This window comes from Sminthopsis crassicaudata, chromosome 2 (genome assembly GCF_048593235.1).
Source record: "Sminthopsis crassicaudata isolate SCR6 chromosome 2, ASM4859323v1, whole genome shotgun sequence".
NCBI classification, from domain to species: Eukaryota; Metazoa; Chordata; class Mammalia; order Dasyuromorphia; family Dasyuridae; genus Sminthopsis; species Sminthopsis crassicaudata.
In genome coordinates, this window is record NC_133618.1 from 59,474,777 (window position 1) to 59,617,131 (window position 142,355).

General features: G+C 44.9%; 4 protein-coding genes and 1 long non-coding RNA gene across 6 annotated transcripts in view; 4 read left to right on the forward strand and 1 right to left on the reverse strand.

The window, feature by feature from the left end:
* The first annotated feature begins 3,568 nt into the window (after nucleotides 1-3,568).
* Nucleotides 3,569-6,554, forward strand: AGRP (agouti related neuropeptide). Of its 2 annotated transcripts, none has more exons than XM_074286457.1 (4): nucleotides 3,569-3,971; nucleotides 4,747-4,924; nucleotides 5,405-5,493; nucleotides 6,150-6,287. In XM_074286457.1, the coding sequence occupies exons 1-4, from the start codon at nucleotides 3,918-3,920 to the stop codon at nucleotides 6,273-6,275; spliced, it is 447 nt and encodes a 148-aa protein (XP_074142558.1). In that variant the 5' UTR covers nucleotides 3,569-3,917; the 3' UTR covers nucleotides 6,276-6,287. The 2 variants fall into 2 exon arrangements, with proteins under 2 accessions (XP_074142558.1, XP_074142557.1); XM_074286456.1 differs by lacking the exon at nucleotides 6,150-6,287 and adding an exon at nucleotides 6,309-6,554 and having other exon boundaries at nucleotides 3,857-3,971.
* A 1,484-nt stretch (nucleotides 6,555-8,038) lies between these two features.
* On the forward strand, nucleotides 8,039-105,602 carry ATP6V0D1 (ATPase H+ transporting V0 subunit d1). Its single transcript, XM_074286455.1, has 8 exons — nucleotides 8,039-8,333; nucleotides 58,856-59,027; nucleotides 89,585-89,763; nucleotides 92,170-92,249; nucleotides 103,561-103,638; nucleotides 103,880-104,056; nucleotides 104,375-104,452; nucleotides 104,655-105,602. The coding sequence occupies exons 1-8, from the start codon at nucleotides 8,201-8,203 to the stop codon at nucleotides 104,814-104,816; spliced, it is 1,059 nt and encodes a 352-aa protein (XP_074142556.1). The 5' UTR covers nucleotides 8,039-8,200; the 3' UTR covers nucleotides 104,817-105,602.
* On the forward strand, nucleotides 8,379-43,047 carry LOC141554502 (uncharacterized). Its single transcript, XR_012485882.1, has 2 exons — nucleotides 8,379-12,656; nucleotides 30,123-43,047. It is a non-coding gene; the product is annotated as an uncharacterized LOC141554502 (long non-coding RNA).
* Nucleotides 105,603-107,079: 1,477 nt separating the features above from the next.
* Nucleotides 107,080-119,488, reverse strand: HSD11B2 (hydroxysteroid 11-beta dehydrogenase 2). Its single transcript, XM_074286454.1, has 5 exons — nucleotides 119,016-119,488; nucleotides 109,950-110,162; nucleotides 108,559-108,744; nucleotides 108,332-108,469; nucleotides 107,080-108,030 (listed from the first exon to the last, which is right to left on the reverse strand). The coding sequence occupies exons 1-5, from the start codon at nucleotides 119,272-119,274 to the stop codon at nucleotides 107,663-107,665; spliced, it is 1,164 nt and encodes a 387-aa protein (XP_074142555.1). The 5' UTR covers nucleotides 119,275-119,488; the 3' UTR covers nucleotides 107,080-107,662.
* Nucleotides 119,489-140,866: 21,378 nt separating this feature from the next.
* ZDHHC1 (zDHHC palmitoyltransferase 1) overlaps nucleotides 140,867-142,355 on the forward strand; it is a 60,121-nt gene continuing 58,632 nt past the window's right edge. The window contains 1 exon segment of the mRNA XM_074284708.1: nucleotides 140,867-141,135. Within this exon segment, the coding sequence (XP_074140809.1) occupies nucleotides 140,992-141,135 (144 nt within the window). The 5' untranslated portion in view covers nucleotides 140,867-140,991.

Below are 142,355 nucleotides of genomic sequence, written 5' to 3' on the forward strand. Positions count from 1 at the left end.
GCTTAGTGTGTACAAGGTACTCCTGGTTTTTTTCACTTTACTTTTCATCAGTTCGTATAAGGTTTTTCCAGCTCTATCTTTCTAATGCTATTGGCTCCAGCTCCTCTTCTAGTGCATTTTCCCAAATAGTAATCACTAGTGCCAAGTAATATCTTCCTTATATCACTAAGTGATTAGCATTCCAGTATGATTTTAATCAAGTAAATATCTCCCTTACATCATTACTCAATGGAGTGATTAGCACTCTAATATCACTTAACTAATTAAAACCAATTAAATTTTACAAAGGGATATTTACTGAGAAGATATATCAAGAGCAGGAGACACAAAAAACAGAATAACAAATCTATCTCCCACCCCCCAAACTACCCTAGCTAGGGACAATGGGCTTCTACTTATGGTGTTCGACATAAAGCCTTTGCTCTCACATTCTGGTCATGAGATACAACCTAAGACACCTTGTTTTCTTTGGGCAACCATTAATAATACATTGCTTGAGTGAGTTGAGCAAGTCCTCACAGGGCTCAGCTACTAGGAAACTATGCCTATCTCTGGTGCACCCTGACCTCTGGAAATTCTAAAGGTTATCTTCTAGTCAGAATTTGTATCCTGGACTTAACCTAAGATCAAGAATTTTTTTTTGTTTTAGAATTTTTTTTGACAGTACATATGCATAGGTAATATTTTTTTTTTTTACAACATTATCCCTTGTACTCCCTTCTGTTCCGAATTTTTCCCCTCCTTCCCTCCACCCCCTCCCCTAGATGGCAGGCATTCCCATACATATTAAATAAGATCAAGAATTAATGGACCCAAAACCAGAAGGAGGAAGAGATATTCTGCTTGAGACCATGTGGGGTAGCAGAAGGTCACTACTGCTTCTACCTTTCTTTCTCTCTCCATTCAGAAGCTTACAGTATTCTAGCCTTAATTACAGCCTGGAAAGAGAAAGGTCAAAGTTCCCCCATGAGAGTATTAAATAAGAACACTCTGTTCTAGCATGGCAGCCAATTAAAGAGGCCAGCACATGGGGAAGCAGAAATAGTAGGAGAGTATCAGCTCTGGAGGTATTCTGGAGACTGAGGTCCTCCAAGAGCCCAGCCCCCTATTTCATATCAACATCATTTCAAAAGCAGACTCTCTTTAGGTCTGAGTCCTCGTGGGCCAGCCCCCATACTATGAACACATGCAAAACAAATACAAGTTAACTGTGGGAGAGGGTACTAGCAGCAGGGAAGTGGAGTAAGGGTCAAGACTTTATGTATGTAACTCAAATTACCATATGGTACCTGATTATCCCTATAAACCATGCACAGCACACTAAGAAAGGGGCAAGAGGAGAAAAAGGTGGAAAACTGATCGTTGATCTCTTTTATATCTTTTTAATTTTATTTATTTATTTATTTATTTATTTATTTATCTATTTATTTATTTATCTATTTATCTATTTATCTATTTATTTATTTATTTATTTATTTATTTATTTATTTATTTATTCATTCATTCATTCATTCATTCATTCATTTATTTATTTATTCTATTTATTTATTTATTTATTTGTTTGTTTGTTTATTTATTTATTTATTTAGTCTTTGTCCTGATAGAGATTTCCTATTTCCCACTTGTGGTATCAGAGTGTTGCCTGGGGACATGGACATATTGAGTGATGTTGCCAGGGTCACTGCCAAGATGTATTAGGATGTAAATCTAAGTCTCCTCTCCAATCCAAGTCACTTCTGACTTTCTAGACTTTGCAGCCATCATGTCTCAACCACAGTCTCACTCTGAAACATCCATTATTTACTGTGGCCTGTTCATCCTGGAGCATCCATCATTCCCTATGGCTTTCTTAGTCTCCTCTGTTCTCCCAAGGGCCAGATCATCCCAGTTCTTCCATTTAGGAGAGGGGTGCAAGCTGGTCCATTTTCATTTCTTTATAGACGATGCTTTTCAGTTCCCTTTTAGGCTTTTCTGGATTAAAATGTAAACTCTTTGAGGGCAGCGCTTGCCTTTCTTTTCCCTTTTATTTGCTTGGTTTTTAGAAGTTCTTAATACTTTTGTCTTCTAGACACCAAGACCCAAGGTCCCTTTCTATCCACTAGGCCATAGTGCTGATTTCTTTCACAAGCTGCTATAAAGGAGATGATCCTTCAGAATTCCCCAAAGCTGATCATCTTTGAAGGCCACATGAATCACTAAAAATCAAACAGGAATTGTCTATGTCCTTTCCACAAGGTACAGATAGGAATGTCTCCACTCTCGGTAGGAAGGTATCCCTCCAATGGCTCCAAAAGCTCAAACTTTATAAATTCTCAAGTTGATTGGGGGAACAAGTCAAAGTAATCAGGAATTCTCCTGATCAGTCCCTTAATAATAATAATACCTAATATTAATATAGCATTTACTATGTGTCCAAGCACTTTATAATGATTATATCATTTGATTTTTACAACTATTATTGAATGCTATTATTATCCCCATTTAACAAAAGAATAAAACCGAGGCAAAGAGAGTATAAGTGCCTTAACCAGTAAGTTAGTAAGCAGAATTTGAACTCTGGTCTTTATGACTCCAGGTTTAAGCTCTAACCACTGTACCACCTAGCTTCCCCTATGTGTGTGTGTGTGTGTGTGTGTGTGTGTGTGTGTGTGTATGTGTGTGTGTGTGTATGTGATTATTTTTCCAGTTACTATTTGCTGAAATGTGGTATTTCTGAAGTATTTTCATAAAGATAATAGGACTGGATATTTGAAATTGAGTCTGTCCCAAAAAAAGTAGAACTTTTGAAAAAAGCATCTAAACCTTCATATGCCCTTCTTAAACTATTCTCTAATTTCCCTTTCCCATTTCTCTTGGGGCTTAAAATAGCTCCAGGCTTTCTGTGGTCCTATTTCATGAATGGGTAAATCTATGTACAAAGAAATATTTTTGACAATATGGGGCTCCTTTATATCCCAAGGATCTCTGAGTGAGAGGGTTGGTCTTGGAAACTGGGAGGGTCCGGGGTCCCCAGCTCCCTTCTGAAGATCTGGACAAGGTGTGGCCAAGAACAAATGGTTAGGGTCCATTAGCAGCAATGAGACAAGCAGCTCTGAAAGCTTTTTAATCTAGGGTTGCCAGGCCTCAGCTCCAGGATATTCAATCACTGGATGGCATGTCCTGTTCTATTTTCCATTTCCTAGCTTCCAGGAAAACCTGAGTTGGGGGACAGGGGAGAATGCTAGTGGTTAATGAGGATGGCAGCAGGGTATGTTCTCTAGCAAACAATTGGTCCTTCATCACAACAAACCCCTCCTACCTCCCCCAAGATTTTTCTCTCTCCCAATGTGGGACAACAGTTTTCTCTCATTCTGTTTTCCTGGAAGTGAGGAAATAGAACAGCTTGCGCAGGGCCTTGATTACTAAACTCTGAAGAAGAGTGGGTGGACAGCATTGTGACCACAAATTAAAAAGCTCTTTGCTGCCTGCCTGCCTTATTACTCCTAATCACCCTTATACCCCTTATTCTACTATCCTGCCTTTCCTGTTCCCTCCTCCCAGTCCAGAGAAACATGACCATTCCCTATTTATCTATCTCCCTTTTACATCCACAAGAATGGGGGACCCCAGACTCCTTTTTGTCATAGGTTCTTAGGCTGAACCCCAAATTAGTTTTTATTCAGCTTTGAAAGCAAGGATGAGGGAGGTCAAAGAGCAGAGGTTTCAGACCCCAAGGGGATAGCTCCCTAGCCCTAGTACAGCCCACCTAGGACACTACTCCACCCCCAGTGCTGAGGACAGTGAGGGCGGGAACCTGAGGGCACACTGTCTCTGGCTCACTGATGACCCCTCCACTCCCCCACCTCACCAAGCAGTCATGTGGCCTGCCTCTTCATTAGGGCCTGGATATTTAAACAGGGGGGCCGCTGGGAGGACAGATGGAAGAGGATATCTCCAAGGACAAAGAAAGGGACAAGGACAAATTCATAGCGGTGAGACTCCTGGGCTTGAGCCTCTAAAATTCAACATGGGGGAGGGAATGATCTTTGGGACCCCAGCCCATTATTGCTATCTGGGAAAGAGTGGTGACTTCTTCAAAGAGAGGTCTTCCACTCATGGTAAGGATCAGGGACAGTAGTGGGGGCAAGGTAAATGTCTGGGAGGTTACTGGGATGAGGATATGAGTACCAGGGACTAAGTACTGCAGATTAGGGATTTGGAGAGAGTTATTATAATGCTGGAGAAACTGAGACAAGATAGAGATTAGAGAGTTTTAATATTTTATTTAAAAGCGAGAGATTGTACTGGGGGCATGATGCCCCCAAGGCTGATGTCCAAAGCATCTAACAGCCAATGTGAGTTCTCAATGACATATATATGTATGTGCCTCCAAGCTACCAAGGGGTAGACCGAGGCAGGGGCGGAGTCCAAGCACTGAGAGCTAGAACAGACTATCAATCCGATTCTGACCGGGTGGGAGGTAGGACCATAAATTCTTGATGATTTGGGAGGAGTTAGGAGCCAGGAAGTGTGAACTCCCCCTAATCTCGAGTTTACACATTTACAATTTATAACTTTAGAGTGCCTAACCCTGAGCTAAATCAGTCCTAATAAAATAGAGGGTGGGGGTTGCAACTAAGGGGATTGAGGCAGAACAATTTGGGGAAACTGAGTCGGGATAATAAAAGGAAACTGTAGCACAACATTATGAGGCTCAGGAGGCCTGCAGCACAGGGTGAGTCCATGTTTTCACGATGTCTATGCCAGACCATGCTGAATGCTTTGCTGCTGAGCTGGGCCGTGCTGCAGGGATTTCCCACCACCCTGGGTGCCCAGAGCACTCAGCAATACCCAGATGCCATCGGCTCCAGACTGAGTAGGTCTAGTCAAGCTCTGTACCCTGGGCTCCTGCACTCAGCCCCTGATGCCTCTCTGGGACTCTCAGGTCAGTACTGAAACTGAGGGTTGTGGACAACCAAGAGAACAAAGATTTCCTTCTGAGGCCCATAAAGATCAAAGTGAAGGGTCTTCCCTTTTCTTCAAAGCTCTTGTCTACCCACTTAAGAAGCCAGAAAAGACTTCAAGGTCATTTAATGCAACTCAGGGTCCTCCGCTGTAAAACGGGAGCGTTGGGCAAGATGTTCCTTCTGGCTCTGCCTTTCTCCCTTTCTTAGGGCTCCTTCCCTTTGAAGATCCTTCTCAGCTCTGATAGGGTTCAACAGGAATTGATCCCAGGTTCCCTCTGCCCCAAACCCAGTATTCTTCCACCGAGCCACACTGAATTAGGGACTGCAGCCCATCTTTAGTTCCCCCCCCCTTTTTTTTTTCTTTGCCCAATCTCCCCCTCCAGGGGTCTTCTGGCAGGCTGGGTTGAACTGGATTAGGTAGGCTACGACCTTCCCTTCACCCCTTCTCTCCCTGCCAGGCCCTGGGACACAGCCAGAACTGGAGCAGATGGCCTCAGAGCTGGCCGAAGAATCCCTCCTGCAGGACGCTGAGGCTCTGGCCCCTGGGGTAAGTATCGGGAAGAAACAAAGTCCCAAGACGTCAGCTCCTGGCAGAAAGGAGAACGTTTCTTTAGTTTCTTCAAGCTCCACCTCCTCCTAAGGTCACAGAACTTAGAACAGGGAGAGAGCCTAAGAGACAGTCTAGGGGAGGACAGGTGAGGAAATTGTCTCAGAGACGAATACTTTGCCTGAGCTGGCACAGGGAACGAGAAAATCAGAGTGATGGGAAAAGTGCTTGCGTCAGGAATCACCTGAGTTGAGATCTTCCTTCCGTATCCGTTAAGCACATAATTTAGTTCTTGCAGAATTGTATGCAGTGATGCCGACCTCACAGTTTAGTGGGAAGATACAAATGCTAATGCAAGGCAAGGGTTTTACACTTCTTAAAAGGCTCTCTTAAGTAGCGAATTCAGGATCTGGGGGAAAGTCTTCAATAAGGAAAAGGCTGGAGCAGCTCCCGCGGGGGGGGGGGGGGGGGGGGAAGAGACAGGGATGTTTCATGTCCCAAGAGCCTTTTTCTTAGAATCAGAGAATTTCAGGGCTGAGCCAAGGCTCGATGCTTCCCGCTGCTTTCAGGCAAACTCGGAGTCAGAGGTCCTCCTGGGCCGTAGTCTCGCTGACACTTACTGGCTGTTTTGCCTCCCGTAAATCCCCCTCCCGTAGGGAAACGAGGGCAGAGGAAGTTTTGATGGAGATGAGGTCCCTTCCGGTTCTAAACCTAGAAATGTTGGGATCTCCCCTTTTTCCTTCCTGCCGGGACTTGAGTCAGTAGCCAGGCTGGCGGCCTGAGCCTCCGACCCCTCCCCTCTCCGACCTCCCCAGATGCCGGGGCCCATGAGCCGCGAGGACCGCTCGCCCCGCCGCTGCGTTCGCCTCCTCGAGTCCTGCCTGGGTCACCAAGTCCCCTGCTGCGACCCGTGCGCCACCTGCTACTGCCGCTTCTTTAACTCCTTCTGCTACTGCCGCAAGCTCAGCACCAACTACCCCTGCAGCCGCAACTAGTGGGCCGGGCGGCGGGCGGCCCGAGGCGTGTAAGCCCCAATAAAGACTCCCGAGAGCAAAGCTGGACACCGAGGCTAGGGGGCTCTTCCTTACTCGCGACTCCAGGACTCCGGGCCCTGGGCTGGGTAATTCCAGAATGGAGGCAGGGCGCGGAGCGAGTCTCCGCGCTCCGCGGAATAGGCCTGGGCGGGGAGCGCGGAGCGAGCGCGGTGTCCGCGGAGGGGCGGCGTCCCGAGACGGGCCCCGCCACACACCCCTCCTCGCCATCACAACTCCTTAAATCGCTTCGAAGATTTACAAAACACTCCACCAAAAAGCACAAACACCTTTGGGAAGGGTAGCTGTCACCCCCGTTTACGCGTAAGAAAGATAAAGTTCAGGGAGGTGTTTGCCAACTGGGTGACATTCGAACCCAAACCCAGGATCTCTTCTAGTATTTTCCCCAAATGCACACTTGGCCCTTTATCTCATCTCCCCTCCCCCCCCAAACAAAACAAAACCCCCAAACCTCAGCCCATCAGCTCTGTGGAACCTCCTCTCCCCAGCGTTGAAGAAGTATTTATTAAGAACCTTGGATGGTGACCAATAATTACATTAGGTGCGATGGGATCCCCGTTATAGAAATTGACGTGTGTTAGACTTGGGCGGTATCTCGGAGGCAGCTAACCAAACTCCTAGGCCCTGGATCACATCCTGGGTTATCTGCCATCCGGCCTTTGCTTCCGGCGAGCGGCGGAGCTCGGGACTTGGGAGTCAGTCTCGGACAGTCCTGGGCTGCGTGTGGCCGCGGACACGGCCGCTCTCCGCCTCAGTGACTCAGCTGTTAAATAGGGAAAATAATAACTCGCAGAGCCGTCGTGTGTCCAAAGTGAAACAATACGGACAAAGAGCTTTGCTATTAAGACAGATCTTCAAATAACGAGATGGTATCCAGAAAGTGCTGTTTTATTTCCGGGGGGGGGGGGGGGGGAGAGGCGCTTAGGAAAACACTAGAGACAAGTGACCTTTCCCTGCAGAATCAGTCTCATAGCTGAGCTGGACCTCGGACGGTTTCATCTGGGAAGGGTCCGTAAGCTATGGAGAAAGGCAGAGCCAGAAGGAGCATCTTTCTTGCCCTATCCTCCCGTTTTGTCGCCAGGACCCTGAGGCTCGGGAGGGGAGGGGACGTTGCCCAAGGCCGCACAACTAGCAATTCTAGAGGCTAGGTTCCCTAACAGCCCGTAGTTCGATCTTTCCGCGTCTCCTGGGGGAAATGGAGTGTGGGGGAGGAAGAGAATTAATTTAATTAGCGCCCCTCCCCCACCTTCCTCGGGAAGGCGATTGTGTTCCTTCAAAAGACAAGGGCAAGAAAGGGACGCGCGGGTCGCGAGGTCGAGACCCCCAAGCATCCGGAGCCAAAACCACCTTTCGAAATCCATTCCCATCTCTCTCCTCCAGGGAACTAGAACGCTTTCGCGCACGCGCAATGAAACAGTCATTCCGCTCATGCGCAATGTTTCCCGTGAAGCCAGGACTCGCTGTAAGCCAATAGTTCTCCTCGGTCCTGGATCATGTGATCTGGGCGGAGGGATTGTCATCTGACTGAGCTGTCAGTGCCGCCGCCCTGGCGACGCGTCACCTGATCCGTGGGGGTGGGATCACATGCCCGGTCCGGTTCCGGTTCGGCCGTAGTTCCCCCTTTAAACTCCCCGACTCCGCGAGCCGCCTCAGCCATGATGTCGGCTTTCCCCGAGCTCTACTTCAACGTGGACAATGGCTACCTGGAAGGCTTGGTCCGGGGTCTCAAGGCCGGGGTGCTGAGCCAGTCGGATTACGTCAACCTGGTGCAGTGCGAGACGCTCGAGGGTGAGCGAGGCCCGCCCGGCCCGGGGGAGCGCGAGGCTGAGCCCGCCGCTGGGAAGGAGGGGGGAAGGCGAGGGCTAGCTCGCCCACTCTCCGCTCGGAGGCTCGGGGAGTCGGGCCGGGGAGGAAGGGGAGGCGCCGAGGCTCGGCGGGGGCACACTCAGGTTTAGAGAGCTCTGGGGTGGACTACAGGGAAGGGTCGTGGGGAGACCCGGAAGGTCACGGAGGAGAGTGAAGGAGCTTCTCCCCTGGACCCGAGAGGGAAGGGCGGCAGTGGCCTGGAGCTGGGGCCCCGCCGCCCCGGATTGCTCACTGCCGCTCCTCTGCTCGGTCCCGCAGCTTCCTTCCTCCTCCTCGGACCAGCTCTGCCCGGCAGGTGGGAGAGTTCCTTCTGCTCCGGGCTGCGTCGTCCCCCGCCCCGGTCCCCGGCAACTTCCTCCTCCCTCCCTCCATTCTCTGGCTTCCCCAGCTCCCTCTCTCTTTGGCCTGTGTAATTCTCCTTCCAGCCCGCCGTCCTCCCGTGTAAAACCCGACTGCTGCGGCACCTCTGCGGGAGGCCGCTGTCCAGCACCGAGGTGGAGGGACGGCAAGGGGGAGGAGTTTGCGTGGAAGGGTCTGGGGTGGCTGGGGAAGGATGGGAGCCACGTCGGGGTTTGCCGCGGCGGCCTGACCTGGGGGTTGGAACCCAGGAAAACGGGAGGTTGAGCTCCACTGTGCAGGAATCCTTCCAAGGGCGATCCCAGCGCCCGGAGCTGGAGATGGTCCGTGCGCTCGCGGGGGTGGCAGTGTGCGCGGGCACTCCCCGGTTACGTCAGAGTTTCTGGAGTGAGCCGCTGAGAGAGGGAGGCTGCGGTCTGCTCGTGCTCTTGTGGTTAAAAAATATAAAGACCTCCAGGCACGGGTGCAAGTGATTGCCGAACCCTGCATGCCAGTGCGCAGGGAAGAACCTCCTCCCCCCACCTCCAGGGTGGGATATTTTGTGATCTTCTCTCTATTTGTCTTGTAACTACCTTATTTAGATCTTATCTAGGTAAGAGTGGAAGTGGGCAAGCACAGAGTATTTGTGTCCATTTTTATCTGGGATTTTCCCTCTCTCCGGTCCTTTTCATTAAGAGTCTTTTTGGAAAAGAATTCTCCACGAACCACAAAGTGAACAGACATCTTCAGTGACTCAGAATTCTTCCCAGGACAGAATGTGATGGGAGAGTCTGGCACTCCTGGGCCTTCAGAATCTGGTGACCACCTTCCCTTCTAGTCCCGCCCGCTCCTTCCTGTCCGGTTTGAGCTGTACTGGTTGTGCTAGGACTCGGTGTTCCAGCTCGGTCTGGCATCCTCTCCCTGGCGCCTGAGATTCACAGCTTTCTGGCCTTCACCTCCGGTCCTCGGGGCCCCCAAGACTCAGCTCAGCGGCCACTTCTTCCGGGAAGCCTCGTGCTGCCCGCGCCCTGGGGGTTCTCTCAGTACGTCAGAGGCACTGGCTCAGAGCACGTGGCCCAAGACTCTCACGCTCACTGGCTGAGTGCCGCTGGGCCAGTCCCTGCTTGCCTCAGTGTTCTCAAGTAAAATGGGATAATGAGAGCCCGCGCCTCACGAGGGGTGGTGGAGAGCAGACGCGATAACGGCACGTAGCGGAGGCTTTATCCATGTTTAATTCCTTCAGATTACCTCATACTTCCTTATCTGTGTACGGCTATAACCACGGGGATGCAAGCTTCCTGAGGGCAGGGACTGGCATCATGTTTGTCTCTTGTTTCCCACGAGCACATACTCTCTAGCAGCCAGTAGTGATTGGCACATCTTTTTAGTGAGTCACCCTGGACTCCTGACCTCCCCCCAATCCAGCCACTTCTCAGATCCCCCAGATCCCATCTCCACAGAATCTCAGAACTGCATTTATTCTCTTTGGCATTTAGAGCCCCTTACAGTGCGCTCCAACGACCGTTCCTGAAAGCGGTGCAGTGAGTGCTTCCTGACACGCACTCTTCTGGCCACAGCGGTGCTTGTTGGTTCCTTGTGCTCATGTACCCTTGGTGCTTTTGTCCTGCCTGCCTCTACGCTTGGAATGTGCTCCCTTCTTGGGGGCACCTCTACTGCCCCTAATTCTCCCCAGGCTCAGCGTCCTCTCCTGTGTGCTTCCTTCCTCCATTGTCCCCGTACAAGGCAGGGTCCTTCAGGACTGGGAGTGCGTTTGCCTTTCTATCCTCAGTGCCACCTCGCACACAACAGGCACTTATTGTTTGTTGTAGATAATTAATAACATGTCTGAACTGTTGGACGTTGCCCGTGTGTGGTAGAAAGAGCTGGGTTTGGAGTCAAGTGATAGTTGCAGGTCTGTGGGCAGAATCTTTGCTGGCGAATTAGCCTGTCCGGGCCGTAATTTCCTCACCTGTGAAATGGAGAGGATAGTTGTGCTAAGTTCCTTACAGAGTGAATGCAAAGCTTTGAAACATAAAATCATTGGATAAATGTGCTATCATTGTATTCGCAGCAGCCTACAGATGGCTCGGGAGGAATCCTTGGACTTCCTGAAAGATCCTGATGGCTGTCACTGTCCTACTATAGATGGACCCTTCCGCGCCCCTAAACCATTCCTTCTAGACCCATAACCACTCACTTTAGCACCTTTTCTCTTTGCTTTGGTGGGGTTTGCTCTCCTATCAGATAACCATGATGGAGTGATACACAGTCTTCTCTCACACCAAATCTCACACTGCCATTACTGAGCAACATCAAAGACCCTTAAGATCCTTTTTTCCCCTCTGTTTTCTTCACCTCTGGCAATGATAAAGCTTCTGATACCACCTTGGCCGAAGACTTATCTGTTCCTGGAAAACATGAAGTATTTACTGAATGCTTACGGATACAGATCCCACTTTTAGAATCTTTTCCCCCTTTAGCTTCTAGCTTCAGGGTCTTTGGTAGCACCATACTACTGAAGAATCACTAGGGACAGTCTTGTTATTGATAAGCAATGTGGTGTGGGGGGATAAATCACTTCCTCACTCTGGACCTCCATTTTTTTCACCTATATAATAAAGAGATTGGAGTCAGTGATCTCTAAGATCTCTTTTGGCTCTGAATACTTAAAAAAATACTATCACATAGATAGTTCCTTTCCATCAGACCCCACCTCCTAGCAATAGCTGCTGATGGCAGCTCTTCTTTTAAAGCAGAGTTCCTTTAAGCAAAACCAGTTTGGGTATGGAGGGTTTTGCTAAATGCATAAGTTCTACATTAGAAGGTAAGTGGGGGAAGTATCATTGCTGAAGGAGATTGGGAGAAGTCTCGAGGAAGACATGGCAGTTGACCTAGAATGATTGAGAATGTTCCAGTAAGTAGAGACAAAGCTTCTCAAGTTGTGCTCCAGGAACTGAGAACAGGCCATTTTGGCTAGACCATAGAATGTGTTTAGAGGAAGTAGTGTGAGACATAGTTGGAAAGTCAAGGTAGCCCCAGCTTTTGGAAGGACTGGAATGTTACACTAAAGATTGTAAACTTTATTGTCTTAGACTAGATGATCTCTAAAGCTCTGCATGCTGTGATCTCCATTCTGGAGGAGATTCCCAATACCTCCAGTAATAAAGTTTTGCTCTTAGTCTTTGGTCCTAGAGATATTGATATTTAAGAAAATAGGTCATAAGTGCCAAGTAAGTCCAAGAATGGGTTTTGTTGGCCTAGTAACAGAATTGGAATAATTCATATGATTGAACATTTGCCTCTATGTGTATGTGGCCATGGAGTTGTAGGCTTGAATCCTGACTTTGCCAGTAACTAGCATGTGGTCTGGGGAAAGTTACTTTGCAATGTCTCAGTTTCCCAATCTGTAAAGTTAGGGAGTTGAATTATGTAATCTCTCTATTCCCTCTCTGCTCTGACTTTTTTGATCCTTAAGCTGTGACCTGGGACAGTGAGGCTGAATGTTAAATGACCATACTGTGGCTCTAGACACTAGTGTCCGAGGTCTGTATTTCTGGAACTTTCATGATGAAAAGTAACCAGTCCTTGTTAAAGTGGCTCATCCCAACCGGGATGCTCCCAGAACTTTGTAGAACATGTACAGTTTAGATGATCCCTACTCCTCTGAAGTTTACCTAGGAAAAAGATAGGCAGAAATAAGGATATCTTTAATACAAAGTGATTTGTGGTTGTTCAGTCATCTCTGACTGTGACCTCATCTGGGGTTTTCTTGGCAGAGATACAGGAGTGGTTTGCCATTTCCTTCTCCAGCTCATTTTACAGACAAGGAAACCGAGACAAATGGGGAAGTGCCTTACTCAAGGGTCACACATCTGGGAAGTGTCTGAGGGCAGATTTGAACTCAGGAAGGTGAGTCTTCTTGCCTCCAGGGGCAGCACTCTATCCCTTGTGCCATCCAGGTGTCCACAATACACCGTGATATGTTGGTGCATAATGCAGGAAGGTTGTTACCATCAGTTTTTTCAGTTATGTCGTGAGATACATCTCCTGGCACTCTGGTCATGCCCTTTGAAGTTTAGAAGCAGAGTTACATAACAGCTATTGGAGTGGGGTGGTCTCAAGGCTTATTTCCATCCAGTTGACAAGTCACTCCTCCACTACTGGGATAATGTGTCAGTTTGGCTGGGTGGGGTATACTCTCTGCCCCTGGAGGATGCAGTCATGCTTTATCTCTGGGACTGAGTTTCTCCATCAATAAAATAAGGGGGTTAAATAGGGCAATCTCTGAATGTGTCCAGCCCTAATAGTGAGGCTATCATTTTTATTCCTCGTTCAGTTTTTTCCTTTTTCCTTCCTGACTTCTTGTTATCTCCTTTCTGTTTGTATTTTCTTGAAATAAGGAAGGCATATGTTGAAATGACACATTTTCATAATTGTTATTATATCATCTTACAAGTAAAAAAGCAATTTCAGGAATATTTTGTTTGAAATCCTTCATTTTACAGAGAAGGGAGCCCAGAGCAGGGAGCTGATTTTACCCCAGAACTAGGGCATAAATTTACAGTTTTATGTTGATTTTATTGTCTGTTGACTATTTTTGAAAATAATTTTGAAATTTTGAAAAAAAAATTGAAAATCCCTCAGCCATTTATCTCCAAATTGCAGAATGGATCACTTCTGAGAAGATTCCTTGTGAATGGATGGGAAAACATTTATTAAGCCCTTATTGTGCTAAATGCTGGGGATGCAAAGAGAAGAGATAGTAACAAGACCTGCTCTCAGAGCTCACATTCTAATGAAAGAAAACCATACAAGAGATGTCAGATACGGGCCCTGTGGAAAATAGGGGCAAATAGCAGAGCAGATGTCAATGCCTTTTCTTTAATGAATTTCTACTAATAAAAATTTCTGTTTCTAGTATTGAACCATTTGACATTGCTATGATTTTATAAGCTAGAACTTTCTTTTCTAGGCCATCAGCTATGGTTACTAAGGAGGTGGGGTCTGGTCCAGCTGCAGAAATGGTTTTTTTGGTTCAGTCTCTACAGGTTTTGCCTCCCAGGAGTCATAATTCCTGGGAGTTTTGGCTAGAAGTCTGTGATCTGGGGGATCTTGGCGTTCCCCAAGCTCTTGAGCTTAACTTTCCCATGAATGGCAGTTGGTCAGTGGTTGGTAGGCTGAGGGCAAAAAAAGAACCTCTTCTTAAGAGTGATTGTTCTCATCACTAGTACCTGCAGGGTCCAGAGCTGGAAGCTGGGCTAGTGCTCTGTGAGATATACTGTTCTCTGATCTCTTACAGGTCTTCCTGATCTTTCTTCAGTGGGGTCTGAAGGGAGCTGAGGGTTAAGATGATACCAGTGGTTTGTTTTATGTCTTTTCCTCAGGCTATTTTGCTGTTTCAGCTAGGCTGGCTTATCTGCCTCATGGGTGTCAATTTGTTTGCAGGTAATGGGGACGGCCGGACCCTTCTTTGGATGTAGCTGCAGGGGCTGGGCTGGAAGCAGGGCCAATAGTTGAAGAAGAGCAAAGCCTTTCTAGGGCTTTTGGGTTCAAGATCCTGACTGCCTCTACTTGGTACTGAAAAGCAGTGATAGCAGTAGTTTATAATCCAAGAGCAAGGAGCCTTTTCTCTACCTCTATGAAAAGCTATAAATCTACTGGAAAAACAAAACAAATCATAAGCATCATAGAGCTGTAAGGAACCTTAGAGTCATCTAGTTCAGTGCTTTCATTTTACAAGAGAGAAAACTGAGTCATAGATGATGTTTATTGCCCAAAGTCATAGGGGCCATAAAGGCTAAGTCAGGATTTAATCCTGATTCTAAGTCTAGTATGCACCATACTATCTCAATTACATTTCTTTTTATTTATTCAATGTATACATTTTTTTTTTTAATTGCTGAGGCAATTGGGGTTAAGTGACTTGCCCAGGGTCACACAGATAGGAGGTGTTAAATGTCTGAGGCCAAATTTGAACTCGGGTCCTCCTGGTTTCAAGGCTGGTACTCTATCTACTGCGCCACCTAGCTGCCCCCAATGTAAACATTTAAAGAAACATAGCTCATCACCTTTTTTTAATCTTTACATTTTATAAATTGTTTGATTTGTGTCTTTTACTTTTTATCCCATGGTTTTTTCTCACTTTATTCTTCATTTGTTACAAACAAAAACATCAAAAGTGAACAACATTGTATTCCATAGTTTGCACCTGTAGTCCCTCATATTTCTCCTGAGGGAAAGGAAATATGTTTCCTCATCTGCTCTCCAGGCCACAGTTGTTCATTGCAGTTAATCTGCCTTCAACTGCCTCTTAGTATTGTTTTATATTTGTACTATTGTTATCCTTGTGAATATTTTTCTGTGGTTCTGCTCACTTCACTCTGTATCAGTTCTTATGTTTCTCAGAATTCCTCATGTTCCATCTTCTTTTAATTCTTATTTTATAAATATAACATTCAATTCCATTTATATACTATAATATTTGTTTCCATGTAAAAAGTGCTATTGTGAATATTTTAGTAATCTTTAGACCTTTTTTCTGTCTCTACCTCTTTAGGGGCTTTTATCTAGAAACAACATCGATGGGTCAAAGGACCTGAAAAGTTTAGTGACTTTTCTTCTGTTACTCTAAATAATTTTCTAGAAGGGTTAGATCAGTTAGCAACTCTTCTTGTTGTTTTTAGTCACATCTGCCTCTTTGTGACCTCATTTGGGGGCTTCTTGGCAGAGATACTGGAGTAGTTTGCCATTTCCTTCTCCAGGTCATTTTATAGATAAGAAAACTGAGGCAGAAGGAGTTTAAATGACTTGCCCAGGGTCAAGCAGCTAGGACTGGCTTTGAACTCAGGTATTCCTAGCTTCAGGCTCAGCATTCAATTCCCTGGGCTATCTAGCTGTTCTACCAAGCAGTTCGACCAACAGTGTATTTCCACATTCCTTCTATCAGTGACTATCTGATTTTATCATTTTTAGTAAATAGATGCATGTGAAATGAACCTGAGTTGTAATTTGCATTTTTCTTATTAGATATTTGAATAATTTTTCTGAAGTTAATAGTGTGAATTTCTTTTTTTTGAAAACCATTCAGAGACTTTGATCTATTTGCAACAACCTCCTCCCATTCTTCTATTTATGGCATGATCTTTAAATTTTAGATTGAATATCTAATTGGAACTTATTGTGCTATATGATATTTCACCCATTTAGAAAATTAATAGCAGGAAACTAAATATTTCACTAATCAGAATGCATACAGTAAAAATGATCAAACATTTATTTATTAAGTGTCTACTCTCTGCAAAAGTAGAGAGAGAGATGTCCAGAGATAGAACTAAAAATATCTAGGAGCAAGAAAGGCAAGAAGAGGAAAAAGACAAGAAATATTAAAAGTGAGAGAGATTAGCAATTCTTGTTCTCCTATCCCCAGCTTTCATAACTTCTGCATTTCCAGTTTTCTATTTTAATGTCCCAGTTTCCTACCTTTCCCGAAATCTTGCCAAGGATTTCCTTTTGCCCAGCTTCTTAAAATTCTCATCATCCAAGCCCTTCCTTTGGCAAAGAAACCTTATTTCTCCCTTGCATAATTGATGTAGAATCATTGAACTTTCCCTTTCTATTCTAACGAAAGGGATCTACTCTCTCTTTGGCTGACTTCCTTTTATGTTTTGAAGCTCTAATTGTGGACTTTGGAGTTTCTTGCAAGGTACCTCACACATTTTATTTATTTTTTTAATCCTTTTAGTTTTGAATTCTTACCTGACTTCTTATATAGTGTGGCGTTTTTTCCCTGTTCTTGCTCAGGGAAGATTTCCTTTTTATGAAAGTTTCCCTGTTTTTTGTAGGCAGTACTAGTGTGGCCTATTACTAATACTAGGATTTTCTTCAAATGCGTGGTCTTCTTGATTCTTAAACTATATTTTCTCTGAGCTGCTATCTTTTAAAATATTCTTCTAAACTGGATTATTCATACTACTTCTCCTTTTATTTTTCTTTAATATCATATTAAATTATAATTCCTTTTTCTAAAATTGAATAACTACATCACACACACACACACACACATATATATATCCTGCTATAATATGCTGTTAAACTATTCTCTAATTTTGCTCCTCTGTGAGGGATTATTGAACTGTATAATCTTCATGATCCTTTCCATAACATTCTGTAATCTTATGATTTTGTTTAATGATCATTGTTATCTGGAGATTCACAAAATAAAGCTCTTATGAAGGAGAGTCCTCTGATGGAGAAACACACCCATCATGTATAGCTTTAAAAGTTAAGTTGTATTTTCACAAGCCTGATGATTTATGGGTTTTAAAAGACACTTCTTCCCTTCTTCCTTTTTAATAACTGGTGACCTGCTAGTTTTGGAAACCCGCTTCAGACTAATTGAAATCGAATTGAGGACCTGGGGACAGGCGTTTTACTAGAATTCCCTTCAGGGTGGGTGAATTCTTCTGTGTATTCTTAGCTGGTTTCTTCATCCCATCAGCAACTGCCTAGCTGAAATTTGTCTTGGTAGCCTTGTTTACTAAATTTGAGATTTTATTTTCTTTTTGTGTTAAGCCCTCATTCTCCTCAGTTAGAGTTTTTTTTTTTTTTTTCTTTTTCTTTTTTTTTTTTTTTTTTTAATGGGAGTTGCATATAATTCCATCCTTAGGATTCTGGGGGCTGTTTGAGTGATTGGATTGATAATATGCTAGCATTCTTTGAGAGTTTGAAAGTTCTAGCAGGATCCTGGCAGGGAATTCAAATTATAACCATGTAACCAAGTGCCTAGTAGAGGCAACTAATCTGAAAGATAAATAAAGGTCAAGGCTCTGAATTAATGAACCAGGGGGTTAGATTTATAGAAGATCAGAGTTGGAAGGAATCTTATCTTTTCCATTCCATGTTTGAGCAGGGCTCTCCACTCCAATATCCTCAAGAAGTCTATACTTAAAGTGATCCGGCAGTTCCTTCCCCTTTTGTTAGGATATTGTCCTTGCATTGAGCCTGTATCTTCCTCTGTGGTTTACAGACATTTCTCAGATGGGTCTGGCAACTATTGGCTGGGGGAGTTCCCTCTAAGGGTAATGGATCATGGTCCCTCATGTTCATCAGCCCAGTGTACATCTTATTCACTTGCTCCCCACATGTATGTTCTAGGATGTCCACCCAATAACCTGGAGCCCTGCTTTCTCCTGATGTTGAGACCTTGCCTGGCCTCTAATATGACCAGCCCATCAGCTCTCTGCACCTGTGATGACATCATTCATTCTTAGACTCCTCACACCTGTGAGCTCCCACTGGGATGCCTCTCTGGCTTGGTTGTGACTCCTGATTCTCAAAAGCTTTGCCAGGAGAACACAAACTCTGGCAGTCCTACTTGCTGGAAAACTTTGATGTCTGACTCCAGTACCGGCAGTCTGTTTTCTAAGAACTAACCAAGCTAATTTGGGGCTGGCACATCACCAGTAGAGGCAGCTGCTGGCACAGTGAGTTGATCGCTAGATATGGGGTCAAGAAGATCTGAGTTCAGTTCTGGCTTCAGACATTTTACCAGCTGTTTGCCTCAATTTCCTCAGCTATAAATTGGGGGTAATCATAGTACCTACTTCACAAGGTTGTGAGGAGCAAATGAGGTAATTGTGAAGTACTCAGCACAATGCCTGTTCCATAGTAAGTGCTATACAATGGCCCATCTATTGATGAAGTTGGAGGGGGGGAATTAAGCAGTTCATGAAACAAAATTTAAACATGGCTTACAGTCCTCTGGCCCCTTTCTCCTGTTGCAGTGATGATGGCAGGAAAGAACAAAAGGTTCAGAATCACAGAATTTCTTTTACAACTGTCAGTAAAACTTCAGTTAGTGAGTATGCTAAATGTGGAATCTTTGTCCAATGACCAATAAAGGGACGTATCAGAGATATTATTCCTAGTTTATTAAATGCTTCATCATATGTACAAGATGCTAGTGAAACAGTGACAAAGAGAGGGCAGTCTCTGCCCTCAGAGAGTTGGTGGTCTTCTGTTCTTGTCCAAAGAAACTATGTAAAATGTGAGGAAGGGACAGGATCCTCAGCACATGGGATCAGGGACGACTTCAGGGAGATGGTCTTTAAATTGGACCTCAAAGAAAGAAAAGGATTTGAACAGGGAGATCTTTCAAGGGAGGCCTATTCCAGACATATGAAGGGTAGTAGTCAGAGTGCAGGCCCAAAAGGGACAAGATCTTAATGGTGTGGAGGTGAAAGGAAATGCTGGTAGAGTTTATGAAATAGCAAAGACTTATTCTCAGTCTATTCCATATACCAAATCAGTGTACAGAAGCTGTAAAACAAAATGCTGAGCCCTGATAAATATTGGCAGCATCTCAGTGAAGGCCTGAGGGCTTTTTCTTCTCCAGATCATAATCTTTCTGCCTTGCTACATGCTTTTTCAATTTTAAGCTCAGAATTAGCTGGAATTAGAGAGGTTTTCTAGTCCAATTTTTCTAATTTATGGATAGGGATGTTGAGGCTCAGAGAAACTGATTTAGTCGAGATTCAGCAGGTAATGAGTGTCCAAACTAGAACTGGAATACTTGTATTTTGACTCATGGTTGAAACCTCTCTTCTCTACTTTGCTGCCTCTACCCATGAAGTTTATGTTACTGTCACCAAGGTGGCAGAGAACATGCCTTGCTTGTTTTGGTCCAGAGACCCCTTTGGTTAACTCCCTGTTTCCATATTAGAGCTCATCCCACCCTGTTTCTTGATTTATTTTCCTGTCTTTCACATTGTTAGCATTTCCATCTCTTCAATTGATTACATCTTGTTCCAGTTTATATTTTACACAGATTTGTATCTCTAAGTTGTTTATAGTAATGTCAGCAACAATCCACATTCTACTTTGGTTACGGAACTCCTGTTTCACAATGTTTACAGTAGAGATCCAGTATTGGAACGGGCACTGATTGTTATGAACATAAACTTTCTCTATTCAGTCTTTTTTGCTTTCTTTCCCTTGCCGGTTTCTGATGTTGTGCCAGAGCCCTATACTGATGAAAACCAGAAAATTATAGGATCATAAGGTTAAGAGCTGGCGAGCAAAGAGCTTGGAGATCATCTGGTTTTCCCCATTTTACAGATAATGAAACTGAGTCCCAGAAAAATTAAGTGACTTGCATAGATAATAAAGGGCACAGCACACTTGGCCCTTTGACTCCAAATCCAGTATTCTTTTAATTGCATCAACCCGTTTTATGTACTTTTAAACCTTGTTCCTTCAGATTCCTCAGGAATGAATTAATAAATCCATGAATTGTTGGATAGTTTAAAGAGCTCTTAGAGAATGAGCTCTGAGTCCAACCTCTTTATCTTACAGATGAGGAAGCTGAAGACCAAATTGATTTAATTCTAGTCAAGACTTTCTAGATTGACACATTTTCAAACTGAGACTTTCCCTCTTTTAAAACTTGGACATCAATCTTTCTAAACTCTCACACACTTCTCCTTAAAAATAATATACCAAATGTAGCAATATTTTTGAATTGTGTTTCTAATACAGTGAAAAATATCTAACATGAGGAGACTCAGTGCTAGTCTTTGCTTGGTCACTGACCTGTTGTCATGGAAGCTTGGGCCATCTACTTTTCCTCCTGACCAATAACTTCCACCATTTCTGCTTTGGTAGGAAATCCTGGTAGGAACTTGGTTCCCCCTGCTGGACTCTTTCTGAAAGAGATGAGGAATTCTTTATTTGATGCTGTGACCAATTCAGTCCAATAAAACATGTGCTAAGTACTAGGGATGTGATAAAAAGAAAAAATAGTTTCTGCCCTCAAGGACCTTATACTTTAAGGGAATGACAACATACAAAATGAGACAGAGAAGTGGGCCAGGAGATTGGGAGAGACATGGGACACCAGGAAAATACCCGGGGGGGGGGGTCATCTAGGTCGACGGAGTGGAATCCAGAGAAGGCAGCAGATGCAAAGTGGCGTGACCTGAGAGTCCAGGTTCTGCCCTCTGTAAAGGAAAGCATCAGAAAGAGCTGGGCACTCTGCTCCCACACAGGGAGAGGAGGCTGAAGGAAGGCTAACATTAGTAACATGGTCCATACATTTAGAAAGGATGGAGTGAAAACCAGGCAGGAGAGCAGATGCACAGTGTCCCAGAGACCTGATTGTCAAATCTGTCATCAGCCCTTTTATTCTTCTTGCACAACTCTAGTGCAGGCCCTTGGAGCTTTAACCTAGACTATGAATGTAGTCTCCTAGTGGGTCTGCCTGTCTTGGGTTTCTCTTCCCTTTTTATCCATATTTTCTCCTCTCCTCTCAATCCATTATTCTCTTCACCTTTAACCCATCCTCCGAACAGCTGCCAAGGTGATTTTCCTAAAGTGCAGGTATGACCTTGTCACTGCCCTACTGGATAAACCCCTTTTACCTTTAGGATCAAATAGAAGCTTTCTGGTCTTTAAAACTCTTCAAATTCTATGCACTTCTCATCCTTCCAGTCATTTTACTTCCTTTCACTCATTCTGTGGCTCAGCCATACTCCATTTCATTACACAAGGTATTTTATTTTTTGCATCCACACATTGTGCTCACCCTTGTCTGGATCTGAAAGACACTCTCAAGCCTCTGCTGCCTCTTAGAATCCTTTTCAAAATAACATTTGAGGACTGAAGCTACTGGTGCCTTCCCCCCCCCCCCCAGGTTTATCTTTATTGTATTTACTCTATTTTGTATTTAACTTAGATGCATGAATTAAATTTGTATCTATCTCCCTCATTCAAATGCAAGTTTCTTGAAGGCAAGAATGTTTTTGCTTTTTTCTTTTGTCCCTTCCCTTCACATACAGTAAAATTGCCCATAACCAATGCTAGTTGATTGATGGTTAACCCTTATAATTTTGTGTTTATCTTGTATTCATTTTGTATTTATCTTAGATGCATGAATTAAATTTATATACATGCTAGCTCCCTCATTCAAATGCAAGCTTCTTGAAGGCAAGAATGATTTGCTTTTTTTTTTTGTCCCTTCCCATCCCAATATACAGTGCCAGAACACAGTAAGATTGCCTATAACCAATGCTAGTGGATTGATGGTTGATCCTTATCACACTCGTCCCCAGACATCTCCTCTTGGCTGCCCCATTCCTATGACCAGCTCTGTCATCTTATTCTTCTCTATGTATATCCAGAGGTGACTAAGTCTGAACGACAGGAAGAATGGTAATTAAAAAGAGTGAGTTACATTTGGACATACTGAGTTGAAATGATCCAATTCAACCAACTTATTTAATAACTGCTTACCTACTATCTGCAAAACATTGTACTGCGTGTTCAACACAGAAAGACAAAATCAAAATAGTCCCTGCTTTTAAGCTTAAATAATGCCATTTGAGGTTGTAGCAGGGATTGGGAAAGGCTTAAGATATCCAGGTGAAGAATGCCCATTAAGTATTGGTTAGTGTGGGTAAAAGGTCCCGCACTAGAGAGATAGGGCTTGTATAAGTTGACAGTTGAGTTGATGATGTGCCAGAGAAGGTGGTCATCTCTGGACTTCTGAGGGCAGAAGAATTGGAGTCAATTGGCATAGAGTCAGGTACATAGGTCACAGTATTTAGAGCTGAAATCACCAATTAGAAATCAGAGCACTTATTTTATAAGTGAGATAACTGAGACACAGAGAGAACAAGGGTTCTAAGGTTATAGAGTAGATAAAATCTCAGACAGAAGAGGAATTTAAATAAAGATCTTCTGACTCCCAAATCACATGTTCTTTTCATTTTATACCATGGCAGTTTCCCAAAGAAATTAAAAACCCAAATTGATAAATGTGAAATACAGAGTAAATGATGTTGCTGTAGTGAAATCAGGAGAAGCAGCAGGTTCACAAGACAGTATGAGCTCAGTTTAGGACATTGTAACTTCAAAGTATTGGGGGTTAATCCTAATGGTGATCTTTGGTACCTCTAGCTAGCTAACTTTCTCTGACCTCCACCAAGGAGAAAACAAAGCAAGGGTGATCACTGTCCTTTCCCAGGACATCCTCTTAGTTCCCAGTTATTTTCTTTTTTTTATTTCCTTTTAAAATCCTCCCACTTTAAGATCCATCCTGAAGTGTTTTTTTTTTTTTTTAATTTTATTGTTGTTGTTGTTGATGACTGTTCCTCTACACTATTTTCCTCCCATTTAATCTTCCCTTCTCCTTCAAAAGAGAAATATTTCTGTTGAGTTGAATATACTTCTACACCAAATGCGTGTGTGTGTGTGTGTGTGTGTGTCTGTGTGTCTGTGTGTGTGTGGTGCCCTCTTTTGTCCACTCTGCCTGAATAATGTTCATCTGCTAGCTACCCCCCACTTTTTCCTCCATGTTTGTACATTTTTCTCCACTACTCCCTTATGAGGGATGGTAAGTTTTGCCCCCCTCACCCTCCTTTCCAAACCCTTTGTAGACTGTTTTATTCCTTTTTACCTCCCCATTCCTTCCCCCTTGTAAAACTCGCAGAACAGAATTTGCCTCCACTTCTTATCTTACGTGGGAAGAATCTTCACCTGATGCCTGAGAAGCCCAGTGTTCTGCCATGGCTGGCAGGGAAACGAGGTGATGGACACTTACTGTGTGTGGGGCACCCCTCAAAGGCAGGGGCTCTTTAGTTTGTCCACAGAACCTCTTTCGGATATTTAATGACATACTTGTTCTCCAGGCCTCAAGGAGAGTTGTGATCTCCTGCATGAGTTCATGCTCCTTTCCTTCGAGCTTCCACATTTGTAAACTCTGTCTCCAGATTTTCTTTGCACTCTGGCTTTGTGTTCCAGATGTCTTAGGCCAGACTCTTGACCAGGAGACTTTTAGCAGGCTGCCAGGCCACAGGAATCCGAGGTATTCTCCCTTCCAACACAAGATGGCAGAGAAGGACCATCCCTTAGCCTTTCCTCCTCCTTTCTGACTTCTCCTTCCTCCAACCACTAGAGGTCCTTGGAGAGAGAGCTGGAGCCAGAGCTTTCTTTGGGATTTTCCCCCTTCCTCCTCTTCCTCAGTGGGCCGTTCTAGTCTGAGGTCTCCTGCCCGACTTGCTCCTCCTCACTCCCACCAGCTTGTTTGGGCCCTCCCCTGCTCACTTCTTCTTTTCTTTGGTCACAGGGGAGGCAGCAGTGGGAGTTCCATAAAGGTGGGAGAGGTCAATGTGCCCAGCCTGCCTCTTGCTCCAAGGCCAACCTTTTCTAGTTGAAGGTTCCATGTTTCCATCTTATCCCTGCCTGTTCTTCACCTACTGAGATCTGCTGCTTTGTGACAGAATGTAAGGGGCTCCTTTTTTAGATTAGAAGGTAAAATTTTCTGTCTCTGTTCTTTCTCCCCTCTAATTCCCAAACTATTTTCCATAAGGGTAAATGTGGTTCCATCACTACCACACTCAGAAATCATCAGTGACAGTATTGCCTTCTGTATAAATGTTTTAGATGGATGTTTGAGGCTTTCCACATCTGGAGACCTTACCACCACCCCAAGACACACACCTTTCCATATTCTTCTGTCTTGCACATGCCATCCATCCCAGCCAAACTGTTTTGCTCTTTTCCCTGATTGGGTGTTGGGTCTCTGTGCCTTTGCTTTTACTGTTTGATTTGCCTAATGTGTGGAGTTCCTTAGGAACTCAGATATCTCCTCAAGGAAACCATGGCCTGCTCCTAGCATTTGGGAAAGCCTTTAAAATCCCACCTTCCTCCTCCCCCCACCCCCCCTGGAACATCATAAAGTGCTTTGATTTTGCGTTTCTTGAAATCCTAGAAAGGATTTTAGGGATCTTCAGGTGCAGTGTAACGCATGCTTATTTGTGAGATCTATCTATTCTCTTCTGCCCTTGGATCTTGCAGTCCTCCCAGTAAAGCCCGGTCCTTTTTCCTTTTGTTGTTAGCCCTGGAGGACCTCAGAAGGAACTGCCTACCCTTCTGTCCCTCCCCCTTACTACTGTTGACACCTTTGTAGCTTCAGGGAGAGATAACTGGGCAAACTCAACAGTGTTTGCTTAGCTATAAACTCCCAGATTGTTTGTGGAATAACCTTGGAGGCCTGACATAAAACCATAAAGCAGGGCTATGTGGGACCGCCTCCACGTGGAAGTAGGTCAGATCCATATGTCCTCGAATTTACAGGAATCGCAGGGTGGCCAAGGAGAGCAGCTTCAGCTAGGGACTTAGGTGCCCGGAGGGAATGAAGAGAAGAGGAGGAACTTGTCTCAGAGATGGGGCCTGAGAGTGAGCAACACCTAGAGTTTTTCCCTTTTGCCTTGCATTTGTTCCCAGGGACTATGAGAGTGGGGATTTGACCCAGGTCCTTGTCTACGATCACTGTTTCCTAGTGCTTAATAGGACTCAATGGCCTTCCTCCAGAAGGAGCCCATGACCAAATTGGAGTAGCCATAGGGGGTTAGTGATGCCCATTTCCCAGCCAGGCAAGGTTTTGGCGTTACTGCCAGTTAAGGGGAGGCCCTCTCAGTGCCCTGAGCAACATGTTCTCTAGCAGGAGTTTTTTGACACCGTCCCTTATTCTACTTCTCTTTTTTGGTGAACCTCCTTGATGTAGATGCAAAGGATTCTGAAGGGAGACCATAGTTGGTGTTCACCAGACAGAATGCGCTGTGAAAAAAACAAAGTGCTTGGCTGAATTTAATGATTTTGGAAGATAACCTCAAAAGCTAGGGCTGAGAGTAGGAAGAAGTTGGGGGGTGATTTATTAAGCATTTACTTTATGTGGATTATTGTGCTAAAGCATTTCGCAAATATCTATCTCATTTGATTTATCCCCATTTTACAGCTAAGGAAACTGAGGCAGGAAGTGGTTAAGTGACTTGTCCAGGATCACACAGCTAGGAAGCATTTGAGATCATAATTGAAACCAGTTATTTTGGCTCCAGGCCCAGGACAGTGGCAGTGAAGGGATTGGAGTAAGAGGAAAAAATTGAAAATCAATTGGAGGGTTCCTTGAGGGATTGTTCCTTCAGACCTGACAAGAGATGATATGCCCGTTGAATGGCTTTTGGAGTTATACCCTTAGGAATAGTGACCTTGTGGTTAGAGGTGCACCTTTAGCTCATTGTTTCCAGTTCTTGCCACCAAAGGTTGGTTTTACTTGGCCTGGATAGGTCGCTTTCACAGAGATATGCCAGGGAGGAGGCTAGAACATTAGGGTTAAGCTTGCAGACCTTGTTCTACTCAAGTGCCAACATTATGGATGATGGAATCAGAATTCAAAAAGATATTGAAAGTGAGATGGTTCGTTGGGTGGGGGAGAGGTAGGATATATTCAGAAATAAAGATTTAAAAAAGATAAAGCTTCTTTTTTTCCTTAAGTTAAAAAATCCAGACAGACTAGAAGGTGGATTGAATCTACTAATTTGAAATTTATTAGAGATTCATGTGAAATTTTACATTTGCATGAAAAAAAAAATTTACAAGAAGAGGTAGACTCTCATTCCTTTATGTCCTAGTCTTGTTCATATGAAAATCTGAGTGTATTAAGAAAATGTGCCTCCTTTCATTATAAATGTTGGGGACTGTGCCTATGGAATATTTCATATTCTATCAGATTGTCAGTGTTTTGGTTTTGCTGGATTGTGCTTTTATTTCTTAAAAAAATTTTTTTAAACAAAGGATGGTTTGCAAAGTATCTATTGGGGGTAGGTAGATATATCTGGAAATACAAGTGATACAAAGGGGAAAAAAAAACCATAATATAAGAGCTTTGATGAACTGAGAGCATTCAGCTCAGAAAGTTCACAGCCAGGGAAGTGCTGGTCTTGAGCCTCTGCCTGGAGGATCGTATCAGTGGAGGAAGAATATTGACCAACAAATGTCCTTCTGCAGATGAGAGCGAGTGGATTGTTTACTGGGTCCCATGAATATTGCTGACAGGATTTTGGGGTAGTTGTCCTGAAGAAGAAAAGACATAGGAATGGATGTGATTGTGGTCTTCAGGTAGTGAAGGATGATCATGGGGTAGAAGGTTTAGAGTTGTTCCCCTTAACCTGGAAGGGGCCTCAGGAGGTAGACTTCAGGGTGGGCGGACATCAGGGAGCAAGCTCAAGCATGAGAGAGCTACCCATAGGTGGAATCAGTTGACTCAGAAGGTGGAAGGATCCTGACACTAGAAGTCTGAGAAATAGGGTGACCATTGGACCCGAAATTCTACTGGAGAGCTTCCAAAGCCCTTTCCACTCCAAGGTTGGGTGATGTCACTTTTCATGCTCCATGTGCTTGGTTTTTGAGGTGCGAGTAGCCTCTCCCTAGAAAGGGCGCCAGGCCCGCAAGGGGAGCTTTCTGCCACTTTGTCAGCACTGTCGCTGCCCTGAGGCCGGCCTCAATGGCACAGACAGGGGAAGAGGCAGGATCTGTCATGTGAAGAGATGGGCCCAGCCTTAGCCCTCACCCTGTCTGGGCATGGGGCCACAACTCTCCCTGCAGACTTAAGAGATGGGGATTCAAAGCCTGCTCTACCTGGGCCCTTCCCATTCTGCACCCTCCAGGGTGGGAAGGCCATGACAGGGAAGAATCATGAATCCTAGGTACAAGCCTCTATTGTGGAAGAGGCCCTGCTAGGGGCTCCAGGAGATGGTTCTTGCTCCCCAAGACCCCTATGTTACTTTGTCTGGGCTCTTTAACTCCCCACATAGGGTCATAGATTGAGAATGGCAGGAGTCTTAGGAGTCACTAAGTAAAATCCCTTCATGTCACAGGTGAGGACTTGCCACTGTTCCATGTGAAGTGACTTGCCCAGGGTCCCACAGTAGATATTGGAGGCAGAAGTTGAACCCACACTCTCCTCCCCGCCCCAGTGCCTTTCTCTGTGCCATTGGTGTGTTAGCCCCTTGTCCCCACCCCACCCCTAAGATGGCACTAGGAGGGGAGTTGCTAGAACTCACTGGGAACAGGTTGGCTTGTTGAAGGCCCCAGCCCTCCTCCAGAATCAAATGAGAGTGCAGTGCCTGGCACCCAGTAGGTGCCTTCTGATGTTCCTACTCCTCCTGCCCAGGCCCCAGGGCCCTGCAGAAGGCTGGAGGGAGCCGTGAGGAACCTGGCTCCTCTTGCCTTGGTGAGGCTTTCCCGCTGCTGGCTCAGCCTGGGAAGCCCTCGGCCTCCACTCCAGGAGCACCCTACATGACCTCAGCTCCCCTCACAGACCCAGAGTCGGGAGGCCAGGGTGGGGAGAGAGACTTGAACCGGGGTCCCAGACCTCGATTTCCATAGTGTTCTTTGTGCAGTCAGAACTCCCGGCATTCTGCTGTTTCTTGGCAGATGGGAAGCGGCAGGTCGGGGGCTCCTGCTTGTCACCTGGGACTTAGGAGATGACTTAGCTCTTTGGAGAGCAGTAGAGGCTTTGGAGTGAGGGGCTGGCCTGGAACGCTGAGGAGCTGGACCGGGCTCGCAGCAGCTGTTAGAGCTCAGCCTTTCCAAAGGGCCATTCTTGCTGCAGCTTCTCTGCTTCCCCTCCCCCGGGGAGCTGCGTCCAGCAGGCTGCTGCGTCCCTCGGATCTCCCTCCCCTCCCCACTCTGTGTGGGCTCCAGAACTCTTGCCTTCTGCCAGGGCCTTTTTGTGGGCCCCATCACTTCTGCCGCTTCACTTTAAGATTGGGCAGTACCGGGTGCCTGGGAAAGCCTCAGGAACCTGGGGCCTGGTGCCCAGTTTTCCTCCATCTTCCCTGAATACCTGCCTCAGCACCGGGCAGCCTTGTGCTTCTTGAGCTCTTTCCTGGAGCACTTTGTGCTGTCGTGGCTCCCTGGCCTCTGACCCTTGAGCCAGTTAGGGTCACAAGGCTTTGACCTTGTGCCCTTCAGTCTGACCTGTTCACTTTACAGAGAACAAACTGCGCTGAAGGGGCAATGATTAGCCCAAGGGAGGCTCCTGGGCTGGGATTTGAACCTGGGTGGTACCGTCAAGAGAGAACTGGCTTTGGAGTCAGAGGACCTGCATTCAGATGCTGCCTCGAGGGCTCTCTCCCTGTGTCACTGTAGGCAAGTTGCTTGGCCTCCCCAGGCCACAATTTCTTCATTGACAAAAGAGGGGGTTGGACCAGAGGTCTCCGAGACTCCAGCCCTAGGCCTGGAGCATATCACTACAGCTAGGAGGGCGTGGTGGGTGGCACGAGGCCATTCCTGCTTCACCAAGTCTACCCCTGGGCAGAGAGGAGTCAGGAGAAAGTTGGCGTGAAAGAGGGCCAGACAGGTGCTGGGGAGCTGCTTTTAAGGGCATGTCCTCTGGCCCAGAAAGGTCATGAATGGGGCCCTCTGAAAGCCCTCTGTCCCAGCCCCAAAGGGCAGAGCTTCTCCTCCAGTGGGGGGCGCCCTCCCTGGGGAGCCCAGGTTTCAGCCCTACCTTATTTGAACCTGGGGTTCAAAGCTAGCCTCAGATATGGGAGAGTTCTGTAGTCATGGGCAAGAAACTCAAATTCTGTTTGCCTGTTTCCTCAGCTGTAAGATGGGAATTATAAAGCACTTACTTTACAGGGCTGGTCTGAGAATCAAATGAAATCCTAAGTGTAAAAGTGTTTATCATGGGGTCTGGCACACAGTAGGTACTATATAAATGCTTATAATCTCTTCTCTCCAACCCCTTTCCCTTGAACTCACTTAGACTCCGGCATTTTGGGACACATGAGTATTTAAAAACATGACTGCCTCAGCCAGAAGGTCCTCTGTGAGGGAAGAAATTTTCCTAATGTCTCTTTTCACCCCGATCCTTTGCCTCACACTGTCCCTGTCTACTGAAAGTGCCGGCACTCAACATGTGACTCTGTGCGTGTTTTTCACTGTAAATGCAACGTAGATGTGGGAGGGATCTTGGAGGCGATGTGGTTCATTTTGCAGACAAAGAAACTGAGACCCAGTGAAATTAAATTACTTGCCTAAAATCACGTTCTGAGCAGCTGAGTCTAGATTTTAATGAACCCAGATTCTTTACTCCAAATCCAGTGCTCACCTGGGGAATGAATTCCCTTTCCCATTGCCTTTATTAGGGCAGTCCTTTGAGGCAAGGGCCCCTTTTTAAAAACAAAAATTGGTATGATCTAGTGAAAAAAGTGTAGCAGTAGGAGTCAGGGAACCTGCGTTTGGGGCCTAGTTTTGATCAAAGCCTGGAAGGGCAAGTCACGCCCCCTCTCTTGGTCTTGGATTATTTTTCATCAACTCTTAACTCCAGCATTCTCTTTTCCTGTGAGATGATAATCCCCTAAAGAAGCCAACAGAGCAGAGAAACTTGGGTAGGAAACTTAGGAGACAAAGTGTGGGGAGCAGTTCTGAAGAGTAATCCTTTCTACCTGACTGATTTTCATACAGAGAGCCTAGGACTCAGGTGTCCCTTCCTGTTAAGGCTGTGATACAAAAAGATAGTTCCTTTTCTTCCAGGTGTGGTGTGGTCAGTTGTGGTCTTTGCAGCTTGTTGCCATGTATTGTCCTGGGAAACTCGGTCTCTGGGCCATGATCCCCACCCCCGGACCCAGTGGTTGCCCACCAAAGGAAAGAAGTGAGAAGTGGGTCATGAGAGCAATTCCACTGCGAGTGAGTGATCCAAGGAGCCTGTCCACTGACGCCAACTCTGAAGAGCAGATTTAAAGCTTCCAAAAATATTGGGCCCACTTTCCCCCACCTTGAGTCTTGCTCCAAATGTTGTGTAGCTGGCTGAACACTCCAGCTGTTACCCAACACAAACCTGGCTCAAGACCTCTCCCAGGGAGCTCCAGAGCCTATGTAAATGTGCTTCTTGGCCAGTGTGTCCTGTCATTACTTCACATATGGTCAGTCTCTTCAGCTAAGGCCAAACGTCCTATAGGGTATGGAAGAGGCCTTGTGTGCCTCTGTGGTTCCTGCCCACTAGTCCATAGCAGGTAGGACAGGCTCTGTGCACAGAGGCTAGGACTGAAGAACTACAGTTTTCTTCAGAGGTAATTTGGCTAGAGATCCCATCTGGCTGGCAGTTATGGGCTATTGAGTTTCTTTGGGACAGCTTCCAAATCAGGAACTTCTATGAGAGAGTCCTCCTTCTGCACCCTTTCTCTCTTTAATTTGCATCCTCCCCAACTTCCAAATTTAGGGGTGGCTCGATCAGTATCTGCCCTGATCTCCCCTCCCATTATCTCAGTATTTAAAAGCAACAACAAAACAGTGATGATTCTTATTCTCAAGACCAGTGATGAAGCATGCTACTCCCTCCCCATAGAGGTGTGATGGATTAATATCCAGAAGGTGATGTGTTTTTGGAGGGAAATTTTTTTTTTTTTTTTTGCGTGATTTTGCATATTTGTTACAAGGATTGCTGAGTGGTAGAAGGGAGCAATAGTAAATGCTCTTTAGTTGAATAAAGTAGTTAAAAAATTAAAAGCATGGTTTTTGTTTTGTTTTGTTTTTACAGTTAAGTACCTCCATCATTTATTTATTTGTTTGTTTGTTTATTTGTTTATTTATTTATTATCTTTTAATGATGAGAAGCTCCTCACTTTATTTATTTAGCTAGATAGCTAGCTGAGGCAGTTGAGGTTAAGTGACATGCACGGGTCCATACATCTAGGAAGCATTAAGTAAGTGCCTGAGACTGGATTTGAACTCAGGTCCTCCTCACTTCAAGGCTTGTGCTCTATCCATTATGCCCCCTAGCTATCCTGGCACCTCCATTCTTATATCTGACATCTCCATACCTGACATTGAAATAAGACTTAAAGGTCTGCAAAGAAACGTGTGTATATGTGTCCGTGTGTGTGTGTGCATGCATGTGCATGTATGGTATATGTGTACATGTATGTGTGTATGTGTATCTACACATATCTGCTCACAGTCCTGTAGAGATGCTGTTATTACCTTCATGTTCCAAATGAGGAAACTGCAACTCATACAATTTAAGTGGCCCAGGGATATGGACTCGAGTTTTTCTTTCTAGTGTCTCTAGGACCTTTCCCACTTGGTCACAGAGTTAGAGCTGGAAAAGACTGCGGCTCTTCTCATCCAATGCCCTCATAGACATGGTGAAATTCAGGCCTGGAGATGAAGTGATTGGCCTTGCTCTGGCTTGAGAGATGGCAGGGCTGGCCTTGAACCCAGGGTTTGTGCTCCTCGGGGTTCTCTTCCCCCAGACTACTTGAGAAGAAGCTCCTAGTCTGCCAGACACCTCTCAGAAAGAAACAAGAAGGAGCTAAGCAGTGGGAAGTAAAAGAAGCCAGGTTCTGAACTCCTTGCCCAGATTTTCCCTTTTGATTTGTGCCTTTCAGGCACAGGTGAGGAGGGGGTGATAGATGCCACCTCAGGCCTAGGGAGCTGTTCTTGGAACTTGCCCTGGGTGTAGTAGTAACCAGTTCTGCCCCTCCCTGCTGGCACAGACAGTCCTTCACACCACACCTCTGACTGTCACACAGGCTATTTCCCCATAGGATGGAGGAGATGCCTTTATTCCCTTACACTTGTGTGCAGGCTCCGACACCTGGGGACTGGGTGTTCCTTGTAGCTCAGGTGGTAATTGGGATGGTTCTTTTACCCACTGTGCTTCAGTTTCTTCCCAACCTCTTGGGTCAGAGTTCAGAAACTCCAAGTCAGGGGAGGGAGGTAGTGGCTCTCAGAGAGAGTTGGAACAATGAGAAAGCAGGAATGTGATGGAAATGGAGAAGAAGGGGAATGAAGTTGGAGGGAAAAGGAGAGGTAGAAGATGAAGTTTCAAGGGGCTTTTAAGGAATGGGCTCAGGGAGGGGTTTTGGCTTTAATAATAGATTTCTCCTGGAGCAGTTGGCTTCTAGTCTTCCCTGTTAGAAATCTGAGTGTAATTAGCAGGCCATTCAGTGATTGCCGGCAGAGTACGAAGTACTGGCTTGTGCCATTTGGAGACAATGTGGCCTGGCTTCTTTGCAGGTGACCCATCCCTTAGGGTCAGAGACCTTGTACGAGCTTCTGAGTATCCCCTCAGAATTGACCTGAGGCTCCCTTTCATGGCAGCTCATACCAATTTTCCATACTCCTCATCTCTCTTAATATATCCTATAATGTGAAATAAAATGCTCAATGCAGTGACCAAAGAATGAGAACTCAGTGTCCTCTCCAATAAGGGCTGTGCTGGCTCTGCTTTGTGCCAAATGAAACCTAGTAATGTGCAGGCAGAGGTGCCAAGGGCTGTTTCCAGGTTTTTCCAAAGGCTCATCAGCCCCAGCCAGTCCTGGGGCTTCCCACTGAGCAAGTGTTGGGCCTGCTCTGTTCAGAGGCCTATAGATAGAAAACCCAGAAAGCTCCATGTGAGAGGGAGGCTCAGTCCCTAAGCTCTGCCCTGTCTGACCCTTTGCTCCCTCCAACCACCTCTTCTTTGCTTTGGCATTTTCTCAACTGGCTTGAGCAGCTGTTCAGCTCTCAACTTCCCTTCTCTTTACCTATTCCCTGACTGAAAGACGAGGCCAGGACTGTCTCATGGGGCATGGAGTAAGGCAAATAACCCTCTGAAACCCTCTTCCTCCTGGCTTCTGTGCCAAAAGCTGTCATAGGAGGTGTCACATCGGAGGGCAGAGGTTATATGGGGTAAATTACCATACCGTAGGGACACTTCTGAATGCCAAATTTGACAAGTAGGAAAGAACTCTCAGCTTGGTTTTCAGTTTCCTTAACTACAGAGCAGGGTGGTACAGGGGTAGACTGATAATAATAATTAATCATAGAATGATGAGAAATAAAATGTTAGAACAAATAGAAGGCTAGACTGGGAACCAAGTAGGAAAAGATAAATCCTGCTTTTCTGTCCCTTAATAACCACATGATCATGGGCAAGCCATTTAACTCTTAAGTGCCTCAAGTAACTCTCACTGAAGTAGTTGGAGAGCTGCTCCCAGGTTTGGTAGAGGCAGTGTCCACAAACCACCCCAGTGAAATGACAGATTTGGATTAAATTTTTTTTTTTTTTTTTTAAATCATAAACTGTTGAAAGTATCAGGGACCTTTAGAGATCATTTAATGCAAGCTGCTCATTTTACATATTGGTAAAATATGACAAATCACTTGGTCTCTATGGGCCTCCATATCATACAACTAACAAGTTTAAGAGCCAGGCTTTTAACCAAGGTCTCCTCATCCCAAATCCAATATACTTTTCTCTTTCTAGTACTCTTTCACTGTCTTGGTATTTGTAAAGATCACTCTCCTTTCTTTTGAGAGTAGTAGAATTAGGTTTCTAGTCAACTCCATGCCTCAAAATGGTGATCTAAGTTGCAGATGGAACATTATTCACACACATGAAATCTTATTGTGACAGTACGGTTATGCATTTCCAATAAGTATTATATAAATTGTATCGAGAATTGCATGCATGTTTGGAAAATGTTTTTTGTGAGTACGTAGATCAGGTTGAGCCTTGAAGAATGGGTAAGTCTTTGGTCAGATTGAGAAGAAAGGGAAGAATTATTAGAAGCAAAGGAAACAATCCAAGTGTAAACATGTTGTCAGGAATAGTATCATACATTTGAGGGCCAAAGAGCAAAGAGACTGACTTAGCTAGAGTAGAAGAATTTGAGATATCTTGGCAAATCAGATGTTGGATAGGTGAAATAAATCTTAAGTTCCAAACCAAAGCCTTTCAATTTCATTCTGTAATCAGTAGGTAGCTGTAGAAGTTTTTAAAGTAGGAGAATGGGTTTATAAAAAGGATGTTTAAAGAAAATCAGCATGCATGAGAGTACTTTGGAGGAGGATAATAGAGCCTTGGAAGCCTGTGCAAGGATTGTGGAAATTGTACTGACATGGAGTGATGGTGGGCTAGGGTGTGTTGGGGGAGAATGGAAAAGAAATGATAGTCAAGTCAAGAAAATAAGCTCTTATTAGGTATCTACTATGGACCAGGTGCTAGGGATGCAAGGAAAAATAAAAGTCCTTGCCATCAAGAAGCTCCCAATATAGTTAGAATAATAATATCAAGCATTTATGTAGTGCCTACTATGTCCCAGGCATTTTGCTAAGTGCTTCATAATATCTCATTTGATCTTCACAGCAACCCTTCTACTATTATCTCCATTTTACAGATGAGGAAACTGAAGCAAACAGAAGTTCAGTGGTATCCATAGGTCTTAACAGCTAGTAAATGTCTATGAGGCCCCATTTGAACTCGTCTTTCTGACTCCAGCCTTAGTGCCCTATCCACTACCCCACCTAGTTGCCTAGAATTTGCAAACAACTATTTGCAAACCTATATACAGGATAAATTAGACATAACCTTAGAAAAAGTCATTAGTGTTAAGAGGGAATTGGAAAAGGCTTCTTGCCAAATGTATGCTTTTTGTTGAGACTTGAAGGAAGACAGGCTTTGAAGATGAGGAGGGAGAGAGTTGCAGACACGGGAGACATCTGGCATGAAGGCCCAGAATTGGTAGACGAATGAGCCAGGAGACTAGTCACTGGGTCTTGGAGTGTAGAGAGGCGAGTAGGAAGGAGATTTTGAAGGAAAGATAAATCAGAGGTAGTGACTGACTAGCTATAGGAAAGGAAAGAGTAAGAAAAGTCAAAGCTTGTGGTTAATAATGGATTTTTAATCAGGGATTCTATGCTGACTTATATGGAGAACCACTTGTGATGAAGAGTTTCTCAGCTTTGACTCCCTGACCAGAGATCCTAGATTTGGCAGTCAGACCTATCTCAGCACCAAAGAACATTACATCTTCCTTGAAGCTGATAGAAAAATAAATATAGAGTATTTCATCAGTACAGCAAAAATGATTCTGCAATCTTGAACTATAATCAAAGCAAGTCAATAGACATGGTAGAAAGAGAGCTGACCTCTGATTTCAGGGGACTTGGGTTCAAGCCCCAGTGCCCAATATATACTGTCTGTTACCCTGGACAAATCCTACTTTTCTTTGCCCCAAGAGGCTCACAAACTCAACAAGCCTTGAAGCTGCAGAGCCTGCCCCAGTGTGCTTTGGTATTAGAAGATCACCCCTTGGGAGCTCCATCCCTAGGTGAAGCCCCCGACCTGGCCCACGATGCAGCGAGCCCACAGCCTGACTTTGGTGGACAGGATGGGAAGATGCATCCACAAATAGGTAGCACGCTACTGAACGTTTGATTGGACAAAGAAAGGACACAGGCAAAGGACTCGAGGAACATTTCAGAGTGCCCCCTGACTTTGTGAGAAGATATTCTTGAGCAACTTCCCAGAGATGGAGGACGATGCATGTTTGCTGAGCCTTGAAGGAAGACAAAGTAGAGGCGAGGAGCTGGGACACTTCAGGCACAGGGTGCCCGTGTGAAGGCAAGAGCAGCAGGACAGTGCCGGACGAGGCTCCACAGACTTTTGCTGGAGGGGGTAGTGTGGGAAAGAAGGTCAGGAGGGTTAGCTGCTAGGCTTTGCCTGTTAGGCTGACCTGAGGTAGGTGCAGGTTGGATTCTCTAGGGAGCCTCAAGCCCCTTCCTTCCTTTCCTAACTTGAGAAGCACAGATGCCTAAATGCTTGGTGATTTTTGCAGTTCAACTCTGAACCAGAAGCTTGGATGAGGTCTCTTCCTGACTAAAAAAGTGACTTGGTCACTTGTCCAGAATGTAAAGGGTCTTCAGGTATGCACGTCATGGACCAGATGGTCCCTTAGTGACCTCCAAGTTCAGAACTTGGATTTCGGTAAGAGACTTGCTAATGTGGGGCCCCAGGATGCCAATCCCAGGCACGTTCCCAGCTTTCTCCTTTCCTTCCCAGAAGAGGGAAGCCCAACAAGGAAGAAAGCCAGAGGCTTTGGCTGCCTAGTGGTGAGGCTACAGAAAACAAGGCTGTGTTAGGAGTAAAGTAGAGAGGTCTGGGGCTCAGCCTTCCCTATTTCTCATCACCCCAACCTGAGTCATGATTTCTTGTGAGGCATACCACTCCTTATCAATACCTCCAGTTTTTTTGTTTTTTTTGTTTTTTTGTTTTGTTTTGTTTTTTCATTTGTTGTGAGCTGGTACTTGAGGGCTGAGGAAACCTGGGAGAAACCTCTGGAGTTGTTCTTCCCCACATCTGGTTCCATTAAACAATCCCCTTTTCCTGAAAGCCCCTGGAATCCCCTAGAGTTTTTGAGCGACCTCTGAAAAAAAAGCAGAAGTGAAAGTCTTGGGAACACATTGTCCTCTCTTACATTGTATTGTGTTCAGTCAGCAGCCAACTGGCCAGAGGGGCTCATTAACTTAGCTGTGGGACCCAGTTAGTGATCCTGGAAAGATCCAGAGGCTGGTCCTCCCTAACTCCCAGCTCTGGCCCCCTCAGCCACAAGTAGACTGTGGCCAAGCCATATTGGGCAGTTGCAGCTATTGTAGATAGGTAGTATCTGGTGTGTTCCCTCTGCCAGCTTCATTTCTGGCACATCCTTGGCTTTCAAATTTGGATCTGAGTTTTTTTCTTTCTAGATATTGAGAGGCCTCCTTGGGAATCATCTGCATTAAAAGGGGGGTAATTCCTAAGTTCTGCCTATGGTCTGGGAATGCACACACAGCTCAAGGCCATTTCAGGGCATATGGATTTGTAGAAATATTAATTGGGGAATATATTTCAACTTGGGGAGCTTGCCAGAATGTGGTGGCTTCCCAAGATAGAACAGGGCTGAGTAGTAGGCAATAGCCACCACTACCTTTTGCTGCTTTGGAAAACCAGCTGCCAAATGCATGGAAATTGAAATCTCTCTGGGCTGCTCTTAGGAAACGGTGAGTTCCCTATCACTGGAGCCGAAGCTTAAAAGAGATTTGTATTCAGGTCTGAGTTGGACGAAGTGTCCTTTTCCCTTTGAAAGTCTGTGATTCTTTTCCCATACTGCCTTTTACCTGACTTTCCAGAGCCAAGTCATAGGAAATTTTAATGGGACCGTTGAGTCACAGTAAAGAAAGCAGAAACATTGAGAAGCCATTTGGCTCTGGGCCTTCATTCCAGCCTGTCCTGGGTTAGCCCAGAGAGGGCCAGTACCCGGGAAGTTCATTGTAGTCAAATCTAGGGTGAGCAGGTTTTGTGTAAAGGGCAGCAGCAGCAGCAGCATTCTCAGCATAACTAAATTTGGAGAAATCCCAAATGGCCAAGCATTAAAGGTGACATCACGGATGTGGCTGCTTTAGCTCTGGTCCACTGGACCTTTCACATACCCTCCAGCTGTGACCTTGCTTCTTTTCATCACACTCAAGGTCAGAGTGACCATACCTTGGTCCAATTCCATGGAATTTCTCTTTAATCATGGGATTCTAAACATTTTTCTAAGGATATGTGGGTCCCAGCAAAGCCAGAGCCAGGTCACAATCTATAGTGGTGTCCTTTGCTTCTGAGGGAATAACCCATCCATATCCCAGGTTTCCAACCCAGCTGTGTGCTTCTCCCAGTGTGTACCATCATCTGGTCACTGAATCATTTCTTGGGATTACAAAGAATACTGCTGATAAAGATTGAAAATCCCATAAGGGATCAGACTGTCCCCATAGTGATCTCTCCATCCAACATCTAAGGAATCTTGGAGTGATGGGCACAAAGGAGCTCTGAACTGAAGAATTGGTGCTGTCTGGCTGGATGACCTTAGGCATGTATAAAATGGTGGTCATAGTTGTAGAAATAAAGTCCCTTGCCAAAGCTATGGTGAGGATCAAACACGGCAATCTATGTCCAATGCTTTATAACCCTAATACCTTTTATAAATAGTGGTGATTCTAGTTAGAATCCTTTTAGGGGGAGGGGATTTGTACCCGGTGTAATTTTTTTGTTGTTTTTAAATTATTTTTTTAGGCAACAAAGCATAGCAGAGAGAATAAACTGGTTCTAGCAAGACACCAATAAGAGGAGGATGTAGAGGAGATCTGTGCTTTGGGGTTGAGGCTAGACTTTTGAGGTCCTTTCCAGTTTTGTCTTAGTTGAAATCCCACTTCCAGGCCCTACTCCTCTTGAAACTATTTGATCTCAGGCAGTTGGCTTCCCCTGTTTGGACTTTGTTTTCTTTGGAGATGGGCCATGAGGACTTAGGGATTCTGTTACTTGCCTGGATCTCCTCCATATCCAAACAAAAAGTATTAGATAGAACACTGACTGTGCAGGTACTACATGGGATGAGACACAAAATCCTAGCTTCAGAGAACTGGAAAAATAGGTCTACCTTGCATAGAGTGTAAGTGTAAGTGCCAGCCTGAGTTGTCATTGAGAAAATGAGACACTTTCTATCTTAGCACTTCTGCCAAGGTTCAAGTAAAAGCCTGTTCTCTCCAGGGGGCTGTTCCTATCCCCCCCCTCCCTTAATTCTAGTGCCTTCTAATAAACCCCAGTGTATCCAGTTTGTATATACTTGTTTGTGAGTTGTTTAGACCTGAGCTCCTTGAGAACATGGATTGTCTTGTCTTTTCTATCCCCTGTCTTTGGCACATTACTGGGAGCAGGGGAGGTACTTAAGAGATATTTAATGACTGACTGAACACCAGTGTTATGCTTTTGGAAGAAGGGCAAAAAACACCTTTCCACCAGGCCAGTCTCCCAGATTCTCTCTACCGCTACCCCTCAATGACCTCTCCTCCTTTGAGGTTCACTCAGTGCATATCTGTCACTCAATCAGAATTCCGGTAGTTCTTTATACTGACTTTCAGGACACCTTCTTTCTTCAGAGAGTTTCGTAACTGCTCAGTTTTTCTCTTCTCTCCAATTCCTGCTCCCATACTAAGGGACTTCAGTATACATATTATTTATATAGAACCTCTCAGTTCTTAACTGATTTATTCATATGACCTACTTCTCTATCCTCCCTCAGCTACACCAAAGATGGTCATACTCTTGATCTTGTTACTCCCCATAGATATACCACTTTCATGAACATGAATTCTGAAATTCCCTTTTCTGACCACAGTCTATTGTAATACAACTCTTTGCAATTCCATATCCTATTCTTCATCCACTTGACCACCTCCAAATCCTTTTCCCCCCAGTTCTTTCCCAGGCCATTACCCCTGCACAAGCTGCATTTCTTCCCTTCCTCATCTTAACCCCTTCATAAAATGGTTCAACCTTACACAGTCTGCTTCCTTTATCCTAACCCCCTTTATCATTTTGCTGATCATGCCCTTCATTACTTAGCCTCAGCCTGCATTACTCCCACCATCCTCTGCCTTCACTCCTATTCTTGTGCTATTGAAAAGAGCTGGAGAAAATCAAGAAAGTGTACTAATTAGACCCATCCACTACGAATTCATATTAGACAGTTTCTACTTTGTCATAGGGAAGCAATCCCTAATTGGCTCATTATCTTACCTCATTAGTTTTTCCATACCTTTTGATCCTTCCTCAAATCTACCATGGGTACTCCCCTACTTTTTTTTTTCTCAGCAGAAAATCTTGCCTTATATTTCACTGGAAAAAATTGAGCCCATTCAGAGCCCTCTCTTCTCCTCTCTTCCTTATTTTATATCAACCAGATGTCTTTCACCACTGTCTCTTCTCCTCCTCACCATAAATCTCTCTATCTGCATAAGTCACCCTATTTCAGTCTGTTTTTGTTGCCACCTATGTCATTCCCATTCACTTATCTTTATCTCTTGTTAATCTTTAATCTTGTTTACTGGCTGCTTCCCAACTGCCTGCAAACAGCATATCTTCTCCATCCACAAAAAATCCTATACTTGCTTTCTCAATCCCCACTAACTAGTGCCCCATATCTCTTATCTCTTTTGTTATGATTTCACCTCCCCTTACTTTCCTTCTCACTCTCTTAATTCTCAACCGTCTGGCTTCCAGCCTCATTCATTCATGGAAACTGCTCTCTCTAAAGTTACCCTTGATCTCTTAATTGCCAGATCTAATGGGCTTTTTTTTTTTCTTTCAGTCTTCATCTCTGGGTTTTTGTGACACAACTCTGTCCTCATTCTCTTTGTAGCTTTCTGACTTTTCTTTCTCATTCTCCTTTGCTATATGATCTTCATGAAGGTCACAGCCACTAAAAGTAATGTCCTTCCTGGCTCATTTTTTTTCACCCACTTCCTAAAGCTCAGGTCTGATCAGGTCACATACATTCCCATTAGTTCCCCTTCCTGTTAGTAAACTTCACTAATTCCCTATCATCTCCAAGATCAAATATAAAATCCTCTAGCATTCAGAGACTTTCACAACCTCATCTCTTCTCTCTTCCAGTCTTCTTACACCTTAATTTCTACAGCCCCACACACATATTCTTCACTTCAATAATACTAACTTCCTTAGTTCTCCTTGAATAATTCCATATGCAGATTCAGAGCATTTTCACTGATCATCTCCATGCCTTGAATGCTCTCCTTATATCTCTGCTTCTCTGGTGTCCTGCTAATCCCAGCTAAAATCCTACATTCTGTAAGAGGCTTCTGTTCCCTTATAATGGTGGTTCTTTCCTTCTGTTGCTTATCTCTAATCTGTCGTGTGTGTGTGTGTGTGTGTGTGTGTGTGTGTGTGTGTGTGTGTGTATTTTTTTTTTTTTACATCATTGTTTTTATATTATCTCCCTCATTAGATTGTGAGCTCTTGGACAACAGGAGCTTTATATAGCAATTAACATGGTGCTTGATATATAGTAAATGCTTAATAAATTCACGTTCACTGACTGACTGTTTGGACAATGGTTCTTGTCCTTTTACTTTCTATATCTCCAGGAAAGTCCTAACCTTAATTTTGACATCAATAAAATGTAGTGAAAAATCCAAAGGGATCTTTATTGGTAGTGAAGAAATAATGTCAAACTTATGGGTAAATTTATGAATTTTATATGATAGACTCTCCTTTGACCATTTCAGATGGTATGAGAAAACCTCTCTCCATATATCCTTCCATATTTGTATAGACTTCTGCTTGTCCTTGATTATATGAGATGAATTCTCCCCCACACACACATACCTTTCTTCCCCCCTCCACTTCTTTTAAGATGAACAAAACATAACAAAAATCACTACCTTTAACTTATTTGACTCCCTCTGAGATCTCTGATGACATATTTAGTAGATGCTTATATTATTCCCCCTCCCCATTTGAATATAAACATTTCATCCTTTATGAAGTGTTTTCTAATTTCTCTCTCTTGTGTTTAATTTTTTTGTCTTTCTCTAAACTTCCGTGTATTTTTCAGTTTTCTACCTACCTCAACTCTTAGTCTTTTGATCAGGAATGCTTGAGAGGCTTATATTTCAGTAAAGGCCCATTTTCCTACCCTGTAAAATCATATGAAGTTTTGCCAAGTTCTTGCTTATAAGTTTATATCTATTATCTTTGCAATGTCATATTTCGTGCTCTCTATTCTCTGGTAGTAGTAGCTTTTAAGTCTTATGTCTTTCTGATTGTTATTCTTTGATACTTTCTGGCTGTTTGCAGTAATTTTCTTTGAACAGGAAGCTCTGGATTTTGGATGTTATATTCCTGAGATTTTTCACTTGGGGATTTCTTTTAGGAAGCCATTGATGGATTCTTGCTGTCTTCACTTTCCCTTAAAGGTGCTTTCTCATATGTCTGAGCTGTTTTCCTTTTTTTCTTTTCCTGGTTATTCATGTATATTAATTTTTTAAAGTACATATTTCTCTGTAATTCATCTTGGGAGAGAAAAATCAGAACAAAAAGGAAAAACAATGAGAGAAAAAAAAATCAAAAATAGTGATAATAGCATGTGTTGATTTACATTCAGTCTTCTTAGTTCTTTCTCTGGTTGCAGATGACATTTTTAGTCCATTGGAATTGCTTTGGATCACTGACCCGTTGAGAAGAACCACGCCTTTCATTGTTGATCATTGCACATTCTTACTGCCATTGTGTACAATGTATTCCTGTTCTGCTTGTTTCACTCAGCATCAGTTCATATAAATCTTTCCAGACCTTTCTAAAATCAGCCTGTTCAGCCCTTCCCCATTCCTTTTCCTACTCTTTGCCTCCACAAAAAATGCTACAAACATTTTTGCTCATGTGGGTCCTTTCCCCTCCTTTGTGATTTCCTTAGGCTACAGATCCAGTAATGGTACTGATGGGTCAAAGGGTATGCACAGTGTTTGTTATAGCCCTTGGGGTATAATTCCAGATTTGAGCAGTTTTCCTTTCATTGGCCTCCTTTTGGGCTAGTGATTCTTTTTTGTTTCTGCCACAGTGATCATGGGGAAATTTATTTGTTTATTTTTAGTAATAGCTTTATATTTTCAAAATATATGCAAAAATAGTTTCCAACATTCACCCTTGCAAAACCTTGTATTCCAAATTCTTCTCCTTTTCTTCTCTCTATCCTCTCCCTGAACAACAAGTAATCCAATATAGGTTAAACACATGCATTTCTTCCAAGCATATTTCCACATTTATTAGGCTGCATAAGAAAAATAAGATCACAAAGAGAAAAATGAAAAAGAAAAACAAGCAAGCAGACAACAAGAAAAGGTGAAAATATTATGTTGCGATCCACATTTAGTCCCCATAATCTTCTGTCTGGATGGAGATGGCTCTCCCCATTTACAAATCTATTGGAAATGCCCTGAATCACCTCATTTTTGGAAAGAACCAACTCCATCACAGTTGATCTTGACATAATCTTCTTGTTTCTATGTATAATATTCTCTTGATTCTACTTCACTTAGCATCAGTTTTAGTCTCTCCAGGCCTGTCTGAAATCATCCTGCAGGTCATTTCTTATAGAACAATGATATTCCATAACATTCATATACCATAACTTATTCAGCGATTCCCTAATTGATGGGCATCCACTCAGTTTCTAGTTCCTTGCCACTACAAAAAGGGCTGCTACAAAACACTTTTGCACATGTGGGTCCTTTTCCCTTTTTTATGATCTCTTTGAAATATAGATGTCTGTCTAGTGATTCCTAAATTATTTTTTCTTGATTTGTTTGCCAGATCAGTTGTTTTTTCAGTGATATATATTTTTTTTGTTTTGATTTTGTTTTAGTATTTCTGTTAGCTCATAAAGCTATTAATTTCTATTTTGTTCTTATTTTTAAAGAATCTTACATAGGTAATAATACATAGATATTATTTTATACTTTTATACTTCTTGTGCTAAAGTGAACTGTTCTTTCTCTAAGTATTTTTCCAAAACCCTAATTTCTTTTTCAAATTCTATCTTCTGTCATTTTCATTTCATCAATAATATCATTTTAAACTCCTTCTTAAAACTCTTCTTTCATTTCTTCTAGGAATTCTAATTGATCTTGTGGCCAAGCTAAGTTTTGCTTTGAGGTTTTTCTTAGAGGATTTTTGGAGCTTTTCTCTTCTTCTTGGTTTGTTTCTTGGGTGTTCCTGGCATCATAATAGCTCTTTATCTTTTTTTGTTTACTCATTCTTCTAGTCTTGGTTCCTCAGTTAGTATTTTGTGTTAGGGCCAGACTCTATGCACTTCTGGCAGGCCTCTTGTGGCCTTGTATGGCCCTGGGGTTTTTTGTCTGATGTCCTGCCACTATGTTCTTTGGGTATTGATTGCCATGGTCTTCAAGGATCACAAGGGTCAGTTTGATCCAAGGAGTTGCAAACTTGTGCATATCCTGTGCAGTCAGATGAAGGCTGTGGTCAGATCATGATGCTCCTCAGCTTTCCAGGTTCCAGGCCTTAGTTTGGATCTGGCCACCACAGCTGCAAACATGTCCCTGGGTGGTCCCAGCCCACCATTTGTTGGCTCCAACCCCTTTCAGCTAACTGGAAAGCTCAGCAGGTTCAGAACAACCCCATTGCTGCCCTTCCTCTCTTTACAGGCCTGGGCCTGAGCATTGATCTATTCTGGGGTTATTTCTTGCCTGATACTGTTTTGAGCCCGGTGCTAAGTCCAGGATCCACTCTGTGGAGAAATAGTGCTGCTGATCTAGACAGGTTCTGGATCTGGGGTTCCTTTCCTGCTCTTGGCAGCCCCCCTATTGCTGATCTAGCTGGGCGTTCTGGGGACTGTCTGTGATCTTAATGCCTCTGGGAGACCTACACTTCTATTTGGGGTGGGAAATCGAGGCCATACTTGCCCTTTATCAGAGCTCTGATCAGCTGAGATAGATACGTAGTCCTTGATTAGCTCTGAGCCTCCAGGACTTCAGGCCTAAATCCATACTCTGGCCTGCTGGACTGGCTCAGAGCTCTGGGCATCGAGTCCATAATCACAGCCCACCCCTGTTTAAAGCTCCTTTCCTGGTCATTAGCTTACACAGTGAATTTGCAGTCTTAGGCTGGAAAGACATATTACTCTAATTTCTCCTTTGGTTTTCTCTCTAGGGAAATCAGTACCAGGTTTGGCATTCTTAGATTATTGTTGGAGAACTTGTAAGGGGAGCTAGGCTGTACTGCTTCCTCCTCCTACTTTCTCACTGGTCCTGGATTATTTTACAGTTTACAAAGTACTTTCTTAACAACACTTTTGTGAGATAGGTGATGCAAGTATTATTATTTACTCATGAGGAAAGGGAAACTCAGCAAGATAAAACCACTTGCCTAATAGCACAGATAATGAATGACAGCAGTTCAAATCTTCTGATCTAAAATCTCACATTGTTTAGGAAGTCTTTCTCAATCTCTCTTAATTCAAGTCCCTTCCTTCTGTTGATTACTGTTCTGTTGATTTTGAGCTTTTCACTAGCAAGGATGTTTTTTAAAAAGAAATTCAGTTTTTGGATTTTCGATTTGAATTCTGTCTCTCCTTCTACTTTTCTACCTATTGAGAAGACAAGAACAACCAAATCCATTACAAGTATGTATAGTCATGCAAAATACATTCCTCTTGTATTGCCATGTCAAGGAAGGAAAAATAAATATAGAGAAAGAATAGAAGAAAATATGCTTTAATTTGCAGTTTGATTCTATCAGTTTTCAACTTGGAAGTGGATAGCATGTTTCATCATTAGTCCTTTAGAATTGTGCTTGGTCATTGTGTGGATTAGAATTATTAAGTTTTTCAAAGTGATTTACCTTTACAATATTGTTATTACTCTGTACTCTTGGTTCTGCCACTTTGCTCTGCATTAATCAGTTCATACAAGTTTTTACTGGTTTCTCTGAAGTCATCCCCTTCATCACTTCTTATTGCTCAATAGTATTCCAGTACCTTTATATACCATAATTTGTTCAGCCATTTCCCAATTTATGGATATCCTCAGTTTCCAGTTGTATTCACAGGAGTCCTTTTCTTCTTTTTTGATATCATTAGAGGTATAAACTAAGTATCAGTATAGTTGAGCTAAAGGAAATGCACAATTTAATAGCTTTTTGGGCCGTGTTCCAAATTGTTTTCCAGAATAGTAGGAGTAATTCACAGCTTTACTAATAATCCATTAGTATCTGTTTTCTCATAACCCCAGTAAGCATTTGTCATTTTCCTTTTTTATCATCTTAGCCAATCTGATAGATATGAAGTAGTTGTTTTAATTTACATTTGTAATTATTAGTGATTTAGAGTATTTTTTTTATATAGCTATTGATAACTTGAATTTCTTTTTCTGAAAACTACCTTTTCACTTGCCTTGGCCATTTATTAATTGACTGTTTTTTTGGTAAATTTTCTTGTAAATAAGGATTCAGCTCTTTATACATCTTTGAAATGAGATTTTTATCAGAGAAATTTCTTTCAAACATTCCCCCCCCCCGCCCAGTTTCTCTTTTTCTTCTAATTTTAACTGCATTGATTTTGTTTGTGTAAAAACTTTAATTTTATGTAGCCAAAATTCTCCATTTTAGCTCCTGCAAATTTCCCTCTTTAGTAGTTGTGAACCTATCCATATCTGACAGATAATTCCTTCCATCTTCCCCTAATTTGCTTTTGATGTTACCTTGTATGTTTAAGTCATGTACGTGGTTTCATTTATCTTGGAGATGTCAGATTACACCTGTTTCTGCTAGACTACTTTCCAGTTTGCTCAATAGTTTTTATTGAATAATGATCTCTTTGAGATCTTTCAGTTTATCAAATACTAGGTTACTCTGGCTCATTTGTTTCTATAAATTGTGTGTGCTTAATTTTTTCCACCAAACAACTTTTCTGTTTCTTACCCAGTGTTAAAATGTTTTCATTATTATAGATCTGAAGTACTTTGAAATTGGGCACTAATAAGTCCTCTTCCTTTAAAAAATTTTTTTTAGCTTTATAAAGTAATTCTTTGTAGTTTAATTGGTATGGCACTGAATAAATTTAGTTAAATGATATAATTTGTATTGTATTGTCTCAGATTACTTGTGAGCAATTAATATTTCATTTATCTAGTTCTATATTTCTATGAAAAATATTCTGTAGTTATGTCATATAATTCCTGTTTATCTTTAAAATTTTTTTTGATAATAGTTTTTTATTTTCAAAATACATGCTAAGATAGTTTTCAACATTTCACCATTCCAAAACCTTGTGTTCCAAATTTTTTTCCTCTTCCCTCCACCCCCTAGTCCCAATATGATTAAACATGTGTAATTATTCTAAACATCAGTTTATGTCTTCCCCTCCCCCCCTGGGGTTAAGTGACTTCCCCAGGGTCACACAGCTAGGAAGTGTTAAGTGTTTGAGACCACATTTGAACTCGGGTCCTCCTGAATTCAAGGCTGGTGCTCTATCTACTGCACCACTTAGCAGCCCCCTGTTCATGGCTTGATAGGTAGATTCCTAAGTGTTTTATACTGTTTGTAACTATTTTAAATGAAACTTCTTTTTCTGTCTCATCCTGCTGGATAGTGTTAGTAATATGCAGAAATGTAGATGATTTGTATGGCTGTTTTTTTTTTTTTTTAATATTCTTCAATTTTGCTGAAGTTAATTGTTTTGATGACTTTTATAGTTAATTATCTAGAGTTCTCTAATTAAATCATTCACTAAAACCATTCCCATTATCATTCACTAAAGCGATAATTTTGCTTATTCCCTTAATTTCTTTTTCTTATCTCATTGTTATACCTAACATTTTTAGTATAACTTTGAATTATAATAGAGATAATAGACAGCCTTGCTTTATAAACTTTACAAACAGGAAAAATTCCTGCCTTCCATTACAGATAATACTTGTTCTTGGTTTTAGGTAAATCCTAGTTATTATTTTAAGGAAAACTATTTCTAGATCTTACTTTCTGGTGTTTTTTTTTTTTTTAAACAAGAATAGGTATAATATTTTGTCAAAGGCTTTTTCTACATCTGTTGAAATAATTATGCAATTTTTATTAGTTTTGTTATTATAATGGTCAGTTATGTTTACAGTTTTTCCTGTGCTTCTGATTTAAATCCATCCTGGTCATAATGTATGATCTTTGTGGCATTGCTGATGTAATCTTGCTAATTATATTTTATTTTTAAATTTTGCATAATATTAATTAGAAGAATTGTTCTATAGTTTTCTTTCTTTGCTTTACTCCTTAAGATATCAAGACCATATTTGTGTCATAAAAGTAATTTAATAGAATCCTTTCTTTACCTATTTTTTCAAACAATATACTTAGTATTGGAATTAATTTTTTTTTTTGTATATTTGATAGATTTCACTTGTAAATCCACCTGATCCACACAAGTTTTTGCAGAGGAGGAGGGAGTTAATTTACCCTTTGTTCAATTTCTTTTTCTAAGATAGAAAATATTAAGTATTAAGTATCCTATTTTTGTTCTTTTAATCTAGGAAAGTTATATTTTTGTTACTATTCATCCATTTCATTTAGATTATGAGTTCTATTGTTATATACTTGGCAAAATAGCATCTAATTATTGGTTTTTATTTCTTCCTTAGTTTTGAAGAAATTTAAACAAATAAAATAGATAATATGATTAAGAAAAAGAATGGGGAAAAAAAACAATTTGCTATTAACCAAAATGAATTTAAAATTGTTTTTACATGTAATTGGGGGAAAAAAAACCCAAAATAATTATTTTTAAAAAAAACAAAAATGAAAAAAAATTTTCTCACTCATGTTTATATTTTCATGCTTCTCTTGATTTCTTCATTGTATGTTGGCTTTTTAATTCAGTTCTGGTCTTTTTCTCAGGAATGTTTGGAACCTTTTTTTTCCTTTAAAGCTCTATTTCTCTCCCTATATAATTATACTTATTTCTAATGGATATTCTTGGCCCTTTGCCTTCTGGAAAATATTCCAAATTCTTTCCTCTTTCTTCTTTCCTCTTTTATAATGTTGGCTACTAAATTTTGTGTGATCCTGATTGTACCTCCTTGTTATGTGAATTCTTTTTTTCCTAGATGCTTATACTAGTTGTTTTTTGATGTTCTGGATTTAGTTTTGATATTTCTGGAAGTTTTTATTTTAAGGTTTCTTTCAGGAGGTGGCTGGTGGATTTTTCATTTTGCCTTTTTTTTCTGCTTCTAAGAGATCTATACAGCCTTTAGGCTCTTTTTTAGTTGTAGCTTTTGATAGTCTACTGATTCTTAAAATAACTTTTCTCAATCAGTTTTCCAGGTGAGTTGTTTTTCTTGTGAGATATTTAACATTTTCTTCTATATTTTCACTTTAAATATTTCCTACTGTGTTATGGAGTCGTTAGCTTCCATTTAAAAATTCTTATTGCATTTGATTCTGAGTTGCATTTATCTTTGAGACTTTGCTTGTGGATTTTTTTTGGGGGTGGAGATCATTCTTTTCATTTCTGTTTGTATCTTGAGTTTCCTTAAGGGTATTTCACCAAAAATTGGGGTAGCAGGAAAGATCCTAGTAGTTATAGTTATTATCAGTTTGGGAAGAGAGGAAATGAGGGGGATATCAGGATTGGAGGACATTTGCTGCCATCCCAAGCCTTGCCTGAGAGTGCTTACTCAAGGAAATGAGAACTCTTGAAGAAAGGCTACAGGGATTTGGGTTGTCATTTAATTACTTGTTTGTTTATTTCTTTATCCATTTATTTATTTATATTTTGCTGGGGCAATTGAGGTTAAGTGACTTGCCCAGAATCACACAGTGAGGAAGGTTAAGTGTCCGAGGCCAGATTTGAACTCAAATGTCCTGACTTTAGGACCGGTGCTCTATCCACTGCATCACCTAGCTGCCCTTGGGTTGTCTTTTGCTAAAAGAAGAAGGGGTAAGGGGCTCAATGAATAATTTCAAACCTGAAGAATTAATGTGTTCTCTCTCTTAAGGATGGAAGAGGAATATAGGAGATCTTGTTATTCAGTTATAATTGATACCAGGAAAAGACCACATAAAGTAAATCCTCTAAATGGGGACCAATATTTCATAAGAAATAGGATATGCTTGCATCTGTGTAAGTTTCAATAAGTTTACTTTCCCTTATTCTTAATAACACCCAGTCTAAGTAGCCATTATCCACCAACTCCTAAGACTCTTTTCTCCCTCCTTTCTGAATGAGTTCTGCACCTAATTGATAGTCTTTCTCTCTCTCTCAGCCCTTGTACTTCTAATATAGAATGTCAACATATAAATTAATGTCCCTTCAAATACCATGATTTGCTGCTTCCTCACTCTACTTAGTTCCCAGGGCCTACTTTTACCCTAATACAGTCACGCACCGGGATGGTCGGATTCTTGATCTTGCCATTACTCACAAGTGCTCCACTTCCATCTTCAAAAAACTATGTAATTCCTGTATCAGATAATAATCTTTTTTCTTTTCATTTCTCCCTGTGCCTTCCTTCCCCCAACCCTAAAGGCATCTAGGTGGAACAGTGGTGTAGTGTGTAGATCACTGGGCCTGGAGTCAGGAAGACTCATGTTCAAATTTGACAACCACCACTTACCAGCTGGGTAATCTGGGGTTAGAAATTTAAGTTCTATTGGTCTCAGTTTTCTCATCTGTAAAATGGGAATAATTTTTGTGAGGATCACATGCCTCAGATATACTCTCTCTCCCTCTCTCTCTCTCTCTCTCTCTCTCTCTCTCTCTCTCTCTCTCTCTCTCTCTCTCTCTCTCTCTCTCTCTCCCTCTCTCTCTCTCTCTCTCTCTCTCTCTCTCTCTCTCTCTCTCTCTCTCTCTCTCTATCTATATATATAAGTCATCATCCTCATCATCACTACTCTCTTCTTTCCCCTGTACTATTCCAGATCATTACCCCAGCTCCGGCTAGGACCTTTCTTTATTTTTACTAATCCTTAACTGAAACATTATTTCCTTCAGTTATGAATTTAAAAGGAGTCTGTAGTTCATGCTGAAAAAGGGGTCCATGACACAATGCCTTGATGATCCATGTCATTGTTCTTTACTCTCAAATCCCCAGTTTTCTTGTTGTCACCAATTATCTCTTGCCAGACCCCTTGAATGACTTTTACTCTGTGCTTTCTTTATTTCCATTAACATCCTGCTGAATCAAATTGAAGGAAAATATAAAACCATGCTGATCAGGCTCACTATCTTCTGCTATCTAATCTTACCTGAGGAGTCCAGGAAACAAGGAAGTTTTACTCCTCCCTAAGTGATTTCTTTTCCTTCTCACCAGAATAGCTTTCCAAACTTCTTTTCTCACTAAACCTTGCATACCATTCCCCTTTCCTAATAATTCCCCCCTACCTCTAGGACTCTTGCAACTAAGCCCCTCACCTTATTCTTCTTCTAAAACATCCAAACCATTTGCCATAAGTCCCTCTTTTCCCCTCCTCATCTCACATCCCATTGACTTCATTCCTCACTACCCCCCTTAACTCCAGTGGCCATACTCCTTCCCAAGACTTGCCTTTCTCCCCCCCATATTTTCACAATATTGCTACTCACTTATTTCTCTCTTGAATCTTCAGTTTCTCCTCCTTTACTGGTTCCTTCCCCATTGCCTACAAACACTATCCTTTAAAAGAAAAACAAACAAAACTCATTTGATCCTACCAGGCCCATTAATTATATTTCTATATCTCTCATCTCTTCTCAGCTGAAGTTTAAAAAGATGTCTGTACTCTGGGACTCCACTTCTCTCATTTCACTCTTTTCTAAACTCTTATAATCTGGATTCTCACCTCATTATTCATTTGAAATTGCTCTGTCTAAAGCAGTGGATTTTAAGAAGACTTGTGGATAGATTTCAGGAGGTTCATGAACTTTGGTGAGGAGAAAAACTCTTACATCTTTATTTTTACTAACTTCTAACTGAAACTGTATTTCCTTCAATTATGAGTTTAAAAGGGGTCTTTGAGTTATTCCAGACTGAAAAAAGGATCTACGGGACAAAAAAGATTCCAAACTACTGGTCTGACATTACCTATAATCTCTTAATTGCCATACCTTTTCTTAATCTTTCTCCTTCTTGACCTCGTAGCATTTGACACCGTTCCCCACCTTTTCTTCCTGTGGACGCTATTTTCCTGGTTCAGCTCTTATGGCATGAGGAATGGTCGGACCATTTCTCAATTAATATTTTGCAAGTTCTTCAGGTCAGGTCTGCTGACTGTAGGTGTATCTAGAGTTTTATCCGTGGCCCTTTTCTCTTTTCTTTGTTTGGGGAAGCTCATCAGCCACAAGGAGAGTTCAGTTCCTTAATGCCTCTCACCTGGACTATGGAAAATGGCCTTCTGACTGGAATCCCTGCCACAGTTACCCATCTTGTCCCATCTTGACCTAAAGCACTTATCTGACCCATTCTGAACTCCAATGGCTTCCTGTTACTTTCATAATCAAACATAGCCTTGCTTTGGCATTTAAAGTGCTTCACAATTTGGCCCCTCCTCAACTGTCTGTCCTTACACATTGCTTCTCCCCACGTGCCTCCTTGCTCTTCCCTACACAAAGTCGTGCATCTCCTGTCTCCAGACCTTTGCACTGACCACTCTCTATTCTTGTTCATGCCCAGAATGCTCTTCTTCCTAGAATCTCCAGCTTCCTCTGTGACTGCTTAAATAAACCCTTCATCCTTCAAGAAGCTTTTCCCCGGTCCCTTTAGAATGCCTTCCCCTCTACCTTCCATCTACTCTGAATGTGTTTGTATGTTGTATGTTATCTGTTTAGAATGCAAGTTCCTTGAGGACAGGAGCTGTTTTTGCTCTCTTTCCCTGTCTCTCTAGTACTTGGCACATGATAGCACTTAAATACTTGATTGATTGGTTGATATGACTCTTAATTTCCTGAACACTCTCATAAGGAAGCAGCATGTTGTTGGAGTGAATAGAGAATTAACTTCTGACTCTGGAAAGCCCAGCTTTAAGTCCTATTCCTGACATGGTGGCACTTAACCTCTGAGTTCTCTAGGTGGCTCTTGAAATCTGCTTACATCTAGTTTTTTCATCATGAATTTCTGTACCAATGAAATCATATATCTGGACCATGAGAAACAAAAATCTCAAAGTTTGGGGCATGTTGCTACTAGTGCTTTTATGTCCCTGCTTACATGTGGGCTGATACCGCAATTAAAAATTTGGGCCAGATTACAGGAAGAACTTTTGCTAAGCTATTGCATTGGCATTCAAATAGTCCATGGTGTGGAAAAAGTACCTTCCATGGAGAGTAGAGATTCCTCTGGTGTAGATAAGGGAAGAGCTGGCTTTAGCTCTCACTTCAGGTGTTAACTAACTAGGTGACCCTGGGCCTTCATTTCCTCAGCTATGAAATGAGAAGGTTGAACTTGGTGGCCTTCTGGTCTAAATCTGTTATTCTGTGATTTTCTCTAACCCTTCTCCTTTTTCCAACCCCTTATTTTAGAATGTGTTGAGCAGAGGGGAGGGGAAGGTTGATGGATGAATTAGAAAAAGTGAGCCGGGGACACTGTTGTCCCTGGGATTTTGTACAAAGCAGAATTGCTGACTTTGCTGCAGCCTTAAGTATGTTTGAGATGCTTTGTGTCACTAAAGCTCTCTGCCAACAGTGTCTGTTATCACTGGGATAGTGAGGCAATCTGCCCAACCTAGCATGCTGTCATCATACCACCCAGAACGGAGCCCCAAGGTACCAAGCTATGCTCATCCTTGTGGCCTTCAAGGTTCCACATGGTCTGTGGCTGCTCCTGAATATCCACTGGACAGGGGACCTGGGAGTGTACCGTGTGGCGAGGTCTCCCACGAAGCCCACAATGAGTTCCAGACTTCCCCTCCTCCTGGAGCTCTTGGATCTCTATAGCCCTGTCACATAGCCCCCCTCATGCAGAGCAAAACTCTGCAGGAGTCCCTCTGAGGAGCAGCAGCTTGAATCCAGGATAGAATGCAGCCTGCAGGAGCTCACTGGACCCTCGGGCTCCCCCAGGCTCTGTGCTCAAGGGTTGTCAATCAAAAGTGAAGATGTGAAGTGATTCTCTTGCCTTGTCCCTGGGTGGCTGGGTTTCTAGAAGAGGGTCAGAGCTAGTTCAGAATCCTTGTGTGGTCTCTGTCTAGCTGTTGTTGGACTAGGGAAAGCCACCCCCTAGAACATGCAGAGGGATTAGCTGGCCCTGGCTCTGAGAGTCACATTCCCCAGATCCCTCTTTGGGTCGCCTCAATGACTGGGAAGCTGTCACCTCTCTCCAGTTCATGGGGATAAATGGGACCCTGCCAGGGAGAATGGTCTGAAAAGGCCCCTCCACAGCTCCCCCAGTGGCTTTTTTAAATTAATTTCCTGGTAACAAAAACTTCATGGGCTTTTAGAATAATTCTCGGCAAAGTCCCTTTGGATTTCCTTTGCTCCAAGTAGAAACCACGAGGCAGATTTCATCCCTGTCCCTTATTCCAGAAAGTCTTGGCACTATAAGCTTTAGAATGTTCCATGTCAGCACAGCACAGACTTTCACTGGGCAAAAGCATTTATGAAATACCTACTGCATGCATATACCAAGTCTCGAGCTGTATATCATGGGGGAAGGCAAGAGTACCTTGCACTTATGGAATTTAGTGTTGACCCGGGAACTGTTCTGTTATTATTCTTTCATTTTAGCCTTACCTCAGGATTCTAAGGGTGATGATAGAGGTTCCAAAAGAGGAAGTATCTATTTCCAAGTCTGCTGGTAAGATTGGGGCTGTATTACAGAGGTTTTCCCCCATTATAACATTCTGCCTGGATGCAGGCTTCCAAGGTGTCCAAATCCCCTTCCCTCCATGTGCCAGCTCCATCTTTTGCAATCAGATGGTATATGTGTGTGTGTGTGGGGAGTGCCTTCCAAGGCTCAGAAAATCCTTGGGGAAACAAGGTACAGGAGGTACAGATGGATACCATTTGTACTCATAGTCTTATCTTGGGTCAAGGTTTAAAATCATGGCATCAGAGAAGTGGGCATGCTCAGAGGGTCCCTGGAGATCTTAGTCTATCCAGCCTTCATATTTTATAGATGAGGAAACTGAATTCCAGAAATTAGAAATTATTTGCCAAAGGGTCTTTGTAGTATCTGCTGTCTGCCCTCAGAACAGAGCTCAATGGTACCAAGTTTTCCTCACGTCTATCTGGTTCTCATAATGTAATTAGAGATCGGAAATCTGCCTGCCGCACCAAAAAATCAGATATTCGTTGAATGAATATTGTGACTAGTTTTGTGCTAGATACTGTGGAACATGAGAGAAACCATAATCCCAGCTAAAATTTAGTTACATGAAAGCAGTAAATTAAAGAACAATAAAATGTGTATATAAACCAACCCAGAGTGTATAGTTCTAGCTAAGTGCTCTTGGATGTCAAGAAGGGGAGAGACTATATGCTATGGTCTGGAGTACTTAGTAAAGATGTCTCCCAATAACTAAGATTGGATTGGTGAGGAAGAATGAATGAGCAATACCAGAGAGGCAGGAATGGAATTAGCATTGTGGGATGGTAAAGAGACTAATCTGATTGGAATAAAAGATCTTTGTTAAAAAATAGTGGAAACCAAGATCATTTGAGTAGTGGGGACTAGTTTGTGAAGAGATCTTGAATTCCAGGTAGAACTTAAAATTGGATGGACTCGGAAATAACAAGCTGGTGTATATCCTTGAGCATCCCTTCAAAATAGTGTTTGATTAAATTAGATTGAATTAATTAAGGAAACTTCAAAATCATCTGGTCTAAATCTATTTTTCTTCTTCTTCTTCTTCTTTTTTTTTTTTTTTAAATAAGGCAATTGAGACTTAAGGAAATTAACTTGCCCACAGTCACACAGGTATTTAGTGGCAGGCCCTGGATTCTAAGCCAAATCCCTCTCACCCTCTCTGTGTTTAGAACCACGCTGTGCCCTCTTTTTGAGAAGTGACAGTATTTTACCTGACTACCCAATGACCTCTGGGAATAGTTTGTTCTGTTACTAACCATGGTGTGGTGGATGTGGAGGAAGTAGCCCTAGCCCTAAAGATAAGCTATCACTGTTGATTTTTATCAGTGTAGTGAATGTGATGGACAAATAGGCAGTCTTGGGCTGGCAGCTGTTGGGCTGGCTTGGATTAATTATGCTAGACTTGAGAACACGGTGTTCTTATCTTCACTTCTCACCCCCCCATGGCTTTTGCTCCCCCTACAGGGGAAGGTGCTTCTAGGCCCTAGGATAGAGGAAATTTACAACTAGAAGGAAATTCAGGGATCATTTCATAGAAGAAAGAGCCCCAGAGAAGGGAAAGGACAGAATTGAGACATTTATTTGCTTCTTTCAATTTTCCAGATTGATAAATTGCCCAACAATTAGGGCTTTGTAAGAATCTAAGGGGCTGACTGGTGAGGTGGAGGCTTCTACCTCCAAGCAAAGAGTGACCGCTTGCTTGAGTGTGTTGTAAATATTTGGTTAGACTCAATGGCCACTATGGCCTCTTCTGGCTCTGAAATTCTAGGATTCTATGATTTATCCAAAGTCATAGGGAAAGCCATGTTCAGCTACAAGTGAACAACACTTTAAAACCAGTGTTCTTCCGCTATATAATGCTGTCAACTTGTAGATTCTATTCTGTGGCTGTCCGCCAAGGGATTGACCTTTCCTTACTCATAGGCTGGCTTTTCCTTGTTATAAACCTGTTATGATGTCCAGACAGGTACAGATAAAACCTCCTGCTTTCTAAAGGTAGCAGCATTGCTCTTTGCCCCAGGCCCAGTCCCTCCCAGGAAGGAAACTCCGGCTTAGAAATACCTGAGCTAAAGAGCTGTCCTATCCATCTGTGGCAGTTTTGCCTCTGGTACATTAAATATTTGATATCTTGGTATATCAAGGCAAGTCCAGAACTTATCAGTTGCTTTATTTTTAATTAATAGAAACTACTAACAGGTGATCAGATAGCTGAAATCCCCTATCTCCTATGCAGTCATAGAGTCAGTGTATAGTGTTAGGCTTAGAATTAGAGGAGAACAAGAGTCCTGCCTCAAGTGTTTTCTTAGGCTGTGTGACCTTGGTCACTTTTAACTTAGTCTCAATTCCCTCGTCTATAGGTTGAAGGTAATAATAGCACCTATTTAATATATCTTGGAAGCAAAGGGGCACAATCTGCAAATCTGGCCTCAGATATTGACTGACTACCCTGGGAAGTCACCTACCTTCTGCCTACCTCAGTTTCTCTAACTATAAAATGGGAATCATAACAGTACCTGCCTTGCAGAGTTATTGTGTGAAGAGCAAATGAAATATATTTGTAAAATGCTTAGCCCAGTCCTGGCATATAGTAGGTACTACATGCATGCTTATTCCCTTTCCCTTTCTCCTATTTCACAAAGTCATTGTGAGGATCAAATGAAAAACTTTTCAAAAGTACTTTATAAAACCTTAAAGGCTTATATAAGTACTAGCTGTTAATACTGTTATCACTACATACTGCTCCTATAAGATCTGTGTTAGATCTGTCATCTCTTTCTTCCATGTGCTTGAATGACCTGTCATGTTCTTCTTTACCAATAGAAGTTGTGTTTTCCTCTTTTGTCCTCACCCTTACCCTCTTTACCATTTCTAGCGTATCGTCAACTAATTTCAGATAGTTTTATTTTAAATCCTTAATTCCTGGTGCTAGGTAAAGTAAGTTCCTTGAAGGTAGGAACAGATTTTTGGTTTTGTGTTCATTTTGGTCTTCATATTGTCTAGCCCAATGCTTTACAACAAAAGTGGGTGTTTTGATAATTTTTATTTAATTAAAAGGAGGAAACTTATTATAAGAAAACCTTGTTTTTTCTCTGTATTTGGAATTTCAGTTTCTAGGGTTGTATTTTGTTTAGGGCTTGAAGCATGAGAAGGAAAGGAAGGGATTGACTCGTGTATCACCTTTGGGAAGTAGCAAAAGACTTGATGACATATCTATAGGGAAAGATAAAAAGAAACAGGACTGATTCACATTTAAATCTCATCCTTATCCTGGTACTAGCTTTATTTGAAGCCCAGATCGTGTCTGCTACTGGGATGAAGGCTTCTGATTTGACATCTTCCTCCAGATTCTAAAACCTTGTGAGGGGAGTGGAACAAGGGTACAATTTGAGGGGATATGATGTAGAGGACTGGAAAGAACTGATAGGAATGACCTCGTGCCAAGCCTCAGGAGACCAAAGTTCTAATTATGAGCTTTCGACTAACAGAAAGGCACTCTGGGTAGTATGAGTATGGTAAGCCCTAGAGGTGAGGTTTCCCTTTATCTCTAAGGTTCTGTTTGTCTCTTTAACTTGTCTTCCATTGTTTCTAACTGGGATGGGCAGATCAATTATGATAATCTAACCTCTCCTATTGATTAAGAGCTGGAAATTTGGGGATCAAGTGTGAGCAACAGTGTATGTAACCATGGGCTTCATGGATTATTCCATTTCTTCTCCCCTCCAACTGTTTGCAAAGGGGGGTGGTCATATATACCTGAAATTGAGCTAGTTCTATAAGAAAAAGATCTTATTCAGAAGATAAGCCAGACTTTTCCTGTCTAGTCTCAAGGACTGGGCAATGGATTTCAACTGTTGGGCAGCTGGAGCGATATTGTGCTAGGTCTATTTTGTTTGGCTATTCCTTATTTGTGTTTGAAGATCTTTCTGGCATCCTAGTCCTGTGTTCTCTAAGATGTATAGGTAAGGGAGATACAAAGAATTTTAGCATTTTTGGGGTAGAGGCAAGGAAGGTCAAGGTGCTGTTAGTTCTTTAGGAGGGTTGTTTTTTGGGAATAGTGGGCCTGAGTTTTCATGGCCCACTGTTGTGTAGACAAGGACTTCCCTGGGAGTCAGAAAACCTGGATTCTAATTTCAATTTTGGAAAAATCGTCTAATTTCTTTATAAAATGAAAAATTTGGACTTCATGAACTCCGAAGGTAGCAAATATTACCATTTTATTAGCCAGGATCTATGTTGTGGGTTGGGAACTAGACAATAAAAGGATTTGAAGATAGGCTGGTGTCTTTAAGTGATATATCATACTTCTTTTGACATATTCTTCCTCTTTCCCATACCCCTTTGGGTTCTAGATCTGAAACTACACCTCCAGAGCACAGACTATGGGAACTTCCTGGCAAATGAGGCATCCCCACTCACTGTGTCAGTCATTGACGACAAACTCAAGGAGAAGATGGTGGTAGAGTTCCGCCACATGAGGAATCATGCCTATGAACCGCTGGCCAGCTTCCTGGACTTCATCACGTAAGATTAGATCCCTCCTCCTAAAGTTGGAGAGAGCTTGGTCCTTGTAGCACATTGGAGTAGAAAAATGAACGGCTTGGGTTAGCCTGATGAACTGGTTAGAGATGGAGTGGGTTATAATGAACTAATAATAATAATATCTTGGGGGCCTGAGAACCAGCTTCCAGCTCCAACTCTGAGACTTCTTAGATGTGTAATTTTTCAATAAATAACTGTATTCTTTGGTCCTCTGATTTTTAAAGTCCTGTTTCAACCATGGTCCTCTGGCTGCTTTGAAAAGAGATGTTCCTTGTCTCTCACTCTGTCCAGAGCTTGAAAAGCAACCTGTCTGCCTCCTGGCTATGATTATCTAGCCAAAAGAAACTGTAACCCTTATGGGGATGTGGGGAGAGAGGAGAGAGAGGGCGGCCCTATAGCCAGACATGTGACTTTCCAGCTTTTATGAGTGTACTCTGAATTATAGAACATCTGGAGAGGGTGAGACCAGTTTTGATGGTTCTTTATAACCCTGGTCTACACAGCCCATCCCCTCTTATTAGGGAGCTACTCATTCCAGGAGCTATGTTTGGTCCTCTTCTGTTCCCTAGTTACCTGTAAAAATACTGAGTTTTCTGGGCTAGTGTGGCAAACAGGTGTGCCTCAGTGATAGCAGCCCATTCCCTTAGGAGGTCTTTGAAAGGAACATGGCTGTCTGCCTGTTACTGAGCTTGGGCTTCCTGTCCTTAATGCTTCTTATTTCTCCCTCCCTCTCCCACAGGGAGTGGCCACTTACACAAGCTCGGAGCAGCAAGAGCTTTGTCCTCCAGAGCTCAGAGTGGGACACCTGAGCCAGCCCTGGAAATCTGTTTTAGGTTGGATGGGTCTGGTTCTTGCAGAGAGAGAGCTGGAAGCAACAGGTCCATTTCACTCTGCCCTGGATGCCCTCCTTGGGGTGGGATCTTTGCTGGGTCAGAGAAGGCTTCCTTCCTAAAAAGGAACTTGCTACTTGGTTCACTCCCTTCCCCAGAAGTCTGAGGGCTAAGGAGCATCCCTTGCTATGACTAAAGGAGTTGAGCAACAGTATTCCCAGGGTGTTACCTAAAGAATCTCAAGGTCAAGCTCCCTGTGAACATTTTCTGGGACTCATTTACAATGCAGAGTTCTTCTGTGTATGATTGGGCAGCTTTCTAGGGGATGGAGGATGGGAAAAGGGAGGGAAAGGATGTGGGGAAAGGAGAAAATGGAGCTGGCCTACTATTCCAGAGAACTGGGAAGAATGGCTGGTGTAGTTACTCCTTACTGCTATATTGATTTGCTGTAGAATTAGGGTGACCCAGCAGGATCCGAGGCTGACCTCTGTTCTGCTTCCTTGAGATGATGGTTTTCAGCTCATCAGTAAGGATCTATTGCATTCCAGCTGGACTAGGTTCGGTTATAACTTGGCTTCCTGTCTCTCCATTCCCTAGTCTGTACTACTAGTAGCTGAGTCCCTTCCCTTCTCGTTGTCCCTTTTGCTGTTCTTATGCCTAATGTAGTCCCATGTTTGTGAGGTCTATGGGTTGGTTTTTGGGCAATCTTCTTAATAGATTTATGGAGTCAATTAAAAGAGGCTTAGGAAACCTGCTTGAGACTTGAGATAAGACTAATGTCTTTGTGCTTGATTCTTGTCCTACTTTTCCCTTCTGAGTCTCTTCTACAGGGTCAGTGCCCCTCAGGACCTTTCTCCACTGACTGAGCTCCATGATGAACACCTTTGGGGAGCAGGTCTTCCTTTGGTGTTCTCAGTGGCCCAAAGCAGACTCCTTGTGGAGGAGCAGCCCTTCCTTCTATGACCACTTTTGTACCTATGAAGGATGGCACAAGTCATGAAATAGTGATTGTTTGTTTGGGGGTGGGACAGTAGGCAGTCTGCCTGAAGGCAGGAGTGGGAATTGGGAATTAAATGCAATTGAAATGGCAAAAATCATTTCCTTCATCAGCAGGGATGTAGAAGGACTTGAGAAAAAGAAGAGGTTCTGCCTGAGCTCGGCACTCCCTTCCACTCCCCTTGTTCACTCTCAGATGTAGAGTTTGGCCTCCTGTGGAGTTTGCCCTGGGGGATAGAACTCTCTGTCCTTATTTCTTCCCCAGCTGCTTGGTGGATTATGTCTCTGCTAAAATCTGTGCCTGTTTGAGCATCAGCCCAGAGTGAGACTGGAAGGAATGGCCTGGTCTAAAGGGGCGCTGAAGAGACTAATGGGCTGGAGAAAAGGCTCATCTGGCCTCTGTGGTGGCAGGGGCCACGTCTTTTCCCCAAGGGCTCCTTGGGAAATAAAACTGGAGAATAGGCAGGCATCTAGAGGCTAGAGTGCTGGCTGCCTGCCCTCTGAACCTCAGTTTCCTTATCTGTCTGAACAAAGTCCCTGATGTCTTTTAGAATAATAGCTACAAGGCTAGGAAGAAATCCAACTTATTTTCTGCTACAGCATGCTGGTCCTTCAAACTCCACAGTAGCACGTATGGAACAAATTGAGAAAAGGGTTGGAAAGGCCTTTGAAAAATGCAAAGTGATACAACCTTTGGGGCAGCTAGGTGGTGCAGTGGATAGAGTACCAGGCCTGGAGGCAGGAAGACTCATCTTCCTGAGTTTAAATTGGGTCTCAGAGAATTAATTCCTGGCAAAGTGACTTACCTTATTTGCCTCAGTTTCCTTATCTGTAAAATGAACTGCAGAAGGGAATGGCAAATGAGCTCCAGTATCTTTGCTAAGAAAATCCCAAATAGGGTCATGAAGAGTTGGACAGGACCAAACAATAACAACAATACAACTTGTGACACCACAAGCCTGCAAATAGTGGTAATCTTCCTGTCATTAGTTCCTGAATTCATATCATTCTCATCCTTGGACTTATTCCTGGTGAGTTTGTGAGCCTTGTGACAAAAGAGTGATGAGTTTTCTTCATCCTCCTTTGTAGAGGGACAGCTAAAGAAAAGAGGGACATTTGTCAAAAGGGGGTCAAGTAAGGAAAAATAACTGGTTCAGGATGGAGAACTGTGGGAGTCAAGGAGCCCCACAAAGATCTTTCTCACATTTGCCCACTGTTTTTTATCACCTGTTTCTCACCATAGGGACTCTTGACTAAGACTCTAGCAATTAAGTGGTACAGTTGCTTGAAGAAAAAAACCCTAACTCAATCTCAGACTGGCGTGATATGGCTGCTAATAAAGCTAACCTAATCTTGGGCAGCATTAATACGAATATAGTGTCCTGATCACAGGAAGTGACTATGCCATTGTACTTTGCACTCAAGACTATGTCTGGAATATTGTGTTCAGGTCTGGGTGAAAAAGAACATTGATAAACTGGAACATGTCCAGAAGACATCAATAAGGTAATAGTAAAGGGTCTAGAAATCACGTCACATTGGGAAAATTAGTCTGAAAGATAGGGCATCTAGCCTAAGATAGTTTGTAGCGCTGTCTTGTAAAAAAGTAATCAGCCTTTTCTGAGTCACTTCAAAAAGATGAGAATTAGAACCAGAGAGTGAAACTTAAGAATTGTATCTCAACCTAAGGAAGAGATTTTGAAGAATGAGAGCTGTCCAGCAATAGAGCTTGCTGCTTCTTGGGGGTGGTTAATGAGTTCTCTATGATTGGAAATATTTGAACGGCAGCTGCTTCATCTTATGGCAGGGGTATCTGAGGAAGCATTCTTGTTCTCTGATTTTATGTAGATTACCCTGCCAGTGATCTTAGACACAAGACACCCCTTCTCTGAGCTTTAGTTCCTTCATTGAGAGGAGTGGACTGCATGGGAGTAGTATTTCACATTTAGATAGTTAGACAGATCTTTTAAGATTTACAACTAGTTTCCCTATAGCATTTCTAGAAGGTAATCAGCATAGGTATTACCACCCTGATTTTATAGAGGAAACCAAAGTTAAGAAAATTTTTAACAAATGACTTGCTTTTGGATTTGAACCCACATCTGATTCTAAACTTCTTATTCTTTCCACTCTGCCATATTTTCCTAGATGTATTCTGGTTCTTTTATACTTTTTTGGATCCCTTGGTTGATACTCAAGTGTTTTCCAGAGCCTCCCTGCCAACAAGGCTATCCATACAAGTTTATTTCCCAAATGCCTTGGCAAAGTGGGCTTTCTCATTGCTGTTACTCTTTGCTGGCTCCATAGCCACATCATATTTGCTGAAGATCTTTGGAGTATCCCTTAACCTTAAGCCAAGATCATCATTTCCTGCCTTTCTAGGTGACAATCCTTGACTCTCAGGTTCTCTCAAGGCAGAATCCCAGCTCCCAGTGGTACCTGTGGAGGCTCAGATCAGAAGAAGCCTGTTCAGTGTCTGTGCCACCTTCTGGTTTTCCTCCCTTTTCCCCCTCTCCCCCCTCCCCCCCGCTTAGATTTCACTGGCTAGGACAATGCAGCAACTGGACTGGGATGCCTTCTGTATTTTCCTCACATTGCATCTAGTGCCTGCCTGGTCTAGCTTAGATAGCCTTCTGTCTTCCCTTTTTCTCTCTTATCCTCAGAAGGAAATGCAGTCCTTGGATTGATGAGACCCCAGATTCGAATCACACCTCTGTTCCTTACTACTTTTTAGATTTTGAGCAAGTCTTCTTCAGGTCTCAGTACCTGCCTTCCTGCCTATCATTGATCATTAAGAGCTGGAAAGAAACTTTGGAAGCCTTATGTAATCAAAGTCCTTCTTTTTTTTTACAGAGGAGGTCTAAAACTCAGAAAATGAAATCATTTACCCATTAGTGACCCAGGTTTGTCTGAAAGCATCAACCCCTTCAGTGAATATGGACCACAAGCTGATGTAAAAGTTAGGAAGCCCAAAGACACTAGATGGACACCCAGGCCAAATCACATAGCTTTTCTCAGCCTTAGTTTCTTTCTCTGTAAAATGTGAATAAATAAAAAACAAAACAAAACAAAACAAAGCCTTACGAGGGCTTTTGTAAAGATCTCATGAGTGCAAACTTTATAGTGCAGTGTAAACATTAGCCACTAGTTTTTCATGTTTGATTATGATACATTTGTAAGACTCCACAGAAGATGTCATAGCTTGCTTCTCCTGCTACCACCCTACCAATGAGTTATATACAGATTCATAATACTGCAAAGTATAGACAAAGCCATGTACTTGTCTTTTAGCCAAGAGATAAATGAAAGGTTTTTTTGTTTTCTCAGAGTCTCAGCCTGGGCTTTGCCACTGACCAGAAGTATCAAAAGCATGAGTAGGGCACAGGTAGCAAATGGGGCTCTGGATCCGAAACTAGGCTCCAGAAAGGAGAACCAGGAAAATGAGTTGGGAAAAATACAATCCAACACAAGACATGGGGCAGTTCTGTCTTACATGTAGTATAGAAGTTTGGAGAAGGGAACAGTTAGTCACCAGTTTTAGATAATCTTCAGATCTCTTCCAAGTCTGAAACATTCTATAATTCTAAGAAATAATTACTGAACATTGCTACCCTGGCAGACCTCTGGAGGAAGGCCTGGCGACCAGCTGTCATGGGTCCCTCGAGGTTCTGTCAGCACTGACCATTGAGTGGGAACTGAAATTTCTCCCCCAACTTCCCCTACAGCCCTGCCCAACCTTGGGCAGAAGCAGCAGGAAGTGTCTTTGTCTTGGAGTCTGTAGGCCACATTGAAGGTAGCAGCTGGTTCATGAGGCTATCTTTGCCTTCTTCTGCTCACCAATGACTGTCCTGTGTAACACAGCTGAGAACAGTTGGCTTCAGGCTGTAAGATGGTGAGTCACCCCCCTCTGACTCCAGAGATGCCCAGAGTGGCCTGGGTGTTGCCAAATCAGCCGGGCAGCTTCTGGCCCAGCAACCAAGTTACTTAGTCAGCAGATTGTGATTCCCCTCATTCCCCCTCCCCCCCCATACACACACCCAGTGACCACAGAATCTAGCCAAGCTGGTGCTAGGAGGCTCAGGGGGAAGTTCTGCCTCAGGAGCTTTGGGAAACTGTGCAAGGCATAAGTGGGTTGCTGCCTCCAAGAGGACAAGGAGCCCCAGGAGCAATGGAACGACCCCAGCTGTCTTTCTTCCCACCACACTATAGGGCTTTAATGGCAAACTCTAGAGGAGCAAACCTTAACCTGAGGTCCACAAACTTGTTTTTCCAAAATAGTTAACTTTTTAAAATTTTTAGTTTACTTTGCAATCCTGTGTGATTTTTGCATTTAAAAACATTCTGAGAAAGGATCCATAAATTTCACCAGATTCCCAAAGGGGTCCTTTACACACACAGAAATCAAGAACGTTGTTCTAGAGGACAAAGGATTGAGGAGAGGGAAGACACACAGGGCTCCAGTCAGATGGAGTCATGCAGGACCCAACCACAGAGCCAGCCCAGCCCTGTTGGATAGCTGTTGCCAAGCCCCGGCCCCACTCCTTTCCTTCAGTGTGGCCATCCACCGAGTGAAGCAGCCAGTTCTGCTCCCCAGGGAGATTTTGATTGCAGTCTTCCAGGACTGGGTGTGGGAGGATTTGCACTCTCCTTCTCTGGGCCAGGTGCCTCTGTCACTCCTGAGGGTCATGTAGGGTCCCTCCTTCCCAACCCGGATTTGGAATGAATTGCTGTAGGCTGGGATCCCGGATTGGGTTTCCCTCAGCTTCTCTGTGCCTCACTGGCCGCAACAGCTGTTTCTGGGCAGCTTGGCTGGGGTTCTGTGGGAGTCCTGGAGAGCAGAGAAGGTTCGAGGAGGCTCCAGTGACTCATCTCTGCAGTCCCTTGGCTGGTTGGCTGACTGGTGTTTCCTGGGCTATTCATTGGGAGTCATACTCCTGTTTCTTCTTTTTATTTTCTCTGAGGCAACTGGGATTAAGTGACTTGCCCAGGGTCACACAGCTAGTTAGTGTGATCCTCCTGACTTAGGGCTGGTGCTCTTTCTATTTGCCACCTAGCTGTCCCCATACTCTTGCTTCTAGCCCCACTTGAGATTAGCCAACCAGCAGTCCACAGTGATTCACCATGTACTCGTCCTCCTTTGGGTTTTGTAGGGGTTATAGTCAGCATAAAGCCAGATCCTAGTTTCAGATAACTTATAGATGAGTAGACATAATAAGATAAAAAGAGAAGACACATTTGTAAGATTTGCAGAGTGCTTTCCTCTGAAATCTGTAAGTTAGATTGTGCAAGGGTTATTTCCCCCATTTTACACACTAGGAAATGAGTCTATAAAATGTTGTAACCTCACATCTAGTATAATCTAAGTCAGGATTTGAACCTCAGCCTTCTGACTCAAAGTCTACCACCACATCATGCCCTGGACTCAAAGTCTTCCACAAAGCTTGCTACCTTTGTGACCTTGGTCCAGTCATTTTTCTTGGGGCCTGGGTTTTTATAAAATGAAGGGGTTGGATTAGATTAATTTCTAATAAATGAATGCATAAACATTTAAAAAGCACTGACTGCACACCAAGCACTGTGCTAAGTGGTAGAGACACCGACCACATAAAGCAAGCCAGTCAGTCAGTGCTCTTAAGGAGTGGAAACTCTGACAGGGGAAGACAATACATACAAAGAAGTTCTGCTTTGGGGCAGATGAAAGGGCCTAGAAATTCCAAAGGTCAGAGGGCAGAGCCCAGGTTTAGGTTCCATCAGCAGCCCAGATACAGGATGTAGAGAGGGCAGTTTTTAAGAACTGTGAAAGTTCCTCTGAAATATATGGGGGGAAATGCTGGACGCTGGCAGTACTGACAATAAGCTCTCAGGTAGAAAGGTTGGTAGAAACCAGTGTCATTAGGGAATACTATTAAGGGAAGGCAAGACTTCACTTCTTTTACAGTATTGAAGGAAGGAGCAGATCCCAAGAAGTTTGACTGCCATATAGCCAAGAGCCACTGAAGTCAGGGCTCTATCACAGACACTGCTAGAAGGCTAGTTCATATTCTTCCCGTGTAAAAAATGAATGTGAGGTTTGCAAGGGAAACAGGAAGTACTATGGGCTTGTAATCAGTTACCCACTCCCGACCCTCATCTGCACCCTTGCCTTCAGTTATCGAGGGCTCATGTGCCCAGTGCCAAGAAGGCTAGAGAATTGGAATGGTTAAGTAAAGAACAGGGAATCTCTTCTTCAACTGTCAATAATGGAAAGCCCTCCCCTTTAAGGGAGCCTATTCCATTTTGGACCATCAGAGATTTGAAGATAATAAAGATGAATTTATTACCTTTTCCTTAGAGTAAATATTTCTGGTTCCTTCAGCTGATCCTGAATAGCAGTGTCAGTTCCCTTCTTGTCACAACCAGCTTTCTCTGGATGTGCTCCATCTTATTAACATCCTTCTCAAAACATGGCACTTAGAACTAAATTGAAGTTGAATGAGTTAGTGGTTTGACCATGAATGAATATCTCCTCCCTTGTTTGTGACTTCTTTTAAGCTTGATTTCACAGCGGCTTTGAAGACTGCCATGTCACTCTTGACCACTAAAACCTACAAAAAATAGCAAAGCCCACAAAAAATCTCTCAGGTTTGGTTTGGTTTGCTTTTTTGCACAAAGGGTTATCCAGTCACATCTTTCCTATGTTATACTTGTGACTGAATTTTTTTTTACTCCAAATGTTTTATACTTATCCCTGTAAAGTCCATCATAGGATCATCAAATCTGAGAAATAATACCCTCCCTACTTCTGTACTTTCTAGTTCCTGTTCATCTTGCATAAAAATGCCAGAGTGCTTAAGTCTGACCATTTCAGTCCCCTGCCAACTCCAGTGTATCCTATATTACTCTACTATCAAATACTTCAAGGCCTTCACAACCTGATTCAGACTTGTTTTTCCAAATGAGATAATATTTGTGAAGTTTTATAAACATTGAAGTTCTCTTTGCATGTTAGTCTTTATTATTATTATTACAAATGAGCATTGTTGGGGGGCGGAGAAGATACACGCAATTTTGTGAGCTCCCTTCTTCCCTCAATACCAATTAGTTAAATCAGCCTCAAAAATAACGCTGGACTGATAGAAACCACAAGGTCTAGAAGCATGACTTACCAGCTGAAGAGAATCTGGAGTTTCAACAGAAAAGGTCGGTTCCCAGGGGAGGAAAAAAAAAAAAGAGGCCAGCACAGACGGTTGGGTGGTGGCACACTGCTCCGATCGCGCTGGGGAGGGCTCTGGGATCAGAGAAGCCACTGAGAGGAATCTGGCACAGGCTGTTAGCTCTTCTCTGCTTATAAAACAGCAGTTCAGAAGAGAAATTAAGCCACTTTAAAATATAAGCCAGATACTAGAACCACCCCAACCTGGAAGTGACCTAACAGATCTCTGCACAGCTGTGTAGCCTCTTTCTGCTGTCCGGGACTTCACCTTGGGGTAGTTAAGAGCTTGAAAAGCGGGCGGACACAGCCCAAGGCAACATCTAACTCACATAGTGTCTTGCTCTGCTGGAGGCTGTGGAACTCAGCCCTGGAAGTCCCAGAGAAGCGGAACCTTTGAACTAGGGACCACGGTTTCTGGCAGACACTTCCAGTTTGAGCTCAGGGGCTTTTCACGTCACCTGCTGCTGACATCCACGCCCCACCCGGACACATAGGCTGGGCTTTGAGTCACCTTTACTGTTCAGTCTCAAACCTCAGGAAAGTCGCTGGGACAGCGCCCTCACAGAGCAGTCCTGCTAATCACCTCTGAGGCACTTCCAGGGAGGGGGAGGGGAACTCTCTCCCACAGCTCTCTCTTAGCTCAGGCGCAGGAGCCACTGCATCCATCCGGTCTGGGAGGAAGCTGGTAAAGAAATAAATAAATAATTTCCTACCCCAGGGACAGACCCCAAAAGATTTTTTAAGTATGAGTAAAAAGCAAAAAAGAACCATTGACTCATTCTACACAGAGAAAGAGCGGGTATCCAACCCCGAGGAAGTTAACAGCAGAGAGTCAGCAGATAACAACCTAAAGGGGAACGATTCCTGCCCCCCATCACATAACTCTCTCCTAGAAGAGACTATTAAAAAGTTAAGACAGTTTGAAGACAAATGGGGAAAGGAAAGAGAAGCTATGAAATTGGAGTTGGAAAAAATAAAGAATTCACAGGAGATGCAGGGAAACAAAATTAGTGAATTAGAAAAGGTAAAAAAATCACAGGAAAGTAGGATTTCTGAATTGGAAAAGATAAAAAACTCTCAAGAAAGTAGGATTTCTGAATTTGAAAAGATAAAAAAGTCTCAAGAAAATAGGATTTCTGAATTGGAAAAAGAAAGTAATTCTCTAAAAAAAAAAATTAGGGAAATGGAAAAAAATTCAATAGAGCAAAATAACTCATTTAAAAACTCAATTGGGCATTTACAAAAAGAACTAAAAACTGTGAATGAAGAAAATAACTCCTTAAAAATCAGGACGGAACAAATAGAAATGAATGATTCATTAAGAACCCAAGAATCAGTCAAACGAAACAAAAAAAAAAAAAAAAAAAAATGAAAAGCTGGAGAATAACGTCAAATACTTACTGGGAAAATCTATAGACCTCGAAAATAGATCTAGGAGAGATAATCTGCGGATCATTGGACTTCCTGAAAACTATGACCAAAAAAAGAGCCTAGATTCTATTTTACAGGAAATTATCAAAGAGAACTGTCCAGAGATAATAGAAACAGAAGGGAAAATAGGCGTGGAAAGAATTCATCGAACTTCTGAAAAAGACCCTAAAAAAAAAAAAACTCCACAAATGAGCATTGTTGTTGTCCCCCTTCAAGTATACCATCAGTCAAACTAGCCCAATAGTCCCATCAGTGGTGCTCCATCTCCCAGGCTTTGTGTTTCCTGTCCCTTATGTCAGGATTATTTGCCCTCTTCAATTCTGTCTCCTAGGATTCTTAGTTTTCTTTAAGAAAAAAAAAATTAACTCTTATTTCATCTTCTACAGGAAACTTTTCATAATTTCCCCTCATCCACCCTGTATTTACTTAACAAACATTTTGGATAGTCTTAGATACATTATATATAGATGCTGATTTGTAGCAGATAACGTTCTTGTAAAATATTAGCACCACGAGAAGAGTTGGAAGCAAAAACCTTGTAAAGACTGCCAGTTTCTGTGATCATCCCTGTTCCTGCTTCTGATTCCCTTTGCCTTCTAGTGAAACAGGTCACCCACCCTTTATGAAGAGGGCAGGCAGATGGAGGCGATTCAGGAAGGATACTTTCTGTTTGACTCTACTTGTTTATGACAGGAATTTCGTTTTCTTGCTTTCTTAAGTGGGAAGGAGAAAAGCTAGATCTAACTTTGAAAAAAAATTTTTCTTAATTTAAAAAAAAAAAAAAAGAGGAAATAAGCTCCTTGAGGAAAGAAATAGCCCCATTCTTGTCTATTTGTTCCTGGTTGCTGTCCTCAACAAAAGACCAAAATAGCATCATTATGTCAGGGACCAGATATCCAGTATGGACATCCAGCTGTGGCTGCTCAGACCAATGAGCGCAGAATGCTTTACCCCAGGCGGAGCACAAATAGTCCATATCTGTAATAAATATTTGGAGTGAAGAGGGCTCTGAATGTGTGCATCTCATGTTTCTGCAAGCTATTGGAGTTCTGATTTGCTCAGGAGGCACAGTGCCTTCTTTGATATGGGCGTGACCTATAAGTGGACTCTCAAACCCTAGCAAAGCACCTGGCTTGCTTGAGGCACTTGACAATATGCTGGTTGATTGATTCTCTGGCATAGATTTTTAAAAATCCTTTTTGTTGTCCTTCACCTTTGCTGCCAACCTTAGTTTATCCTGAGTTTTAGCTCTCCCAACATGCTTCTTCCCAGATCATACTATTCTCATGTATTCATTCTCACTTACTTATCCTTCCCCATTGTTTCTTTTAAGTCTGTTTGGAAAGAACACTGGCTCAGCCTCAATAGACTTGGGTTTGAATTTCATTTTTGGCACTTGTGACTCTAGAGTGGACAAATCACTTCATCTTCTGTAAAATGAAGGGATTGAACTTGAGAAATTCTCAGGTTTTACCAGCTGTGAGCCTGGAAGTTCATCCATTTGACTACATCAGTCTCTTGAGACAGCTTCCCATTTTCTTCCTTATGAGAATTATCTATTTTTGAGTTCAGAATTTCATTGTTTTTAAATAAATATTTGCATTGATACTCTTTTCTTGTTATATCACCATTTATCAGTATATCCATCTCATTCCTCTTCCTAATAAGCCATCCTTGGTCACAGAATAAAAAAAGAAAAGAAAAAAAAGTTTTGCAAGATTGACTAGATCATCATTCAGTTTTATCTATCTGTGTTTCTTTATTTCCCAATGTCCTGAGAGCTGTTTTTTAGAGCAAAAAATAAAAAAGGAAGCGGAAAAAGCAGTTTGACAAAACTAAGCAGTTGTATCATCTGAGTTTGACAGTAAATACAGTGCTACACACCCATAATCCTGTCTTTGCCTAGATATGAGGGGTTACCCAGAATATATTTTTTTTCTTTAAATTAGGCACTCTTATTGAATTGTTAGGATACAGATAATACTCTTTCCCTCTCCCAAGTACTGGTACCAAAATCATTGGACTCCCAGGGAGAGAAGCCTATATTGGGAGATAGGGAAGAAAAAGGAGGAGCCTGTGGCTTTAGGCTATTTGTCACCTTCACTATTTTAACATCAGTTCTTCCCCCCCCTCCCAAAAAAAAAGCAAACAATTAAGGCCATGCCAGTCTCCTTTTTTGGAGGGTAATTATCATATCATCACCTCACCCTTGACAAAAAAACAAGCCCTACTCCCTTAGGAAGCCTTTGTGGCAGGCAGTGGAGGGGCCAGATTTGTCAGTTCTCCTGCCCCATGATCTCTATCTGCTAAAGGCAGAGGGCTGACCTTTATCAGGGCAGTGAGCTTGCTTTTCATTCACTAAGCCCGTGGCCACATCCTTCCAACCGTGCCTGGCTAAGTGGTGGTACCCTCAGGAACCCAGATCGACGTCCAGATTTTCACTTGTCACAGCAGAACTGCTGCTAGTTCCATGGCTACGATAGAGTCCATGCCTAAGAATGATGGGTAGAGAGGGCTTCTGGGTACTCCAGGTACTTATTGCTGAGGGAGATTGCCTGATGGTCAAGGAGCTCAGTGACCATCTCCTAGCCAAGGTCTAGAGCAGCGTCTCACAGCATTTCCCTACTGTCACGCCCAGTTTCCCTTCCCTTTCCAGTGGTAGTGAAGCCTCGGGTCCCTCTCTCAGTCAGGATCTTCATGACATAGCTGAGCAGGTCCCAGGCAGACAGAAGGAGGGTGGAATGAGGAAGCTGAAAGCCTTTAGAGATGAGCACAGTTTGGGACACACCGTTACGTACTAGTGATACAAGCAGAGCCATAGAGGGTCACCACAGCTGGATGGCATACATGGCTGGGCTCTCCAAGGCCTCAAACACGGTCTGTGTCCTATTTTCTCTTCTAGCTTTAGAGTTCAGGATGGCGTCTGTGGACAGCACAGGATACTCCTCAGGAGATACGCAGAGCTCATTGTTTCAAAAAAACAAAACCAAAAACAAAAAAGTGGTGCTCTGTTTTCTCCATGTTGCCCAGTTCGTAGCAATACTACATTCAATGGAATTGGATTCAGTGTCAGCAGACTTTTTTTTCCTCTGGGCCTCAATTCCCACACATCTGTCTTTTTGGTCTATATGTGTTATTCCATTCTGAGGGACATCATCTCCAACAAAGCACATTTCATAACCATTGTTAGGAATAAGGACAGCACTGTCATCGTCCATGGCAACCTTTGAAGGGGGTTTTTAACCCTTAAGACAGTTGGAGAAGCAGCACAGGACAGCAGAGAAAAGAGGAAGCTTAGGTCCAAAATGACATTCTTTTTTTATTTATTTGTTTTAATGGTTCTTTATTTCTAAAAATATGCATACTTTTAATTTTTTCTCCAATGACATGTTAGAGTAATTTTTAGCATTTTTTTTTAAGTTTTGAATTCCAAATTCTGTTCCTCCTTTCCTATCTCCCCTGACTCCTCTTCTAGAGATGGTAAGCATGTGTAAAATACCAAAACTTTATTCTCATTGGCTTGTGGAGCATTCCTGTCTATGGATTCTGATCTATCCTTTCTATGAAGCCTTAGGAATCCATTTTATACCCAGGTTTTCTTTCCTCTTTCACAAATTCTAAGATGCCATCGTCACTTAATCCAAGCAGCCCACTGATTTTTCTTCAATAACTACCTCCTTTTTGGTCAGAATCAAGTCTGTTTTGTGTGGTCCTCTCATTACTCCCTCTACCTTTTGGAAATTATAGTTGAAACAAGCAAGAATTTGGCATTTGCTCTGGTTTAGGCACAAATAACATTTACCTAGATAATTTAAATCCCTCTTTTCTATCAGACCAAGCCACCATACTTGATTTTTGATCTGTTTCCCATATTCTTCATCTATTTCTTTCTTAGGCCCAGCTTTTTTTTTTACTTGCCACTGGACTTAAATGACTGAAGTGGAAAAGTGAGAGGCAGGTGACCTTGCATAGCCTCCCTCCCTTAAATCCAATTCACTTACATGTCATGGCACTACTTCCCTGATGTCATGGTTCTCTTTGAGAAAGAAGGGAAAAACAACATCCCCATGTGGTCTATAGTGTACTTCACTTCGGTTTCTCTCTTGATCCTCAGATTACTCTCAGTGTCCCTGATTCCTGCTTTCCTTGTATGAGTGTATCATCTTAAAAATCAGTCTTGTTCCACCACCCTTTCTTTTGAATAATGTATTACCTTTATAGAAATATACCTATCATGAGTCTCATCCTATCAAATTATCTGAAACCACTTTTTTCTCTCTGCTAATTACCCATATTTTGCATATTTCTGTCTTTCTTCTTGGATACTACTTACTATGAATTACTGATCCTCATATTCTTCTTAGTTTATATCTGCTACCTTCTGTGGTATTTGACTTGCCTGCTTTCTCCTTACACCCATTTTCAGCTTAAAAGAAGAGTAAGGTACTTAGGTCTGCTCTATTCTTTCTTTTGGGGCAGATGTTCTTCAGATCTCTGAATATTGAATAAAATTGTAGATGGGGAGACAGAAAAACTAAGGCCAATGGGATCTACCCACATCTCTCTAGAGCCTTGAGTCAGCCACAGCCTGGGCAATCTGTGTTTGTACAGTCTTCCCCTTTTGGGTTTCGGCTCCTCAAATCTTGGCCATGGCTCAATGGATTTATCTTTCTGTGTGTCTCCTCTCTTCTTGGGTCTCTCCGGTCTCTAGATAATTCTCTTGGTGGTTAGAATCACAGAATTTTAATGCTAGAAGGAGTCTTGGTTATATTATAGTTCTTCCTTTTACTTCCCTCCTGCCTTTATCCCCATAAATGTTTTATTGATGAGCAGATCATGTCCCACAAGATTTGTTTAAACTCCTGCTTCTAAGAATTCATATTTTTTTTTAGCATTCTAAAGTTTACAAAGTACTTTGCTCATATCTCCCTTATGAGCTAGGTACTGCACAACAGTTCCTGTGTGGTTTTTGTTATTGTTCTTTTAATATAAAAGAGGTCAGGAGTTAATTGTGTTCACTTAGGGAAATGAACGTACAAATTTATTCTTTACAATAGAGAAATAAATATCACAACTGAATCAAATTGGAGACAATTTCTGAATGTACAACTACATTTTCAGAGCTGATTTCACAAGAAAAACCATGAATCTATGTGATAGATTCTATATAAATTTACAAGTTTTGAGTTTTTGAAGTCTATACATGAATGGGCTAAATCCATACTTAGCTCATAAACAGAAGCATGGGTGGGTTCTTTCATCTTCACGTAGAAATCATATTCTGAAAAAGATCCTTCATTTTGTGGATCTATCTATTGTTAACATTTATGGGATCCAAGGGAGACTATTTTTGAGTCAAGAAGAACTTTAGACCTCATCTAATAGTACTCAGTCATTTCAAAGATGAGAGAACAGAGGTCCAGAGAGGTGACAAGGCAGCTGGAGGCACTACAGAGTGCAGACTGCTGGGCCTGACACAGGAAGATCTGAATTCAAATCTGGCCTCAGACACTGACAGTTGTGTGACCCTGGACTGGTCACTTAACCTCTGCCTAAGTTTTCTCAACTGTAAAATGGGGATGTTAATAGCAACTAGCGTTGTGAGATTAAATGAAATGATATTTGTAAAGTGCTTAGCTCAGTGCCTGCCACAAAGCAAGCACAATATAAAAGTTGTTTTTGTTGTGGTTGTGGTTGTGATTGTTGTTATGACCAATGACAATTATCTAATCCAATCCATCCGAGGTCCCACAATGCTGAACGGTGACGTCAGGGGATGTGGGCTTCACACCCTAGAGAACAACTATCCCATTTTGCAAAAGGGGAAACTGAGAGTACCCTGGGCCGTCCAGCCTGCTCAGTTACACCCCAGCTTCCCTTCTCTCCTCTCCGCCCCAGCTGCTTGCTGCTTTCCACAGCCGGATGCCCTGGTTCCTCCAAACCCCAGGGAAAGAGGGCCCAGAAGGACCAGGGAACTTTCTCACCCAGGCGAGGCCAGTCTACAGACTCTGGGAAAGCAAGGAAAAAGCTCTCTGCAGAGCAGACCCCACCATAGCAACTGGTAAATGGAGGCCACAGGGGCTGCTGTTCCTAGTGTGGCCAAGATTCCCCAGGAATGGCCTGAAGGAGGAGCCCAGTTGGGGTTAGCCCAGACGGAGCCTCCCTGAATAGGCTGCTCTCCATGAGGGTATGCTCCCTGCAGGCACTCCCCAGAATGGCCTGAGAGTAGCCAAGTGTGGCAGTGCCAGGCCCAGGGGTGACTTATGAGTAGAAACCTGTGGTCTCCTGGTGACAGGTCCCCTTCCTCCCTCTCTGTCTCCCTTGCTGGATCTCCAGCCACGTCCTGCCAGCTAAGAATGGCTGGGAATCCCTCATCTCCTTTCCCACCATCCTCTCCCTTGGGGATCTCCTCTGCCCCCCTGGATCCGGTGATCATCTCTATAGAGATGATGCCCACCTCTCTTGGTCCAGTCCTAAGCTCTCTCCTGACCCTGTGTCTCAAATTTCTACTTGCCTGTTAGATAATTTGAGCTAGATGCCTGCTACCATGCACAATTATGCATGTCTCCCCCACTCTCCGTCCTAACTCCCCATATCTTTGAATCTTTCTGCTGGCTCACCCTACAGGTACAGCCAGGAGCCAAAGGGAGGCTTGTAACCTGTCCTTCTCCCTCTCCCTCCTCCCGCTGGTCACTCTCTTACGTACGCCCCTCCCTCTCCCCCAGCCTGATATGGGCCCTCCTTGCCTCAGCTTGCCCAGGGACTATTCCAATAGCATCTAATTGTTTTCCAGATTTGGACCCATGCTCCATTCAGCTGTCAGACTGATCTTCCTGAGGCACAAGTCTGACCATATCATCCCCCCATTCAGTAAAGTTCCCTGGCCCCCCTAGTCCCTCCAGGATCTCTTATAAATCCTTCTCTCGGCCTTTTGAGCCCTTCATAATGTGGCCCCCTGGTCAGCATGCTGACCCCTCTTTCCTCCCAGGATTTTCAACCCTAAGACAGGCCTCCTTGCCGTTTGCTGCAGAAGATGCTTCAGATGCAGATTCTGGGCTCTGTAGCTGCTGGTGGGCACCGCCCCCCCCCCTGCCTCCTGGCTCCCTTCAAGGCCTACTTTCTCTGGGATGCCTGATTAGACTTCCTTCATCTCTGTGCCTTCCCTGGGGGAATGCCCCCAGTTTATCCCAGATGTGTCTGGTTACATGTTTTCTTCTTTATTTGGCTGGGTTCCTTGGGAGCAAGGACTGGTTTTAGGGTCATTTTTTTGGATCCCCAGTATCAGCACAGTGCCTAGTACTTGGCAAGTACTTAATAAATGTGTATTGGCTGTGCAGTCCTCAAGCACTGGAATTTCCAGGCCCTGATAATCACGATAGCTTTAAAAGTGATTTGTGTTCCCTCTTCTAATGATAACTGACGGGATGGTAAAATTAAAGTCAGACTGCAGTGTCTTCCCACAGTCTGGAGTCTCTAAGGCTGAGTTCAGCCCTATAAGAGCAGCTCCTCAAAGAGCCTGGGAGAGTCTTGTGGGAGCCTCATTGAAAACAGGGGCCTAGGGAAGCAAGTGTCTCGAATCCACAGTTACTTACTTCCTTTCAAGATGTACACTTGGGCCAAAGTTTGTCTATCTTTTTTTTCCCCCCAGTCTGGTTTAGTTTTTTATTACAAGGAAGTTTCAATCTGGAGAGCTTTGTGGGAGATTTACTCCATGTCCACTGAGCCCAGCTTGAGGGAAAGAGAGAGTCTATTTTTAAAAAATCTTCCCAAACTCTTGGGTGCCATACCTGTTTATGATACCTGAAGAGAGAAGGGTGTGTTTTCCCCTGGAAGAGAAGACTTTTGGGTGTAGTTATTTGTTGATTCAACTAAACAGGTATTTCCTGTGTACCTACTGTGTGCTCAGCTTTGGGTTAGGTTCTGTGGGATGTACAGTGCAGTACATGTGCAGCACACACACATGATAGTGGTCAGGAGTGATTTACATCTGCGAACCTGGAGCTTACTCAGAAATCCAGGCTAAAGATTCATATAGAACTCAGAGAGCAGGAGCCTGGGCAGATACAGGAACCAAGTGGTCCAGAGCCCAGACAGCTGGCCATCTCTCATTTTCAATCCTCCTGCCCACAAATACAATTTCCTAGCGGAAAAGGTCTACTTTGGCAGACTCACTAATTCCCAAGAGGGAAAAAAGGATAGCAGTCTCAGCTGAGCACCAGGACACTCTTTGAGGTGCTTTATTTTCCAATAGACTTTCATCCTCCCAGATCCATTGGGGCAGTTTCTCTTTTATAGCTGCCATTAATTTACCCTTCTCCACCGACTCCTTAGTAGGATGGCTTGGTGTTGGGAGCAAATCCATTCAGCCAAGCTGCCAAAGGGCAGAGAGGGACTGGTGGTAGCTAGAAGTGAGGAAAGCTGAGGGAGCCCATCAGCGGGAGAGGGGAAGGGTATATGCTGAAGGAAGAGGATTTCCCCAGGCCTAGGGACCTGGATCTTTGAGTTTTTGGTTTTCAGACAAAGACAAAAGTACCCTGACTATGGCAGAGCCACCAGACTCCAGGGGCAGGACATCCTCCTATATGAATGTGAGAAAGCCAAATAAAAACATAAATGACAAGGCAGCCTAATAAAGCAGCAAGAGCATTCCATTTGAAGTATGAATACCTGAGTTTGAATCTCAGTTCTGCTGTTAAGTCTGTGGAGACCCTAGAAAAGTTAACTCTCCAGGCTTATGGAGGAAAACTCAGATGGGAAATCCTCAAAGCTAGTCTCTACCATGGACCCTTTATTATAGTGGTTTTTTAACCTAGAGTCCTTGAATTTAAAACTTGATGATTGCATTTATCCAAAATTGTTTTTTGTTTTTTTTTTAACCAATCCAATATACTTATTTTATGCATTTAAAAAAAACATTATTCTGAAAGACCTCACCCCTAACAAAAGGGGTCCATGATGTTCTTTGTCAGAGGTTAAGAACCTCCTGCTCTAGGGGTGAGGGCTGGCTATGCTATTAGGTCAGGGCCAGTTCTACCTCCAACATTTGAAACTTCCTTTGGATAATTGAAACTGCCTTATTTTCTGTGATCACCTTTGTTTTATTTTTGGTTAAGTTGTAACTATGAAATTTTGTCTTATCTCAGTTTCTTCTAATTTTTTTTTTTTTTTTGTGACGTGACTTTTTATATTTAGGTTGTATGTCTATTTTGAGCTTATTGTGTTATGGCATATAAGATGTTGGTCTAATTTCTCCCCCCCCCCCCTTTTTTTTTTGGTCAATTGATAACAACAGCAACAATGACGGTGATAGTAGCTACTATTTATATGGTGTCTACTCTTTGCCAGGCTGTGCTAAATACTTGTCAAGTATTTCATTCTCACAAGTTCTTGGATGCTATTATTATCCCCCTTTTACAGTTGAGAAAATTGAGTCCACATTGTTATGTTCTCCATCTTGATTCCATCACTCCTCTGCCATCTAGCACTGTAGTTCTCCTCCCCATTCCCAAGCAGCTGCTTAGTCCTGGGGGTCAGTCAGTCCACAAGTCAGCTCCACCACCACTGACCTGCTGGTGATTCCTACGGCTGAAAGGCTTTCTACAAAGCACTCTCCATCCCTAACTACCCAGGCTCCATTGTGCCTGGCTTTGTGCCTGTGACATTTTCCAGATACTGCATATTATCATTCTTTAGGAGAAACTGTGATGTGTCCTGGCTAGATTCTTTCTGAATAAGCATTTTTCTTTTCTTTTTTGTCCTTAGCACTAGTTTCCTTCTGCTCTTCCTTTGCAGAATCCTAGAACCCTGAGTTCTAGGTATCAAGTTGGAAGGTATCGAGTTTAAACTGTACCTGAACAGAAATTCCAACTATAGTGTTCTTGATAAGGAATCATTCTCCTCTTGAAGAGCATCAGTGTTAGGGAATCACCACCTTAGTTGCTTAAAATGTGACCTTCCTGCATCATGACCCTTCCTTATTCCTTTAATTTGGTCATAGAGGAAGAGAGAGCAATACTGTTCATTGGAGCTGATCCTTTTAACAACACTCTTGATCCTATTGCCTCCTGACTCCCCCAGGGCTTTACTGTGTTTAGCAGTCATGCCCTCCTTACGTGCATTTCCTTCCACACAATTGATTTCTGAGGGCCTACAGACATCATCAGTTCTCCCTGATTGCCCTCCCCACACCACACCCCTCTACCTCCTACTTTGATTCTTCTAGTTCATCACACTACCTCCATCTTTCTCTTTTCCTTTTCTATTAAACTTTTTAAAAAGAGTATTTTTAGGAGATGGCAGAGTAAGAAGAAATACCTTGAGCTCTCCCCAATCCCCAACACACACCTTCTCCAAATAGATCTTAGAAACTTGCCAGACAATCTTGATCAGGTAATCCAAGAAAAAAATCACAATGAGTCATAGTTCCAGCCCAAGTTGGCATAAAAAGACAGAGGTCTGCAGTCAGGGTCTAGTCAGGAGCAAGCTGCAGAACATTCCACTACAGGGAGAGGCTGTGCACCAGGGCAAAAAGGCCCAAATCCAGCTTGGAAGGACCTAATCTTGTGCAGGTTGCATGGATAAATGCCAAATCGTGACTTTCATTCACTGTCCAGTTCTTAGGTCCAGATCCAGAGGGGCTGATGACCCCAGTGGGGTCCCAGAATGAGGACCTCTGTCAAGGGCTCTCATCTATGTACTGAGCAAGGAGAAAGCAGCAGCGATGTGACTGAGGTCTCAGACCAAAGTTCTGTCGCTCCGAGAAAGCAAAGCTTTCCAACTGACTGATAGTGGCTGAGTCCACCAGCAATTTACTGAATATCCAAACAAGGCACACTCATAGGCATATTGTTCAAACCCAAATCCAGACTGGCCCAGATTAGACCACTCTGGGAACCTTGAAAGCTTGCAGGTCCCCACCCTGAGCAGTCCCTGAGATCCTGGAATAATACAAGACTGGATACTCCCAAGAGAGCAACAGGTGGACCAGCCCAGATGTTCCTTCCAGAAGTATGCAGAGCCCAGCCCAAGGATCAGTTCCAGAGTCAACAAGTAGCCTGAAAGAACGAGCAAACAAAGAATACCACCATTAAAATGGTGACAGGGACCCTCAAAAGGCAAACACAGAAGAAAAAGACTCCAAAATATCTATAAGAAAGCCTCAAACAAAAATATAGCTCAGACACAAATTCAACTAAAATTTCTGAAAGAAATGAAAAAAAGAATTTAAGATCTTTTTATAAATAAAATGAGAGCACTATGGGGAAAAACTAGAAAAGAAATGAGAGCTATTAAAAAAAGAATTGGAAAGGACATTAACAGGTACAAAGGAGGTACAAAATATTGCCTAAGCCACAAATAATTCCTGAAAAATGGAATGACCAAGGATGTTGTTACTCCATGAAACAACCAGAAATATTAAACACAAAGACAAAAAACTGGGAGGATAAGAGTAAGAAAATATAAACTGACTTATTGGGATTTTTTTGTTGGTTGTTTGTTTCTTAAATTTTTTTAAAAATTAAAGCCTTTTATATTCAAAATATATGCACGGATGATTTTTCAACATGGACCCTTGCAAAAACCTTGTGTTCTAATTTCCTCCCCTTTTCCCTACCCCCTCCCCTAGATAAGTAATCCAGTATATGTTAAACATGTTAAAATATATGTTAAATCCAATATATGTCTACATATTTACACAATTATCTTGCTGCACAAGAAAAATTAGATCAAAAAGGAAAAAAATAAGAAAACAAAATGCAAGCAAACAACAACAAAAAGAGTGAAAATACTATGTTGTAGTCCACACTCAATTCCCACAGTCCTCTCTCTGGGTGCAGATGACGCTCTTCATCACATCATCATTGGAGCTGGCCTCAATCATCTCATTGTTGAAGAGAGCCACGTCCATCAGAATTGATCATTGTATAATCTTGTTGTCATGTACAATCATCTCCTGGTTCTGCTCATTTCACTCAGCATCGGTTCGTGTAAGTCTCCCTAGGCCTTTCTGAAATCATCCTGCTGGTCATTTCTTATAGAACAATAATATTCCATAACATTCATATACTATAACTTATTCAGCCATTCTCCAATTGATGGGCATCCACTCAGTTTCCAAACCGTCTTATTGTTTAAAAAAGAAAGAAATTAACCTAGAAAACAGATCAAGGAGATATCATTTAAGAAGCACTGGAGTACCTAAAGTTAATGACCAAAAAAAAAAAAAAAAGACCCTAGAGCCTCCTATTTCAAGAATTCTTAAAACTGAAATAGAAAATCTTATGTTTGCTTCTTAAAAATTCCAGGAGCATTATTACAAAAATCTAGACTTTCCAGCTCAAACTAAAAATTTAAAAAACAAACAAATTTTCAAGTTGCCAGAAAGAATTCAGGAACCTCAAAACTATAATCAGGATCACATAAGATTTAGCAGCCAACACTATAAAGGAGTAGAGATATCCATATTTTCCAGAAGACAAAAAGTTTTAAGCTTATAACCAAGAAAAAACTTGTCTAGAAAAACTAAGTAGAATTCTACAAGGGGGAAAAATGGAACAGAAGACTTCAAAGCAGTCTTGATGCAAAGACCAGAGCTGTGTAGAACATTGGAAGTACAAACAAAAAAGTCAAGATAAGCATAAAAGGTAAACATGAGTGAACAATCATAAGGGATTTAAACTGTTTTTATTCAAATGTGGGGAGATGATATATGTGTCCCTTTTCAGCCTTATCATCATTTGGAGTTATGGAGGGAATCTAATTAGAGGGAGTGGTTTTGTTATGTTTTGATGATCTTGGAAGAATAAAACTACTAATGTTGAGTGAAGCGAGCAGAACCTGGAGAACATTTTACACAATAACAGCAAGATTATGCAATGATCAACTAAGATAAACCCAGTTCTTCTCAGCAATATAATGATCCAAGACAATTCCAATAAACACGGACTGGAAAATGCCATCCACATCCAGAGAAAGAATTGTAGAATATGAATGCATATTATTTTCACTTTTTTTTTTAGTTTGTTTTTTTCTTTCTTGTGGTTTTTCCCTTTTGTTATGAAAAAAAGGAGGAAGAATGAAAATACATTAGGAGAAGAGAGAGAAAGATTGGAGAAAATCTCACAGAATCAGGGTGCCAAACTATAAGATCATACAAACAAGGGAGGATAGGAAAGGGATATGAGTGACACTTGAACCTTACTCTCATCTGAAATAAAGGACACAAGAAGACACAAATATACACAAGCATTTCACTCAAAAGGAAAACAGGAGGGAAAAGGGAGAAGCAAGTGGGAAGAGAAATAAGGGGCAAAGTGGTTTAAGAAGGGGATTAATCCTAGGCAAAACAAACTCTAATCAAAGATATCCCAGAATATTTATAGCAGCTACTTTGGTTGTAGCAAAGAATTGGAAAATGAGGGGGGGGGTACCCATCAACTGGATGATGAAGTTATGGTATACAGATGTGATGGTGTACCGTTGTGCTGTAAGAAATGGAAGGTTTTAGTGAAGTCTGGAAAGACTTTTGTGAAATGATGCAGTAAAGTGAGCTGAACCAGGAACACAATTTATACAAAGATCACAATATGGTAAAGATAAATAACTCTAGAAAGACCTATCAGTGCAATAATCAACTACAATTTCAGAGATATAATGATAAAATATGCTCCCTACCACCTGATAGAAAGATGAAGGACCTAAAAGTAAAAGTGACTTTTTTTTTTTAATATGGGTGATTTTTTTTTAATATGAGTGATTGTTTTGATTGACCATATATGTTTGTAATAAGGATTTTGTTTTTCTTTGTTTTTCATTTAGGGAAGAAAAGGCAGATTTTGCAGATCAATTTTTTTAATTAAAAAAAAAAAAAAAAAAAATATATATATATATATATATATATATATATATATATATATATATATATATATATATATATATATCCTGTGCTTCCACTTTTTCCTATATTCACTGTCTCCTCAATCCCTTGAAATCAAGCTTCCGATCCCGTCAGTGCCTGACCCATAGTAAATTGACCCATAGTAAACTTATCTCAGTTTATTTTTGTGTGTTCAGCACCTTAGCCTTGTGCTCCTTGACTGATTTAACCATTTCATTGAAACTGTCCTCTATGGTCACTTTTGAAATCTTTAAAAAAATTTTTTTGAAAATTATGAACAACAAATCATCAACAAATAAAACATTTCTGTCTGCAAAGAAGGCCAGAAAAAAGGGTTGTTTCTGAAACTACCTATTATGATTTTAAAAATATATATATAGATTAAAATTAGTGTAGTAGTACTAACATTGTTCTGTTTGAATACCCTTCCAAATTTCAGAATCTCTTCTATTGTATTTTTCAAATGTTTTATTGGATTTTTTTTTCCCTTTTCCCACATCACTATTATCCCTTGCAGGTCCTCACAATACTCCCCCCAAAACCCTTCTTTCTACCAAAAATATAGACAAGCAAAGCAAATATGGATTGTAATGGTCATGTCTGAAAATGTATGTCTCATTCTATACCAGTTGTCCTTTACAGTAAAAAGTGTGTGGAAGAAATGCTCCATTATCAGTCTTCTGGGGGAAAAAAAAAAACTGCTTGGTCATTGCATTGATCTAATTATAAAGCAGCTAAAATTAGAAAGGAAACACATTAATTTATTATGTAAGTCTTGAAAAGTTTTTCCATATTTACAACACTGTTAATATTGTAGAAATAGTTCTCTGAATACTACTTACTTTTAATGATGTATCACTTCATATAAACTTTTTTAGGTTTCCCTAAATTTGTTTGTTTGTTTTGTTTTTTTTTTTTGTCAATATATACCACAATTTTTCAGCCATTCTTTAATTAATGTTTCTAATTGTTTCTAGTTCTTTGCTATAGCCAAAAGTGATATTGTAAATACTTTTGTACATATGAGTCCTTTCCTCTTTCTTTTATATTTCTTAGGAGAATATTTGGCTTAGTGGTGGGTCAAAGAATATTCAGAGCTTCATGATATTTGGAGTGTAATTCCGAATTGCTTTCAGAATTCATGGGTCAGTTCATCCTTAAACAAGCAGTGTATTTGTATGTCTGTCCTCCAGTAGCACTCTACTCCTTTTTTGGTCATCGTTGCCAACCTCATAGGGAAGAAGATAGAACCATGGAATTATTTTAATTTGTATTTTCCTTACTGCTAATAAATGATTCAGAACATTTTTAAAGACATGGCTGTTGGCAGTTCTTCCCTAAAGAACATTCTGCTTCTACCCTTTGGACACTTTTTTAGTCGAGAGTGAGACTTCTATATTTCTAGTCATTCCCTAGATATATTTGATAGCAGTCCTTTGTCAGAGAAAGTGGCTGTCTGAGAAAGTTCTGGTCTGTTTCCCTTCTGATTTTAACTGCAAGGCTTTTGTCTTTGGATTCTCTCTTTGGTCAAAATGTCTTAATCTATCTTTGTGACAATTTTATCCTTCCACTAGCCTGGAGTCTGTTTCCATGATGTTTCCTGTCTAGGGCCCATCTCCATCAGGAGGTGATTGTGGTCACCAAAAAATTCTTGGCTGTCCTCTGCAGTGATCTCATTTATCCCTATTCCACCCTTTGGTTTCCACAATTCCGAACACCTCCTACTGATTCCCAAGTCCCTCCTTCAGACACACCCAGCCTTTTCACCTTCTAACTTACCTTTGAGACCACACCTGTGATTTCATCAATATGGGGATTTCCTGGTAAGGAAACAGCCCCTTCTAAGACCATTTTCACACCTGCTCACTTGCAACTAATGGTCCTGGAGCTTTGAGGTCCAATGCCCAGGGTCACACAAGCCATTCTGTGGGAGCAATGGGACTTGAACCCATGCATTCCTAGCATTCAGGCTAGCCGTGTACCCATTACACATTACATTGAATATCCTAGAATAATCTTGCTTGGGTGTGGGTATAGTTATGACATTCTTATGCTTAAGTTCTTAACTAGTTCTTGGTTGCCTTTCCAGTAAATTTAAAGTTTTGCTTGGTGTCAGAGGTCCCTAATATTTTATCAGCTTCCTTCCTTTTCAGTCTTATTTTGTAGCAGTTTGGTGGTACAGTGGATAGAGAGCTGGAGCTGAGTTCAAATCCTTTCTCATTCACTTAATAGCTGTGTGACTAGCTAAGTCACTTTGTCTTTCCTGCCTCCGTATTCTCATTTGTAAAACAAGTGTTATAATAGTACCTACCTTTCAGGATTATTGTGAGGCTCAAATAAGATAATATTTGTAAAGCACTTTATTAACCTTAAAGCACTACATGCTAGCTGTAATTATTATTAGTTCTTTATGTTTCAGTCAAACTGGGCCCTAGCAATGCTCAACCCTTTCATTTCTCTAGGCTTTTGTTCAACATGTTCTCCGTCAGTCAGTCATTGTTAAGTTATTGAGGAGACCATGTGTACATACATCAGAATATACTGGATAAATACAGAGAATATAAAAGATGACACTAAAGATTCAGGAGACTGGATGCTTCCTTCCCTCTCTCTCTTCCACCATGGAACTCGTAACCTGTCTTTACAGGTCAGCACCAATACTACCTTTTCTATGGACCCCCTCCAATTTCTGCTTTTTTTTTAAATTAATTTTATAATTATAACTTTTTTTGACAGCATATATGCATAGGTAATTTTTTACATTATCCCTTGCACTCACATCTATTCTGAATTTTCCCTTCTTCCCTCCACCCCCTCCCTTAGATGGCAGATAGTCTCATACATGATAAATGTGTTATAGTATATCCTAGATACAATATATATGTGCAGAACCGAATTTCTTGTTGCACAGGAAGAATTGGATTCAGAAGGTAAAAATAACCTGGGGAAAAAAACAAAAGTGCAAACGGTTCACACTCATTTCCCAGTGTTCCTTTTCTGGATGTAGCTGAATCTGTCCATCATTGATCAATTGGAATTGTATTAGCTCTTCTCTATGTTGAAGATATCCACTTCCATCAGAATACATCCTCATACAGTATCATTGTTGAAGTGTATAGTAATCTTCTGGTTCTGCTCATTTCACTCAGCATCAGTTCATGTAAGTCTCTCCAAGCCTCTCTGTATTCCTCCTGTTGGTCATTTCTTACAGAACAATAATATTCCATAACCTTCATATACCACAATTTACCCAACCATCCTCCAGTTGATGGACATCCATTCATTTCCCACTTTCTATCCAATTTCTGCTTTACGTCACTCACAGCGGCCTTCCCCTTTATACCTCATAAAGCCCTTTGCTGTAATGGCTGTATACATTATGGCAGGTCATAATGTATACATTAGAATCCTGCTAGAATCCTTGGGGGAAGAACTCCCGTCCCATAGAACCTCTGTTTCCTCAGCCCCTTAGTGCTCTGTACAGATTGGTGCAAATCAGTGCAACGGATACTTGTTTATTGTGCTGTATTGTGTGGTTTCTCCTGAGGTGGCCCATTCCACTTTTAGAGAGCTGTAATTGTTAGAAGGGTTTTCTGCCTCTGCAGTTTCCAACCAGTTTATAGTTCGACCCTCTGGGGCTAACCAGAATTAGTCTAATTCCTATTCTGTGGGCTATTGTTTATCCCCTACATTTTCTCTTCTCCAGGCTAAGCATTGACAGTTCTTTCTCATAGATCCTTCCCTTACATCTCTTAGTCTGTGTTGAAGCACAGGATAGTAATGAAAGGGCCTTGAGCTAGCAAACAGGAGACTTGGATTCCAGTTTTAATTCCACTATTTTTTAACCTTATGACCTTGAAATTAACCTCTTCCAGCCTCATTTTCTTTTTCTTTAAAATGTGATGTTTATACTACAATGAATTACAGAATTTCAGAATGAAAGGGACCTCAGGGCCGTCTAACCCAACTAGTTAAAGGATCCCCTTTACAACTTAACAAGTGGTTGTCCAGTTTTTGCTTAAAGCTAGGGAGAGCCCCCTCTGTCTCCCAGCTTTGTACTCTGCTTTTGGACAGCTCCCTGTGTAAGGAAGGTTTCCCCTACGTCATGCCTAAGTGTACCCCTTTGCCATTTACTCCTGTTGCTCCTAGTCTGCCATCAGGGGCAGAGTACAACATACCTTGTCCCTCTTCCAAGCAATTGGTGAGGGTAGTGGCTAGCCCTTTCTTTCCCAGAATTGTCTCTCCACCTTTCACCCCACAGTGGCTGTGAGGGCTGGGCTGGAAGTAGTGTTTTCCCAAAGTCTTTTTTCCAGGTTAAATATTACTAGGTCTTTCATTTGTGTTGTGACCCTGGATATCTTAGAATCAACCGGAGACAGAATAAGCAAAAGTCTTTATTCTTGGTCTTTTGGGGTGTCGGTCAGGGATTAGATCTAGCAAATGTCCACACCTCCTTCCTCTCCCTGTCCTACTCCACCCTCTCATCTCTCTCTTTTCCTTCTTTGTCTACACCCACCGATCCAGCACAGAATAGTTGGGGAGGGTCCTTCTCCAAGCATATGTTAATAGAGAATTGTCCAGTTGGTAATTAGCCCTAAGTTCTAGGTTACCTTGCATCTGCTCCGTTCTAGCAATACTGTCTTTGATGTTCCCAATGACATACTGGGCAATTCGTTGAACCTTCCCCTAAAACGCAACTGCTTTGTCTTTGAGCTTGACCAAGATGATCTTGCAGTTCCTGGCAGCTCTCGATTGATCAGTGATCCCATGATCTTTCTTCTGATGTGGTCTGACCAAGGCCTCTCTTAATACAACCTAAAATCACATTAGGTTTTTTTTGGTTGCCATGTATATTCCTATGGATATTGTAGCCCCTCATGGCTATAGGATCTTTTTCAGACAAATGCCTGGTTATCCAGGCTTCCCCTTACTGTATTCTGTGAAGTTGTCTTTTTTTTATCCAAATGCAAGGGTTTTCATTTGGCCTTACAAAATCCCTTCTTATATTCCACCTGTTGGTATTTCTTTGGATCCTGATTTTGTCTTCCAGCATGTTAGCTACCCCTTCCAGATTTGTATCTTCGGAAAATTAGATAGCTATGCCATCTGTACCTTTCTAAAAATGATAAATGGCACACAACTGAGACATTTGTTTAAAGCAGCCCAATTGGGTTCTTCTGCTCTCTGAAACAAAGACTTTTGTCATCCTCTCCCCTCTAGGATATTAGATTCCTGTTACTTTACCGAAAAGTAACAGACAATGAGAAAGGACAGGAGCGGGACCTGGGGTTTCTCACTTCAGGTCTCTCTACCATGTAGACAATAGAGCCCCGGTTTGGGATTTTTGAGTTGTTTTGTTTGTTTCTTTTGGTTTGGCTTTTTTTTTTTTTTTTTTTTTTTTTTTTCTTCTTCTTAGCACTGGCTAGTAATCCCCACCTTTGCTTTTCCCCAGGACAACATGGCCTCCTGAAAACATTAGGCCTGACTAGGGAGTCTCTGCCACCTTATACTCCCTTCCACACAACTTGTTCTGGGAAGAACCCAAGTTCACTATTATAATAACTCACATTGATAATATGTGTCCAAATACAGGCCCACGCTTTCCCCTAAAACTGACTTGTCTCTGTGGTCTCTAAATTTGTTCTAAGTAAGTGAAGTAAGATGATTTTACTATCTTGGGGAGTTTGGAACAGTGAAAGTCTCACCAAAAAAAATAATGATTAAAACATCTCCTTTTGTATTTTATTAGGTTAAAATTTTAAAACTTAAAATAAAAATTGTTTTAGTGTAGTAATCTTGAATTTGTCTTTAATATACAAAAGTAAGGTTATTTTATTTATGTTCCAACACCACATAGGATCCTAATGAAAAAGTATGTGCATTATCTACTAAAAGTATTCTCAATGTACAGAGGGAAAGGCTGAGGCATGGGGTGTGGTGCAGGGGAGAATGATTATTCTAGTAAGAGCTGAAATGTGAGATTGAGATTCTAATTCCCACAATATTCCTATTCCATTCTACCTTCTATACTGTGACACTGGAATTACAAGGGAGTGAGAGAAATAGGCACTGATGGAGCCTTCACTTAGGTCCTCCTGCAGGGAAGCTTCTTTCTATGGAGCAGAAAAGACCCTGGCCATCTCCCATCTCTGTCTGCATTTCCTGATGCCTGGTGAATCTTTTTCCCTTCCAGCTACAGCTACATGATCGACAATGTCATCCTGCTGATAACAGGGACCTTGCACCAGCGTTCCATTGCTGAGCTTGTGCCCAAGTGCCACCCTCTAGGCAGCTTTGAGCAGATGGAGGCCGTGAACATTGCCCAGACACCCGCAGAATTATATAGCGCTATCTTAGTGGACACTCCTCTTGGTAAGTAGTGATTATCCTGGGTCCTTCTTAGTCTGTCTCGTTAGTTTACACAGGACTTGGTTTCCTGCCCATTTCCATGCCTGCTTTCAGAACAAGGAATGGAAAGGTATGTTTCAAACCCAGAGAACTGAGACTGTCTCATTGTGTGAATTGGGGAAGGTTATAGCATTTTTCTGGGCCTTCACAGAAGCAGAGCATTTAAGAATTGGGAAGGGCAGCTTTGAGGCAGCTAGTTGAACCCCTTCAGAAAAAGGATTTCCCATACAACACGGCTCCCAAGTATCCTTCACCTCATGGGGCATCCGATATTCCTCTTTGGGGCAGTAGAAGGTCTTCCTCACGTCCCGATATTTCTCCGACTTCTGGGCCAGAATAAACCTAATCTGTCTTCTACACATGACGAATCCTTAAAATATTTGAAAATAACTACTGTTTCTCCCAAGACTTCTTTTCTCCAAATGAAACATCTCTAGTTCTTTCAACTTGACAGGATCTCGAGGCCTTTTGCCAATACCAGGTTTGCCTGCTTTTAGAAGGTCTCCAGCTTGCCAGTACTAGTAGTAAAATGGTTTCCTACAGCATTACTCCAGATGTCATCTGACAAGAATAGTCCAAGGAAATTATTAGCCACTAGTCAATCATCATTTGAGGGGGGTTTGTGTTTGCCTTTCCTCCCCCCAACCTATCATATCATATCCTTGATTCATATTGAGCATTCAATCTATTAAAGCCTATAAATCTTATTCAGATTAATTTTCCCCTGCTCCTAGTCTTTTCTGCTTACAAACTTGATTTTTTAGATCCTCGTGTAAGACTTCATATTTTTCCCTATCTTATCTAAGAAGATTCAGCCCAATCTTCTAGACAGTTGAAATTTCATTTGGATGCTAATTGTATTGTCCCATATGTTAACTAGCTGTCCTATCCAACTTTATGTCATCTACAGATCTAATGAACATATAACATGTATGTCTTTATGTGTATGAACTTTTGAGCAAAACATGACAGCTGCTCATGGATTGTTGTTTGATTTTGACATATGCATAGGAAGTACAGTAGTCTTGAAGAGAGTCAATTTTTTTAAAATCATAAGCTTAAATATTGTTTAAGAAAATTTCCTTGTGTAGCACAGAGTATAAAAAGAGGATTAAATATGAAACCAATGAGTCTCCAGGTCAAACCATTTGCTTTTTTTTTTTTTTTTAAACACATAAGTTCCATGTGTTACTTTCAAAATTGTCTTGCTTGTCTGTGCTTTTCTCCGAACTTTGTTGTGCTCTCTTTTGTGCACCTTTATCTCCACCCACCATGCTTTTTAAAAAATGCTAGTGGCCCTCTTTTTTTGGACATCACCATTGCTAATCCCCACAAATTCTCCCTTCTCTCAGTTGAAACTGAAAGAGAAGAAAGGGGAGAGAAACAGAAAGAATAGAAAGAGGGAAGAAAAATCCTTGTAACAAATAATTGTAACTTAGCAAAATGAGTCCACACAGTTGGACATTTTCAGGAAGAATAAATAATAATTAAAGGAGGGAGGGAAGGAAGAAAGGAAGGAAGGAAGGAAGGAAGGAAGGAAGGAAGGAAGGAAGGAAGGAAGGAAGGAAGGAAGGAAGGAAGGAAGGAAGGAAGGAAAGAAGGAAGGGAGGGAGGGAGGGAGGGAGGGAGGAAGGGAGGGAGGGAGGGAAAAGAAAAGCATTAAAGATATATTAGAAGTCCCCTTCTTCCCTTGGGCCCCCACTCACTACCTATCTTCCCAGGCCCTCAAGCAGGGCTTAAAAAAAAGTCACAGAAACCAGTGGTGACACTGAGTCAGCCCCAGTCAGTGGACACTGAGGCGAGAGTGTGTGCATTGGGGAGAAGGGGGAGTTATGGCCTCTTATGCAAGCATGTCCTTGGCATTGTATGCTTTTGGGTCAGTACCAGAGGCGATTAGATCATGTTATGGCCCCAACACTTGCCAGTTTTCTTATTTATAAATCAGTTCTAGAAAATAAAAGTGCAAGGAAGAAGCCCTAAATCAGCCCAAACGTGTTACCGAATCTCTGCCTTACCACTTCCAAGCAGTTTGGAAATCCAAGAGAGAATCATGGAGAGGATGCCTGGAGAAGGCTCTTGATTTCCCTAAAGTGAATCCTGGGACAGGGGGAGCTAACTCCTGGAACTCTTGGTGGGGGGGATAGGGAAAGGGGGGCCCTCTGTCCTCTCCTACCCTGAGCTGGATTCTTGCCTGAGCTCCAGCTGCATTGTCAAGTCCCTTCTATGAGCTTCTCTGAGCTTCTCTGAGCCTATCCTCGCTCCTTCCATCTCTCCTCTCCCCCAGGCCTCCCTCACAAGGAGCCTGGCCCCAAGGAGAGATGCCGTAGCCTGCCAAATTCTTCCCTACCCTGCCTGTCTCTCCATTTTCAGCTGCATTCTTCCAAGACTGCATCTCTGAGCAGGACCTCGACGAGATGAACATTGAGATCATCCGCAACACTCTGTACAAGGTACCCTTCCCCCTAGAACTCATCTGTGGGACCAGTGGAAGGGTAAGGAGGGAACCTGAGAAAGCTCCCCGCCAGCCTCCCCGCCATGGCGGCCTGGGCTTCTCGGCCTCCACAGGGGTCTGGCCAGCTGCTGGCGGATCGGAATGTGGGGGGGGGGTGATTTATGCAGCACATTGGAGCTTGGGCTGAGCCAGGTGCTGCTCCCAGGGGCTCAGTGCAGCGTGAAGACCTGGCTGGAAACAGGTTCTCCATCCCCGGGGCACCCTCAGTGGGGCTCAGATAAGATCAGCTCAAGCACTGCCATGTGCTCTGGCCTGTTGGAGCTGGCTTGGGACCGCTCCCACCCTCCTTATACACACCCCCTCTCCAGGGAGTGGGCACCCAGGCCCAGGCAGGGAAGGTCACACAGCTTGGTCCCTTTTCCCTGAACTTCACCAGGGACAAGACAAGGACAAGTGCGGTAGAACTGGGAAGACAGGCATCCCACCTGCTCTCTGGCCTCACTTCCCTAGGCTGGTCCCTCCCCTCTTTTAGAAGTCATCTTTCCCATAAAGCCAAGGGCAAACGTGACCTCTCAGACCCTCTGAGGGCAAGGCTTGTGTGCCAACCCCATTGGGGAGCGCTGCACACACGCTTCAGCCACCCTGCCACAGGGTCCTTTCATATGGTCTCAGCTGGGCCGAGAAATGATCTTGGGCTTCTTGGTGCTAGGACCAGGTCCTCATGGACAGGAAGGGGAGAGAGGGATTCTGAAGGGACTGCTGCTGCGAGGCTCAGTTCCCCATCTGCCTCGGAGGCATCCAGCAGGGGCCTGCCCTTTGCAGCCTACCCCAGCTCACTGAGTAGCAGAGACATCTTAATGGAAAAAGGCCCGCTCTTCAAATCGGAAGACCCGGGTTCAAATCCCAACTCTGATACTTGGCAAGCCCCTTAACAGCCTGGTTCTTCTTCCTGGCCTCCAGTACCCCTTTCAGCTCTGACCTCCTCTGCTACTGTCTAATTCTGAGTGCCCAGGGAGGGCAGGACGGGAGGCGAGGAGCGGAGTTTGTGACTGTACGGAGATTCCTCTCCTCTCCAGGAAACCACTGGCTCCCTTTCTCTTGCTGGTTTTATAGCAGGGGTTTGGGCTGGTTTGGCTGAGCAAGCAAAGGTAAATAAAGAGGCTGTTGGCTCTCTCAAGCTCAAGATTTAGCCCTTGAGCCCCGACAGGCCAGCCTCTGAAACAGCACCAGCCAAGAAGGGTTCCAAGAAGGCAGCCCCTCAGGACACCAGCTTGCCCCCACCGACAGATCCCACAGGGAAGGCCATTCTCCTGGTCCTGGCAGTCTGAGGAGGGGTGGCCAGAGCAGGGGGCTGCTGCCTAGTTTTCCTGGGGCCCATAGGAGTGGATGTGGGTTCTTGGCTGAGGCTGAAAGGTCTCAAAGAGGCCACATGGGACAGGGGAAAACTCACAGGAGCCAAGTGTGGATCCGGATTGTGATCTTGGACAAATTATTCAATAACCACAACTGCTGACACACTGAATAGAAGTGCAGACTGGGGCTCCAGAAACCAGGTTGTGACTTGACACTAGCCTTGTGGCCATGAGGGGGGCACTGTACCTCAGAGGGACAGAGAAGTTCCTGATCCCACCTATGGAAAGGATCCCCAAAGGGAATGAGGAACCCCAAAGCACTTTCTTGGTGACCTCCCTGGAAGGAGTGAAGTCAGCCATGTCACATAAAGATCGAGGCAGCATTACATGCCGGGTCCTGATTCCCAGCTTGACCCTCGCTCTCACACCAGCTGACTTCTTGGGGCCTTCGCCTCTTCTGGAACCCGACAGGAAGAGATTGGACTAAGTGGTCCATCTTCCCACTCCTCCCACTCACCTACGGAGTGGTAAGAATTTAAACCCTAAACACTGGGCTTCAGCATGTACCTGAAACAGCTCTGATCTTTGAGGGTACCAGAGCCAGAAGCTGGGTTGTGGCCATCCAAGCCAAGAACCCCTATCTCCCCCAAAACAGGAGGGGGCTGAGAGACAGAATAATAGTGGCCAGCTGTTGGGAGGGGGGAATGACCCCTGCTGACTCAACAGGCCGACCTCAGGCACCAGGGGAGCCATCTGCTGATTTTATTAACATGAACATCTCTTCCTCCCCGTTCTCCACTGCCAGCTGGACGCTTCTCCCCTCCTGCAGACCCCGCCCCACCCTGAGTGCTTGGTTCCAGTTGCTGAGGCCGCCTTCTTTCTCTTCTTGCCTTCCTCACCCACTCTTTTCCCCAGGCCCAAGCTCTCAGGGCAGCAGGACCCCAGCTGAGTAAATCATAGGGCCTCCCTCTCTCACACAGTGACCTCAGTGCCCAGGCACCTGTGAGGCTAGGTAGGCAACAGTCATCCCCAGCCCTTCTTGCAAGAGAAGGACCGGCAGGCTTATAAGATGGGTGACAGCCAGTTTCCAGAAGTTTCTTTCTAGTGGGCACCTTTCCTCCCCTTCCCCAATCCTGTTCACTGGAACTCAGAGGCCTAAGAGGCCATCCAGCACAGGGCCTGCCTTCTGCAGATCCAGAGAGAGAAATCATGTTCAAATCAAAGTTAGTGCTTGAGCTGGGATTTGAACTCAGTTCTCCTGACTCCCAGGCTGCTTTCATGGCACCTGATGGTGCCCCTCCTCCTGCCTCCCTTCCCACCCAGGCTTCAGGCCTGGCCTGAGTTAGCTCCATGAAGGCCTAGATCCATGTCTTTGGGGAGATGCACGTGGCTCCCCCCATTCCAGCCCCCGGCCCTGGCGGGTCCAGCCACAACATTTCTGTCCCTGGAAGAGTCTGGAGCTATGAACACACTTTCTGCCTTCACCCAGGTCCACACCCCATAGCCTTATCAAGACTGGCTCAAGCTGGAGCCATCAGCTTGTTCTACCCTGAGGGGGTAGGGAGAGAGAAAGCACTAACAGGCCCTCTCTGGCTCATGGGATCGACTGTAAACATAAAGACCCTGCGGGGCTGATGCCAGGGAGGCCTGCCTGCTTGGCTCCATCCCCGTCCCTGTAGCCACAGATGGGAGATTAGCCGAGCCCTCCTGCCCCAGAATGAATGGCAGTGGTGGGCAGCTGATGGAGATTGGAGCAGCCAGCTGGGCCCGTCAGAATTCCAAGGAATTTGGGAGAGAGGGAGGCCTCGGTCCTTCTGTGACTCTTCTTCCCATCAGAGCAGCGTCCCAGAGACAGTGCAGAAGGTTTCTGTTGCTTCTCCTGAGGTTTTCCTTCCTTTTGTTCTGGGGTCAGGGTTATTGTGTGAGGAAAGCCCACCGGTCTGCCCAACTCCTGAACTTAGACAAAGCAGAGTAGGGGGCCGTCAGCCAGGATGGAAGTTTCATCTGAACAGATCAAGCAACAAGAAAGTCCAGTCCTGAACTAAGTCAGAAGTAAGACTGAGAGACTGGGGTCCAGTCCCTGCACATCTGGATACCCTTGGGTCTGGAAAGGCTCCCCAGGTGTAGTCAGCTAGCATGGGCCTGGTTTGCAGTGGGCACTCCCCTATCTAGTGAGACTGGCAGCATCTGTTCTAGAGAGGAGGAAAGATTGGAGAATCTGTGTTTGATCCAGGTGGTCCGGGAAGGCAGATGGACTCAGTGATCTGCAAGAAGGGTGATTTCCTTAGCTGCTGGGGAGCTGTGAGAAGCCCAGTCTTTTGATGAGCCAGAGATCCCACCGTGGCAAAGCTGCCAGGCTTTGAGTGGGTAGTAACCAGTTCATCTGAATGCAAAAGGTTCATGCAAGGACACGAATACTCAGGAAGTGTCTAACTGCCTCTGACATCTGTATCACTCGGCTTGAATGGCTTTGGAAGAGTCATTTCCTTTGTGGGCTAGTTCCTTTTTCTTCCAGATGAAACAGCTGGTCCTTCCCGGCTCTAAATCCTAGGAGACTCGGATTCTTTGTCCTCTCCCTGCCCTCCCCATCTCCCACCAGCCTCACCCTCTATGTTCTCTGTTGGCAGAATAAGTTTTGTGGTCTAAGTGGTATGATGGTGCTCTGTAAGACTGCTCCCAACCAGGAGAAGGTCTTTGCTGCTCGTTCCGATAACCTCAGGATCTAGCTCTTCCAAGAGTCTCCTTGTGCTAATGACATGTCCTCCATAATACCATCGCTCATGCCTTTCTGGTAACTAGCCTCTTGTGTTCCCTGGATGTCCCCAGGCAGTGGGCAGAATGAATGGTGTATGCCGTGAAGTTTGGATTTGAGACCCTGCCCTATTCCTCACTGTGACTTCCAGGAGCAAACATCCTAGAGGAGCCAGACCTCTCATTAACTAACTCTTGGAGGTCTTTAGGTAGAGCCTGGGGGGGGGGGGGGTGGCTGCTTCCTTGTTCGCCATGTAGTAGGAAGGATTCCTCTTCAGATACCATCTGAACTAGACCCCCAAAATCCCTTCCAACTCATGGGTTCCAGAATTTCTGGCTCAGATTCATGTTGCACATGCATTGTCTTCCCTGGGAAGAAGTAACGACTGGCTTTAATCATCTCCTAATAATGCTAGAGCACTGGGGAACGTGCTATCAGGTGCACCTTTGGTGGGGGACTGTAAACCTGGCCACAGGTGATCAGAGCATGTGAACTTGTACAGACCTAGCATAAGAACTTAGACCTCTGCTGCTTCTCCCCAGCACCGATGGTTCCTGAGGGACTTTGAAGTTGGATGGCCTAGATTCCTTGCAGAAGTTCAGGGTTTTATGGAATAAATAAAAATTAATGGGGAATAGTGATTCTACCAAAGCTTTCTAAAAAGATTTGGAGTTCACTGCCCCCTGACCTCGGGAGTCAGTGGCAAGGTGAATTGCCAGCCCCAAGGAAGGGTATGGTGACAGTGCTGGATTAGTGCCTTCCTTCCTCCCCCCCCCATCTCTTCGCCACTCATCACTCCTTCCTGTGTAGTTGACAATCCAATTTGTCCTCTGAGAAATGTGTGTGCCCCCAAATATCCAGAAGCCTGTGTGCTTCTGACATTCACACTGGCACTAACGATCCTTCAGCAGAGATGGAGCTGACAATTTGGCCTGTGATGTATAAGATGGAGATGAGGAAGGGACAGTTTTCTACTCTTGCAAGTCAAGGAAAAGAAATGGCCTTTTTGGCTGGGAACAGTGGCAGAGGATTAGGAGAGGCCACAGAACCAGAAGTGCCCAGCAGGGGAGGGGCCAAGACTGCTCAGGGAAATGGGCCAGCAAAATAGCAATGAATTTTTATGTAAAGGACCTGGGTTTGAATCGTGGTGCAGGGCTGTCTTGTGATTGTAGACAGGCTGTTTCACTTTTCTAGGCCTCTGTTTGCTCATCTTCTAAGATGGGAGGAATTGAGAAGGGGAGTGTATTTGATCACTGCCCTAGACTAGGGGCAATCTGTGTGAGGGAAAGAAACTACAGCCTTGACTCCCATCCCAGCTTTGACATTTATTAGGGATGTGACCAGAGGCAAGTGACTTAACCCTTGAGAGTTTCCTCACTTTAGTATGACTAAGGTCCCTTCCAGCCTTCAATTCTTTGAACAGATGAGACTAGGGGTGAGCTTTTCCTCACTCAGATTCCATAAACCCAGGTGTTCCTGTACGTTAGAACTGACAGGTTTTCAGGAACTTAGAATTAAATCACTCCCAGTGTAGTCAAATTGTGTGCGAATGAAACAGGGCAGCCATCCCAGTCACCTTTTCTTTAAGGTACCTCTCCAGGCCAAAGGTTCAATCGCTGCAGTGTGCCCCTCTCACCTTGAGCTGAGCTTCATCTGGGAGTCTGTTCAAGTCCCTGAAGAAGAAATGGATCCCTTCCCTTACTGTGTGTGTCTCTAGATCCTACCCTGCCACAAAAGTCCTGCTCTTTCTTCATAGTATGAAGATGATAATCAGATTTTGGAGGCTGGCAGTGGAACATAAGCTCCAGTAGGTTTTGTCATGCCCCCAAAATTGTGAGTAGTCTCAGCAACAGATTTTGCTGTCCAAGGATGGAATTAGCAAGGAGAGGCTCAGAACTAGCCATTAAGGAAAGAATCATTTTGCTGTAACAATCTGTGAAACAAAAAAAGAAGTGAAAATAGCCCTTAATGCTCTGTAGTCCCTTTTTGTAGTAATAATCAGGAAAAGGACCCAAGAATTGAAGTTTTCAGGCACTTATAAACATTCATAACCATTGGCCCTCTAATCATGTGAGAACCTTGTCCCCTAACCAAATCATAGTATTAGTGGAGAAATTGAATCCTGTTCATGTTGACTTCACTCTAAATGAATACAGAGTCCAGGGGCTAAGTGTAGATCCGGATTGTGATCTTGGACAGATTATTCACTAACCACAACTCTGCTGACACAAGGAATAAGCGTGCAGACTAGGGCTCCAGAAAGCGGGGTATGACACATCACTAGCCTTGTGGACAAAAGCGGGGCACCATATCTGAGAGGGACAGAGGAGTTCCCAATCCCACCTGTGGAAAGAATCCCCAAAGGGAATGAGAACCCCAGAGCACTTTCCTTTTTGGCTAGGAACAGTGTCAGAGGATTAGGAGAGGACATGCCACTGTCTAGGAGCCAGAAGTGCCCAGCTTCTGCTCAGGAGACCCAGCAGGGAAAGGGCCAGGTCTGATGACCTCCCTGGGAGGCAGTGAAATCAGCCGTGTCACACAAAGATCGAGGCAGGATTATATGCCGGGTCCTGAATCTATAGAGAAGTTGAAGATAAACAGGAGAAGAGAACAACATAGGGAGGAGACTGTGCTTTATCATGAATCCCAAGACCATGTCATGGAGCACTTGGAATCCGGCTTTGTAGGGCTCTTGATGTGAGAACACAGCAGAGAGAGGGCCATGAAGGTTACTACAGCTTATGCACCATGCAGAGAAGGAAGAAATTGAGAAATTCTATGAAGAATTTCTTGATTCTATGTAAAAAATAAAAGTCTCTCGATAAGATATGCCAAATTAAATCACTATTTTTTTTATATTTAGTGACTTTCTATACTCTGGCAGGTCAAGGAAAAGAAATGACCTTTTTGGCTAGGAACAGTGACAGAGGATTAGGAAAGGCCATGTCATTGTCTGAGAGCCAGAAGTGCCCAGCGTCTGCTCAGGAGACCCAGCAGGGAAGGGGCTGGGTTTCACCAAGCCTGCTCAGGGAAACAGGCCAGCAAAATAGTGCTCAGATGTTACATTGTGCTGCTTAGGATCCTGCAAGAGGTCAAGAGTAAGAACTGCCTGTCTATATGCCATCACTGTCTGCTTTCAGAAGAGCGTTTGGAGGCGCTGCCATTCATTGGGAGAGCTCAGTAATTTAAATCAAATTGGACACTGACCACATATCAAGAGAGATGTAGGAAGCAACTGGTTGTCAGAATGAATGTCATTTCCCAGTCGTTGCCCCAGCCTTGACATAGTAGAACAAGATCAATACCAATACCAAAATCAATAAGAAAAAAATAAAAAAAGAAAGGCCCTCTATACACCTTAATATTGATAACAGCACTTTTTGTGGTAGCAAAGAACTGGACGTTGTTTTCTATTCAGTCCTCTGCTAGGGGTTGGCTAAACAAATATAAGGACTATCATGGAGTCTTACTTGCTATAAGAAATATTTTAAGAGAATACAAGACTATATGAACTGATGCAAAATGAAGAGTGAAGAAGACATACACAATGATTACAGCCATGTAAACACATAAAATAGCACCACAAAACAAAAATGAATATTGCAAAATTCTAAAAGAAAAGCCTGGACATAGTGAAAAGAGATGGGAAGACCCTTCTTCCTCATACTCTTTGGTTGGGGGGAAGGGTAGTCCACAGGTGTACAACATTGCATATATTCTCATGTTTTTCAATGCATTGATCAGTTTTATGATTTTTTTCCTTTCTCTTTTTTTCTTTTAAAAAACTTGTTATAGGGGATGACTCTTTGATAGGGAAGTAGAGGGGGGATATAGGGAGAAATTTACCCAAAGCAAAAACAAAATATATCAGTAAAAACATTTTTTATCAGTTCCAAAATGGAAGAAAGAATAAACTAATATATGGTATACAGCTGAGGCAACTCTAAACTGTTTTAATAATATGCATAAAAGGGAAAGCTAGATGATTCAGTGGATAGAAAATTGGCCTTGAAATCAGAAGAACCTGAATTCAAATCCAGCCTCAGACACTAAATAGTTCCTAGTTGTGTGTTGGGCAAGTCACTTAACTCCAATTGCTTCGGGAGGAAAACACACACACACACACACACACACATGTGTGTGTGTGTGTGTGTGTGTGTGTGTGTGTGTATACATATATATATATATATATACATATATATATACACATATATATATGCATAATACTAAGAAACTTAGGAAAAGATCTCCTGTGTAGTAGACTATAGTGAAGTATTTATGGAAAAAACATAGATAAGTTTTAATAGCTGAAAAGTAATGATTTGGTTGCAGTATTCACCTTTGAAGAGAATACTCACAGCGATGAAGTCACAGAATGACTTAATCGTATTATTGTAGTTAGGAGGTTAGAAATCTGTAAGGTGCTTCTTTCAGGGATGAAGGGGGAAGTGAATAGGAGAAGCAGTCTTCCTGAGAATGTAGAAAGGCTTGCCCCCCTCACTCCTTGAGAAAATGGACTAGGTCAGAAATGAGTAGAAAGGCCTAAGAAAGGGCACCCACTTTGGACTGGAGGAGGAACCCAATCTGGCATAATCAGGAAAAGGCACCTGGGTGGTTGCTTTTTGGGCAGAACAGCAGGCGGCCCAGCATCAGGATTAGGCCAGATCTGAGGTGCTATCAATACTGGGAATAATCAGCAAGCATTTATTTTTTTTATTTTTATTATAGCATTTTATTGACAGAACATATGCATGGGTAATTTTTCAACATTGACCCTTGAAAAAACTTCTGTTCCAGATTTTCCCCTCTTTCCTGCCACCCCTTCCCCCTAGATGGCATACATGTTAAAGTATATGTTAAATACAATATATGTATACATATTTATACAATTATCTCAGCAAGCATTTATTAAGGCATTCAGCTTAATGGGAACTGGGGAAAAGCCTCTTGCACAAAATGTGACTTTTAGACTCAAAGAAGCTTGGGAACTAGGAGATAGAAATGAAGAAGAAAATGGTTCCAGGCTAAAGGGACAGCCAGCAAAAATGGCAAATCAGGAGAGAGCCTCTTGTACAAAACCGCAAGGAGGGGGCCAGAGAATGAGGGGGAGGGGCAAAAAAAAGCTGAGTAAAAAGCTGAGGAGATGGGAAGGACTCTGAAGGGAAGGTTTTTACTTTGGATCCTGGAAGTTATAGAACTGATTGAAAAAAGGAGTAACTTGATTATATCTTTGTTTTAGCAAGATCTAGTTAACAGCTAGTGGAGGGTGGACTAGAATGGGGAGACACTTGAATCAGGGAGACCCAGCAGAGACTGTTGCAATCATCCAGGCCTTTGGCAGAGTCAGAGTAGAGAAAGGGGGGATTGAAGGGAGATGTTTGGAAGGTTGGCAACTGACGGGCCCTTGAGAAGGCCAGGATGGCACTCAGGCTGCATGCCTGGCCTTGGCAGCTGTGCTCTGTGGGGTGAGAGAAGCAGGACTCCAGGATGCCAGCCTGTGCAGCACCCTCAGCAGTGACACAGGAGTGAGGAAGGGGGGAGTGTGGGGGAGCAGTCGTTAACGAGACATCCAGCAAATAAAGTTTTGAGGCCAGAGGTCAGAAGAACAGTAAGACTTCAGTGGGACTATGTGTAAGACACTTAACCCCTGCCTTCTCCAGTTTCCTTTACAAATTGAGCATCATCTATATAGAGATGATCACCGGATCCAGGGAGGCAGAGGAGATCCTCAAGGGAGAGGATGGTGGGAAAGGAGATGAGGGGTCCCCAGCCATGCGTAGCTGGCAGGACCTGCCTGGAGACCAGCAAGGGAGGCAGAGAGGGAGGAAGGGGACCCATCACCAGGAGACAACAGGTTTCTACTCACAGGTCACCCCTGGGCCTGGAACTGCCACACTTGGCTGCTCTTAGGCCAGTAAATATCCATTCTGGGGAGTGCCCGCATGGAGCATACCCTCATGGAGAGCAGCCCGCTCAGGGAGGCTCCGTCTGGGCTAACCCCACCTGCGGGGCTCCTCCTTCTGGCCATTCCTGGGGAAGCTTGGCTACACTAGGAACAGCAGCCTCTGTGCCATGGTGGGGTCTATTCTGCCGAGGGCTCTTTCCTGCTTTCCTAAGGTCTACAGACTGGCCTTGACTGGGTGAGAAAGTTACCTGGTCCTTCTGGGCCCTCTTTCCCCCCGGCTTTGGAGGCACCTGGGCATCTGGCTGTGGAAAGCAGCAAGCAACTGGGGTGGAGAGGGGAGAAGGAAAGCTAGGCTGTAATTGAGAAGACTGAGGGCCTGGGGCAGCCTCAGTTTCCCCTTTTGCAAAATGGGATGGTTGTTTTCTGGGGTGTGAAGCCCACATCCCCTGATGTCCCCGTTCAGCATCGTGGGACCTCAGGGTGGGTTGGATTCAGTTGACTAAAGTACCTTCACACTTGGCCCCATAATGTCTCTGAGCTTCAATCTTCTCATTTCTAAAAGCTCTGGGTAGGATTAAGTAATTTCTAGAGTCTTCCCTAACTCGGGGGGAAAGGGTAGGAGAGCAAGAGATTAAGTCCAGAGCACAGGCTAGAACAGGAGCGAGCCGAGCTCCTCAGATGAGACAGCTGCTTTCTAGGATTTTCCCACGTCCTTATTCTCCCACACACTGTCATTCTGACACTGCCGCCCAGGTCTTTTCTCTGGGGTAGTTCCCGGTATCCACCCTCCCAAGCTCATGTTGGAGCAGCACACTGGACCAGGAATAAGACCAAGGCTCTGTGGCAACTGAGCAACAAGAATAGAGTGCCCTCGGCTTCAGGAAACTCGGCTGACCCCCATCCGGCAAGCACTGCAACATTCTCGGTCCATGCTGAGAAAGACCAGGCATGAGCCCTGGGGCTGTGGAGATGAAAGGAACCCTAAAGATTACATACTCCACCCCATCCCATCCCCCACATGAGAAGAGTTTCCGCCCAAGGTCACATAGGTTGTAGGGGGCAAAGCCATGATGGGAGGAACCACTTGGAGTATTATGCAGCTTCACCAGAGCAGGCAGTCCAAAGTGACCACCGAAAGAGGAGACATGGGTTTGAGGAGGAAGGTTGCTACTCAAATTCCCTGAGCTCAGGCCACAAGGACCCTGTTCCATGGCCCCCGAGCACTCCCCAAATGTGGGGCGGGCCAGTACAGATGGAACAGAATGGTCAGCTAATCTGTCCCCCGATGTTCTGTTTCTAGGCCTACCTAGAGTCTTTCTACAAGTTCTGCGCTTTGCTGGGGGGCACCACTGCAGATGCCATGTGTCCCATCCTGGAGGTGAGTGCCTCCCTGCCTCCCCCAGTTATCTGTTCCATGGCCACAGGGAAGCCTCGATACCCAAGCCCTGCCTTCCCCCCCAAGGCTGCCACCCGATGTCAGGGAATCATCCCAGAGGGAAGGGGAGCAGGGGAGCCTGGCTAGCCCTCGTTGGGAGACCGGATTTACTAAAACAATCTGGTCCAGTGCTCATGAGTTTGCCATTCCAACCTCACTCCCAGTGTATGTTTATCCATGCCAGTTTGAGGCCGACCGCAGAGCCTTCATCATCACCATCAACTCCTTTGGCACTGAGCTCTCCAAGGAGGACCGGGCCAAGCTGTTCCCACATTGTGGGAAGCTCTACCCTGAAGGCCTGGCCCAGCTGGCACGGGCTGATGACTACGAGCAGGTCAAGACTGTAGCTGACTACTACCCGGTGAGTAGGGAAGGGGGAGCAGTTGCCTCCCGCCAGGGCCAGGGGCCCCAGCTCCTTCCCCACCTCTCCACCCTGAGAAAACAATGAAACCCCCTTTTTATTTCATCACCTTTCCTTGTTTCCCTTTCCTACCTTCCTATGCCATTGGGCCCTATCACTCAAGGGCCCAGGCCTGGTTCTGACCTTCACTGGCTTTCTCGGCCATAGCTTCTTTCCTATCTTGTAACCAGGGTCACCCCCTGCCTATCACCCTCCTCAGAACCACCTCCCTCTCACTGATTTCCAGCCTCCACATAACTCTCATTATTCCCCTTCTAGGAATACAAATTACTCTTTGAGGGAGCTGGCAGCAATCCTGGAGATAAGACGTTAGAGGACCGATTCTTTGAGCATGAGGTAAAAGGATGTTCTATAGTCCATCCCCCCTCCTCTCCCCACCAAAATACGGTTTTCCTGGCCAAGGGGAAAGGCGCCAGCCTGGGGCTGGGTTGCCATTTGAGCTGGGAGCTTTCCCTGTTCTCGACCTCCGTGAGCCACTGTCGGGGGTACCTGCCTTGGCCAGGCGCCTCGGGGTCACCCCCTACCTTTGCCCTGTCAGGTGAAGCTGAACAAGCTGGCCTTCCTCAACCAGTTCCACTTTGGCGTCTTCTACGCCTTTGTGAAGCTCAAGGAGCAGGAGTGCCGGAACATCGTCTGGATCGCCGAGTGCATCGCCCAGCGCCACCGGGCCAAGATCGACAACTACATCCCCATCTTCTAGCTCCCTCTTTTGATTTGTTTACTAGTCTTTGGCCATTCCGTGAGGCCCCCTGGGGAAGCCCAGTGGGGCTCTATGTATATGGGCCCTTGTGGGCCCTTGGTACTGGGAAGGTGTATCTGTAACTCGGTCACTGTCCTGGCTTGTTCCATATGCACCTAATGCTGATGAAGCAGGGCTCCCCCTTCTTTCCCTCCTCCCACCCCCCCCACCCCTGATTTTGGTCTCGGGAACTGTCAGGGCTGGAGGGGTAGGGCCTAGGAGCCTGTATCAAAGCTGAGCCCCCACCTCCCACAAGTAGCCTCGGTAACTTCCGTGTTGTTAAAAAACCCCATCCTGAGAGAGATGATACAGAGGTGCCCCGTGCTGATGTTTACAGCTGTTAAAGGCATCTGAGAAGCATGTGGTCACTTTGATACCCTCTTCTTTTCCCTTCCTTCAGGAAAGCCAGCTCGACTGCCCCACATGTTAGCTAGCTCCTGCCAGTCCCTTTCCCCGTCCCCCATGGAAAAGTGATAGTAGGTGTCAGAGGCAGGGGAGTACTCTGCATCACCATCCCCCTCCCCGACATACACGCATCTAGACACCCGTACCCAGGCCTCCCCACCAGCACAAGCCAGGGCACTGGCTCTGGACACTAAGGAGCCTTTCCCTCCCCCCCAGCCAGGAGGCTTTGGTACAGAGGTCGGGGGCTGTGCGGGCCCTTCTCTACCCAATGGGGTATCTCTTCTCTCCAATTCACCCTGAGTTTTTGTGTTTCTCCTAACAATAAAGCTGCCCGTTCTGTGATTCTAATGTCTTGTTCTTTACCCCTGCCCAAGGCATGTGGGCTCAGCGTAAGTACTGTGCTCCATCATGGTCCCTGGCCCGAGGATCTGAGACATCCCATTGGGCACTCCAGCCTCTTTTCAGAAGGTTCTGAGTCCATAGGATATCAAGGAGGGAAAGGTGTCTACTTCTGAAGGAGCCTCCTTGCCTCCCTGCCCAAACCAGTTTAAGATAGAGATCCCTCAGCCACCATCACACTTTCTCCCACAAAGGGACAAAGGACTTTTTCCTCAGAGCCAGGACTATTTCTCTGTTGTGGTTTGTCCTGAAGCGAATGCTCACCTCCTGTGCCTGGAATAACCGACAGAAGGTCTGAGGAAGCTGTGGGCTAGGGGTGGGGGGCAGGCCCTGCCTCCGGCCTGGGGAGCAGGGTTGTCAGTGGCTGGCCAAGGGCAAGGACTCGAGCACCTCCCCTGCTAGGAGGTAGAGACAGGAAAGACCTGTCAGTCTGGCTCTGTCCTCCCCACCCTGAAAACACCTCACCTGGCATTGAGCCGGGCACAAGCTCTCCCAAAAGGGCCCTGATGCCCACAAGGAGTTGGACACCTGAGTTAAGAGCAAGGCTGATACAGAACCTTCCACAATCTTGATGGGATAGAATCTAGCTAACCCCCATTTTCCCCCACCCTCTACAAGACTCACATTCCCTGTGTCCCTTAGTCCACATACACCTTCCCAAACATCCTTAGTTCCTCAGGCATCAGTCACTAGTGTCCCATGGCACCTGCCATGTCAGATCCCCCCAGATCAGGAGCATCAGGCTTGCCCCGTTACACTTGGATAGAAGATGTGGACTCCCTGCCAGCGTTATTTACAGAGTGCACCAGGTACGAAAGGAGAGGTACGCAGGGTGTAGGCCTGGAACTCTTGGGGTCTGGTCCCCATCCTGATGCACAGAGCACCACGACCATTCCTAAGTGCCCGTCCCGGGCTGCTGACTTAGAAGTGCTCTACAAGCTGATGAACTCACAGATCTGAACAGAGCAGTGAAAAGGGTCTTCTGATGCCATCTTCTTCCCCATCTCATCTGTTCTGTGGAAGGCTGTCTCACAAGAAGGTGAGCTTGGGCAGATTCCAGTCAGAAGGGCAGTCCCAGCCTGCCTAAGTGCAGGGAGAGGTTGTCCCCTAAAGAGGCAAGTCCTGGTAAAGACTGCGCAATGAATTCTGTGCTAGGGGAGATGGGAAAATCCCTGCCTTCCTGCAACTAGCCAGCACACCCACAGATCCAGGTCATTAGGACCTAGTCACAGCCATTCCTCCTGTCAGGCCCAGCGACAGCGTCGGGTCACTCTCATAACCCCTGCCAGGACACCACCATCAAAAGTGGACAACGCAGCCGCTAGCTGAGCAAGTCTTGTCACTCTGATTGCCAGGAAGGGGGGAAAAGAGGGAGGGAGGGAATGGAGAGGAGAGAAAGAAAAAATGCTCTGACCACTTGTAGGAGAAATAAAAATTCCAGTTTATTCATGTATTTTAAAAGTGACAATCAGTTAGGTGGTGGGGTGAGAGAGGATACAGCCGAGCCTGCAGCTCTAAGGAAGGATTCTAATTCTTGAGCCAGCCAAGACGTGGTTGGAATTAACCCTTCAGATCCCAGCCCTTGGGAAACCCTTCCTTTCGTGGAGAGTTGGCCAGGCCCAGCCCTTGGGGTGGGAGGGAGCCCACGTCCCTCTGGCAGTCCTGAGGGCTGTAGGGAAGAAGGCTCTGGAGACACTGATGTGGAAGGGGCCCCTCAGCGGAAGACAAGGCAACATCTGTATTTCCCCTGAGTGCGGGCGCTGAATCGGAGGTGGAAGGATTGAGAGCTGGAAGGGACCTTCCTGGGAGATCACCGAGTCCAGCCCGTCTCCTTTATCAGAAGGAAAGGGCTCTGAGGGCGGATGCAGTGTCCAAGGTCCCTCAGGGAGCCAGAAGGAAAGCTGAGCTCACACCTCATCTTCTGACCCCAGGTCTCTCCCGAGCTCTTTCCCTTGTCCCCCTGGGTCCGGGCAGGCGATTCCCCAGACCCCGGCCGGGCCGGCTCACTGGGACTTGGGCTGGGTCTGGGTGAGGGCCGGGGGCCGCAGGGCCCGGGGCAGGGGGTGGTTGATAAAAAACTCCTGCAGGAAGCGGCGCCGCATCCCCTCGGGTAGATAGTAGTGGATGAAGTACATGAGCCCCAGGCCGCGGCCCGGGTAGTAGCGGCCCTGGGGCCGGGCGGCCAGCAGCGCATCGGTGATGGCCTCCACCACGGGGCTCAGGTCGGCCACGGCCAGACGCAAGGTGCGCAGGAACTGGCCGTGCGTGTGCTCGATGTAGTCCTCCCCGTAGGCCTGCAGCAGCTCCCCAGGCAGGCTGGCCACCAGCAGCCGCTTCCGCTTCTCCCAGAGGCCGGGGTCCTCCATGGGCGCTGCAGGGGCCGCAGCACGGGTTGGGACGGACTCCGACTGCCCCCCACGCCCAGAGCCACCCACCTGGCATCAGAGGGGCGGAGCTGGGGCCCTCGCCAGGGACATCCCCGAGGTCGGAGCCCAAAGAGAGCCAGCGGTGGGGGGGGAAGGGGGAGCCCCGCCTAGTTGGCTCTGTCCACCCTGTCAGGGTTCCCTAGACCTCGCCCCCTCCCCCCGTAACCGAGCGGCCTCCTCCTCCAGGAGTGGACCCACCAGCCCGGCCCCGCCCTCAGCCTCCCGTCGGGGCTCCCGGGCTCGCACCTGTCTTGAAGCAGCCCGGCTGGATGACGCTGACCTTCACCCCCCAGGGGAGGAGCTCGCTGCGGAACGTGTCCATGAGCAAAGCCATGGCTGCTTTGGAGGCCCCATAGGCGGCCAGGCAAGGATACGGCATGTCTCCTAGTGGGAGAGGACCCGTGTCTGTGAAGGCAGGCGCGGGGGCTCCGGCGCCGCCCCCTCCTCCCGCCCTCCGCGGGGACCCTCCCTACCTGCCGGGCTGCCCACGGTGACGATGCGGCCCCGGGAGCGGCGTAGCAGCGGCAGCAGCCCTTTGGTCAGCTCCAGAGCGCCGAAGAAGTTGATCTCCATGCAGCTGCGGAAGGTGGCCACTGGGGACAGCTCCACGTCGGCCACTATGTCATTGTAGCCCGCGTTGTTCACCAGCCCCCAGAGCCCTGCACCGGAGGAGGACGGTCACGGCCAGCCCGGCCTCCGTCCTCCCTCCTCCCTCCTCCCCGCCTCTCACCCTCTGCCACCTCCAGCTTCCGGCCCACCTGGGGTCCTTCCCTTCCCTGATCCTTATCTGCTAGAGTCGCCTTACGCGCTTGATGGTGCGCCTGCGCACACCCTCCCCATTTTCTGAACCCTCTCACTAGGCTTGTGGACCACACCGGCGCTCCTGTAGATCCAACGATCAGCTCTCCGACTTCCCCCGGACCCCCCACACCGACACCCGCTCCGGTGTCCCTCAGGCGTCTCCAACCAAACACGGTCCAACAGGGACTTCGTATCTTCCTCTCCCGCTTTACTCTTGCAGGCGCCCAGGTTCCCACCTCCCAGCTCCTCCCGTCCCCTCCCAGCTTTTACCCAGTCTGGGGCCGTCTGCTCTGCCTCCTCAGCATCCCTGGGGTCTGTCCCTGCTCTCTCGGCACACTACCACCACCCCAGCCCATCCCGGCCTAACTTCTCTCCTCCCCCGGGTTTTACAAGAGCTTCCTGTCAGTCCCCTACTTCCCAGCCCGACTTTACACAGCTACCAAATTCATCTTTCTGTAGTGGAATCTGGCCGTGTCACAGTATCTTCAATGGCTCTCTGTTGCCTCTAGGATCAGACAAACTTTTCTGTTTGGCATTTGAAATCCTCCCCAGCTAGCTCGAGCTTAAGTTTCCAGAGCGCCCCAAAAGTCTTAGGATAGCTTTAAGGTTTAAGAGCCTAAAGCTGCACTAAGACTTTCGGAACATCCCTTCAGTCTCTCCATTCTAGCCCGATTGATCTGCTCTTCCACTTCCTTCTTTGATTCCTTTGCAGAGGCTATTTTTCCCAGCCTAAAATGGTTTTCCTCTTTACCTCAATTCCTAGAACCCATAACTCCTTTCAAGGCTAATTCAAAGTCATCCAGGAGGCCTTCCCTTTCACGTTCCTTTGAACATGGAGACCACCTCACTGCTGTATTGGAATCCATATCACTGAGCACTCTCTCTATAGTCTCTATATCTAAGACATAGCAGGCATTTCATGAAGGCTGGCTGATTGATGGGTTTAACATTCCCTCATTAAGCCCCTCCACTGGTGAGCCCATTCCTGACCCCTCCCTCCTCTCCACCTGCCCTCCACCCTTCATTTTCTTTTCTCCCAAGATCACAAAAGGCAAAGACTGACCAGAGCGGGTAGTTTGGGCCTTAGTGAGCTCCAGGGCACGGGTGATGTCCCCAGGTTTGGTCAGATCCATCTGCAATAGGGTCAGGCGGGAGGAACAAGAGGCCCGAAGCTCCCGGGCTCCTTTGCCCTCTGGATCCAATACCGTAGCCAGCACGGTGAAGCCCATGGCATCCAGCCTTTTGGCTGTCTCCTTCCCAAAGCCTGAGTCACAGCCTGTGGGGCAAGGAAAGAATTATTACTGAAGGGGCAGAGCCGACAGTTTCTGGCATTCGAGGTTTATATGGGTATAGGACATATGGCTCTGGTATCCACCGGTCCCCATACCGAGCCGTCTTCTCCACAGCAAAAGATAGCATTTGTGACAGTCCAAGATCTTTAGAGCACTTTACAAACATTTCATTTGATCTTAACAATCACTCTGAAAGAGAGGTGCTATTATTATCCCCATGTTACAGATGGGGAAACTGAGGTAGGCAGTAGTGACATGATTTGCCCCCAGACCCTCCCCTCTAGCACTCTCTGTGGTTCCTGATCAAAGGAGCACCCACTCTTCTGGGTCCCCAGAGTGTAGGCCTTCCAGCCCCTTCCCCAGAAGAGCTGGATCTGAGGCTGGACTTGAACTCGGGCCTTCCTCACTCCAGGGCCAGTGCTCTATCCATTCCACTGCTGTTGTGGCCAAACTCCCCAACTACCAATGCAGATTCCTGAAGCAGAGGGGACTGTGTCAGCTGCCCTGCTTCCGTGACTCTTTATGACCTTTAGGATAAAGTACCATGTTCTTGGCTCAGCATGTAAAGCTCCAACATTCCTTGCCTCGCTCCCCCTTGCTGTACTCTGTAAGTGGCATTCCATCTCTACCTGCCATGACCTCCATTGGTCACAAGCCCTTCCTGGAATGCCCTCTGCCCTCACCTGGGCTTCCCTCAAGTCATGTCACCTTCCCCATACTCTCAGCTGCCCATATTCTCCTCCACCAAAATTTGGGATCTCATATGTTGTATTTCTTTATCTAAGATCATAATGGGAGCTGGTAGAATGCCAGGCCTGGGGTCAGGAAGACCAGAGTTAATATCACTCTGTGTGACCCTGGGCCAGTTATTTTTTCTTACGGTCATTATATTCCCCAGTGTCCAGCATAGTATCTGGTCAGACCAGGTATTAATAAGGTCTTTTTGTTTACACCCAATAGCAAGTCAGAGCTGGAAGGCACCTTAGACATCTATCCCTTCCTTTACAGATGAGGAAACTGAGTCACAAGGAAGGAAAAGATTTTCAATTCAGTGCTCTTACGTCTGTAGAACATCATCCCCAGGAAAACGATGTCTTCCTGCCAGAACCAGCCAGTCTCTCTTTCCCTTCTCCCTGTATCCAAAAGGAGAACTAAGCAACCTGAATTCCTCATCCTGCCCCTCACTGACCAGAAGCAGAGAGGACAAGGTCTTGGTAGGGAGGAGGGAAAGCTCTCGTTAAAAAATCCCAGGCCACCCTGACAGCTTTCCCCTGGGGACCTAAAGACTGCAGCTCTGCTCTGTGTCACCCATGGCCATGGAAATGGGAGAGCGGAGAGCTTAGGAGCCATTGTGCTGGTCCCAAACCCCCTTCCCTATATATAGCACCCTCCATGGCTCCTGACCAAAGGAGCCCCACTCTTCTGGGTCTGCACAGTATAGGCCTTCCACCCCCTCCCCAGAAGAGCCTGGCCAGGTACAAGATCCTTGGTGTCCAGGGACAAAGTCTGGCCAAACCGTGTAGGGCTGAGAGCTCACACGTATCCAAGGACTTCTGTGTACAACACACAGCTCAGCAACTCAACACATTTATTTGTACCTCAGACGGGTGCACACAAGTACACACACACACACACACACACATACACACACACACTCCATCACCACCAAGACCCAACTTCAGACTCATTACCTTTGGCCTAATCTTATGTAATTGCTTCCTAATTGGCCTTCCTGTCCCTATATATTCAGAATAGGCTGCCAAATTATTCTCCTAGGGTCTTTCTCCCCACCCCACCCCCAGCCCCTCGGGACAATCTCTGGAACAAAGATGCTTAATAAATGCTTGCGGACAGTTTTAATCATGTCACTCCTGCTCAGATCCTTTCTGTGCTTCCCCATTGCTCAGAGGATAAAGTGTAATTATCAGCTTTGCATTGAAACTTCCCCAGTCTGAGCACAGCCTAGCCTTTCAGCTCCCCCTAATTCATTATCAACCAGTTTCTCTAGAGCCACAGAACCAGGGACCCAAACCAGAGGTCCTGGATTTGAATCTCCACTCTGCAAACGGCGACCAGAATGCCCCGGAATGAGGCACTTCTCAGAGCCTCCAAGAAGAGGCGGTTGAACCTGAGATGATCTTTAAATTTCCTTCCCTACGGAAAATGCTGTGAATGAGTTCTTTGGAGGCAGCCCTTCTCCCCACTCCCCGGCACTCGGGGGTCCCCGGCAGCCTCCTCGGGGCGGAGGTGAAAGCGTGGGTCTTGAGCCTGGTCTCTTTGGTTCCCTACTCTGGTCCAGCTGGTCCCGGCTGAATCCTAAGGGGCCTCTCCGGGCCGATGTCCAGCTCGGGACTTGGCCGGGACGGAGGAAGGGAGGGAGGGGAAAGAAGGCGCAAGGACAGCCAGCAAGGAAGAGGAGGGAGGAGGAAGGAAGGGGGGAGGAGAGGAGGGAGGAGTGCGGATGGACACTGGGGGGGGGGGGGGTCCTTAGATCTGAGAAAGGAATGTATCCCACTTTCGGAACTAGCCCCGAGAGGTTCGAGTTGGGAGGGAAGGACGGGTCTCTCAGCCCCACCTGGGGTTCCGAGAGGTGACCCAGCCCGCTCCCTTTTCCCTTCCTGCTGGGCTGAAACCTTTCAGCCTTGACCCCGCTCCCGACTTGGCCCTTTCAGTCCCGCCTCTCTCTGCCTCCCGCCACCGTCTGGCCCCTCCTCCGGACCAGGCTCAGTCTGGCTCCCGGCCCCGCCCCCTCCCGTTACCTCGGGAGAACAAAGCCAGGCTCAGGGTTACCCAGAGCTTTGTCTGGGGCCCAGCAGCGTGCGGGGCTGCCACCCCGCCCCCGGGAACCTGCGGTCCTCCACTGCCGGAGGGGAGGGGCCGGCCGCGTGGGTGCGCGTGGGTGAGGTTGCCGGGAGCCCGAGCCAGTGGGGAGCGGGGCCCCACGCGCAGTGAAGCCGTGTCTGCCGTGTGTCCCGGTGTGCGGAGGTCTCGGTTTGGGCACGGTTCTGGGCAAGTCTTCCCGTGTGCAGACGTTGCGGGACGCGCTGTCTGCATATCAAGGAACATAGACTCAGAGGGACCTGGCCCATCTTAAAGATAGAGGAACTGAGGCCCAGAGGGGCGAGTCACTTCCCCGGCGTCGCCTGGCGGGGACCAGGGCCCCCGGTCCCCAGCTCCTGCACGGCCCTCTCCTGCCTCCACGCACGCATGTGGCTCTGGGTGTCTGTGCACACAAGCCCAAGTGTCCCTCTCCCCACGCTTCTGCCCAAATATCCACGTAGGAGTGAGCATGTGTGTGTGTCTGGGAGAGAGTCCAGCTGTCCAGGGTGAGAGGCAGACTACGGATGTGCAGGAATGGAACAGCTCCCCAAGGAGGGCCGTGCTCCCTTCCCCGGTAGTCTTCCCTCCTCTCCAAAGGGAGAAATTGTGTGCTCGAGGCATCCCATGACCTCCAGTTCATGACCTCATCCCTCAAACTGAGGCCCCTCTCCCCCAGCCCTCACCCCTGGCCCATTTGGCCGAGCAAAGGGGGCAGCTGGCTCCTAATCCGTCCCTGCCTGATGTTTGTGTGCCTGGCTGATTGGTCTTGGATGTACAACTGAGGTTGTGGAGAGTTCCTGCCAGATGGGAGGAAGAGCTGATCCTCTTCCACTTCACCTTTAAAACTGGGAAGAGTTACCTCGCTCAGGGGAGGTGAACGTCCAGAGAAGATAGAATCAGAATCTTAAAGCAGGGAGAGAATCTTAGAAGCAAATGGCAGAGCAGAGAGAAAGGACTTTAGAAACGTCCACTTCAACCCCCTCACTTTGATCATAAAAGGGAAGGGAGGTCCAGAGCAGGGAAGCAGGATGTCAGCCTAGGGTAGCCCAGAGGCCGCACCAGGAGGACTCCTCCCATGTGGACCAGAGCTCCCGGTTCCCAAGCTCTTCCCTCTCTCCCTGAAGCCTCCATTCCCTCAGCTGGGGCCCCTATGAGCCTGGCCTGAATATCTCCCTGTCTCTGATACCTACCACCTTGGAACCACAGAGACGGGAATTTAGAGATGCCCAAATTCCTCTGGGGCAGCTAGACAAGTAGCTAAAGTAGACAGAGTACCAAGCCGGGAGTCAGGAAGATGAGTCTTCGCAAGTCCAAACCTGACCTCAGACACTCCTTAGCTAGGTGACTGTGGGCAAGTCACTTAACCCTATTTGCCTCAGTTTCCTTATCTGTATAATGAGCTGGAGAAAGAAATAGCAACTATTCCAGTATCTTTGCCAAGAAAAACCCCAAGTGGGGTCGGAAAGAATCAGACAGAACTTAAAAAGTGACTGAACAATAACAAAGAGGCTTCTGAGCCTTGTGACCAGAAAGTTAACTGGATGGAAAGGCTAAGGCATAGGGTGCTCCATACCATATCTTCTAGTCGTGTAAGGGATCAGATGAGTTCCCAGATGTCTGTAGTTCTTCCAGATTTGCTGGACTTCTCTTAAACCTTCTACTTCTCTAGCTATTCCTTGGAGTAAGGAATTCCCTCTGGGAAAATTCCCTTCACTACCACAGATCATCACCTCCACTCAAACCCTGAATCTGACAGAGTTGTCTAGAACCTTGAGGAATTTCATGGTACACAACACTCCTCACAGCAACCCCATAAAGAAGATAGCTATTATTATCTCCAAACAGTCAATGGGATTGCTGTTATGTGGTTTAAGCTAGACCTACCGATTCCACATTACATCAGCCCCAGGTCCTACAGACAGGCACCCAGAGGTGAGGTTAGTCTCCCATAGGGATGAGTCCCCAGAAGGGGAAAAACAAGTGGAAGGAAAACTTTATATGCCCTCCATACAGCCTGGGAAATATATGGGCAGAGAAAGGGGGTCTGGTTTGGATACTGACAAAGAGGTTCCCTCCCTACTTTTTCCTGAGCAAAGAAAAAATTAATTGCAGCAGCAAAGGGGATTTAAGGGCAAACTTCCCGACTATGCTGCCAGTCCATGAGGTAGGGCTTCTATCCAGGAGGCTCTCAAAATAGGTTTCAGTCAATTGTGAAAGACTCAGCTACTCTACTCAAGACAATGATCCAAGACAATTCCAAATGACCCATGATGAAAAAAAACTATCTACCTCCAGAGAGAGACTGACGAACTCTGAATGCAGATTGAACTTCTTTTCCTATTTTATGATTTTCTTTTGCAACATGACTAAGGTGGAAATGTTTTGCATGACTTCACACATATTATTGAAATCAAGTTGCTTACCTTCTCAGGATAGGGAGAGAGGGAATTTGGAACTCAATTTTTAAAAATAGTTATTAAAAGACTTTTGCATGTAATTGGAAAATATCTTATGCAATAGTAAAAAGAATTTTTTTAAAGTAGGATGCAGGGTTGGTGCTGGAGATCCCATAGAAATGTACTCCCATGGAAGAGACTAAGTGGGTATCAGTGGAACTCCCTCTACATCTACTCAACCTCCAGGGCTAGATTTCTAGAAGCAAACAATCCATCCCCACCCCACCCCCATCCATGCTGCTGATCTCTATTGGGAATTCTAGCCAAGCCAGAGTTTCTGGAGATCAACATCTCTACCCAAACTCATAGGACCTCTCAGTCCACCAAGCCCTTCCAAATGTGCAGACTCTTTCGCCTCACTTCTCTTTTTCTCTCACTCATTCCCCTCCTGAAGAGGCTGCTAGCATCTGGTGGTGATGAATTAGAAAGAAAATCAGAAATCTTTCCTGAATAAGGCCTTTTACAACATCTTCAACAAGCAACCATCCCCTCTACTTAAGTATCTCCCTTGACAAGCAACTCACTACTTAGCAAGACACCATTTTGGGACAGCTTCAATCTTTAGGACCCCAAGTTCTTACCAGCATCCCTGCCTCCAGCCCTCCTTCCCCCAACACCTATTCCAAAGCACACTCTACTTCAATTCCATTCAATTAACAAATATTTATTAAGTATCTACATTGTACAAAGGCAAGGTACTTGAAGCTGAGGATACAAAAACAAATTAATAATACTTGCTTTCGGGGAGCTTACAATCCATTCTCAAGCTTCTGCTCCAACTCTTTCAACGGCTGCCCCCTCTGCCTAAAAGATAAAGTTCAAATCTTGTCGCCGGGCTTTCGGGGCTGTCTACATTCTGTGTCTTTTCAACCTTGTAGAATATTTCTCCCCTCCTAAAATCCTCAGCCACAACCCAATCTCGCAACTTCTTATTCCCAGAATCATAAGATTTATGGATAGAATGAACCTTAGAATTCATCCAATACAAGTCAAATTTGAACCCTTCTCTGACTCGAAGCCCAATACTCAACCACACAACATGGCTTCCTTCTTCCCCTCACAACAGATCAAGTCTCCCTTGCCCCACCAAGGCCTGAGCCACTGGAGAGGGTACCCAAAAAGCATAGGAGGGCAGCTGGCAGATCAGGTAACACCTGAAAGGAAAAAGTAACCTCTTTGCTCCAGGGGTCTGAAGCCAACTGGAGAGCCCTCTCCTTTATCATCTTCCTCCATCCACCCACCCCAAATTCTAGTCAATGATGAGGCACCCTGTGAGCTGGTTCTCCATAGTCCTTCCCATCACCTCAGGCATTGAGAGCCAGTGCCAGTCTGACAGGAAGAAGAAAAGTCCCTTGGGCCCTCTCCCCTTCCGTGTCTACTCCCCCCTTTCTGGTGATATTTATTCCCATCTCCAAACAAAGGAAGCTCAGCTCAGCCCAGAGTCTAGGAGGCACCTGAGCCCCCTGCTCAATCTCCTCCCAGGCCTCTGCCAACTTTTGGCCACAAACACTGTCCCTGATGGCCTTGGGGGTTGAGGTACAGTTCTTATTTCTCCCACACAAATCCCTGACCCATCTCTCCCCACTGCTCCTCAGTCCTCACTCCTGATAAGGTATCACCAAGAATCCTGCAGCTGTCATCCCAGCTGCCCTCACTCCCCTCAAGTCTGGGCACCAGGCAAGACTGGAGGGAACATGGAGAGTTGGAAAACTAGGTGTAAATCCCATGTTCCACCAAAAAACTCAAGTGAACCTAAGCAAGTAATTGCCTTTTCTCAGCTATGATGCTTTAAATCCTATGAAGCTTCATCTTTCTCACTGTCAGATACTAAGCCCAGAGAGACCTCACTAATTCTTCTGCTTCCCCCACCTTGGATTTGCCTTCTACATTCCCCTCCCACCTCATTTCCTAAGAAGACTGAGCAACCCAGAGAACAAAAGAAACAGCACCCAGTGATGTGAACATCACAAAAAGTGTCTTTGGTAGTCTGGGGGTCAGAGCCCCATGTGTCCAACCTCAGCCTAAGAGTCCTCCTCACTCTTCCACTGACATCTAGGCAACCGATGATCCCTTGCCTCCCTTTTCTTCTCATAGGTCACTGAATGGAGGGGATGGACAAGTTGACTTCCCAGACTCATCCAGTTCCATCATTCTATGTCCTAAGGGTTCTTCCAGTCCATGATTCTTATAGGGCCCAGAAGTACCCAGAAGAATGAATATGCATGCAGATACATTCACACATGTAACCCAGATTCCCTTCCCAAACATCTAATTGAGGAGTTCTCAAAACTACAGCCCTCAGGCCAGATGCGGCCCGCTGAGGATGTCTATGCCCCATTGGGTTATGGCAAATGGGCTGAGGGGCTGAGACATAGTGTGAGTTGTTTTTACTATAATCCGGCCCCTCCCACAGTCTGAGGGCCCTATTTAAAAAGTTTGAGGACCACTGATCTAATTTAATGTCTGTCCATCCCTCCATGTTTCCCTCTTTCTGAGCAACATCTAACAAACAGACTTGGGTCACTCCAGAAATGCTGGAGAGCAAGTATTAAGAAAGTGAGATCCTTAGTTTTGGTGTCCAAACTGCTCCTCATGTGAGCTCCTGCTATATTCAAGCTAGCAGAAACCCAACTCTTCATTTACAGATGAGGAAACTGAATCCCAGGTGAAGGGAAGTGAGATACCACAGGTGGTAAACAGCAAAAGGCTGACTCCAATTCCAATATCATTTCCTTGAATTTAGTTTCCCATGTTTTCTTTCATTTGCCAGCCTGGAAGCAATAACATTCACATGCAACCTTCTTCTGATTCAGAGGGCACCACCCGCAGCACTATTTTTCTTGCTCATGGGCACTACCAGATGAAGGGGAGTCACTGGTTCCATGCCCACCAAGACTTAGTGTGTGGAGACTGAAACCGGATCCCCCCCCCAAAGTTCACCCCACCCAATGACAGTTTCATTGTCCATGAAGCCAGAGCAGAAAGTTTGACATAAGGCACCCACCACGACTCAGCATCCCATCACTGAGACAACAGGCTCTCTAACCAAAGCACCTCAATCACTGTCCAACTTTTCTGCTCCCCCGCCCCCTCCCCAGCAAGTAGGGATTTTAATTAAAGAGATCCGAGAGAGCACTTCGTGGAGTGGAGTCTCTCTCATCCACTCCAGAGACCCGGGCAGAGCTTTGGGTACCTCTGGTGAGTTGTGCCCACTGGTCTAGAGAAAGCATTAGGATCGTGGTCTTTAGACCTGCAAAGGACTTCTCTCATCTATTTTAATCCTCTTACCTTACAAATGAGGAAACTGAGGCACAAAGAGTTGTCGTGCCTCGCCCAAGTTCACACCTACTAAAGTAACAAAGTTCAGGATTAGAATCCAGATCTTTTGACTCCAAATTTCCAAGACACCACTGTCTCCCTCGCAAGGGGTCAATTGCTCCCCCTCCTGTTTCAGGCCGCTCCGGGGACCTAGCCACTTGGCTACCGCCTGGTCCACGGCGGGGAGGGGGAGGACAGCATGCGCCCCCGAGCGCCACACCCACTCCTGCACCTCCCACTCACCAGTGATGAAGACCACCTTCCCCGCCACGGGCAGCCTGGGCCGCCGAGCCAGTCGGGACAACACCAGCCAGCCCGCGCAGGCGACCACGGCCACCCCGGGCAGCGTGGGCAGCAGGCGGCGACACAGCCAGTCCAGCAGGGCTAGCAGCGCCAGGGCCCCGAGCAGCGCGCGGCTCAGGCGCAGGTCGGAGCGGAGCATCTGGAGCAGCGCGCGGCTGGCCACCAGGAGCCACGCGCAGCCGTAGGGCCAGCGCTCCATGGCCCGGGGGTGGGTCGGGTCCGAGCGGCACTGGGAAGGGGAGAGAGGGGAGGGAGGGAGGGGAGAGAAAGGGAGCGAGGGCGCGAGGGAGAGACGGGGAGAGAGAGAGGGAGGGAGGGAGGGAGGGGGAGGACCGAGGGCCGGAGGGTCCAGCCAGGCGGCAGGACGCACTCACTCCCTCTCTCTCTCTCTCTCAACTCGCCCTCGCCCGCTCCCCCAGAGCTTTATAAAGGACAGAAGGGGCGGGGCCGAGGGGCGGAGCGGCCCGGGCCATCCGACCCCCCACCCGGGCGGCCTCGGACGCCCGGGGCCGCGGGCCCGCCTCCCCTGCCCCCCCTCCAGCCCCCCGCGGGCGGACCGAGCCCGGGCAGGTGCCCCCCTCCCCTTCCCCTGGCTCCTTTCCCCTCCCAGCCTAGGAGCTGGTGGCCGAGCCCGCCCCCGGCCCTGCGCCCCAGCCCGCCCGCCCGGCCGCCTCCCTCCCGCTCCCAGCCGGCCCCGCCTCCGCCCGCAGGGCTCGGCTCGGCTTTCGAAGAAGCCGGAACAAAGTTGACTGGAGGAGTTAGCTGTCCCACCGGGCCCAACCCGGCCCAGCCCGACCCGGGCTGTTGGGCCACCGCTTCCTCCCAGCTTCTCGCCCTTCGCGGTCCGCCTGCCGCCGTGGCCGCCCGTGGGCACCTGGCGCTCGAGACTGCCGGGCGTGCAGGCGGGAGGGATCTGTCCACAGCACCTAGCGTTCGGACCTCGAGGCTGGGGGACCCTGGCATCCAGGCTCCCGGCACCACCTTTTGTATTCGCCCCGGGCGCTGGTCAGGACGCTGCTCGGAACCCAGCGTGGAGTTCTCCCCCATCCCCCGCTTCCTTTACCGGGGTCCCCGCACGCTCTCTCTCCCTCCCACACACAGTACACACTTTCACTCATACAGTTACACTGGCACACACCCACAGCGCTCACGCAGAATCTCGCTCCCTCGACTCTTCCATCTCTTTTCCTCCTTTCTTTCTTCGATCTGTGTGTGTCCTGTGCCTTTCCTCTTTCCTTGTGTCTTTCTCTTCTTCCCCCCTCTTTCACTTTCCCTCTCTTCTTTCCTTTGTCTTTCATGTCTCTGTCTGAACGTGTCTCTCTTGAGTCTCTCCTCTCTTTCTATCTCTCTGTTTTTTTTTTTTCTTCCCCTCCCTTTTCTTTTCTTGGAAAGGCACAGGTACAGGCTTACATGAGCAACAAACATATGACCCACAGCGCCACAGCATCACACACTTGTACACACAGTTAGTACACAGAAGTACACTGCCTACACTATCAAGACTCCTGAGAGAAAGCAGGATTGTGACAGGAGGGCATCCTGAGTCCTGGTGTGGCCCCTAGTCTAAATCCAGGCACTTACAGCTCATGCATCTTCTCAGAGCCCACGGCTGGAGTCTCCCTCTGAATCAGGACAACGCAGAGGAAAGGGGGAAAAAGACAAAGCCCCTTGGACACAACTGAAACTGATCTTAAATCTCTGCTCCCTTTAAAAAAAATCTCAGGTTGCCCAGAGAGTGTCTTCCCATATGTCCTAACATCCTTCTAGGTTTATGATCTACATTTTTTGGACCTTGAAGGTCCCCTCTGGCTCTGACATTCTATGCTCTGTGTCCTAAAATGCCTTCTACTTCTGCCATTAATAATAAAAATAGCTGACATTTATATAGCACTTTGGAGTTTACAAGGCACTTTGCATATATTATCTCATTTGATGTTCTAGGGTCTCTTCCAGAACTAATATTCAATGTTCTAAGGGCCACTTTAACTGATCCCTTCAGCCTCCTTCCTCTAATTCACACTCACCTAGATTGCACAATTCTGGACTAGAATATCTTCGGGGAAGTTGGAGAGTGGTGGGAGAGGGACAAGTAGTCAACAGTCAAGACAGGGGTGAGAAGAAAGGGACCTCCAGAACTCCAGTCTTCTCCCTCCTTCCTGACTTCAGATAACTCCACACTTGGACCTCTTCCCCTTCCAGTCACACAAAATGGCAAAATCTGAGGGAATCTTACAAACTTTTTATCCAGTTCTTTTCTGGCTCAGGACATCTTCCTGCGCTTAGTCCCAAAGGGGAAGAGTGCAGCTAGCTTCAGATATCAAGGGTAAGTGCTTGGATGGGGGGGGGGGGAGTGCCTGGATGCTCCAGGACAGCTACCACCACTTTAAGAACCAGACTTGCTGTAGCGTTTGGTATCTATGTTTGCGCTCTGCACAGAAACGATTAAAAGAGGAGCACTTGGGCTACAAGCTCTGCTGTGTTCTGCTGTGCCTATTAAAGTCAGGAAGCCCTCCTATTTTTATAAGAGAGAAGGAAAGGGAAGACGCATTTACATGGTCCCCGTTATGTAGTAGATGGGCCAGCTAGGTGGTGCACTAAATAGAAGCACCAGGTTTGTAATTGGGAAGATCTGAGTTCAAATCCTATCTCAGAAATTAGCTGTGTGATGCTAGACAAGTCACTCCTACTTACCTCAGTTCCTCAACTGTAAAATGGGGACACACTGGAGAAGGAAATGTCAAGTCACTCTAGTAACTTTGCCAAGAAAACCCAATGAACTTTTGTCAGGGAGAGACACTTTAAAAGGATCTCATTTGAGTCCTACAATATTCCTAATGAGGTGAGTGCTATAATTATCCCCATTTTACGCTCAAGGAAACTGAGGACCAGAGAAGTTAATTAACTTTCCCAGTCACAAAACTGCCTGAGAACAGGTCTCCTTGACTCCAGGCCAATGCCCTATTTCCTTCATCACTTAATTGGATAAGAAGGTGGGAGATGGGGGGAAGGAATGGAAAGAGGGACAAGCCCTGGACTTCAACACCAGCTTGGAGGAGTCTGGGTATGCACACATCAAGCTTAGTGGGTCTGGCATATTTTATGCTTTACATGCATTCACTGTATATTGTTGGATGGTATAGGCTGAGTAAATGTCTGTGGGTGAGTGTGGATGGGTGGGTCTGTGGGTATGTTTATGAAAACACGTTTACATAAGTACACCCACTCCCAACATTTCCCATCTCTGTTTCAGACTGATAGTTAACAAGCATTTATTAAGGACATTTTGTTAAGTACCAGGTGTACAAAGAAAAGCCAGAACAGTCCCTGTCCTCAAAAAGCTTACATTCTAATAACATGTAAACTATGACATAGAAGCAAAATACAGTGTAAACCAGAAATAATGGAGGAGCAGGAGGGAAAAGGGGGCTCCTTGCAGAAGGGGAGATTTGAGTTCACTATATCACCTTTACCTTTGCCGCTGTGATGGGTATAACCACTAATTGCCCTATGGCTGTACTTGGATCCCTGGGCTTCTGATTTATTGTCTAGGCAGTAGCCTTTCCTGCTTACCACTCCCAGCTCCCTCATACCTATTCATGTCAGCCCCACCCCCTCATTCTTCTCTACCTTTGCACTGAGCTTTCTGAAAGCCTTGTCCAACTCTTAACCAAGTAGTCTTCACATGAAGCTTTTGCTCTCCCCTGGAATTGACTTCATTCTTATCTGGCATTTATATGTGTACATATAATTTCCTCACTGGTGGACTGTAGTCTCCTTGAGTATCTCTAGCCCCCATGCTCCTTATAATGCCTGGTAACTAATGTTTGTTGAATTGAATTGACTGTGTGAGTGTTTGTGTGAGTTTATGTGTTTGTGTCTCTCTGTGTGAATTCTCGCCTGTCTATTCCTATGAATATGTGTGAATATGTGAATGTGTAAGTATCCATGTGTGTATGTGGTTGAGATCCTTGCCCTAAGCTGTAAATACGCCCCCCGCATGCTCCCTGTTCCCATCATGGCAGAACTCTGCCAAGGATCTGGGCATCTGTGCCAACAAGCATCTGCCAGCTCCTTGCTGAGAGGATTGGGTGCAGACATGAAGGGGTAGCCCTGGCAATACCCCCCTCCTTGGGGCACATTGGCAGCGCCCAATCTGATACAGAGGCCAGAAGATCCTCCCCCTCATTAGGCTTACTCTACTCTTAGCCAGGGCATTAGAGAAAAAGGCAGGCTCAGTGGGCACAACTAGATGTCCCATGACCATGATCACTTTTCCTTCCTGGCTTCTTTCTGCCTCTATGATCTCCCATCCATGCTCCCCGCCTCAGTGCTGGTCCCAGGTTTCACCTCTCCAGGACCCAGCCCCCTCTTCCTCCTCCTGGCCCAGCTTCCAGGGTGCCAAGGCTCTTTGCCAGGCCCACCCGGCAGCACCTCCTCCGCATGCTCCCCTTGCCACCCAAGGCAGCTTCCTCCCTGGCACTGGGTCCTAGAGAAGGGGCTCCCACCCAGAAGAGAGAGAGATGGGAGCATGGGAGGAAGGGCAGGAATTAATAGTCAGGCCTTGGTAGAGGCTAGGTCTCATTTCCACCTATCTTTCCTCATGGACTTTTCCAACCTGACCAAGTCATGGGTGTAAGGGAAGGGGGCGTGATGGGCATGTTGAAGTCCCAGGCCCCAGAGGGAGGGAGACAGCATCATACAGTGACCAGAGAACTAGCTTTGTAGTTAGGGGATCTAGATTCAAATCTCACTGCCCCTATAACTGTGATCGAGTCATCTAGCCCCCCATCCCAGGTCTCAGGTTCCTCATCTATAAAATGAAGGGTTTATTCTGGACCTTCCAGGTCAAATCAGATTCAGATCTCAGATCATCCATTAGGGGTTCTTAGCACGAACACTGCAAGACTGTCCTCCAGTACCAGGTAAATCCCAGTGGGTTCTCCCTGCCCTCCATATCCAGCTCAGATTATAAGGAATGGGGACAGATGCCTGCCAGGGAGCAGAGAAGCCCCAAAGATGGAGCAGGTAACCTGAGGTCAGTGGGTGTGTCCTTTCTCTTTCATGGTGATTTGGGAGGTTCCCAGGTTGGTTGTAAATACATGAGACTTGGAGACAACCCCTCCCCAATGGAGAGATCCAGAGTAATCTCTTCTGTAGGTCTACCCAGACCTCCACTACACACACACACACACACACACACACACACACACACACACACGTGTGCTTACTGACTAGGGGCTGGCAAGGTTTCTGGGTGAGGCTGGATATATATGGATCTGGGTATCCAGGTCTGCACCTGCAAGTGTGTACGATCTCATGTCTATTGGTGTTGTGTATCTGTAATGAGCAGGTCTAGTCAAGTCTACCAGCACTTACTAAACTAATAATAATAATAATAATAATAATAACTAGCTTTTATATGTTGTTTTAAAGTTTGCAAAACACTTTACATGCTAACTCATTTGATCCTTACAACAAAAGGCACTATTATTACCCCCTTTTTACAAATGAGGAAACTGAGGCAGGGATTCAGAGATTTGCCCAGGATTTATGCAGCTAGCAGATGCCAAACTCGGTTCTTCCATACTCAGGGCTACCTAATTTCTCTCTCTATCATGCATCACACACTGTTCCAAGGGAGTATAAGAAAAGTCAAACCAAGCGCTCCCCTCAGGTTGCTCCCAGTTTGTAACAAAAAACAGAACACACAAAAGATTACAGACAGGATAAAGGGGAGATAAATTTGGAGAGAAAACTGCCTGTCTGGCTGTGTTTGTGTTATAAAGGTCTCTCCTATTATTGACTTTGCAAGGGTGCCCAGATGAGTGTTGGCTGGGTGTGAGTGCCAGGGAGAGAATTGCCTTGCCTTGCGTGGGCTGTGTATGCACTCTGTGAATGGGGTCGTCTCTGAGTGGCTGAGTGTGTGCTCCCAAGTTTCCATGTTATCTGGGCTAAAAGCATGGCTACATGTGTCTGTGTGAAGCGTGGGTGTCTTGGGAGCTGTCTCCATGTGGGTGTCTTGATGTAAGTCTGTGTGTGTGTGTGTGTGTGTGTGTGTGTGTATCCATGTCCTCTGTGTGTGTGACTGGCTCACGCTGTTTCAGGAAGGCAATGGGGAACATTCCCTTCTCTGTGGCTCACCAGGTTCCTTGGCACCAGGGGCTGGATTCCTCTGCCCAATAGCAGGGGCATGGTGCCCTCAGCCCTTGTGGCAAAATCAAAGGGCAAGAACAACATTGAACCAGAGATCAAGGAGGTCAGTTCCTGCTGAGGAGACTGTCTAGAATCTTGTCTCTCTCCTCAGTCTCCAAGCTTCTTTTCTCAATGAAGGACCCAGAACCCAAATCTATCTAGAACCTGAAGGGTCTACCTCTGATTTTTCTTCCAACTTCAAAAATCCACGTAGAAGCCATTATTCCTCCCCACAAGGAGCATAAAGTCTAGAATCTGTTGTTGTTTAATCATTTAGTTGTATCTGACTCTTTGTGATTCATGAACTTGTCCATGAGGTTTTCTTGACAGACATCTGGAAGGTTTTGTCATTTCTATTCCAGGGAAGGAACTGAGGCAAATAGCTACTTTGTGCTTGGTGTCAGATTTAAGTTCAGATCTTCCCAATTCCAAGTCCGTTGTCCTATCTCCTGGACCACCTAGCTTCCCCTTACTCTAGAATTCTGCAAGACAATAGAGTAGAAAGAGTGATGTGGAGTAAGCAGAGATCTTGGTTGGAATCTTGACTCTGACACTTGCCACCTCCGTGATCAACTGGACAATCCAATAAGTGTCTCTGAGCATTAGCTCACATCTCACAGGACTATTGTGAGGACCAAATGATGCAGTGTAAAGTGGTTGGTGAAAATTAAAGCCCTATTTGGTTCTAAAGGAGAGATGAGAAAACATTCTCCCCTTTTCCTTCTTTGCAGAAGTAGGGGACTATGGGTGCAGGGATGTACTGCATGTATAAAGCTTCTGGGATAGTAGTCCAATAGAAAAGTGCTTTAAGACAAACAGCCCAGAGCATGTGTCAACATTGCTTAGCTGGTTTCACTCCATTAACAACATGTTTGAAGGAGAGAATCTTGGAGCATCCAAAAAGCCCCATCACCTTTAGCTACTAGGTCTTTGCCTCTAGTCTCTTGGAGGAACTTGGAGACCCAAGAAGGGAGTAGAGATTTATGTATTCAAAAGATCGAGAGCTCCAACATTTGGTTGTTAGGATTTGAAGCCAGCATAGCATCAATGCCTTGAGGAGAAAAGAGAGAAATTTGGAAATGACTTTCAAGACCCCTGGTGGAGGAGCATCTGAGACAGACTCACTCAACATTAGTGATACCCATGGAGGTGGGATGTCCCTCGGTGGGACAGAAGAGTCTGGGCTAAGTTGTGTCCATCCTCCAGGGCCATGGTGGGTAGGGGATAGTAATCCCCCATGGAATTTTATTGATGGAGGGGAAGGAAAGGGGAGCATTTGTACTTTATTTTTTCTGTCTTCAAAAATAATAGCCCAGGGCAGCTAGGTGGTGCAGTGGATAGAGCACCAGCTCTGAATTCAGGAGGACCCGAGTTCAAATCTGGTCTCAGACACTTAACACTTCCTAGCTGTGTGGCCCTGGGCAAGTCACTTAATCTCAATTGCCTCAGCAATAATAATATCCCTTTATAAAAGCTACAAGACTTTAAGTGGGTAAATGGAGAAGACATTAGTGATAGGCTTCTAGAAAATGAGGGGAACAGAGCTGCTGGGGGTTGGAGCCAATGTCAAAAAAAGGCACCCCTAACTCCTGAAACACCAAAGGGAGATGTGGCCTACCTCCTACTGAAGGAATGTGTCCAGAGCTTCCATGCTACACACATATCATCAGATGTGGTTGCTATGCTGGCTAGTTTTTCTGATTTTGTTTTTCTCTCTTATTCTTCATTACAGAGAATAACTGTCTAGAGAAGAAAAGAGTTCACAATCGATTTGTAAATTAAGATGATGTAAATTTAAAAAATGAATCAAAACTGTATGTCAGTTATTTTCTTAAAAGAGAAAGAATTGACAGGGGTAAGATAGAGCCAAAAGAGTTTCAGGATGAGAGAAAGAAAAGGAATGATTAAAAGACAAACTCAAGGAAAGCTTCTGGACCTGAAAGATTTAATTTAAAACCATAATTTTACAGATATGATTTCTTCATCCTCTGAATGTTCACGTAGATGGCCTGGTATCATTGGTTCTTTTTATGGGTTTATCTGAGAAAGGGTCATCCAACACATACTCATTATTTCCATTTCCTTATATCCCACTCACTTCTCAGTCTTCAGGGTTGGAATTTGGCCTCTAACAGCTCTATCCTAAGGGTTACCAGTGAGATCCCAACTACTAAATCCAAAGCTTTTTCTGGTTTTCATTCCACTTGACTTCAGATTTTGACGCGTCAATAGTTTTCTCCTCTTGGATTATCTCTTTTCCCTTGGCATTGGTAATCCCATTCTCTCTTGGTTCTCCTTCTTCTTGTCTAACCGGTCCTCACTTTCCTTTGCTGAATTAGCATCCTTTATCCTCTCACTAAATATCTGTATCCCTCAAGACTCTTTCTTGGGGTTCTTCTGTACTCCACTCCCTTCTCTCTCCTTTTCTCTCTTTTCCTTTTCTCTTCTCTTCCTCTCCCTCTCCTCTTCTTCTTTCTCTTCCTCTCATCCATTCTTCTCTCTTCTCTCCTCTCCTTTCCTCTCTTTTTCTCTCTCTTCTTCTATCTATATATGATCTGTATCCATGAAAATATAACTAACAGTTGTTGTTTAGTCCTGTCCAACTCCTATGATCCCATGAACAAAATTTTTCCATGGATTTTTTTTTTGGCAAAGATAATGGGAGTAATTTGTCATTCTCCAGTGGATCACCATTTTTTGGTCAGAGCTCTCTGCTATGACCTGACCCATCTTGGGTACCTTGTACAGCATAGCTCATAGTTGGATCAAGCTATTATTATGCAAGCCCCTCTGCCACAACAAGTCAGTGATTCAAGATGGACTTTTTGTGGGGAGGGCAAATAGAGGTTGAATGATTTGCCCAGAGTCACACAATCAGTGAGTGCCTGAGACTCAGGTCTTGCTATTTCTAGGACCAGTACCCTAACCACTTCACCAACTAATTGCCCTCCTGTAACTCCCAACTGCTTCAGTTGTGATCCTAAACCCCCACAACTGAATGTGGGAGTTAATTACAATTTATTACCAGCAAATGTTTGATTTGGATACTGGTTTATATACTTATAGATCCAGGGTCACATAAACAATTTTGAGTGAAAAAGTTTAAGAAGCCCTGTAGTAGCTAACAAAACTAGAGCAAGTAAAGAGCAGCATAGAATCTATAGTATACAGCCATAGTAGAGACTACTGGGATTACTTCTCCCTCTATAAAGGGATCCCTATCTGGAGACCCCAGGAGTCCAAGTATAGACTAGATTTAGCCCTGGGAGAGCCTGGCTTCCAAAGAGAAAAGTCAGACTCTTGTCTTAAACTCTCTGGCTCTTTACAACCCTATACGGGAACTCCAAGGAGAATTGCATTAAAGTTTAGATTTGGCTGATCTGCCTCCCTGATATAGGAAGATTATCCAAAAGGCATTCAGTATATACTTATAGACCAGGAAGAGGACTGCTATTTATTTCAAATAAACGAAACAGATGCTTAATGTACAAAAGACTTAGAAAATGGCATTGATACAGACTGAAAATGTGAAGTAGCAACTTAGTAGCTCCCATTATCCTTTTCCAGGAGGTTGATATCTAAAACTTCAAAATTTGAAACATTTTACAGGACTGCTGACACCGTCAGAATCACCTTCAGAGTGTAATGTCTTCTGGCAAGCCAGGCCGGATGTTGTGCTTATTCTGCTGTCAGTGGTTGTGTCTTCCTACTAGAAACTATAGTAGCTTAAGGGGGTATCTTCAGCAGTGCAAATAGCAACACTTGGGGAACCCAGGAACACTAGACCCTCAAACTCATAAGATCAAACTCACAAGAAAGGTAAGAAATCACCATTTGGTCACTTATGCTGAGGGAAAAGAAACAAAAATCAAAAGTGTCAGCCGAGAGCCCAAGCCCGGGTTCCTCTAAGCCCCATGTAAATTCAAACCCACCATAACTTTCAGGTCACTAAAGAGATATAAAGAAGTAGAGAGAGAGGAGGAGAGAAGTAAACAGAGAGGGGAGGACACACACAGAACGATAGGGAAAGATAGAAAGATGGAGATGGAGAGGTAGGAGAGAGGAGAGGGGAATGGTGGGAAGATAAAGAGATAGATTAAGATAGACAAACATGCATGCACAGAGAGGAGAGACAGAGACAGAGACACAGAGAGACAGAGAGAGACAGGGAGGGAGACAGAGAGAGAGACAGAGAGAGAGAGAGAGAGAGAGATACAGAGAGAGATACAGAGAGAGAAGACAGAAAGAGACACAGAGAGAAGACAGAGAAAGAGACAGAGAGAGAGAGAAAGAGAGACACAGAAAAAGAGAGAAACAGAGAGAGAGAGAAGACAGAGAGAAAGAGACACAGAGAGAGAGAGACAGAGAGAGAGAAAGAGACAGAGAGAGAGACAGAGAAAGAGAGAGAAAGAGACAGAGACAGAGAGAGAGACAGAGAGAGACAGAGAGAGAGACAGAGAGAGAGAGAGAGAGAAAGAGAGAGACAGACAGAGAGAGACAGAGAGAGAGACAAAGAGAGACAGAGAGAGAAGACAGAGAGAGAGAGAGACAGAGACAGAGAAAGAGACAGAGACAGAGAGAGAAGACAGACAGAGAGAGAGAGAGAGAGAGAGAGAGAGAGAGAGAGAGAGAGAGAGAGACAGAGAGAGAGAGAGAGAGAGAGAGAGAGAGAGAGAGAGAGAGAGAGAGAGAGAGTTAGAGAAAAGAAGGAACAGAAGCAGGAGAAGGAGGAAGAGAGGAAGAGTGGTAAGGAGAGAAAAAGAGAGATACAGCAGGATTCTCTCTCTCTCTCTCTCTCTGTCTCTCTCTCTCTCTCTCTCTCTCTCTCTCACACACACACACACACACACACACACACACACACACACACAGATAGATGAAGAGAGACAGAAACAGAGGGAGAGACAGAAACAGAGGGAGAGACAGACAGACAGAAAGACCACATCACACATTTTGGAGATGGGAAGGAGCACCAGAGGATGGAGTCAGTCCTTTTTATGATCTTGTGGGGGTGGGGGTAGAAGAGAGGTTCTTCCTGGCTCAGTGTCCAAGCTTCTTTGAAGAAGTTTTAATATAGTTCCCCAGCCCTGTGGTTGGGGTGGGAGTGGAGGAAAGGTGACACATCTCCCACCCTGGTCCCACATGTCTTTTACCAACCCAGAAAGGGCCGGGGTAAATGTTTCCCTGGAAGGGGCCCCAGCCCCAGGCATGCTCCGTGGGATGTACTCGAGCCGGAGTTGACTCGTAGGGAAGTTTCCCTGATTATACCTATTATGTATGGAGGGAGAGAGCACACATCTGTGAAATAAAGGTCTAGGACTAAGGTCCCTAAACTCTCTTCTGGGAATTTTCCTTCTCAATTTGTCTTTCTCTCTTATCTTCAATCTTTCCTTATCTGAAGGCTCCTTCCTGCCCCCACCCCCAAACTCTCCCTAGTCTCCTCTTTCCTTCCAAATTTGAGAAAAAACCCACTTAATTTGACCCTACCAGCCCCTGAAGCTATTTATTGTCCTTCACCTCTTCTCTCTTTCACCACCAAATTCCTCGAAAGGGTCATCTGTGTTGATTGCTGCATTTCCTTAGGTCTCTCTCCTTCACTTCTCAATTTTCAATCTTGCAATCTGACTTTTGACCTCGCCACTCAACTGAAACAACTCTCTCCAAGGTAACCAATGACCTCTTAACTACTAAATCCAATGTCCTTTTCTCAGGCATCATTTGACTTGGTCTTTCTGAAGCTTTTAACCCTGCTGATTATTTCCTTTTCCCAAATTCTCTCTGTTTTCTGTGACACTGTTCCTCCCTCCACAGCCCTCCCTCACTTATACCCAATTCACTTGCATGTCAGAATGAAGGACAAACAACAACATCCTCCATCCATTTTCAGTATTCCTCTGCCGCCTAAGGATGGGTACTCTGACTTGGGACATTTTCTCTTCTCTCAATACACTCTCCATCCTGGTTCTCTCATCAGTTTCCATGTGTTCAATTCACATCTCTATGTACATGACTCCCAAATCTACATTTTGTTCAGTCATTTTTCAGGCACAACTAACTCTTTGTGACCCCTGTAGGGTGTTTTCTTGGCAAAGATACTGGAGTGGTTTGCCATTTCCTTCTTTAGCTCATTTTACAAATAGGGAAATTGAGACAAACAAAAATAAATGACTTGCCCAGGGTCACCCAGCTAATATAATCTGTGACAGGGAGGGAGAAAGTTCTAAATATGAGAAATGAATAATCTAAATGTTCAGAGGCAGGAGACAGACCTGCAAAGAGATCAGTGTCCCTGGGTCAAAGGTTATAGAAAGGGGAATAAGGAGACTGGAAAGGTAGGAGGGGACTAGGTTATAAAAGGATATGAATATCAAAAGAACATTTTGTATTTGATTCTGGAAATAATAGAGAGCCACTTGAGTTAGGGGATGATATGATCAGACCTACATTTTAGGAAGATCAATTGGACAAGTTGAATGAAAGACATGAGGCAGGAAGACTAGCCAGCAGCTGTCTGCAGTAGTCAGCGGTCAGTAGTTATTGCTTAGTTCAGATGGAAGATAATGGGGGCCTTCGCCAAGGTGAGGGCAGGATTAGAGGAAAGAAGGGGATATTTATGAGAGAAGTCACGGAGGCAAAATTGGTGGGTTATGTGGAAACAGCTTGAATTAGGGTATGAGAGGAAGAAGTAAAGAATGACACCTAGATTTTAGGTCTATGAGAATGGGAAGATGATGATATACAAGGCAATGATAGGAAAGTTGGGAAGAAGGAGTGGTTGGGAGCAAAGACAATAAGTTCAGTTTTGGAATTTAAGTTATTGAATTTAAAATATCTGGAATTCTTTTTATTTCTCCAAAATTCATCCTTTCTCCAAACTTCTCTATTTTTGTTAAGGAGACCATTTACCTTCCAGGCATCTAGGTACACAACTTGGTTCGCGACAATCAAGGCTATTTCTTCGCCTTTTGGCAATTAGATAATACAATGGGTAAGGACTGGGCCTGATATCCGGAATATCTGAGTTTAAATCCCACCTCAAACACTTAACTCCTGTCTCCAGTATTCTCAACTATAAAATAAGGATAACAACAGCACTCATAGAGTTATTGTGAGGATCAAATGAGATAAAATTTGCACATTTATTAAACACATAGTAGGTGCTTAATAAATGCCTGCTCCTTTCATTCCCCCTTTCCTTCACTCTCCAATCTAATTGCTGAAGCTCATCTACAACAAGTCTTGTATATACAAGTCTCTACTAGTCTCTACTTTAGCTCATCAAACTACTCCCTAAATTGGTCTCCCAGCATCCAGTTTCCATTTTTCAGGTTATCTTCTATAGAATTGTCAAGGGAGAATAGTGACAGAGACTGGACCTGTGATTTCATTGTAATAGGCAATTCCCCCCCAAAAAGAAACTGTCTACCAATGCATATCTTTTCTGCAATCTATAGCCTTCTCAAGTTGCCCAGAGGGCTGACAAGTGACTTGAGTGTGTCTGAGTCAGAATCTGAACTCAGAGTTTCCTATCCACAACATGTGATTATGTCATTCCCCACACTCACAAACCTATTTTCTCTTAAGGTAAAACTTCCCAGAAGGCCAGTGACAGCCCTCTGTAGTCTGGCTTCCAGCTACTATTCTGCTATTATTTCATGGAAGACTCTTCATGTCCCCTTGGCTCCAATAAAACTCATCTATTGCTGTTCCCCATACGTGACATTTCATCTGCCTCTACAGCCTACAGGTGACTCTCTCTCGTCACCTCTGCCTTTTAGGACCCGTAGCTTCCTTCAGGATTCAAATTAAACGCCACCTGCTACATGATACTTCCCACTCCATATAGGTTACCTATCTGCCTATCTGTCAATCTACCATTGACTCTCCCCTTTTCCCCAAGGGTTAATCTAATCAACTTTAGAGCCAATGAGACCTGGAGCAGACTGTGCTGGCTGAAGGTCAGTACTTCAAACAAGCCTCGTTGCCTCTATAACTAGCTTTGATGGAGGAAGGGAGGGCAAGAGGAAACATGAAGCTCTAGGCACTGTTCTAAGTGCTTTACAAATATTTCTTTTGAGACTCACAATAACCCTGTGAGATAAAAATGCTATTATTAATCCCATATTACAGTTGAGGAAATTGAGGCAGACAGCATTTAAATGGCTTGCCCAAGACCACAAAGATAGTGTCTGAAGGAGGATTTGAACTCAGATATTCCTGATTCCAGGTTCATTACTCTATTTTCTGCATCATCTCTCTGCAATTCGACCACTAGCAAGACCAGAACTTAGACATCTGTCTTTTTATTTATTTATTTATTTATTTATTTATTTTATTTCCTGAGGCACTTGGGGTTAAGTGACTTGCCCAGAGCCAGGGATTGATGAGATTCAGGTTTGGGACTTCAGAAAACCAGTTTGGTAGCAGTGTGTAGGGTGGGTTGGAGGGGACTGAACCTGACTAATTTAGAGGCTATTTTGATAGTTTTAAGCTGTGAGAGACATACTGGGCATTAGTATTCACAGGCTAATCCCCTTCTTTTCCAGGTAAGAAAACTGAGGTATAGGTGGAAGAAATCAAGAGAAAGGCAGAATTAGAGAGCCCAGTGCTCCTGATTCACAGATCAGTGTTCATTGCTCCGTATCAGACTCCGAGGGAAGTGTTGTGGCTGAAACTTCACTAGTCCAGGGGCATTTGATGAGAGAGTGTGTCTGTCCCTGTGTTCGCCCTACCCCTGGGTTGGGGAGCCTAGGGGAGCAGAACCTGATCAAGTCACTAGTCTTCTTTCTCTAACACACAAGACAGAAAGAGTTTATTTAAGGCCACCCTTAATTCTTCCCTGCCCACTGCTGACCCCTATGCCCAGTCAGTCTGCCCTGTCAGGCTGGAACTTTAGTAAAGAGGTCTGTATGGTTCTATTCCCAGTCCTACATGGCTAAGCTTCATCAAGGAGTGTTCCCTTGTCTTTGATCCAGCAGAGAGCTTCTCTCTTCCCTTCCCTTTCTCTACTAGAACTTAATGGAGGTGGAAGAATTGAGGAGGAACTCATCCCAGGTAGAGGCTTAGAGCAGGCAACTTAGTGTGTTTGCTTGGGCCTAAGGTCATCCAAGTGCCTTCAGATAGTGTCTTCCTCTCTCTTTTCCTACTTTTGTCACTCACTCCTGAGGCCTGTATAAAGGAAAGGACCCCGTGGTCCTCCTCTTTCCAGTGTGAGAGGTGAATTGTAGTATCATAGGGTTTATAGCTGGAAGGAATCTTAGAGATTACCTAGTTCAATACCTTCATTTTATAATGGTGGTTAAATGTCTTCTCTGAAGTCCTAAAGGTATAAAACTGCAGAACCGAAATGTAAACATGGACGGACGGAAAGACTGGAAATGTGAGGATTCTCTTCTGTCTTAAAACTTTGATCTCTTTCTATGTCCAATGAAGAATGGTGAAGGGCCAATCTTGGCTGGTAGAATAGGGGGGCAGGGTTAGCAGATGCAGTTTCTCCCAACATCACAAGGACAGAGTATACAATTTATCTTGCCCCCACCCAATTTTATAAACCTTCTCCCCAAACACACAAGTCCTACATTTTCTCCTCCTTCCCTTCCAACAATCCTACTCTCCCCTTCACCATCTTCTGTCTATCTCCCCTGGACAAATACTTCTTACTTCTTCCTTTCTCCCATCTCCTTTTGGGACTCTTGATAATCATAATATGCTAGATATCATCAGATCAGATGGTCAGACATAACTGGCTCTGGCCACCTTATCTTCCAGAGGCCCCCAGAGAAAGAGGTAGGGGAATAGGGTCAGATGGAGAAAGAACTTGAGATAAGAATAAGGATTTATGCAAGTGATAGAGATAGCTCAGAAAGGAGACTCTCTAAATTTAGAGACTCTAATGGAGGGGTCTTTTATTCCCTCCACCCCCACCCCCACCTCAATCATCCATAACCCTATTAGGACTAATTAACAGAAACATAGCTCTCTGACAGTGCCTAGCCCTGGGAATTGTGGGAAGTGGAGGGGGGCAGGTGGGACACCTATAATAAAAGGGTATTGTTACATAGATTGGTGGTTTCAGGACTTTTTTTTTTCTCAAGGCTCCAGAGTGCCTAGCCAGCCTCCATTCCTGGGACTGGTTGCTCCCTCCTGCTACCTCAGTGCTCCCCAAAGAGGCCTTATCCATATCATCTCCCTCTCAAACCTCCCCATTCCCTTTGAGAGCTCCTCTCCAACTCAGAATCCCCGAATTCCCGAGGTCTCTTGGGGGTATAATGTGAAGTCCATTAAATTTGGAGTCGGACAAGCTGAGTTAAAATACTGACTCATCTACTTAACTGGAATTGAATCCTGGCTCAATTATTTACCACCTGTGAGACTTTGGGGAGAGTTATTTAATGTCTCTGGGTCTCAGCTTCCTCACATGCACAATGAGGGGGTTGAATCAGGTAACCTCAAAATTAGGTTCTTTCCAGCTATAAATCTATGATCTCTGCTCTTTAGTGCCCCTGTGACTTTCCTCTGGCTCTGTTTCCCCACCTATAAAACGAAGGGGTTGGATTAGATGCTATCTAAGTTCTCTTTCCAGTGTAAACTTGGCAGTGATCCACGGCACCCATTCTCTCCCCTCCAAAGCCCTTTTTCCCTCTAACCAACGAACCTCACCCCCCCAATGTCACCTCTCTCCTCTGACCTTCCCCTTATTCTAGGACATCCATCTTACCTTTGCCCCAGGATACTGGCATTGGACACGCATCAGCATGGCCCAAGCTAAGGAGAACAGGGACTCCTTGGGGCTAGTTCAGTGTAAGATCTGAATTGATCCCAAGTTGAGGTTGATGAATAGCTCGATGGCTCCACCTGCTGGTCTCAGTGAGATCTCTGAACTTCAGGATGGAGAGGAGGGCACTCAAGGTCGAGAACTGATGGATAGAAAGTGGGGTGGGAATTAGCTCATTCGGCAGAGCCCTGTCTGCAGCAGGAAGGGGGTCCCTGGTGCCTTATCCCACGTCTGGCTGTGTGACTGGTAAAGAGCATTCGTGGAATCGGAATTTTAACCACAACGGTTACTGAATCCCTACTCTAAGTATTGAATTTCCTTCCCATTATCTCAACAAGGATGCAGCTTCCTCCTAAAGCCCTCCAGTGATGGGGAACTCACTACTTTCCGGGTTGGATAACCTTACAAGCATATCTCGTTTTATTGATCGGTGAGGCAGTGGACAGAGTGACAAACCTCATCTTCCCGAGTTCCACTCCAGCTTCTGACTCTTACCAGTTGTGAGACCCTGTGCAAATCACTTCACTTTGTGTGCCTCAGTTTCCTCATCTGTGTAAATTAAGCTGAAGAAGAAAAATGGCGAGCCACTCCAGTATCTTTGCCAAGAAAACCCCAAAGGGGGTCACAAAGAATCAGACGTGACTGAACAACAACAACATTGTTTTTTTAGACATCATAGTATAAACATCATTTTTATATGCACTGGGAAGCCAAAAACTTCACATGACTTGCTTTATTGTGATATTTGCTTTATTGCGGTGGTCTGGAACCAAACCACAATATCTTCAAAGTATGCTTGTGTTTGTAAGGCAGGGTTTTTTTTTTTTTTTTTCTTTTTTTCTTTTTCTTTTTTTTTTTTTTAACTTAAATTGAGCTGAAAGCTGCCTCCCTGTAACTTCCAAAGTTATTCTAGGACTAAGGAATCTGTACCTTTCCCATTAGGTTCTAGATGTGGTTGCCTTGGTATGGGATACTGTGATTTAGGGACCTTGTTGAAGTCTCAGGTCATGGTGCTTGAAAACAGAAATTGAGAGAGAGCAGGAACTGTGATCACATTGGTAGGATTGAGAAAGGAAAGTGCCTCAGCTTTCCTCCCCCAACTATCCAGAATAAGTCTTTCTTACAAGTGCCTTTTTCTACGTGAAGATCAGGTGTTGGATTATTCTTATCTGTTTCCACCTCTTTGGGGCTTTCGTTCTCTTAGCAGGCCTTTGTTTTCAGTGAGCTTTCTGCCCTTCCATCCCAGTGGATGACTCCAGAGAGATAAGTTATGTACTGTGGTATGGCTGATAGACTCTCAGCATACTCAGAAGCCCTTTGCTTTCCTTCTTTATCCTATCTGCTTATCTCTATGGATATCTCTATGGCAATCCACTTCCCCTTTCTTCTGCCTCAGGAAATATGCTTTCAGTTAGGGCCCTTTAGCCTAATCTTCAACCACAAAATAAATTCAATAACAAATATTCATTATGCTCCATCTGTGTGCAAAGTGAGATTCCTAGAGCTGGAGTTCATTTTGGAGCATGGCTTTTGGTGGAAAACAGTCCTGAGGACCCCTATTGTTGTGAAGGGTTGGAGCAATATTTTTTTTATTAATAAAATAAAATCTATATGCAAAACATTAATTATTTGGAGACCTAGTTATACTTGTTTCCTGATTTAAAGTCTAATTATGCATTAAAAACTGAAAAAGAACAAAAGCATATAGAAAAACACAAGGTTCCCCTTAGAGAAAAGGCTCAGCTGGAGCAATTGGAAGTAAATCAATTACAGTAAATCTGTAAACTGGGGGCTCTCAGATATTACAAGGAGCTGAACCACTCTTTTTATGGGTCAGGGGGCAATTAGAGTAGATGACTTTTGAATTAGATAGAGCAGAAAAAACTGAATTGAGGATCTAAGATGGGTTCAAGTTTTAACTTCTGTATTTGCTTAGTTGTATGACCACAGAATCTTCATTTAGCCTAAGCCTCAATTATCCTTATTTATAAAATGGGGATAATAATGCTTGCATTTCCTACCCCAGATTATTGTGAGGAAATATTTTGTAAACTTTAAAGTGCTCTGTAAATGTGGATGATGGTTTCTATGAGTAGAATCATGATCCAGCTCTAAAACTCTGATTCTTAAGCAACAGGAGAGGTGTTCTGGTCAGTTATAGCAATTCCAGAGCTCAACTTGGTTCCAGGAAGGCTTGGGTTCAAGTTCAGCCTCTGCTGTTTATTAGGTAGGTCTGGAAAGACTTATACCAAATGACAAGTGAGCAGCACCATGAGCATATCATCTACAGTAACAGCAAAATTGTGTTATGATCAACTATGATAGGCTTAGCTCTTCTCAGCAATATATTGATCCAAGACAAATCCATCAGATTTGGGATGGAAACTGCCATCCACAACCAGAGGAAAAACTATGGAGACTGAATGAGAATAAAACCATAGTATTTTTACCTTTTTTTTTTTTTTCTTTCTCACAGGTTTTTCCTTTTGTTACGATTTTTCTTTCACAACATGACAAATATGGAAATATATCTAACATGATATAACCTATATTAGATTGCCTGTTGTCTTGGAGAATGGGGAGATAAGGGAAGAAGAGAAACAAAACCTCGAATTCAAAATCTTGCAAAAATCAATGTTGAAAACTATTTTTACATGTAACTAGAAAAATAAAATCCCTATTAAAAATAGAATTGCTATATGTCTGCAGTTACTATTAGTTGGTTGTTGTCATTCATACTGGAAGAGGACCAAGATGACATTGCTATGTCAGGGTCAATGTACAGTGTGTTCACTGTGGCTGATAAAACCAACCGAAGAGCTCAAAAGGCTCTTCCGCAAGTTGGATCAAACAGTCCACATGTATGGACATTTGGGATGGAGATGTCTCTAGATTTGTGTACCTCCTGTTTCTTTTGAGCTCCTGCAATTCTGCTTTGCTTATGGAGCACCGTTTTTCTTTGCAGTTTATAGTTATATAAACCTTTCATTCTTGGCAGTTCCCGGTCAGGAAACCCCCATCCCCTAAATCAGGGGTTCTTAATTTTTTTTTTTTTTATGTCTTGGAGACTAATGAAGCTTATGGATCCTTTCTTGAAATAATTTTTAAATCAATAAAATTTAAAGAAGGATTATAAATTTTTTTTTGATTCACATACTCCCTAAAATCTATCCAAGAATTGTGGGTGGGGTCCACCAACCTTAGCTTAAGAATCCGTCCAAAGCAGATCATTGACGCATTTGAGGTTACTTCTCTTGTTCCAACAGTCCTTGAATAAGAAAGAGGAAAGGTCATGTTCTCACCTCCCCATGTTCCATTAGTATTAGCACTTGTCTTCTCACTTGATTATACATCTCTCCAAAGTGTTCTTCCCTGGTCAGCTCTACATAGACTGGTAAAACAGAGGTGGGGAACTTTTAATATGTAGTTAGTGGACTGAAGCCCAGAGAATACTCCAGTTTCATCTGGATACAATGTTCTGGGTTCTCCCCCCCCCAAAAAAAAAAAAAAAAAAAAGCAGCTTCCTCAGGATCCCTGACTCAACCTTTGCAGAGACAGTTTAGAGTGAAATGGAACTACCTTACCTGGAAGCCTGGTCCATTCAAAAGCGGCTGGAGACTTCTTAAAAAAAGAGGGACTCTGAGAATTTAAGCGTGAGATCCTCTGAAGGGGGGACAGGAGCGCCTTGAGATGAGGGTAAAGGAAAGATGAGAAGAGCTGAAAGCTCTGCTGCACTCTGCCTGGGTAACACCACATCTGAAAAGAAAGCTATTGATAAGCTGAAGAAAATAGAGAAGAACAACCCATATGGTCGAAAGCCTTGAGTTCCTGTCACTGGTAGAAGGCACTTTGGTCCAGAAGGGCAGAAGTGGGAGCCGTGGGGGGGCTCCACGACTTTCAGCTTGACATCTCGATGGGGAAAAGTTGGCTCATAGAGCTCACCACGCGGGTTCTCCTTCCTCACAGATTGGACCACCGCTTTTTTTTTTTTTTTTTTTGCCACGCGGGGATTTCTTTACTGGAATAGATTGGACTCAAGTGCCCTTTCAGAAACCTCCCAGCTCCAAGATTCGGGGGTTCTGTGAAGGACCGAGGAATAAATCGGAAGAGCTGCAATGTTTACGGACGGATTGTCTGCTAGGGAGGGTCTCTCCAGAGGTCTAAAGGCGGGTTTTTCCAAACTGATGAGCCCGGGATATCCTAGAACAAGGAGGGTCGGAGCCTCTGGGGGAGGGCCAGGGCTATCTAAGGGAGGGTGTTTAGGGAAGGGGTTTGGACTGTCCACGGTGGTGGAATTTGAGGTGGCAAGGGAAGGAAGTAGAATGTCTAAGGGGGCTCAAGGGGAAGGGGCGACAGAGCCCAAGGTTGGGTCTGTTCAAAAGGGAAACACTGGGTGGGGCTAAGGGGCAGCTAGGTAGTGAAGCGAATAGAGCTCCGGGCGTGAAGTCTGAAAGGTCTGAGTTCAAATTCAGACATTTATTAGCAGCGTGACTGTGGGTAAGTGACATGGCCCCTGTTTGCCTCAGTTCCTCATCTGTAAAATGGGAATTCTCTGCAGACTGTCTTTTCCAAGAAAACTCCAGGCTCTTCCCTTTGGAAAGCTCTGTCCCCCAGGGTCTCTTTCTTAGACTGTCAGAGTCCCCTTCTTTAGCAAGACCCAAGCTGCCAGGTGAGCTAGTTCCACTTCCCGCAGGTGGGGGGCGTCTCCAGAGGGCTGGGGCTGGAAGTGGGCAGGGCCGGGGGCAGGGAGCGGGGCCGTGACCTGGCAGCGCGAACGCGAATGGCGCGCTTTGGCCGCTGCGCGGCGCCGTAGTCCCCGGTGGTTGCCGGGGGAACGGGCCCCGCGCCTGCGAGCCAGGGGAGGCCTCGCCTCGGCGGCCCAGGCCGCTCCCGTCCGCGCCTCAGCCGCCGCCTTCCGGCCTCCTCCCCGGCTCCTCGCCGGCTCCAGGGATGCGATGGGGCCCCTGGGGAAGGGGACGCGGGGGTCGCGGGCCTGGCGGCCGGGCGCCGCGGCCGCCGAGGCAAGGAGGGTCTGACGCTCCCGGGCCGTCTCGGGGCGGAGAGGTCCCCGGCCGGGCCGGGCGGCGGGAGAAGGTGAGAGCGCCCGGGACGCACGAGGAGGGAGGGGGCCGGGTCCGGAGGATGGAGGGAAGGGGGCCGGAGAGGATGGAGTTCAAGGGAAGTAGGGCGGGCGGTAAGGGGGGCCGGAGCCGGAGGATGGAGGGGGTACGTAAAGCCCCCGGGACATGGAGGACGCCGAGAGGACTGGGGCCCAGAGTAAGGGGGGGCCAGGATGGAGGGAAGCGGGGGGAGGATAAAGCCCAGCGGGAGGGGGACCAGGATGGAGTAAAGTCCGGGTATCTCAAAGACTCGAAGGGTTGGGGCTCATGAGAGAGGGAGGGCCAGGGCAGGAGGAGGGGGCGTGGGGGAGGGGAGGACTCGCCACGGGCCAGCCGGGATTCCGACTTTGGGGTGGGAGGAGGGAGGAGGGAGGGGGCATCAGAAGCCATTCCCGAGCCGTCCTAAGGCGGCTCTTGGGCCTTTCCCTGTCTTGCCGGCCCTCAGCCCCTCACCCACCTTTCTGCACCCCCCATCTCCCCGAGCCTCACTTCTTCCCTCCTCCCCTCACCCATCCCGGCGGCTGAGTGGGGACTGACAAGGAGCCCGCTGCGGGAGGTGGGGGGGGGGCGAGCTGGAACATGGGGGTCAGGACGAAACTAGTAAATCTGTACCTGGGCGCAGGTGCTCCGGGAGCACCGACTAAGTGGGTATGGAGAGAGCGGGGAGGTCATGTTGCCCAGGAGACCAGAGGTGAAACAGGGGAAGGGAAGGAAACATGGACAGGGCTGCACCAGGGAGAGGAGGAGGAAGGGGCCTTGATGGGGAGCTTGAGGGGATGGCAGACATGGGGGGCGTGCATGGGGAAGACCCTGGGGGGAGTCAGAATGGGAGTGACAAGAGGATGTGCAGAGGACTGGGCCGGACAGAATGAATCCCAGAGGCCTCTTGTGAGGTCCTCATCTGACTGCTGAGAAACTGAGCCTGCCGGTGACCCAGGTCATCCAGAGAGCGAGCCCAGAGAGAGGCATCGAGGGATAGATCGGAGGAGTTAGAGAATCACTGAAGTTAGAGGGAGCCAGGGAGCTCTTGGACACTGGGGGGTAGTATATAGTACAGAGGTTTTTACACCTTTAGAGAAGGAAGGAAAAGTTTCTCTCAGATGCTTCTACTTCCTTCCCCGTCTCCGTCACCCCGGGTGCTCTTGTCTTCTCTTCCCAGTCATGCCCAAGACTCCTTGACACACATATGAGTGG

Bases quoted from the DNA above. Each gene is read 5' to 3' on its own strand.
- AGRP (XM_074286456.1), top strand. From the start codon at position 3,918: ATGGAAGAGGATATCTCCAAGGACAAAGAAAGGGACAAGGACAAATTC. The intron at 4,925-5,404 runs GTCAGTACTGAA...TCTCCCTGCCAG, and splicing joins TGCCTCTCTGGGACTCTCAG to GCCCTGGGACACAGCCAGAA. The intron at 5,494-6,308 runs GTAAGTATCGGG...CGACCTCCCCAG, and splicing joins CTGAGGCTCTGGCCCCTGGG to ATGCCGGGGCCCATGAGCCG.
- ATP6V0D1 (XM_074286455.1), top strand. From the start codon at position 8,201: ATGATGTCGGCTTTCCCCGAGCTCTACTTCAACGTGGACAATGGCTAC. The intron at 59,028-89,584 runs GTAAGATTAGAT...TTTCCCTTCCAG, and splicing joins AGCTTCCTGGACTTCATCAC to CTACAGCTACATGATCGACA. The intron at 104,453-104,654 runs GTAAAAGGATGT...TTGCCCTGTCAG, and splicing joins ACCGATTCTTTGAGCATGAG to GTGAAGCTGAACAAGCTGGC.
- HSD11B2 (XM_074286454.1), bottom strand. From the start codon at position 119,274: ATGGAGCGCTGGCCCTACGGCTGCGCGTGGCTCCTGGTGGCCAGCCGC. The intron at 108,745-109,949 runs GTCAGTCTTTGC...CCTCCGGTGCAG, and splicing joins GGCCCAAACTACCCGCTCTG to GGCTCTGGGGGCTGGTGAAC. The intron at 108,031-108,331 runs GTGCGAGCCCGG...CGGCCCCTGCAG, and splicing joins GCCGGGCTGCTTCAAGACAG to CGCCCATGGAGGACCCCGGC.